The 144,179-nt window shown below is 38.2% G+C and overlaps 3 protein-coding genes across 3 annotated transcripts; 2 read left to right on the forward strand and 1 right to left on the reverse strand.

The window, feature by feature from the left end:
- The first annotated feature begins 415 nt into the window (after positions 1 to 415).
- Positions 416 to 9,984, forward strand: LOC308692244 (Golgi pH regulator). Its single transcript, XM_081368074.1, has 14 exons — positions 416 to 630; positions 985 to 1,044; positions 1,139 to 1,242; positions 1,327 to 1,433; positions 1,529 to 1,630; positions 2,781 to 2,901; positions 3,008 to 3,088; positions 3,599 to 3,708; positions 5,051 to 5,139; positions 5,737 to 5,829; positions 5,922 to 6,017; positions 7,521 to 7,610; positions 7,851 to 7,916; positions 9,083 to 9,984. The coding sequence occupies exons 1-14, from the start codon at positions 589 to 591 to the stop codon at positions 9,287 to 9,289; spliced, it is 1,368 nt and encodes a 455-aa protein (XP_081224200.1). The 5' UTR covers positions 416 to 588; the 3' UTR covers positions 9,290 to 9,984.
- Positions 9,985 to 12,842: 2,858 nt separating this feature from the next.
- pdzk1 (PDZ domain containing 1) lies at positions 12,843 to 22,273 on the reverse strand (the record flags this gene model as incomplete). The annotated part of the gene is made up of 8 exons (XM_081368106.1): positions 12,843 to 12,914; positions 13,798 to 14,124; positions 17,336 to 17,557; positions 18,066 to 18,262; positions 19,504 to 19,699; positions 20,888 to 21,024; positions 21,715 to 21,943; positions 22,067 to 22,273. 8 exons carry the CDS (start codon positions 22,271 to 22,273, stop codon positions 12,843 to 12,845), a joined length of 1,587 nt encoding a protein of 528 aa, XP_081224232.1.
- Positions 22,274 to 25,186: 2,913 nt separating this feature from the next.
- On the forward strand, positions 25,187 to 73,528 carry cckbrb (cholecystokinin B receptor b). Its single transcript, XM_081368363.1, has 5 exons — positions 25,187 to 25,562; positions 55,482 to 55,730; positions 58,464 to 58,725; positions 64,360 to 64,487; positions 66,204 to 73,528. The coding sequence occupies exons 1-5, from the start codon at positions 25,415 to 25,417 to the stop codon at positions 66,731 to 66,733; spliced, it is 1,317 nt and encodes a 438-aa protein (XP_081224489.1). The 5' UTR covers positions 25,187 to 25,414; the 3' UTR covers positions 66,734 to 73,528.
- Positions 73,529 to 144,179: the final 70,651 nt, after the last annotated feature.

The raw sequence follows: 144,179 nt of genomic DNA on the forward strand, positions 1-144,179 counted from the left end.
AAGGAAAAAAGAAGTCCATCCATCCATCCATCCATCCATCTTTTAGTAAAAAAGGAAAAAAGAAGTCCATCCATCTATCTATCTATCTATCTATCTATCTATCTATCTATCTATCTATCTATCTATCTATCTATCTATCTATCTATCTATCTATCTATCTATCTATCTATCTATCTATCTATCTATCTATCTATCTATCTATCTATCTATCTATCTATCTATCTATCTATCTATCTATCTATCTATCTATCTATCTATCTATCTATCTATCTATCTATCTATCTATCTATCTATCTATCTATCTATGATATAACAGTCTCGTCTGTTTGTTCCAGTTTGCGCTTTCTTAATATTTGAGGTGGTGACGCCCTCTAGTGAACGGATTACGAAACAATCGATGATGACATTATTGTGCGCCGGAAAACCTGTGTGTCTCATGTCATGACGTCAGCAGCTTGACAGCTTGGTCAGACAGACACTTGTTCTGTTCAATATTTGTTTCTCTGTATTAAACGAGAATTGTAAGATTATGAGCTGAGAGCGCGTTTGCCATTTTCTGTGTATTAACTTGGTACCACATGCTACGCCATGTCTTTCTTCGTAGATTCCGTGATTATGTTCACTTCTCAGGTAAGTCTTATCTCTCTGACATTGTTAAATGCATATCAACATGAACAATGATCCCATAATGTCATTACTTCATTAATTGTACATTGAACAACATGTTACAAAGTTTAAATGGATTAAATTAATTGCTCAATTGATGACAGTGTCCGTATATATATATATATATATAAATATATAATTTATGGTTGTGGATCTTCTCCATTTTAGTACATGTTCCAATCTCTGGCCATCATTCTTCTTAGTAGTTGTTTAAGTAGTTTTGAAGCTGTTTGGTTTGTGTTGAATATATTATTTTTCCACAAAGAAAAGCTTGAAGAATGTATTAATGTTCCAGCTAACACAGTTTTCTACACACAGGTGCTGTTTTTCGGGTTCGGGTGGCTGTTTTTCATGCGGCAGTTGTTTAAAGATTATGAGGTATTGTGCATAAGAGTGTATATTTAACCCAGTTTTGTTGACTCTGGCCTTTCAGCATTTCTCATACAGGTGATCTTTCTCAATTCTTCATCAGGTTCGACAGTATGTTGTGCAGGTGGTGTTCTCTGTCACATTTGCCTTTTCTTGCACTATGTTCGAGCTCATTATCTTTGAGATTCTTGGTGCATTAAGCAGCACGTAAGTATTCATGATTTACTTGATGAAATCATCATTGATGAGAACTGTAGATCAGATGATCACATGCTGTTTGTTTCTAAACAGGTCCAGGTATTTCCATTGGAAGCTGAATTTGTATGTCATATTACTAGTTCTAATATTTGTGGTGCCTTTCTATATTGGCTACTTTGTGGTCAGTAATATACGTTTATGTAAGTCAGTTCAGTTTTCACTTTATATTTCTTAAATTTTCCATTTGCTCAAAGTTTGCTCATGCACCGCATGTTTGATTTCTTCTCTCTTACAGTGCATAGACAAAGGTTGCTTTTTTCATGTGTGGTCTGGTTCACGTTCATGTATTTCTTCTGGAAACTGGGCGATCCTTTCCCTATTCTTAGTCCAAAACATGGTAGGCACTGTTCTTGTCACTTTAAGATGGAATGCATGGATCCAATATACTGTTACACATGCGTTTCTTTCTCAACTGTTTACGTTCACTTAAGACACAAATGATCCTGTCCTGAGGATGCTTACAAAGACAGGCATTTTGACACTTAAGTATGTGTATTTAATCGTTCAAGCCCAATTATGCGGCCAAAAGAACTCAGTTCAGTACTTACATGCTTTATGAGCAGCGGCTTTATGTGCGCACGTCTCTCAGACAGCGCTCAGAAACAGTGGCTGCATGCGAAATCGCATACTCTGTTGAGTAGGTACTTATTTTGAATTAGTAATTTCTTAACGACCGCTAAAAAGGTATGTTCTATATAGTATATGTGACCTTGGATCACAAAACCAGTCATAAGTCACACGGGTATATTTGTGGCAGTAGCCAACAATACATTATTGTATGGGTCAAACTGATCAATTTTTCTTTTATGCCAAAAATCATTAGGATATTAAGTAAAGATCATGTTCTATGAAGATATTTTGTAGATTTCCTACTGTAAATATATAAAACATTTATTTTTGTGAGTGAATGCAGCACAATCGCGAACATGAATGACAACTTTAAAGGAGATTTTCTCAATGTTTTGATTTTTTTGCACCCTCAGATTCCAGATTTTCAATAGTTGTATCTTGGCCAAATATTATCCTATCCTAACAAACCATACATCAATGGAAAGCTTATTTATTCAGCTTACAGATTATGTATAAATCTCAATTTCAAAAACTTGACCCATGTGACTGGTTTTGTGGTCCAAGGTCACATATTTGTATGTGTGTAGTATGAATGTAATTCGGACATACAGTCCAAAATCTCTACCAGTTAACATATTTCTACTGGTTAATCGTGTCTAGCGGTATATCACCCACCCCTACTATGTATTTTTGAATGAAACAGGATATTTAACAAGAAAAAACAACAACATAGAATTGATTGGTATATGCAAAGTCTTTTTTTTTTTTTTTCAAAGTAGATTATGAGAACATTTTGAATAATGGACATCAGTGAATCATGCACATTAAGTGTGCATTAAGAAAGTAAACATATTAATAATATAAATTATGTTTTCCAGCTCAATATGTAGATGTATATCTCTTTCTTGTGTTCTCAGGCATTCTGTCCATAGAGCAGCTGATCAGTCGTGTGGGGGTCATTGGGGTCACACTAATGGCTCTTCTGTCTGGCTTTGGTGCTGTAAACTGTCCTTATACATACATGTCTTATTTCCTGAGGTAACTTTGCTCTCAGACACATATAATACATACAATAACATAGAAAAGAGTGTTGTATTGTATTTTCTTTTTTTATGCTAGATATTTGTTTGGTTTGTTTGCTCAGAAATGTGACGGACAGTGATATCCTGGCCCTGGAGAGAAGACTGCTCCAGACTATGGACATGATTGTCAGTAAAAAGAAAAGGTAAGCGATATAATCAGTTCACTCTCAACATTAGTCACCCATTACATAAAGGCTATTACTGTTCAAAAGTTTATATATAATATAATATATTTATATTTATATATAAAAAGCTGAATTTCCAGCATCATTACTCCAGTCTTCAGTGTCTCACATAAACCTTTAGGAATCATTCTAATATGCTGATTTGCTGCTCAAGAAACATTTATTATTATTATTTGCTGCTTAATATTTTGTGGAACCAGTGATACATTGATACAAGGTCAAAAGAACGGCATTTATTTGAAATATAACTCTTTTGTAACTTTATTACTCTTGTCACTTTTGATCACCTGAACCCTGAATAAAAATATGTATTTCTTACAAAAAAAAAATCCTACTGACCTAACACATATGGATGTTATATGAACATACAAAGTAAATAATTTAAGAACATAAGTTTTTGTATTCAAGAGTTTTATCATAACAGAATAATATTTTTATTTTTAATAAGTTTTTAATTTCTCTTTATAGGATTGCCATGGTAAGAAGGCAGATGTACCAGCGTGGAGAGGAGCAGAATAAACAGACAGGATTTTGGGGGATGATAAAGAGTGTGACCTCCTCACCATCAGGCAGTGAGAGTATCCTTAATGACCCGGTTTATTTGAGACAGCAGTTACAGGCCTTCTTCTGTCTCATTTAGGAGTGAAACAGCAACTGGAGAGTTACTGAGATCGTGTATATTAATCATCATTGTGCTCTAAGTGTCTGAGCAAAGAGCTTAACACCTGTTCACTCCTAGAGGACTGCCTCAACAATTTACTTTAAAGCATTAGTTAATGGGCAGTAAACTATGTTTGTGTGTGGTCTGGTAAACCTTACATTACGGGGACAAAATGGCCCCACAAAGATAGCAATATCTGAAATCCTTGTCCTTGTGGGGAAAGTTTTGGTCCCCATGAGGAAAACCGCTTATAAATCATACTAAGTGATGTTTTTTGAAAATGTAAAAATGCTGAAGGTTTTCTGTGATGGGTAGGTTTAGGGGTAGGGTTAGTGTAAGGGGATAGAATATACAGTTTGTACAGAATAAAAATCATTATGTCTATGGAAAATCTCCATAAAACATGGAAACACAGTGTGTGTGTGTGTGTGTGTGTGTGTGTGTGTGTGTGTGTGTGTGTGTGTGTGTGTGTGTGTGTGTGTGTGTGTGTGTGTGTGTGTGTGTCTGTGTGTCTGTGTGTCTGTGTGTGTCTGTGTGTGTGTGTGTGTGTGTCTGTGTGTGTCTGTGTGTGTCTGTGTGTGTGTGTGTGTGTGTGTGTGTGTGTGTGTGTGTGTGTGTGTGTCTGTGTGTGTGTGTGTGTGTGTGTGTGTGTGTCTGTGTGTGTGTGTGTGTGTGTCTGTGTGTGTGTGTGTGTGTGTGTGTTAAATAGACTGGTTAACCAGCTGGCTAAAAGCCATGGTTCTCAAAAACTGGTTTTGAAATACACATTTTTAGTTTTGACAAAAGCACAGTCAAACATTGAAATGTATTCATATTTTTAATTCAAATTGGCTATAAACTATTAAAACTTGTTTCCACCATGCAATAAAAAAATAAAAAAGGACTTTTTATTTGACAATTCTTGCAATTGTGAGATTACGTCTTGCAATTCGGAATTTTTTTTCTCAGAATTGAGAGATATAAACTCGCAATTGCAAGTTATGAAGGACTAATTGTGAGATACAAAGTCACAATTACCTTTTTTTTATAATTGTATTCCGTGTCAGAAACAAGCTTCCACAATAAACCTAAATTTAACGTAGTCAGAATTGTATTTTCTTTCACTTCATGTTGTATTACAGTATTTGTTGTTTTCGACACTGAGAGCACCCTTTTTTTGGGGTTGTGATGCACTGGTTTAGGACCACAGGCTGAAACTTTGTTTGCTATGACTTGTGGTTATGACCTCTGAGGGATGTTTCTTAACTCTGGCCCTGCAGATCTTTCCCTGATCCAGCAGGAAGTGGATGCTCTGGAGGAACTCAGTAGACAGCTTTTTCTGGAGACCGTGGACCTGCAGGCCACCAAGGTATTTATCAAATGAAATACAGTGCCTGAGGTTTATTTATATCCCCCTTTTTCCTACGCCCCATGGCGCTTTGCATAAATTATGGGAGCAACTTCCATTAAACTGTAAACAATCAACGAAAGGCTTGCTCTATGAACGCAATAAGCATTTTCAAAGACTGGATACAATGAGATGGCATTATTCTACTCAACCTTCAACCATGGAACATTAAAAGGACATTTAAAAAGTGTAAAAGCATTAACACATTTCTACCACAGACCATGAATTACCCCCGATTATTTCTGCAGCAACATTACGGACGTGTTAAATGTCTGTATTATGCCTTAATCAAAAATGTTAATTAACTGGACATTGTAATCTGAACGTGAGAACATGAAGGAAATTGTACAGCTCATTCAGTCAAACTGATGGATACGGATTATTTGTATCGCAACTTTATGATTTGAAATTATTTGTTTTAGTCTTTTGTCATAATTGGCTTTAAAATATCTAGTAATACTTTTTTTTTTTTTGTCAAAATATGTGGGAGCCCTTTATATAAATAAAAATAAATATTAAAAGCAGTACATGAACAGTCTTATGTCTCTGTATCCAAAGGAACGGATAGAATACTCAAAAACATTTCAAGGGAAATACTTCAACTTCTTGGGTTATTTCTTCTCCATCTACTGTGTGTGGAAAATATTCATGGTAAGAATAGTTTTCTCACATTATGTTTGGCATGTACTAATAGAGTATTGTGATAATGAATCTCAATCAGTGATGTAATGTGTTCTTCGTAGGCCACTATAAACATAGTGTTTGACCGTGTTGGGAAGACTGACCCGGTGACAAGAGGAATCGAGATCACAGTCAACTACCTTGGAATTCAGTTTGATGTACGTTATTATCACCATTAACTTAAACTGCTTTACATGTTTTGGCTAACTAAATCTCCATTAGACTGAGTCTTCATTTTTTCTTTCTTTTTTTTTACTCAAATTTTGTAACTCAGCATTGAATTGTTTTGAAAGTCTCTCAAGCTCACCAAGCCTGCATTTATTTGATCAAAAATACAGTAAAACAATAATATTGTGTAATGTCATTTGAATTTAAAAACAACTGTTTCTTATTCAGATATAAATTAAAATGCAATGTATTCCTGTGATGGCAAAGCTGAATTTTCAGCAGCCATATTTGAAATCATTCTAATATGCTGATTTGCTGCTCAAGAAACATTTCTTAAATATCTTATTACTATCAACTTTTTGTGGAAATGGTGAGGCATTTTTTTTTTTCAGTTCAAAAGAACAGCATTTATTTAAATGTGACCCTGGATCACAAAACCAGTCTTATGTTGCACAGGTATATTTGTGGCAATAGCCAACAAAACATTGTATGGGTCAAAATTATCGATTTTTCTTTTATGCCAAAAATCATTAGCATATTAATTAAAGATCGTGTTCCATGAAGATATTTTGTAAATTTCCCACCTTAAATATATAAAACATTTATTTTTGTGAATGGATGCAGCACTATCGCCAATAGAAATGGACAACTTTAAAGGCGATTTTCTCAATGTTTCGATTTTTCTGTACCCTCAGATTCCAGATTTTCAAATAGTTGTATCTCGGCCACATATTGTCCTATCCTAACAAACCATACATCAATGGAAAGATTATGTATTCAGCTTTCAGATGATGTATAAATCTCAATTTAAAAAAAATACACATAAGACTGGTTTTGTGGTCCAGGGTCACAAATTAGAAATCTTTTGTAACATTATGACACTTTTGAACAATTTAATGCATCCTTACAGAATAAAAGTATTAACTTCCTTTTTTTATTCCTTACTGACACAAAACTGATCCTTTTTTCAAGGATAACGTTTGGTGATGCTAGAGGTGCATAAATCATCCCTTCACCTTCATCCTCTTGTGTTTCTCTGCCTCCTATTGGCCAGTATATAAAACATATCAGACAGATCAGATCGCATTGTCACAGAAGGACAAATGACCACACCAGTTGTTTGTTTACTTTTTTAATGATAGTAAATGATTACATTTGTTATTCCACAATCATGTGCATAATCGCTGTGTACTAGTATCTGCCCTAATAGACTTTATACTCATGACTGCGGTTGTATATGCAAGCTGTGATTGTGTGTGCTGTGTCAGCTGACATTTACTGCTTTGGTTGGCAGTTAATTGTTCCCCAGCCTGTTTAATGACGTTTAATCTTTCCCCATGAGGAGGTAATGATTCAGCCTCTTAAACATGTAATCTTGGTCCGGCTTCACTCTCGCTCTTTACTGCTAAGCACAAATGCTGCTCATCCCTTTTCTAATGGATAAAGCCTCTTAATTTATGTGCAGAAGAACTTAAACCTCTGTTTTCCCACAGGTCAAGTTCTGGTCTCAGCACATTTCCTTTATCCTGGTGGGAATCATCATAGTCACGTCCATTCGAGGCCTTTTAATCACACTCACAAAGGTAATGAAGGATGAACATGTTTTTTTGTTTTTTTTTTCTCATTCAGTCTTATCACTTAGGGGAAAACAGTCACGTATTACATGTGCGTAGGCGTGTTGGTTCAGCCGGTGTAAAGGGAGAAGATTATATCCTTGAGCAACTGCAACATGGTATTGGCCGAATTCAGTTTCTGAGAAGCATTAATGATGTTCAAAGCTCATAAAAAGCAGTTTTTGGGTAATCTCTTTCTTTTGTTCACAGTTTTTCTACGCCATCTCCAGCAGCAAGTCCTCCAATGTCATTGTGCTCGTCTTGGCACAGATCATGGTGAGACATAATATAAAATAGACCAGAAATAACTGCACTATTTTAGAAGGACAACTTTTGTTAATTTAAGACACATTCATACATCAGCAAAAGTTGTTATACTGATAATTATTTGTACATTACAGTCATGGAAAATTGTTATATATTTCATATATATATTTCATATACATATATATGTATACATACTATTTTTATCTCCACAAAATGTGTATTAAATTAATAAGTGACAGTGAAGACATTTACGTTTCACTAGATTTATATTTAAAATAAATGCTCTTCTTTTGAACTTACTATTTATCAAATAATCTTGAAAAAAAAAATTCATGATTTCCACAAAATATTAGTTTTTATGTTTTTCCACAAAATAATTGATCAAAAAGTGATAGTGATAGACATTTGTGTTTTGAATGATTTCGGTTTCAAATAAATGCTGTTCTGGTAAACTTTCTATTCATAAAAAATAAATAAAAATGTTGTACAGTTTCCAGAAAAATATTACGCTGCACAGCTGTTTTCAACATTGATTGTGCAGCAAATCAGTATATCAGAATAATTTCTAAAGGATCATGTGACCGAAGACTGGAGTAATGATGCTGAAAATTCAGCTTTGCCAACACAGGAATAAATTACATTTTTAAATATAATCTAATAGAAAAAAAATTATTTTACAATATTGCAGTTTTTCGATGTATTTTTGATCAAATAAATGCAGCTTTGGCGAGCATAAGAGATTTCTTTTAAAAACGTAACATTTTTACTGACTCTGGAAGTGTAAAAACTGTTCAGTGTGCAGCAGAAATAATAGATAACTGATTAATAATTTTTAATATATATATATAATATATGCAAATTAAAAATAGTTTAATATTATGTTATAATCAATATTATCTCATGAAAAAAAATATATGACTGATAGAAACTAATATAGTCTCCAATATATTGTGAAAGGAATCATAAAGAAACATTCCTGGTTCCAATTCTAAATTAATTTACCAATATATGTTCAAGAACCATTAAAAGCGTCAAAAGTCATAAAAACTTTTGGTTCCAGTATTGTTTAAAAAAGTGCAACTGTTTTTGATTCCCAACTGTTAATATTGTAAATCCTCACTATACGCAAAATGGTGTGGCATCTCACTCTCTCTCTCTCTGCTGTCTATTTGTAGGGCATGTATTTTGTGTCGTCGGTGCTCCTGATGCGGATGAGCATGCCTTTAGAGTACCGCACTATAGTGACTGAGGTACTGGGAGAACTGCAGTTTAACTTCTACCACCGCTGGTTTGACGTCATCTTCCTGGTCAGCGCTCTCTCCAGCATCCTCTTCCTCTACCTGGCCCATAAACAGGCACCTGAGAAGCACATGACCCTGTGACCTCACAAGTGACCTCATCAGAGAGACAGACACACAGGACTGAAATGTGCCTTTTCTTTTGAAGGACTTTCATGCCTCTATCCTGTAATGAGCATTATTGGGTCTGTATTTCCTGAATCAGGAGGGGCCCAGAGACAGTGTTTATTTGACTTTGGGTTTAAAGACTGTGATGCTGGTTCACTGTATCATTTGAATAGACTTATATTATTGGAGGGAACAAAACTGCATACAATATTGGTGTAATATTTTATAAAGAGCCCAAAAATTCCCATACCAGGTGTTATGTTTTCCACGGTAGGTGGAATAACCCATCATACTGTACTAGTTTGTTTGGCATGAAATCAGCCTCGAACCATCTTTTAGCATTAATAGACAACACATACTATCTCAGCAACACCCAGAGATGTTTCAGTGGACTGTTGGACTCTTGTTTTTCTTACAAGCCTGTTAATCGTTACTATCATTTCATGTCAAGAATGATTCACATGTTGATATTTTGTGAGTGAGTGAGTGAGAGTCATAATCTGAAATCACACTGGCATATATGTTAGTTTAGGGCTATTGTGTTATTCTTTTGTGTTAGATGGACGGGTGCTTTTGATTTACTAAAAAGGCTCTGCCAGAGATGTAACCGTCTGGGGTTTATGCTCAAATGAAGTCAGCTCAGAATTCAATTAAAAGGCTTTTCAAGCATTTCCAGTTTCTTAAAGGTGCATTTAGTAGTTTGGTGCTGATTTAAAAGGTTTTACATATTAGGAGATAAAGTGTTTTAGTGAAGAACCATCTAAATTGTGTACACTCACATGAGCTGAAGGCTGTACTCTGCATACTTTTTTTATAAAAAGTGTTTTAAATATGCATGTTGCAAGTCTCTCCCCTCAACGTATTTCACCATTTTGAAGTGACGTGACCGGTGATGTTTCTCTAAGGGCCGCATTTTAAAGATCTGAAGCGCAAGTATCAAACGCGAAACGCAAGTAACTTTGTGGGCGGATCTCGGGTTGGTCTAAAATGGGTTGGTCTGAAGTAGCTACATTACTCATAGGTGTGGTTTGGGCATAACCTGAAATAAACCAATCAGAACGTCATCTCACATTCCATTTAAAAGCAGGCGCGCTTGTTCCATGGTGGATTGCTATTATAATGGCGGATTTGCCAGGAGCACGCCAGGAGCGGTTCACAGCCGAGGAGACTGACGTTCTCGTCAGGGCCGTAAAACACAGAGAAGTGACATTGTATGGGGATGGGAGAAATCCACCCAAATTATCTTCGGTTAAACAGACGTATAATAATTTGGGTAAATGTGTAAGCTAGATGTGTGCCTATTTTTTCACATCTTCATGGACACCACAATGATTTCACTTGTGTGGTAATATTTTTCCTTGTAATTATGTATGGTTTGCAAAATTGGAACTGCTGCGTCTGTGTATGCAAAGTGTATGTGCAATGTGCACATGCTATATTATGGCCAAGCATGTGCCCTTAAAATAGCATCTGAATAACGCACCACTGACTTTAGACTAGGTTTTTCCTGGTCAGTGGCGGAAATGTTTTCTGAAACTGCAAAATAGCACCAGGGAATGTTTGCGCTGGAACACGCCTCCTCTTTTCGCTGATTTTCCCTAATTTACCAACGTGCGTCTGTGGAGGGAAAAGTCCGCTGTGCATCGGGTGCAAAATAGGAATAATACATGCGTCAGTGTACAAAGTCAATTGCGCTGGGTTCAAGATAGCGCCCTAAATGTCTCAGAGATTTCTTACATTTATTGGCTGCCACCTCTGAAGAAATGCTAGCATAGTGTTGTTTGGTGATGTGAAGAGTGAAAATTAGACAGTTAATTGTTGCATCTACCTTCCTGCAGAGTTCAGTTCCAACCCTTTTCCAACACATCTGTAATTATCAAGTGCTTCTGAAGTTCTTATTTAGCTGGTTCAGTTGTGTTTGATCAGGGGTGGAGCTAAACTTTTCAGGAAGTTAGATCTCCAAGAATAGGATTGGGCATTATTGTTGTAAGGAAATATGCTATTTCGAATGCAGCCAACAAAGCATTTGCTGCATTCACACACGTTGTAATTGACGACCCGTGACATTCTACTCAGAGCAGTTCACAACCTCGGACTTGAAATTATGAGTTTCTATTGCAAGATTTATCTGTAGCGGTCATGTGGTACATCGGTCATGAGGTACAAGTCAGAGCTCTCAGAAAATGTTTACAAGTTGTAATTAGTTCTACGAGAAAGTGAATGCTTGAAATCTGGTAATTACGGTAATTCCGACATGGTGTGAACCCATCTACACTTATTCATGCTTTACCAGTGGAGACAATTGGAGAATCAGTACCTGTACAGCCACAGAAGCAGAAAAGACCTGAACACAGGAAGACGTACAAAAGCAAAAACGAGTCTAAACTCGTTTGGCGCAGACAAAGGTTTTTTTTTTTTTTTTTTTTTTTTTTTTTTGGGACAGGTAAAATGGAAGTCACTACGAAATGGTAAATTCTTATTTTTTATGGAAAATTGCAGTATTTCATTTTAATGATTTATCTGTACACCTCATTATTTGTTTTAAAATTCATGTACCCCTGTAATCAAAATAACTTCCCCTCCCTCTTGCACCAACATTTCTTTTCTGATGACGTTTACTAGCGTGAGGGCGGGACAGCATATCACACATGAGATCGACCAATAGCAAACCACAACCATCCATTCAATTCCCAATGGACAAAATCAAGTCCAATGTTTAGTTTGAATAATACGTCACAATATGGAATAAAAGACTTTCGCAACTTCAATTACATGCCGACTTTAATTATTGTGTAGATTGCTCTCTGAAACTCATAAAACATTGTCTTACAACACTGTAATTGGTACACGAAGAACAGTGATGCCAACACTTGCTAAAGAACTTGCTAAATGCACCTTTAAAATGAAAAGAATGGGTTACACAGAATTCGATTTGATGTTGCACCAAATGAAGAGCAGGTTTTATTCAATAGGCATCCACCAGAAAAATAAAATAAAAAATAAATCCATAGAATAAATTACACATCAAGAAGTATGCATTGTCTGAAAGTCTGTAACTGCTTGTAATTTAATATTTCATGCTTCAAAAGTGAATAAAGTTTAAATAGATTGTTGTTGTTGTAGATCCCAATGAAAGCAGTACAGAAATAATCTGTTGTATTTGATATCCTTACTTTCCTTTCTTTAATCAATGTTCTTACAGTCTCTTTTTCAAATGGGCATTTCCTCTCTTAGATAGATTGTGCAGTAGTTTATCAGGTAAGTGGATCGACCTGTCACTAAATCACAGTCTTGAAAGGGTTGCACTTTATTTTAAGGCGTCCTTGTTACAGTGTAATTATATATTAAAGTACTGAGTAAAATAATAAACATGTACTTACTGTAGGGTTTGGTTTTGGCTGGTTGCATGTAATTATGCATAATTTCCTTTTATTACTATATAGTAAGTACATGTAACATGTCTAACAAGGACGCTAAAATAAAGTGATATCATTGAAAGTATCTGTTGGTACAGAAAAGTGTGGTGTGCTCAGAGTCTTTCGTCCTCACTCGCATCTGATGCTGAAGATGAGGATGAGGATGAGGATGATGAAGAAGAAGCCTAGGGTGAAACGACAGATGCTGGAGTTAGGATTTTCTTTTTGATTTAGTCATATAGTATATAGATATACCTCAGGTTTAGAATATGTCAAAACAAATACAATAACAACATACTGTATACTGTTCAAAAGTTTGTGGGATTCTCTTGATGTCACTTATGCTCACCAAGCTTGCATTTATTTGATAAAAATTTCCGTAATATTGTGAAATATTCTTACAATGTCAAATAACTGTTTGAATATATTTTCAAATGTAATTTGTTCCTTTGATGGCAAAGCTGCATTTTCAGTCTTTAGTGTTACATGATCCTTCAGAAATCATTCTAATACGATGATTTTCTGCTCAAGAAACTGTTTTTATTATCAGTTGAAAACAGTTGTGTTGCTTAATATGGAAATCTTCTAATTTTCTTAATCTAATCTAACTTTTTGGAAATCATTGTCTTTTCAGAATTATTTGATGAACAGAAAGACAGAAAAACAGCATTTATTTGAGTAAAAAAGTAACTGACCCCCAATCTTTTGAATTAATCATTTACATTTAAGCCATTCCAAACAAAAAGCATATTCAGACAGAAATACATATTCAGAAGACTTAAAATATAGCACGTTTTATATGGACTACTTTTAGAAATACATTTTTGGGGCTCGAGAACCCAGAATCCTTTTATCTTTCATTATATGGGAAAGAGCAGGCAATACTTTCTTATATAAGTAAAAATCAAATAAAAAATCAAACAAGTTTGGAATGACATGAGGGTGAGTAAAAGATGCCAGAATGGGAAAAAGTATTGTGAGGTATATTGTAAATGTTGAAACCCTTTGTTATTTTTATAAGGTAGTTCTGTCTGCTGACAATGGGAAATGTTGAAAAGCAGTACTGACCCTTGAACGGGTTTGAGCTGGCGGAGTGGCTGGTCTTTCACTGTCACTTTCTGAGTCTTTCCTCTTGTCCTCTTGTGTATAAGCTGGTGCTGGGACATCAGCGGAGGGCTCTTTATTCAGCAGTTGAGGGGTGATGGCGATCCCTTGTGCTTTCAGGTGGTCATAGGCTGTCCTCTCAGCCACTAAGAGGACCAGCGTGTTCCCGCTCTTGCAGATGAGGTTCACAACTTCCTCATGTGTGCTCATTTCCACGTTCACCCCATTCACCTCCACAACCATGTCCTCATCCTCCAGTCCAGCTCTGTCTGCTGCTCCACCTTTCACCACCTGGCAGAAAAATTCATGAAAGGATTATTTTTCTCCAAATGAAAAACAGTTACTCACCCTCATGTTCTATATTTGAAGGATATTTGTGAATATTATTTTAAATTTGTTTTCCTAGTGAGTCTATTAAACTCCAAATTGATAAAAGTATCATACAAGTGGTTTAATTTACTGAAATACTAATACTAATAAATATATCATATATAGCTTATAAGTGAATAACAAATTAAATTTCAGTCAAAATTTCAGATTCTCAGACAAAACTGAGATTTTTATTTAAAGGTGCAGTATGTAGGATTCAGCGACCTCTAGCGGTGATGTTTCAGATTGCAACCAATAAGTTTACAAGCGCGTGCTCGAATTTATGAGCAAGCACTGTACATAGACAGTATATAAACGGCACTGTGGGTACCTTCCAGACTGAGACGCAACACACCGGAGAAAGCATCCCACAACATGCTAGAAACTCAGGTAAACTCCCACTGCAACGTTACCAGGGGTGCAAACAGCGCGCTTTTCGGCGCCTCCCGCTTTTTTCACGTCAGTTTGGGTGACTTGTGTGAATCGTGCAGATCCGAAGAGGTTTTTTTTAAGGGGGGGGGGGGGGGGTTGAGAGTAAATAGGAAATAAGCGAATCAGAACACTGCGCGCCAAACCAGCAGTATGTGCGCAAGCGTGAACCGCTAGTGTTTCTGTCTCACTCTGGATCTGCCACTGCATCACATTTCTCTCTGCGTGGCGTGGAGTGTCCGTTTTTATGTCGGCTCTCATGTTAACTGGTTAGAGCTTGTGTTAGAGCACAATGCCTGCGAGACACACACACTTCTCGAGCAGCGCTGAAACCGCGTGCTAGAAATAGAACCGCAACCGACGCCTATTTTTCACGCGACACGCACGAGTGTTGGAAGTTTTCAGACAAAATAGAAGGCGCAAATACATATTAATAAATAACATTTTGATGCTTGAAAGTCTCTCGGTTTTGACAAATGCATATATAATTGTAATTTAAAAAATAGGCCTAATTATCGATTTTCAAATATTGCCCCTGTCAATAGGCCTACAGAACGAAATATTCTGTAGCCTATTTTGCCGTCAATACTGCCGACGTTGTCTTTGCTGTATCAGGCTATATATTATGTTTAACATCCAAATGTAGATGGTCTGTCGGCGCACAGATCTCGAGCCACGCAGTCGCAGACAGCACGTGAAGTTCGTGAACACCGAATTCCCTTTTCTTTCTTATCTATTTGTGTTTGAACAGACATGTGCTCGAAAAAATAAGCCAGTGTCCGTTTTAACGAGTTTCCCCGTAAACGCAGTCAAAATAAAACGGATGCGTGTCATTACCGGTATTAGATACGTGCATTCGTCTTAAAGGGACAGCGCCCAATATACCTGCAGCTGTTTGTGTCACCAAAGTTAATCAAACAACAAAAGAGAAAGAGAAAAATCACGTTTTGTCAAAAGATAAACTGTATTAATACTTAATAGTTAATTTACCTGAAAAACATAAAGCACTGCTTTATTTCTCATATTTGTGTTTTATTGTATTTATATTTATATTTGTATTTTGTTTTTTAGTTTCTATGCAGATGCACTAGGCCTACCCTACACAATTACCCCAATCATCCTAGAATTATTAATTCTTTACAAAAAGAGCTATTCAAATCATCAGGTGAAATTGTTTTCAGGAAGTAGCAGTAAAGCAAGTGCAAGATAGTTTTTCTAAATTTCATTTGACTCTATGTGCCTATAGGGGTGGGTTGGGGATGGTGGAATGTAGTATCTGGATATTTGCCGCGGGACGAGGGCTTCGATTACCTCTCTCTTTTTTGACCATACATGTGTTTGCACCCCTGGTTACAATAATAGGATACTTTTATCAGCTTGACGTTGAACTAATGCTCCATGCTCGTACCATGATAAGTATGGAACCCTATCAACCGTGCCGAATTCTGTCACTGCAAGCACCACTTCATATTTTCTTCAGGAAATGTACATTCTAGGTTTGTAGATAAGGTTTCTCCATTATTCAAATGCCCTGCTGATGTTGATCCGTGTTTTTTACCCGAAGTTCGTCCGATTCACGTCTGGCCTTACGAGCTTCAGCAGAAAAATTTTGTTTTTTGTTTTTTTATCAATATGTGGAGTTTGTGTTGGAGTCTGTGTTGTGCTGGGAGCAGGTCGTTTCTTAGTGTTATCAGACATGTCATAAGTTGCATAAGTGATAAGTCCATGTCATAAGTTGCAGTGTCGCCTCTGTTGAGTGCAAAGTCAGTAGGCTAGACGAGGCGAGAGGCTCGGGAGCGCGCGTGCAGGTGACGTCACTGGATTTTGCGGTAAATCTGACCCGGGACCTTCACATAAAAATAAGAATACTTGCTTTTACAGGTAATAGCAAAACCTGCAAAGTGGATCATTTTAATGTGAGATTACAACCCCTTCACACACATGCAATAAAAAAAGGATTCATTTTAGTAGAAAAGTTACATACAGCACCTTTAAATAATCATATTTTCAAATTGCATTTAATTTATCTTTGAACCAGCATAATTCTGTTCGTCATGAAAACGATTACATTTATTCAGTTAACAGGTATGAACATGGTTATAAATATGGCTAGCTGTAGAATGAGCAATATTTATTTAGTTAAAATATGTGAGATTGAAATAAACTGGGTTGATGATAAATGTATAAACTTGGTTATTGTTTATTTAAAACACGTTCAGTTGATTAGTACTATTACAGAAATCGTACCTATTTTCATTTTTTTTTTTTTTTTTTTTTTACCTGTTTAATGGATGTATTACAGACAAATATGCACCACATTAAGTTTATCATGGTTAACGTTCCATCCAAATGGATGGGTATTTTAAATCTTACATTTATAACTACATTTTGAGTATATGACACTTGGATTATATGGTTTGTGGACAACACTTATTATACTTTTATAAGGCTTTTATGGTGCTTTCCTGATTGGAGCTTGACAGACACCACACCCAATTTACTTTCAATAAATGGACAAGAACAGCACTGATATTCTTTAAATATTATCCTTTTGGGTTGTGCTGAAGAAAGTCAGTCATACAAGTTTGAAATGTCATGAGTGGACCTATTGAACCTATTGAGTGAACCTATTGAAACTCTGAACCTGTAAAAAATAGATCTAGACAAGCTTTCTATAAATGTCAGTGTAGGGCATTTCTCAGACCTCTTTGATGTACTGTCCGTTAACTCCCTGGATGCCATTGAGATGGAAACCAAATCCAGCAGCGGTCTTCTCCAGTCGGCACAGTTTGGGTTTGCGGTCCACGTCTGCTGGGACAGGTACAGCTGGGACAGGCGCAGGCACGGCTGGAGCAAGTTCATGCTCAGGATAGCCGGGCAGGGATCCTCTCATTTCCTCCCAGTACAGAAGTGGAGAAGCACCACCCTTGACATTCCAGTATTATTCAATAATTTAATATAGAATGTAATGTATAATACAAAACAAATGCAAGTGGAATATTTAAGACTACAATTTTTGGTTACACTTATTATGATGGTCCACATTAGACATACTATGCATACAATACTAAACTATGTGTACTCTCATTAGAGTATCAGTAGACTGTAGACTGTTAGGTTTGGGTTAGGTGGTAGGGTTTGGGTTGAAATAATTTGACATGTTTGCAAAGTTACTTATAGTTAGTAGAATGTCTGTTGGGGAGCATCAAAATAAAATGTTAGCAGATATTAAGCAGAGAGTCTACTAATGCTCTAATGAGAGTTAGTTATCATGTAGTTGCAAGTCTCTTATAGTTAGTAGATTGTCTAAAGAGGACCATCAAAATAAAGTGTACCCAATTTTTTATTTTAAGTACGCAGTCACCAGACATTGTACATTCAAATTCATATTTATTGCTGTATTGCAGCAATGTCAGTGAATGAAAAGGACTCACCAATTTGTACATTTTCATGGTTTCAGCATCCAGCACCAGGAGGCTGCACTTGTTTCCTCCTTTACTTATTTTGTCCACCACCTGGTCATGTGTGCAGTTATCGATGTCCTCTCCGTTCACAGCCACAATTCGGTCCATATCCTTCAATCCTGCTCTCTCCGCAGAGCTTCCTTTGTCTATTTCTCCAATGTAATGACCTGAGATACGGCACAACATATCATATGAATCAAATATTGAAACATGACACTTACTCACTTTATCTTTTCACAAAGTCTGTTATTAGTATTGGAATTCATCTATAAGTTCTAATAAAAATATGCATATTTAACCCATTTAATTAGGCAGCGGCTATTTGCACTAGCGTTAAATGCTAAATTTACACAAAGTGAAAATAGTATTTTCTTTGCACTAAGTGCAAAGGTAACACCTTATTACAATAGTCCACTTTAGACATTCTACTATAAGTAACTTTGCAGCTACGTGTCAACTAAATGTCATTAGAGAATAGGCTGTAGTAGATATTATTATCTGAATTGAACTGGTTTCATAATTTACACAGGTACTGAACCGAAATGTATCAACATTGAACTGATTTCAATTGAACAATGACTGTTTAGTATTGTCTTTTTAGAGCTGCTTTACTGTAAATGTTCATGTTGCCTCAACATTTTAAGTTTAGTCAACTCAAATATCCATGTTGTCAAGGTATAAAATAACACTGAAATGTTTTTATAGCATCATAGAGCCATTACAAACCTCTGCATTGTACGTTATCAAAATTCCTCAGTCACGTAATGTCAGTTTTACAACATAAAAACATTGCCCTTACATTGCAATACACTCCAGTAAGTTCACATGGCACCACCATGCTAAACAAAACGGTAGTAATGCAATAGTTAATCGAATCTGGGCTGCTAACATCAAATTTCCAGGACCCAGAAAATTATAATCCTGCTATATTTGTGAGCAGGGCACTTAATCTTAGGTTGCTCCAGTGAGACGTCCATCCATGCAATTAGTGTACTTATACGCATAATGAAATGCATCTGCAAAATAACTATCTAAAGGATGAAATGCTTACTACTAACAAAAATAATAATTAGCTTGTGAAATTAAATATTCAAATCTACAACTACTTTTACATGCATTGGCTAGTTAAAAAAAAAAAAAAGTGCACTGCTATAACACATCCCTCAGAAGGAAGCAAAAGATAAGCCGCCAAGCCACTTGGAAAGGTTTCATTTACCCAAAATAAAAGCTCACAAATAGCCAATTTTGAGTTTTTGGACAACTGAAGCAGATTTACTTTAGACAGCATCTAACTCTGACAGGGCCTAAAAGTCAGTACGAGCATGATAACACATTTGACTTAAGTGATGTGTAAAAGGGTAAATGTGAATTTCATGTTGATATACTATGGCAGATGGCACACACTCACCTGGATGTTTAGGATCTTCTTTCAGGATGAAGCCATAACCATCTGCTTTCTTGATCATGTCTGCAATGCGTGGCTTATGTGAGAGGTGCCTGACCGTGGCATGAGCCACCCCTGGTCGAAGGCTTTTGCTCTTGAAGTATTTGTCAGCATCCTCCTCCACCAGCAGAAGCATCACTCTGTCACCGGCTGCTTTCACCTACAATACCAAAGGGAATACATTATTACAATATTCTCCTCAAAGCACTGATATTTGGGGTAATGCAGGGTAAAACATTAGGGTCAAGGTCTTCAGCAGCATGCATGGCAGATATTAAAGAGGACCTATAATGATTTTTTTATTTTTTTTATTTTCATCTTATATATCAATATACAAAGCACAAAGTCACTCCAAAGGGATTTATTCGCTATATCACTAAGCACTGTTTCTGAACTCCCTGAAATGCCTCAGTTGTAGTCTTGAGTTTTCATCCGGTAACGTACACGTCACAATATTCTTCATTAATATAATTCTTACAAGGCATATGCAAAAAAATAATCGAAGCCTTGATGAGTTACATTAATAGTGTGTTGAAACTCGCGGTTATGGTTAGGGACATGACATTTCCAAAACAGTTGACCGAAACGGTTGACCAATCACAACACGCTGGTCCAGCTGACCAATCAGAGCACATTTAAAGGGAAAGGGCCTCTCTAAATGGATAGATCACCTAAAAATGAAAATTCTGTAATCTTTTACTCACCTTATGCAGCCTGTTCTCATCCCAAGGCGTCATATACTGACGCTTTTGACATTTCGTCTACATCGAACGCACATGGCACCCTTTAGCGTCAATATGAGACGCAGATAGATATGGGCCAGAAGGCGCCTCTTAGCGGTCTAACCCTAACCCTACACCAGACCTAAACCTACCCATAACCGAACAAAGCTCTGTGCGTCTCATATTGACGCTAAAGGGTGCCATGTGCGTTCGATGTAGACGAAATGTCAATAGCGTCAGTATATGACGCCCTAGGATGAGAATGCGTTGTGCAAACCTGTATGACTTTCTTTCTTATGTGGAAGGCAAACTAAGATATTTTGAAGAATGTCGGTAACCATACAGTTTCGGGTCCCAGTGACTTCCACTGTATGGTCAAAAAAATACAATGGATGTGAATGGGAACCGAAACTGTATGGTTATCAACATTTTTCAAAATATCCTCTTTTGTGTTCTGAGAAGAAATAAAGGCTACAGGTTTGGAATGACATGAGGGTGAGTAAATGATGACAGAATGATCCCTTTAAAGCTTTTCTGAAACCCTAAAGCAACTGTATTATAAAATTGTTGACAAAGAGGAAAAGTTAGACAGGAATTATTGTAGTTAGGATGACAATTTAACTTACCTTTTGCACAATCTGATCATGTGTGAGACTCTCTACATTTTCGCTGTTTATCTCCACCAAACGATCACCTAGCTTCACACCCGCCTGATCAGCTACTCCTCCTGACACCACTTCTGTCATGAACATGCCATGAGTACCTGAGAGAAAACAGGGTTAGAACAAATAACTACTGTGAGTACTTCATTTCACAAGCCATTCCAAATTTTTTAGACAATTATCAACATATTGGTTGATTTATCCAAGACAGGCCTGAGAAAATGAGTTAACCTTTAATTTTCTCAGCCTCAGATGACCATTTGCTGACTGTTGACAGCACTGGAAAACACGTTCTTGAGTTGGCAACCTGACTTGCTGACCATGAGCATTTCTGGGGATTAACTAATGACTGGATTTACCAGCGTTCGCCAGTTTAGAGGCAAATCTTTAAAATATATTCAGACTGAGGGAGAAATTTAACTTGATTTACTGCGTTTGTGTGTGTGTGTGTGTGTTATAGCTGTGGAACAATCTACTTTTTACACTCTTAAAAATAACGTTTTTTTATTGGCATCTATGATTCCATTAAAAGTCTTTTACATCCATGGAATCTTTCCATTGTACAGAAGGTTCATTATAGTGGAAACGGTGTGAAATCCCTCTTTTGGGACCTTTATTTAGAAGTGTACTCATTACACATTTTTCTTCACACATTTGATATTTCATTTCTATCATGGTCCCATATTGGTCAGATGGTCTATTTTGTTCAAGTAGTCAATCCTTGGCCCAAATTTTACACCAGGTGTTATGCTGTTAGTCAAAGATCTGTCTATGGGAGTTTTATAGCTTACCTTTGGTGGACTTTAAGGAGAAACCCAATCCACTGCTGGATTTTTGCAGATAACAAAGTTTGGCTTTAGCGGCTGGTGCAGACACTCCATTCATGGTGGGTTGGCTCTGACCTGACTGGGACTGAGGGTCGGCAAGATTCACACCCTTGGCTTTGGCTGTCTTATACGGCTCCTCTCCAAGAACGTACAATGTGACACTCATCCCACTCTTTTTCACCAAATCTGCAACCTGACCCGAGAAAAAGTCAAGTGTGAGGTAAAACTTTTAGAATAAAACATTGTTTTCCTTTCAATAATCACAATCATGAGATTAATTTAACATTTACAATTTTTTTTTCCAAATATGTCAAACCTGACTGTGCTCCAAATTGTCCACAAAAGTTCCATTGACTTTGATAATGCGGTCTCCATCCTTCAGACCAGCCAGCTCAGCCACGCCGCCCATCTCCAGGGCTCGGATCAGGTGACCCTCCTCGCCGTGCTCCACTCGGAGGTAGAAGCCATAGCCCTGTCCCTCTCGCTTGGTCAGAGAAATAATACGTGGTTTTGGCCCAGCCATTTTTCCTGTTTGGAAACATTGATCGATCAGTGTTGCCTTCACGCCGAGGTCATCTAACATGTGATAATATACTCTTCTTAGTACATCTGATGTTATCTTATCAGATGCTCACAATTCATTATATAACAGTCATTTGGTGATCAAATTGGTGATTGCAATATAGAATGTACCAATGAAGTGAGGGGAGACTGATTTCATTTCTCACTATACGCAGCAGAGTTATAATTGCAAAATGTTGTGCAATAAATCACAGGTGTTAGTAATCAATGGCAGCAGACAAGTGCAAATTAAACAAAGAGGAACCCTTCCAAGCTGACACGATTATGTAATCTTATGTTCTTGAAATGGAGGTGATAACTGGGGTAATATAGAATTATCAAAGGCAATATAATCATCGACCTTAGGGTTTAGGGTGCATCTGCCAATCTAGGTTTAAAGTCAACATATTTCACTTATATTTCTTAGCAGGTTATTTAGCTGAAAACACATAAAAGATAAAATCATTTCAGAGGTAGAGCAGGTATGTTTTCTTAATTAAATATAAATTAGAATTAAATTAGTTACTAAATTGAATTAGATATCAGCTCAAATTAAATGATTAGAGCAAGTATTAAATGTTTTAACCTTTTGATTTGTATATACACCAATTAATCATGCACAATAATACCAGGAATGTGTAAAATAAAGAAAGAAATAACATATAAATAAATAAATAAATAAATAACAGAGTCAGCGCTCTGACCCAACTGTTAATTGTTAACAAAGTGTATAAATGTTTTTATGTCCAAATATACTTTGCTCTAAAACGCTTGTACCTTGTCTCTGCAATGCTGCAATTACGATTACAGATCATGAAATCAAGAAAGAAAGAAAGAGAGTGAGTGAGGGAGTGCTCTGATTCTGTAATTGTTCATTGTTACCAAAGTGGCTGAAGGTATTTATTTTAAACTATGTTTTGGTCTAAAACGCTTGTACATTATCTTAGTAATTACGAATGTCAATCATAAAATCTTTACAAAACAGTAGACTCAAATGTGATGACCCGTCATCAAGGCTTCCACGGCTTTAGCAAGATTGCCTATACAGCCTTTGTTCATTTTCATAAATGTTTTACCAGGGAAAACTGCATAAACATAGCTGTAGATTAAAGCACCAAATGCCATATCAATTACATAATACCTCACACATCAGCTGAGAGCTGAAGTACACTTCTCACACTTGAGCGCTTCATGAACTGCTATATGAGCTGGTAATGCTTTCACACCATTGCATTATGCCTAAAACTACCTCCTTTCTGCTGTTTAATAATTAATGCTACTTGCTTCAAGTTTCTCATCTGGTACAAATAATTTGAAAACAAGAATTTCACTGAAGCTGTCAAATGGAAGTAGCATGATAACATTTCTCAACAAGATTCCAAAGGAGAACGTAGGGGTCCGGGTACAAAATTTCTATTCTATTCTATTCTATTCTATTCTATTCTATTCTATTCTATTCTATTCTATTCTATTCTATTCTATTCTATTCTATTCTATTCTGATAAAAGCTTCAAATGGCATGACTCTATATATTTTCCAAATTGTACGTTACATTTCTATTCCATTCCATTCCATTCCATTCCATTCCATTCCATTCCATTCCATTCCATTCCATTCCATTCTATTCTATCCTTAGAAAAACTTTCAAATGACATGACTCTAAATATACTTTCCAAATTGGAAGTCAAATTTCTACTCTATTCTATTCTGGAATAAAAAAACCTTTCAAATGACATGACTCTGAATATATATTTCCAAGTTGTAAGTTAAATTTCCATTCTATTCTATTCTATTCTATTCTATTCTATTCTATTCTATTCTATTCTATTCTATTCTATTCTATTCTATTCTGATAAAAATCTTTCAAATGGCATGACTGTATATATTTTCCATGATACATTCTTTTCTTTTCTTTTCTTTTCTTTTCTTTTCTTTTCTTTTCTTTTCTTTTCTTTTCTTTTCTTTTCTTTTCTTTTCTTTTCTTTTTGATAAAAAACATTCAAATGACATGACTCTGAATCTATTTTCCAGATTGTAAGTTACACCTCAAAGCATATAATATTTAAATGTATATGTATCTATGTTCTGAAAAGGAGTGTATGTCACTCACCAGCTGCAGTCTCCTCAGTGTCCCAGTCTAAAGGAGGTGGCTGCTTGCTTCTGCTCAGGTGTTATCTAGCACTGTGTAAGTGTGTGTGAAGGACTTTGAAAGGCCAAAGGTTGATCTAAAAGGTGAGTTATTTAACCATGTCCCGTGGCTGGAGGGTTATTCTCTGTTGCAGTGTGACCATACTCTACCCGAAATAAATTTTATACAAGTTTTAACAAGACACGCACCTTCATTTGTTAATCTATGAAGTCTGCAAGGATATCTCTTATCCACTCTATTTACTTGGTTTACATGGCTATTTCATGGCTGTAAAAAGAGTGTGTTCATTTTAGGTACCGTCAAGTCCACAATATCGAAATCCAAGTAACCAGACTGCACTAAATATATCTTGAAGGAGGCTTTTGCAGTTAAAATTACAATGCAATTCTAAATTCTTAGTAATACTGTAGTGCCTGTCCAAACATAATGCCCAGCCTTGGAAAATCGACGTCTTGCAACCAGTTTTGCTTCCATAAGAGGGAGCTGATGCTCCACTCCACCTGTCTCATCATTCATAACTTTCCCTAAACCTTTTGCGCACGTACTGCACAAACTCCTTTCAATGTCTCCACCTCTCCAGGATGCTCAAATCCCTGAATCCCACCGACACACCCCCAAACTCCCACCCCTGATGTTTAAGAGCCCATCATTAAATCCTCAGTCCACGCGCGAGAGACTCAGTGCCGCTGCGCGCTTCATCACATTCTCATACAGAGCAACTGTGCCTTCACACTGCTGAGCAACAACGGCTGAAACGTTTTAACCTGCATACACGTATCCTATTTCTCCCTGATTACCTTTTTTTTTTGTTTTGTTGTTTTTACTGCTTTTAAATATCCTCTTTAAACGTAAAATACTCTCTAAGCCACTTAGCTACTATTGCGCTCTCATTAGACACTTATTGTTGACTAATGATTGCCAGGAACAACTAAAATAGTTGTGGTTAGGTCCGAAATGGATTTACAAACGCTAAATGATACATCTGGAATTTGGGCATGTCTCCAGCTTCAGAACGGGACCTCAAACGGAAGTCTGGAGTTCCCCAACGGCACCTGCGGAGACGCGCTCCCGCTGCCCAAGACGGAACCAGCGCGCGCCAAAGGTGAGGATCTCTCGACACGCCAGACAGCCGTTTCAGATCGTTCATTCAAAGCCACTCGTTCTCGTTCACTCTAACAAAGACGTACCAAAAGCTTATCTTGACCATGACATTATGAAGAGGTTGGAGAACCCCCCTAAAAAGCGTGAAGTGGTTGGGGCGTTAAAGATTATAGCCCACACACATACAATAAACAAAACAGAATAAAATAAAAAAATTCAGCAGCTAACCACAAAAGTTAGTTAGCTAGAGCGTAAGCTTGCAAGGAGCCTAATCAGAGACTTCTAGGCTACATGTAGATAATACACATATTTGCTACCCATTTCCTCCATCAGAGGCTGCTGGGATCTCTGTTCTTGTATCAAGAAAAAGCCCTTATCATCAAACACGGCTATCATTGTTGCCATCATAGTGCTCCAACAGCCTCTTCAAATACCGATTTTGGACTTTTAACATACACTGCACATTCATTCTTCTTCATGATGACTCCAGGATGTTTATGTCCTGTATCATGGTATATAACTAGAATATGGCATTAATATGGTAATCATTCAGCACTGGTGTATATCAAATTGGTGTACTATATCAAATGGTGTATATCACATTACTAAAGGATTATCACTGTAAGGTGTATGGGGATAGGTCAATACTTCTTATATCTTGGAAAACTGTAAACTGTTTCTGGCAGCATCGGTACAGCTTGATTTGTCACTGCAGAGTGGGAATTCAGATGTCAGTGCGACATCTGAATTATACTGTTTTATAATCCTATGGTTTCTGGTGCCTTTAAGTCAATGGGAGATGATATAACAAAAGGATAATGAAGTATGTGGAAACCTGATTTAGTTTAGCTATTTAATTAAACCCACCTGTGATCAACATTTACATATGAGTGAATAACCTTGTTAGTAACCTAGAAGACTTGTTAGTGCATTAGTGTGAACTGTAATCAAAGCATTGATTTTCATGTGAAAATTTTTACATGGCTGTTGTAAATAGTCACATGAGTTTTTTTCTTTTAATTACAATCTCGGTTGTGCTACATGTGTCCTAGTGCCATATTTGGGATATATAATATTTAAAAAGTCTGAATATGCCCTGTTTCATATAGTAAATCATGATTACACATGTAAATACATCAGTGGTCACACAGTGATGACCAGTTGAGAAACACAGAGCAACATTTCAAAAAAAAAAAAAATAATAATAATCCCCCCCCCCATTAAATTGATTATAGAGATCTGATTATTTAGATTTCAAACTGCATTAAATAAAACAAAGTTAAAGTAAAATGAAGCATGCATTTATTTTTTTATTTTTTTATCATCAAATAAAGAAAGACAGAAAGAAAGTTAGTTTATTTGCAACATTATTTTGGGTATTTTTAAACAAACAAGCATTTTTTTACTAGTTTGGCACTTGTAAAATTTAGCAATGAAACACTTTTACTAGCTGCTGGTAAAGGCATGCTATTGTTTCATTAAGCTACCCAAGAAGTATAACACATGTGCTCATGTTGATGGGAAAAATTTGGATTGAACAAGTTCATTAAATTTCACAGATCTAAATGACGCCAGCGGTGCCTATTCAGGAAATAGAGTTTGCAGCATTTCCACTGATATTAGAATCACAGTCAAAGCATGTGAATAATTCAGAAGACTTCACTGCGTTCATTGGATGTTCATCCTCTGGGCATTATGACGCGAGAGATGTTTTATGACATGAAGAAGCAAAATGTACAGTAGTAGTAATTCTACAGACTTATATAAAAACATCACCTTAAATGTTAATGTTAAAACATAAAACAGTGAACTATCAAAGTATACAATATATCCCAAAGCATTAAAGGAGTATTTAAAGCATTAAAGGGTGCTTTACTGGAAGAAAGCAGAAGTTACATTTTCCTTATATTAGATTAGTGATGGACATTACATGACAGGCTCCAACTGCCATTTGCAACATATGAAGCCATAAAAACAGTGTCCCCAAGGCTTCAGGCTGTTGTGCGCTTTAACAGGATTGTAAACTTCATGGTTGTGATTTCTAAAATTTGAAAACTGAATATTAAATGAATCACTTCTAGACAAATTGCACAAAGTTAAAATAACATATAAGCAGAAGAAAACAAAACAACATTAGATGTGACTCAAAAATAAATAATGAATCATACTGGTAACAAAAACAAGTTGTTGTTCACCGCAATATAAAAATTCTTTAAACACTTCATGTGATTATTTCAACATCTAAATGAACTGCTTTTAATTATAATTTCATATACTTTTTTTTTTTTCTCAAAAATACTAGGCTATTTAAAGACTTATTGAACCTGCCTTTATTAAGTTACACCAATGAACATCATTTTAAAGGGTCAGTTGATGTCGAAACAGCTCTTTAAGGCACACACTACATATGTTCACATTCTACAGCGAAAACAAGCAATGTCTCTTTCTCTGTGGGTGGTTTGGAGTAAGCGCTTAGCATACCTCCGGGGTCCAGGCTAAATTTAGTCCATTGCCACTGAGGAGCCTAATCAGAGACTTCTCGACAATTCACATATTCGCTGTCCATTTCCTCCATCAGCAGAGGCCGCTGGGCTCTCTGTCGTTGGATCCATAATAAACCCTGATCATCAAACAGACGTCTGTCATTATCTCCATCACATAGTGCTCCAACAGCCTCTTCAAATCCACTGATTTTGGACTGTTAGCATACACTACACATTCATTCTTCTTCATGATGAGTCTATATGGCATGCACATGCTTACTTTGGCATCATCTCAGTGATTATTATTATTTTTTAATCTTAGTTAATCTCTTTACTTGGCAATGCAATATTGTCGACTTCCATCTAAATGGAGCATTTTCTCCTTTAGCATATTTTTCTCTGCTGACCCCCATCAGAACAAACCTGCGACTGATGTCAGCTATTTGTTTTTATTATTTTTTATTATTATTTAAATTGTTTTAGTCTTAGTCCTGTGTCAAATGCCCTTTTTAGTGTTTTTTTTTTTTTATATATATATATATTTTAGTCAACCAATCCTGGTTATTTGTTTATTTAGTCAAGTCTTATTAGACTAAATCCTGGTTTCACAGACAAGGCTTAGACTAAGCCAAGATTAGGCCTTGGTTTAATTAGGACATTTAAATACTTTTTTATATTTTTTTAACATAATTTTTAAAAAGTGCAAGTTGCTTTCAGTTAAAACAGCACATACATGCATTTTAGTCTGGGACTAGGCTTAAGCCTTGTCTGTGAGGTGTGTGTGGGTTAAAAGTCTGGGAATTTAAAGGTTGTATCAGTGATTTTGGTTTTGAGTGGTTGGTGAAACCAGTAGTTTTTGTGTGCAGATCCAACGCTATCTCACGACCAATTCGTACGAATTCGTACGAATGATAAAAATTTGGCTAATTCGTACTAATTCGTACGACCTCACTCGTACGAATTTGTACGATTTGTCTAAACCCACGTGATGGGTAGGTTTAGGGGCGGGGTCAGGGGTAGGTCATTCGTATGAATTCATACGAATTGGCCAATTCGTAAAATGTGTACGATTTTGCAAAAAACGTACTAATTCGTACGAGTCAGGTCGTATGAATTCGTACGAATAAGCCACCTCGTAGAATTTGTACGTTTTCCCGTGAGATCGGGCTCGCTGATCTCAGAGCCTAGGCTGCCTACAGAGACACGTTTTTTTGACGGCATGCTTATGGGGCGGGCAGCTAGCGGATCGTTAGGAAAGATTAGATGAATGTGATCATTTTTTTGGGGGGGCTGAAATCACTGATACAACCTTTAAGTCTAGTTTTAGTCAGTGAAAACTTAGTCATGGTGTGTAATGGTTAAACTGATTATCTCAATTATTTTGCTCAACATTGTACTGAGCATGATTTTTGTCATCTATTGTGCTTTCACTTCATAGATCACAGTATTCCTTTATCTTATCTGGAACGTTCTATTGGTATCACAGGTATGGTACTCAAATGGTTCCAGTCTTCCCTGTCTAATGGAAGTTTCTCTGTTAGTTTAGGATTTCATTCATCCTCTGTGGCTTACCTCATCTGTGGTGTAGGCTACCCCAGGGATCAAATCTGGCACCCCTATTATTTTCATTATACATGCTTCCTTTGGGATCAATTATAATTAGATTTGGTGTGTCGTACTATTGCTATGCGGACGACACCAAACTCTACATAAGGAGATAAGGAGCTACATATCATAAGGAGATACATATCTCAGAATAATCACAGACAGGGTGATGAGGGTCTTGAATCACCCTGAAGGGGTTTATTCTGAGATAACAACCATCTGGATGTACATTATCCAGCTTATTACACGGCTACTTGCCACATAAGAAAATAAATAGACACGAAAATATTGATCGAAGTCAAAATGTTTTATACAGTCTTAAAACACAAAGCTTCCACGGAGAGAGCAGTTGCTAGCGAGGCAAGTTCAAACTAGACTGACATTTAAGGGATATGGTACAGTCATACGACTTATTACGCCCGTTTCACACATACTCCGTGTGCAGTGCATATGCGGTGCGTGTTGCAGTGCGTATGCAGTGCAGGAGCAGCACGCGCAATAGTGCTTTCACATATGCTGCGTTTGCAGTGCATAACTGATCCGCTGTTGTAGGCTATACCACAAATACATACTCACTATTTGTATTTCAAATACAGAAGTTAACAGCAACTTTTATTTAAAAAAAAAATTTTGTCAGCATTGCGATTCTCTTTGTACACATATACACTGTTTAATAGACGTATTCACGTTTAAACACAATTTAAACAACATATTATTTAATGCATTACTTCTATAATTATATATTAATTTGCTCAAGCAAGTGGTAAAAATATTTTACCATGTAGGCTACTTATATTAAAATCGCATAGCCTACATTTTAAATTAAAACTTAAAATTGACAAAAAAAGCAGACTCATACCCTTGCCTTTCTTTTGCATAATTTAAATCTTTATACAATAAATCTTGCATGTCACAAAGAACTTGTTTTTCCACCTCCACGAATGAGACGAGTGTTGTTCATTATGTTGTCTTGTTGAAGTAAATGGTATTTTCCCTTGATTTACCCGCGGTCTTAACGTCTCAGCATTGCGATTCTCTTTGTACGCATACACTCTTTAACAGACGTATGCACGTTTAAACACAATTTAAACAACGTCAGCCTATTATTCAATGCATTACTTCTACTTATATTAAGTTGCTTAAGCAAGTGGGCAAATATTTAACCATGTAGCCTACTTATATTAAATCGCAAACATTTTAAATTAAAACTTAAAATTGACAAAACAGCCGACTCTCATGCCTTTTCTTTTTCATTTTACAATAAATCTTGCATATCACAAATAACTTGTTTTCCCACCTCCACGAATGAGACAAGTGTTGTTCATTATGTCACCTTGTTGAGGTAAATTGTAGCTTTCCTTGCTTTACCCCGGTCTTAAAGTGAAAAAAAAAAAAGTATTTAAATACATTTATGTTGAAATTACTACATTTTATTTAATTAATCGCATTTATGGTGAAATTGCTACATTTTCAGTTCAATCGGTGTTCATTTTGACCACGAAACATGCGCTGTCACTTTAATTCAGCGCGTGCAGCACAGCAAAAATAGACTCGGTGCGGAAACGATCTCTGCACTGCTGTATACGCACCGCAACTGGAACGGATCGCCGGACTGCATCCGTGTGCAGTGTGAAAGCTCTAACCTGTTAACATGGGTACGGAAAAAAATATGCACCGCATACGCACTGCAAACGGAGTATGTGTGAAACGGGCGTAACACTGCATTTCGCCACATAAATAATTATGGGGATAACTGATATTTATTTGAGATCAAACTGTTTTAAAATTGTACTGGTTTGTTATCTTGTAATCTATTACAGTGTACAAAACAATAGTCGCAAAATGGCAGCAGCTGCGTTTGTATGAAACAAGAGAGAGCGAGTCCACAATGACATAGTTAAATAACTGTGCACAAAATATTGATTTGACTGAGTTTTTAGTTTTTATTAGCTCACCAAACGCAAAACTTCCACGAAGAAAAACTGTTCCTAGCAAGCGTATAACGTTGCTGACTTCAGTAACCTGGATGAGCCTATGTTAACATTCCGCTGGATGGCGCGATTGACCAATCAGAATCTAGTATTCCACAGAGCCGTGTAATAAATATCTATAGAACATAAAGATAATTCTGCATATAAGAGATTGGAAGCCTGTCTTCAAAATCTCAAATTATGGCTCACTAACAATTTTATGCTACTGAATGATGATAAAACCCAAATTATCCAGTTTGGGCCTAAAGAGCACTCTGATGAAAACTCTATCGATTTAGGCTGCCTCACGCCGTACCTTACATCTGACGTTAAAGATATAGGATTTTACCAAGATAGTAGTCTTAAATTAGACAAACAAATTAATGCCGTAGTTAGTGCTAGCTTTTACCATTTTCACCTGTTAGTCAAAGTCAAATCTTTTTTAAGTAGGGATAGCTTTGAAACTGTTATTCACAATTTTATTTCAAAATGACTTGATTACTGTAATACATTGTATGTCGGGTTACTACTCTCATCCATCTCTCGTCTCCAAATGGTCCAGAATGCAGCTGCCCGTCTGCTCATGGGGAGCCACAAATTACATCATATCACACACATTTTAAGATCTCTGTACTGGCTGCCAGTCCGATACCGAATTGATTTTAAAATTCTATTATTTGTTTATAAAGCTCTCAACAATCTAGCACCTAAATACCTTTCCGACTTTTTACTCACAACCCATCCAGATCACTTGTAGATGTATGTGCTTTATAAATGAACTGAATTGAATTGAATTGAATTCCCCTTTAAGCACAAATCAAGAGAATGTCAAACTCGCATGGTTCATTTGACGCATTTACTCATCTAGTCCCCTGATTTATAATATTATTGTATAAATGAACACTCTCTACTTCAAAAGTTTCTCTCAAGAGCTGAAATAGTGAAATTCCTAATAGTAATTCCAATAAGTCTAAATGGTCAATTTTTCTATTAAAAAAAAGGGGGGGATGATTGGGGTATTGAAACTCAACTGGCAACCCCAAGCACGAAAGCTCATAGAGGCTTGTTAAAACAGTATACATTTTTTTCTGCTTAATATAGACAGATTTTGGTAAAGTTTTTAAAATTTTTAAAATACATTTTCATTCTTCATTCTTCATTCTTTTCCCGTCAACAATTTTGCATGTTGATATACTGTAGTCACAGTTAGTGCTTAAAGGGGGGGTGAAATGCTATTTCATGCATACTGAGTTTTTACACTGTTAAAGAGTTGGATTCCCATGCTAAACATGGACAAAGTTTCAAAAATTAAATTGTACGTTTGAAGGAGTATTTCTGTTTCAAAAATGCTCCTTCCGGTTTGTCACAAGTTTCGGAAAGTTTTTTTCGAGTATGGGCATGTGTGACGTCAGATGTAGCGGAATTTCCTTATATGGGTCTTAAGGGCACTTCTCCATGAATAGAGCGGGCGCGCGCGCACTCGTAGACCAGAGCAAGAGAGCGAAAGCAGTACGCCCATCATAGCGCTATGCTCGGCTTTAGGGAAGTCAATGTCACCAAAGAAGTGGGTTTTTGGTTGCCAGGGCAAGACAACCCTACACAGATTCCCAAAGAACCCAACCAGTGGATGGAGTTTGTTTTTTCAGAGAATGTTTGTTTTTGTGCAAGACTGTTTGTTCCCTGCATTTCGACGATGATTGTTTTATAAACAAAGCCCAGATCGACGGATTTGCAGATCGTCTAATGCTTAAGGATCGAGCAGTCACAATGATAAAGGTTTGCGGTCGTGGTTGGAACCGGGCGGTGAGTAAAACTGCTTCAAATGTCTCTGTGTGTTGTTAGCTCGGCGCGTTAGCACAGCTTTAGCTCCGCCCACACGGCCCGCCTCCAGCCGCTCGTTTTTTTCCGGAAAGACTCGGTACAGCCTATCTTTCTTTTATAAATATAATAAAACTAAAGACTTTTTGGAGATATGAAGGATGCAATACTACTCTATAGGTACTCAAGATTAACAGGAGATTGAGTGAAAATGAGCATTTCACCCCCCCTTTAGTGAAGTCAGCGTCGTCTGATGTCGAAATTAACACTACCTGCGACCCACCAGTTGGGAAGCACTATAGTATATGTTTAAACATGTGCTGTGTTAACTTGACAAGGCAGGTAGTATAAGTCATTTGGCTTAAAGCAATGCAACCTCTGATCTCAGTTAAGACCCCTGTTGAGTCTTCTCAGGATGAGGTCATCAGTCATGAGCCCTTAACATTTAGATTCCAGAGATGAAGCTCCGTCCGGGTAATTTAAAAGGACACAAAGGTTAGCAGAACGTCATGCTTTTGCTTAATATAGAAACGTTTTATGCGATTAATAAACTTCCTTGACAGTTCTTGACGTGATGATGATTCACGCATATTTACATATTTAGGATCCAATCATGAGATAATTTACTGCTTTACTGCCTGTCTGTTACACTTCTCTTCATAGTGGGTTATACATCTATGGATATATCTTGGTTACATCTTGGATGCTATATGGCTTCATACAGCTACAGTGATTCAGCAGACAGCAAATCAGAATAAATTTTTCACATTGTTCACTGAAAAAAAAAGAAAGAAATTGTGATTGTATTATTGCAGTGTACGATGTGCCAAAAGGGTAGCCTATAATGGTCTTAATTGACAAATATTCTGTTTGGTTGTCTTCAGCACATCAGACAGTGATCCGAATCAAAATGATGGCATTACCTATGTTTCTGGCGTCATGTAAAAGCAAATAACTCAAGAACATTCGCTACCCGGTCATTTAAGAGCAAATTTATTATAATTTTGTGTCCACACTGCATTACTTACTTATTTTCCTTACATATTTGTTTTTGGAAAGAGTCTGTGGCTGCATCCAAAAGCTAAAAAATGCTGCCTTCGGAGAATGCCCAAATCCAATGTTAGCTTCACATCCCGTCTCCTGAGATATCTTCATCTGATAAAATTTTGAATTCCTTTGCCGCCTATGATATCCCACAATCCTGTGCTTTCCATTCTGTGACAGTTAAGCTAAAAATAGATGGCATCTAAAAGTTGCGTTTGGTGGTCACTGAGTGTAAATAAAAAATAAAAAAAGAAGACTAATGTTTTCTACTTTTGATGTAATTTATAGTGAGAAATTACTAATTTAGAAATTATTAATTGTTTTTAAAGGGACATGCTTTCCTTATTCCTGAAATTGACTAACATGAGCTTTTTTACCTTTATTATGGGATTCTTCTAACCACATAATAACATACAGCATGCCATTGATTTTTTAATCCTTAAATGCATAAATGTTTCGCCAATCATTATTACATTTTTGGATCTTTAGCGACCCGGATCTATATCTAACACGGATGGATCTCTACCTATCGCAATAATATAAAACTCTCCTGATATTAGAGTAACAATTACAGAACAATAAAGCATATTTTGTTACCTTTTGGAGTTTGGAAGAGTTCAGTTTGAGCAAATGTTTTAAACCATCATCACTGTCCTCATCAGAGCTCATTTCCCAGTACATTCAGCATCTGGCTTATATTCATGATCTCAAAAACATTATCTTCAAAATCAATATTTTGATCGCTGACAGCTTCTTCACCAGATCCACCATCAAGTGACAGTGACACTAACATTTGATTGCGTTCAGTCATTTCAAGTTTTGCTGATGATACTTCCTATTCTTTTGTTTTCTGCCTGCGGTAACTATAAGTGAAACGTCACTTCATCATTGTGTATCAGACAATGTCACCCTGTGGAATAAAGGTGAATTGCACTTATTCAGTCATCAAAGATTAAATTACTGTTGTGCAGAAAAAAATACAATGTCACATATTCGGGTCGTTAGCAACCCTATACAATTTGTACAAAAAATGAATGGGAAAACATTCATTCTTTTATATATTTTTTTCTTGTTATATTGTTTATAATGAATTGATTGAGGAATACTAAGAAAGTTGATGTCTAACAGAATAGAAAAATAGAAAATAGAAAATAGAAATATTGGATGAAAAATGTGAACTAACAAAAAGTAAACAAAAATTAGAAATTAAGAAAGTATTAAAATTACTAAAACTGAAATGAAGTTAAAGCTAAAATAAGTTAAGACAAAATAAAAATTAAAACTGAAAAAAAAAAGTTAATTCAAACTATTAATAAATACCATACTAACATTAAAATAATACAAAAATAACACTTAAATAGAATATAATGAATTATAACATGAAAGTTAAAATTGAGGAAATCACTACAGGTTTTTTCTTTCTTTCTTTTTTTTCTTCTTCCACATTAAAATTTCCGATGGAATTTTTTCAGGCTCAGTGGCATTTCCTCCCAAATACCTGCTAAATTCTTACACTGCACTGATTTCACTTGCCCAAAGGTTTAAAGTTAATTGGATAAACAAACTTACCTTTTGTATGTCTGTTGCTAATAACCTTTGAATGTAAATAAAAGTGTTGCCATCTATAACGACTTCACCTGACACTTCAGACTGTTGAGACTGTTGAGTTGTAAACTTGTGTGGGCTCTTCTACTCAGCAACATGCAATCTTATCCTCTGACACTTTTACAGGTAACACTTGCAAGGCTCCCTGATTCTCCACAGACTGTTAGCAGCTGGTATCATGATGCAGTGGTGAATACTATTAGTTTCTGTTGTGTTTTGCTAACAGAATGTCTCTCAGGTCCTTGAATGGCCTATTCTGGTAAATACAGAAGTACTATACAACAGTTTACAGAATGATCCAGATGGAGAGGAGCAAACTGAGGGATCACTGAAGGCCATCGGCTTGCAGAAATGAGCCACATCCATTAATTTCTCCTAGGACACAGCTCAAGGACTCTGTACACCACAGCAACACTTAAACGAGATCTTCAAAAATAGCAAGTGAACAATAGGCTTTTTTTTCTTGTTTTTCTTTTGACAGTCGGATCAAAAAATGAGTCAAAATAAATGGGTTAAGAAAAGAAACGGTTCACTTGAAAAAGAAGGCCAAGCCATGCACACTGCATTATGGGATAGAGTATGCAGTGTAGTGTTCTTTGATGTATACTTTTGGCAAATGCAGTTGGTCACACTCAAAACAATCTGTTGTTTATCCTGTGTTTTGTCCTGCATTTTAATTAGCAAACAGATGATTATTTAAATTACGGACAGGCACTTGGCCTCACTGTGGACACCAATTACAAGCAGGAAATAGCATGGATTACTTCTCTGCTTTGGGAATATTGACTGCAGCACAAAAGGACTGATAACCACTTGACTTTCTCTGACCGTTGTGCTTTCTACCAAAATCCATGATTAGATATCTAATTATAGTGCCCTGTAATGCTTTTTCTAATATTGTCTTTCATATAGTGTGTACTATAGCTGTTTATGAATGTAAAAGGCCTGCAAAGTTTCAAAGATTAAAGCACACATTAATTGGACCACTTTGTGGTCTTCATTGGGTCCTCACAAACAACATCTACTTTGACTCGCCCTCAAACACTGGAGTTGTAGCCGAGGCCTAAACGACTTTGGTTTCGTTTCCTACATGCGCTTTAAGCAGCAGACCAATCACTACAGATGGGGCCATCTGACCAATCAGAGTAGGCTTTTGGAAAGGAGGGGTTTAGAGAGACTGAGGTCACGTTTACATAACAACCCTGTACTAAAAACTAAAAATTGTCATTGTCAAAAATGATCCCTGTTCACACGGATGCGCGAAAACGCCTAAAAACGCTGAGTTATTCATACCAGGCCAGTAATTGGCGATGTCACTTTGTAAAGAAACACTATGCATCTATATATTGAACACATAATACACACATGCGCATGATGTCACCGTTTAAACATGATGATAACGGTATTGTTTTCACAAACTTTTGAAAAAGTCAGCGTATTCAAGCTCCTAAAACGCGTTGTTTTCTATTTTTAGTTAAAAAAGAGTGTCATATGTGGTTTCGAATAAGTGGTTTTAGGCTCTTTGAGAAATTAGGTGATGTGCAATCTATATTATGAGAAAATTTAAGTGTTTTTTGACCTTTAATATACTCAAACATGGAGACATCAAAACAGGAACATTAAGGAAATTAGGAACATTTAAAATAGCATAATTGGGGCACTTCAACAAAAATAAGACACTATTTAAAGGGTCAATATATTATTCTTGGATTTTATAATTTATATTTTAAATCTCTATATTTTAATATATTGCTGTGGCTCAAAAAAAGGTTGACCAGTTAGGATGAGAGCATTAAACATAATAATAAAAAAATTGCAAAAATAAACTCACTAAAAACATCACAATGAATACAACTGAAAATCTAGAATATAAACACATATCAGAAGGCATAGAGACATGCCACTTACAGTTTTTTTCAATCGCTAACAAGCGCTTACCCATACTTAAGATACTTTTTCTAAACTCTTAACACAGACTCACACCTACAAAACACAATTGGCCAAATGGTTAATTGTCTTCTCAAAAACACATTTTGTTAAATATATACTAACTCTTCATTTCAAAACAGAAAACATGTTTCTCTGCGCACACACTAACTTTACCAAAACACTGGAAATCTGACTCAAAATAAGATTATTCTGTCAAAGAATAACACTTGTTTTCACTTCACAAGGTACATGCACTCAATCAAAGTACACCAGGTTTCAAAATCCTGGCTATTGTTGACATTACTAAAACTGCATAGACTTTTATGTTTCAGTTTTACAGGTATTTGCATGCAAAACGTGCAATCCACCATTTTACACTAAATTCTTGGTTGGGAACTGTCCACATGTACAGTACTGTTCACATTCATAATCATTCCAGTAAAAAGCAAATCAGTTTTTATACCTTTACTGTTTACTACAGGAGGTACAGTAGAAACACGGTTTGATAGAACAGAAAAAGTTTTACAGTATTGCTTACAGTGAACAAAATTTCCATGAAACACACAAGAGCATTCTGAACAAAAAAACAACAGCAAAAAAACCCATAAAATTACTGTATCTAATCTCTGCGATCTTCAGGGTTAGGCCACATGTTTTCATCAAGATCACATCTGATATCATCCAAGGCGATGCACCTGGGATAAAACTGCTTGGTATGTCGGATCCACCCTTGGAGCCAGCATCCATGGCTTCAAGGAGGGACATCTGGTCATGTGGCTGATGGCCATAAACCTTCCACCTCCACATTACATTTTGTCCAGGTTGATGCCTTTTGGCCAGATTGAATCCTGCCTCATCTATGTATATGAATTCATGAGGGGCCTGTTGGCCTCCAATTCCATAACTCTCAAAACAAAGTTTATGTAAATCATGTCATTTACTGTATACCATACTGTACTGTAACCTATTGCTGTGTAGGTTACCTACTTGCAAAGTGCAAAGCTTATAGAACTGGACATTGAATTGAATATACACTATACCTGGACATATTGTTGTAGCTCCTTGACTTTCTCACTGATATATTGTTTTTGAACTGATATCATTGCAGAAGCAGAGGTTTTTATAAACTTTCATATTGTGAAATATTACAGTAGTACAATTTGAAATAACTGATTTCTGTTTAAAAATATGTATGTCATGTAATAAATTGTGTAAAATTTATTCATGTGATGAAAAGCTGAATTTTCAGCATCATTACTCCAGGAAGAAAAGCTTGTTTCTTCATGACATTGTTCAAAAGCAACACATTTTGCTAGCAATCAAAATCACATTTTGCTAAAATCATGAAATTTACAAAAATGGTAAAAGTTTCATGTAAATGGTAAATAAATAAATGCAGTCCATACTGTATCTAAGGTTTGGAATATTGTTTTTGCTATTGTGGGATGTTGTGTGTTAACATTTGTAAATACTACAAAAACAATCCATCATTTTGTTGGGAGGTATAGCTTGTCTGTTAAGAAAATGTAAGCATTGTGGAAATGTGTTCACTGACTGCATATTGTGTGAAAACGACAAGAAATGTGTGAATGGTATGGCCACAAAAGGCTGATGCTGTGCTAATTGTGTTTAGAGTTTTGAAAATGTGACAACTGATTGGACAAACGCTTGTTAGCGACTGAAAAAAACTGTAAAGCAGTTGATCTACACTGTGACTGTCAACTGAAAAATGTAACACATTTAGAATGAATTGATTTTATTCAAGTCAAAAAATAGAAATAGTTCATGACAACAATTACACTTTAAGAAAAATACCAAGTTAGTTATTCCCCTCAAGTTAGTCATAGAAGTGGTCCTATATAACAATGACTTGGAGCATGTAAAATGCAGCTGGCGAGTGAGGAAAAAAATTTATGCAAGTGTAAAATATTTATGCACTCACATTTAGCCTCAGATTCATAATTCACACAACCAACTTTCATGATATCTTGATTCCCCTTGATTGTATTTTATAAATTATTCATCCTTCTCTGGTTTGAGACCCATATTATGGCAAGCCGTTTTAACATTTAATCCTTAAAACCTACTAGTATCTATTTTCAGGCTACTAGTACTTATTCTTTAAATACTAGTATCTATTCCATTAAGTACTCGTGCTTATTCTTTAGGTAGGCTACTAGTGCCTATTCTTTAGATACTAGTACCTTTTTAAAATATACTAGTAGTTATTCATTAGATACTAGTTTTTTTTTAGAGACTGGTACTCATTCATTAAACTAGTACCTATTAAATAGACACTAGTACTTATTAATTAGATTCTAGTGCCTATTAAATAGGTACTAGTACTTATTTATTAGATACTAGTACTTATTCATTAGTAACTAGTCCTTATTATTAGATACTAGTACTTATTTATTAGATACTATTACCTATTAAATAGATACTAGATCTTATTCATTAGATACTAGTACTTATTTTAACAGTGACTAGTAACTATTCTTTTGTTACTAGTAACACATTTTACATTTTTGCCATTGACTATTCCAATTGTGAGTAGTACGTATTTATTAGATACTAGTAGTTATTCATTGGGTACTTATTTTTTATATACTCATACCTATTACTAGATACTAGTACTTGTTCAATACTAGTACTTAGTCATTAGATACTAGTACTTATTAAATAGATAATAGTACTTATTCATTAGCTACTATTACTTAATCAATAATATACTAGCACTTATTAATTATCTACTATTACTTATTCAATAGATACTAGATACTAGTAATTATTCCAAATGTTACTAGTAAGATTTTTAATTGATAATTATTTTTACATTTAATGGTACTAGTTAGTTTTACATTTAATGGTACTAGTACCTAAAAAATATGCACTAGTACCTAAAGAATAAGCACTAGTACTTAATGGAATAGATAGTAGTATATAAAAAATAAATACTAGTAGCATGAAAATAGATACTAGAAGGTTTTAAGGATTAAATGTTAATACGGCTTGCCATACTACAGTGGCCGTTCTGACTAGTCATAACAAGACGAGTAAAAACAACAGTTGTGACTGGTAAGATAATAAATGTCACTAGTTACAATTAAAAAAGTACATTTGCAGATATCTTCAACCTCATAAGGAACTAGTAAGAAAATATTAAGAGATATCTTCTTTTAACAGATCATTACAAAAACATGAGTATACTCAACCATCCAATCAGAGTTCATATACTACTACTAATAATATTAATATAAATAATAATAATAATAATAATGTTTTATTTATATAGCACCTTTCCAGGGCTCAAGGACGCTTTACAATGAACAACAACAAACAACAATGGTAAGGGACAGTGACAACATACAAAACAACAGTAGGTATTGGCTATAGAAGGCTATAGAAGATAGATTTTACATAAGCAACTGTCTTTGCTGGTTTATCTAGCTAATTGATTAGCATGAACACAAGGAAAGATATATGTTTAATATGACATTTATTGTTTTGAATGTACAGTAGGCTATAATAAAGACTTAACTGCCAATAATAAAATTCAAACAACAGTTAAGTAGATCCAAAAACCAGTTCATACCCACCAGCCAAATAACCACAATACCCAGAGATTGGGATTTTTGGAGAGCATTCATAATTCCTTACAATCAAAAATTCGGAATATTATTCTGTGTTTGAGAATGAGACTCATGTCAAAACAAGAGCATATATGTAGTATATTACATATGCCTATTAATATTATTATTATTATTATTATTTTATTTATTTTTTTTACTCTAATACCATTAAAAAGGTAGGCTATTATTATATTGTTATTATAAAAACTGCCTTGTGCAATTCAGTCTGTTTTCTGTGTCATCTCTCTTTGATATGTTGTGGGCTCATTAATATTCAACATATTATTTGCATACTGATTATTTAAATAGTACTAGTATATATTAATATTCAACATATTATTTGCATACTGATTATTAAAATAGTACTAGTATCTATAGAGCTGGTAAGTCCCGCCCATCCGTAAAACCCCAAGTGGACCTCTAGGTTGAAAAATCGTCAATGCAAGTGAATGGGAGAAAATAATTATTTTCTATTCGTTTGAATTGTGCCATGAATGTGAACATATGTTGTCTGTGAATTTTTTATATAATTTTTCATGTTACGAGTTTGACAGTATATGGTATGATTCTTCGGCTAGCAGTTGTGGAAAAGACATAACGAGAAAGACTACATGTCGCCTATGTGACGTCACCCCATAAAGTTGACTTACCCGTGGTTTTCCCCAACCTCAACGATTTTGTCCTCTCCCTGAAAGAAGGCGGTGAAGTGCACCAAAGACACAGCCATGTTTAGCGGGATCCGTGAGCTAGTGTCCGTGTGCGAGTGGTGGTGACGTTTCAAACGCGTCGAAAGCAGCGAAGAGTTGTAGTCCACAAAGTGCTCTCACACAAAGTCTAACCGTATCAAACTTCTACCCGCTAAATTGTAGCATTCTTTACACGAAAAGTTATATAAAAAATTCACAGACAACATATGTTCACATTCCATGGCACAATTAAAACGGGACCAGAAAATAATTATTTTCTCCCATTCACTTGCATTGACGATTTTTCAACCTAGAGGTCCAGTGGGGTTAGCGGAAGGGGCGGGACTTACCAGCTCTATTAAGGTAAGGATATCTTTGATTTAAAATGTTACAAAAATAAACACTAGTTCTATTTTTTTCTTAACAAGTTAGGTATAATTAAATACTAGACACTTGGAATAAGTACTAGTATCATTAAAAAAGGTACTAGTACCTAAAGAATAAGCACTAGTATCTAACAAATAGGCACAAGTACCTAAAAAATAAGCACTAGTTGCTGAATTAGTTCTAGTAATTAATGGAATAGATACTAGTATAAAAAAAATAAAATAATAATAATAATTACTAGTAGCATGAAAATAGATACTAGAAGGTTTTAAGGATTAAATGTTAAAACGGCTTGCCATACCTGTATTCATAACCCAGTTCAATCTCCCCATGAATTGATTATGAGGCCAAAAGCATTGATGAAATGCAGGGTTGATGAAGGGTTTTGGAAAGGGGAAGTTCAACAGCTGAAATGGTAGCTATGCGGCTCTAGAGGCGCTGTGTTGGAAGATGGAAATGGATGAGGGATGATGAGAAATCATAGTAATGTTTTGTTTACAGGACACAGAGCCAAGGCATTTAATCACATGAGCTGCAGTTTATCCCATCTAAGAACAAATATTCAGTTCACTTTTAAACAATATAAATCTGATTTAACGATCTGTATATCTTGCATACAGATTTTAGATAATTTTAAGTGTGGTATACATCACGCTATAAGTTTTGTTTTTTTGGGTTCACAGTGTAAACACCCCAAAGGCATACAACAGCATAGTACAGATGAGAATGGATCATTAACCCTCTGATGCATAAATGATCGCATCACAAAAATGTCTACTTTCAACCTTTTTTATTATTATTACAATTATTATTAAATTATTTATTTTGAGAGAGTCTGTCTACTGTAGAGGACACTATGCAATTAGGGTTGCACTTTGCAGTTATGATGCCATCGTTACTATTTCTTTTCCGACACACGCAGTAAGTGGTAGATCAATCACAAGAGACTGGGCCATCTGACCAATCAGAGCAGAGTAGGCTCTTGAACAGGAGGGGTTTAGAGAGACTGAATCCTTTATCGAACTGTCAGAAAATGTGAGGAAAAGAGGTGATTCTGCAATGTAAATTATGAAAAAAATAAAATGTTTTTGACCCTGGATTCACATAAATCTATTGTAGGAGACCTCCAAAACAAAATTAGGAACCTTAAAATAAAATAAAAATAACATAATAAAATAACATAATAAATTATGATCTCTCTTTAAATAGAAAATATTCTAGATGTCCATATTGTGGGTATTTTATATCACCATTTGTCCCTATTTCTACAAATATAAGCATTGAAGTAAAAAAAAGCCTTGAATATTATGTCATTAAAATATCCATGTTGCATGGTTTTTATTTATTCATAGAGCTGAATGAAAATTCACATTGAAATACCCAATAAATAAAAGGCCATCACATATGGTGGTTTGAAAGTAATACCACTCCCTGAATGGTTAGACATGTTTTTAAAGATCTACAAGTCTTCTAGCCTCAGAGGGTTAAATAAATGATCAATGACCAACAGTGTTTGAACACACCATACTGTCTTGGATGGTTTGAATAGCGATGTGACTTGCAAAAGTTGACAGTGCAGGTTTGTGCGAGAAAGGATGTGTTGAGATATCATCCTAAAGCAAACATCTGTCACAAACGCCAAAACAGTGTTTGGACACACCGTACTGTCTTGGATGGTTTGAATAGCGATGTGACTTGCGAAAGTTGACAGTGCAGGTTTGTGTGAGAAAGGACGTGTTGAGATATCATCTTAAAGCAAACATCTGTCACAAACGCCAAGATTACGTGGTGAAATATGCCGAAGAAGACATTTATCCACAGGGAGAAGAGCACAGAGGTAGTTGAATTGGATTAGAAGGTCCCTTTGTAACATTTCATTTGTGAAAGGAGATCAATCGTTTCATTCTCTGTAATCTAACTTATTGCCTCATAATTCTTTTCTCCTAACTAAGTTTTGATAGCACTCACCAGCGATTTCTTTTATATGTTTCTACTTTGTCTCAGCCTGTTTGTCTGGTCTTTGTGGGCGGTCCATCTAAGTTATCTTAACATCCCTTTTGAAAAAAGAAGTGTGCTTAATTGCACTGAATGTGCACTTGTACTTTAAAGGAACACGCAGACTTTTAGGGACTTTAGCTTATTCACCATATCCCCCAGAGTTAGATAAGTCCATACATACCCTTTTCATCTCCGTGTGTGCCGTAACTCTGTCTGACGCACACACTGCTAGCCTAGCTTAGTACAAAGACTGGAGGTAAACGGCTCCAGCTAGCATACTGCTCCCAATAAGACAAAATAACGCCAACATTTTCCTATTTACATGTTGTGATTTGTATAGTCACACTGTGTACAAATAACAAGGTCACATGAGACACAGTCATCTTCTAACCGTATACATACTGGTAACTTTATTCTCAGAAGGTGAAGCATTGCTACTTGGGCGGAGTGATTTGCTCGCAGCACCTGAGATGCCCCGTGGTGAGGAGCAGAGAGTTCGCTCAGAGTTGGAGTAAATCACTCCGCAGAAGTAGCAGTGCTTCGCCTTTTGAGAATATAGTCCCCTGGAGTGGAGCCGAGGTCAAGGTCAAAAACCTCACTAATGTGTGCGGCAAGGCAACATCCTGCTACATCACAAACATATTGGAGGGAACTCCTGACGATAATGTTTTAGAAGCAGCCATACTCCTAGTCTCTTGGTCACAGTGCCACGAGACTTAAGTTCCCTCAACTTAAAGGGACGTGGTAAGCAGTTAAGGCCACCATGTACACCTTTAGTGTGGAGGGGGATAGACCTGCGGAGAAACGCTCCTGCAGGAACTCCTGCACTGCAACCACTGGGCAGATAACTGGGTCTGGCTAGTGCTCTCTGCACCAGGAAGTGAAAAATATCCACTTCAAGTTGTAGAGTTTCCTCGTGGAGGGAGCTATGAAGTGGAGGATGGTCTCAACACTCTCAATTGATAAACCTGAACTTATGAGCTGGGCCCCCTCATAGGTCAAGCCCAAAGTTTCCAACTCAAAGTGAGCTCAACCCGCTCACTGAAGGATCCACCTGCTCGCCTGAGAGAAAAAGTCCCCCCTGAGCGGAATCGGAAAGAGCAGACGAGGAGAGACTCTAGGTCCGAAAACCATACTCGGGCCTGCCAAAACAGGGCTATTAACAGAAGACGGGCCCCATCCCAACGAATTCTCGCCAGAACTCCCGGGAATAGAGAGAAAGAGGGAAATGCGTACTCGGCCACGTCTGCACCAAAGTTTTTAATAGGAGCTCCACTGCCTCAGGGTGGAGTCTCCATTCCCCGGGCATTGGACCCTGCCTCGACATGATGTCTTCTCCCTGATTTACTGTATGAAAATGATTTAAAAACTGGGATGTAAATGCCTAAAAAAGAGAGCAAATTCCCTTGAGCCCACAGGAGGATCTGGTGAGTCAGTTTTCATAAGTGACGTGACCTCAGACCCCCCTGATGGTGATGTAAGAGACCACCGATGTGTTGTCCATGCAGACAAGCACATGATGGCCCCTCAGGTCTGGGAGGAAGTGTCTGAGAGCTCGAAACACCGCCATCATTTCTAGCCGATTTATGTGCCAAGAAAGTGGATGGTCCTACCTTGCGCCGATAGACCATGCGCCGGGCTACCACTCATGATCCCTCGATGCCGAACCGCCACCTGCTCGGATTGAGCTATGATAAACCTAGGCCGAAGGAAAGAACCCGATATTGGTACACTTCGCCCCCGAAAGCGAACCTCTGGGACTTCCTGTGATGAGGAGGATGGATGGCTACATGGAAGGATGCGTCCTTGAAATCTATAGTGACAAACCAGTCCTCAGACTAAATCTGTGAGACAATCTGTTTGAATGTAAGCCTCCATCCTTCTTTGGAACAATGAAGTAACGGCTGTAGACCCCTGACTCCCTGCTGGGAGGAGGAACCCTTTTTTTTTGCAGGAGAGTCTGTACTTCTTGCTCCATAGTCAGAGCCTGCTCGGGGTCCACCACCCTAGGGAGGACCCCTAGAAATCTGGGCGGATGAGAACCGCTGAATTCTGAACCCTTTTCTATAGTAAGCAGGACCCACTGAAATAGTATATTTGGCAGTAGCTTCCACGCTGCCAGAAAATCTACCAGGGGGACCAGACTCTAGAGACTGGCCTCTGGTATTGGTCGAACAGCCACTTCGGTGCCCTGTAACGGCGAACCGGCAGGGAACAACTGAACTGACTGTTCTACGACCCTCCTCAGAGGATTGTTCGGGAATGCTGACACCGTGGTGCCCTGAAGCGGCGAACCGACAGGGAACAACCGAACTGTCAGCGCTGCAACACTCCTCAAAGAGTCGCTTCCCAGAGGGCGCTGAAGAGAAACGGGCACTGTATTTTGATAAGATGGAAACCATTTCTCCCCGGAGGGAACTGCCCTCAGAAGTCTGACGGCCTCAGCGTCAGGACTTCTTCTTAGTCGAAGCCTTCTTCGAGATAACAACTGTCCTCAGATCTGTCTTATCCCAAGACGACTTTGGTGCCCTGTTACCGTGAACCGGCATGGAAAAACCAAACTGACTGTTCTACGACCCTCCTCGGAGGATCGCTGGGAAGTACAGGCACCTCGGCGCCCTGAAGCGGCGAAACGGCGGGGAAAAAACAAACTGACTGCTTTACGACACTCCTCGGAGGATCGTCACTGAGACTAGAACTCACTGGAGGGCACTGAAGGGAGATGGGCACCATATAATGTGTTATCCATTTCCCCCCAGGAATTACCCATGTATTTCCTCAGAATTAAATGACTCCTCAAAGATCAGATGAGTATATATTTCATTTTTTCAAAAATAAAATACAGCCAAATATCAACCAGAAAAGTAAACACGGTCTGGATAAAAAGCTGAATAGTATAACAATACAGACATCTAAGTCCTCAAAGATAAGATGAGTACATATTTAATTTTCTCAAAAATTAAATGCAGCCAAATTTCAGTCTGGATGAAAAAGCTCAATAGTATATTGATACAGACATCTAACTCCTCAAAGATAAGATGAGTACATATTTAATTTTCTCAAAAATTAAATGCAGCCAAATATCAACCAGACAAGTAGAAACAGTTTAGGTGAAATGCTGAATATAGTGTATTAATATAGACTTCAAATCAGAAGAGAATTTAACATTTGATTTCGTCAAAATTAAATGCAGCCAGAAACAAGCAGACAATTGAATACATGGTCTGAATAACGGGCTGCATATTCTGAAAAAAGAACCATAGCCTAAATAATAGTGTGCAAACACTAGTTTGCACACAATCATAAGAGAAAGAGAGAAAGGGAATTCCCATGTGCTCAGTTCCCTGCATATACATTGCGGACCCATTATCTACACGTTCAAATGCGAGATGAGCCACTAGATTCTTATTGCAGAGATGTGCAGACCCAAAATCCACGCGCTGCCTCTGCAAACGCGCAATCTGAGCCATTAGATTCTTATTGCAGATATGGAGACCCATAATCTACGCGCTGCCTCGGCAAATGCGAGATCTGAGCCACTAGATTCTTATTGCAAACCCGTAATCCGAGCCACTAGACTCTTATGTATGGAAAGCCAATAGGACCAAAAACATCAGAAAAACATGTATTTAACACGTATTTAACGTAATGAAGCGAGAGCAGGGAGGAACACACAATTGCTCGCCATTATACTCCTGTCTAGATATTTATGCATGTGGACAAACAACTATACATAGACAGAGACAGTTTCACACAGTGAAAGTATATATTGAAAAAATTATGCTGAAGTGTACTTTTTCACAAGAGAACTGTTGTCAGTTTCATAAATACTCGTAATTATGAAAAGAAGGGCTCCAGTTGGGTTTTCAATGACTTGTGACTTGTAAGCTTGTACAAAGGAATATGAAGCATAATATAATAGATTATATCATAGAGATCAAAATAGTAAATTAATCCAACCAGCAAGGATGACACATGCTGTTTTAAAGCCAGGGACACAACAAGCCGACGATCGTCCGTCTGGCAGTGTCGGACTATTTTTGAACATCGACCGACTCTTGTTGGACGGCTTCTGTTTTTTTGGGGGGCCGATTCAACATGTAGAATTGGTGTCGGTGAGAGAGAGAACTCTGATTGGCTGTTCAGTTTACCGAACGAGTCAGTGCATGAGAATAATAGCAAAACAGCTTGCAAAGAAGCCAAGACACCACTGTTTTTATTTTACGTCATCTTACCTGAGTGTTCCTGGAGGAATATTTTCATAGTAACATGAGCCGAATGGAATAAAGAAAGTGATCAGCATGATTTATATTCAAAACGGTAAGCACGTGGTGCTTTGTTATGGTTTGTGTATCTGCAGCCTACTGTGTTGGTTTCCCTTTTTATACAAATATCTCCTTACAAAGTGGTGCATAACGCATAAATGCTAGTTGACAGTCGCCTGCAGTCCATTCAGTGTGTTCAAGCACAGCTTTTTTTTTCCTGACGCAGGTGACATGAGGCGACAACACAGTCGGCTTTCATCAGCGCTAGTTCTTTAGCGTTGGTTTGGTGTGTCCCTGCCTTTAACCCTAAATCAGGTCAATCCCAAGGCCGGTGAAGCGCACGACTATGACAGAATTCACAGAAAACAGTTTAGTTCACGCTTCTCCCACATAGTTAGGCTAAATCTTCCCACAGAAAGTAGTGCCATGCAGAGAGTACTTGATAAACGCGGAAGCATTCTTTGCCACAACGGAAAAGTGAGAGATTATATCGATTTTAGTGGAGCCAGTCACATGAGATCAAAGTCCTGAGGATGTCAGCAGCATTTTGGCGGATCTAATCCTTTAAGACTAGAGGCTACAGGCTATCAGTAATGGAGCACACGCAGAACCCTGCACTGTATTCAAAGGTGGCCTCAATTGATTGCTTTAGCCTGACTAAGCCACAAACAGGATATGACTGTTCACATCCCATAAGCCTCCCTGCTCATGCTGGCTCACATTGACTGCTCTCTGCAGATGCAGTAATGGAAAACAGCTGTAATACATAGAACTTTGCCAAAAAAATGGCTTCTTGTCAATGTCTGATAGTTAGGCCCAAAAATTAAGGCTTAGTATTCAGTTCTGTTTTTGTAAGGCTTGTGGAGCTTTTCTATGTCAAATATCACTACAGCAAGAGCAAATTAAGTCTTAAATGGCTTGTGACATGTATTTGTGCACGCACACACACACACACACACACACACACACACACACACACACACACACACACACACACACACACACACACACACACACACACACACACACACACACACACACACACACACACACACAAAAAGTCATAAATGTGGAAAAATTATTATTTTCAACCCTCATTCTGACCCTCTGTCTGAAATTATCCGTTTTAAGGGGCGGCTCCTTTAAGGCTTGTCATGTCAGTAAACGTCTACTGTTAAGATTGGCTAATGTCATTACATAGGGAAAAGTATCAATGCCCTCTCGTTATTGCACGTGTAAAAATCGATGAGTATTCATTTACAGACAAAGCATCAAACTGTTTGCTATAGCTGCTGTCAGATCCAATACAGTTGTCTGCTTCAACTTTCAACAAAAGTTTCTTTGTGAACTCTCCATTACAATGTGCCTTTTTTTTAACAAAACAAATTGCAGTCAAATGCTCCGAACAAACATATAATCCTACTCGATCCGGGATGCCATTAGAGCTTGTGGTCACACTTTAGATTATGGTCCAATTCTCACTATTAACTAACTATTAACCAGAGTTGGGAAATTTACTTCCAAAATCTAATACATTATATAGTACTATAGTGTAACGATTTCAGTATGAGGAAGAAAGAAGATGGGGTGGGAACCGGCAAACATTTAAAGATTTTTAATAAAATAAATAAACAAATATAAAACGAAAGTAAAGACGGCAGCCCCTCACGGACGACTGCCTCCACACATAATAAAATGTATTTTATTGCTGCTCATTAATACATCAAGTAGAGGGTGATGTGGTGTAGGCCCCCAAGCCTACTAACAACAATGTAATAGGCACACTGAAGGCTCATGGCACAATAGAATAAGTTACAATCACTGTCACAATCAAAGTCTGGTAAATTATGGTAGAGATACCAAACACTATAGAACTAGAGGCCAATATAATGCAACCTATAGCCTAATGACATGGCAGGACGCACAAGCTCTTTTTCTTTTTGCTTCTTTTCTCTTATTCAAGTTCACAGCACAAACCTGGCATGCATTGGGTGGACACCAGTCTCTTCACATCTCGGGGTTCAAGCAGCATGGCAGACCAAGAGAAACATAATTATTTTTTTTTATTTTGGTCCCACTTTATATTAAGTGGTGTTAAGTTCTATGTACTTACATCAAAAAATAAGTACAATGTACTTATTGTGTTCATGTTGTATTGTAAAACACTTTTGCTGCTATTGAGGTGTGATACGGGTAAGGTTAGGGACAGGTGTGGTGGATTTGGTAGGTTTAAGGGTGAGTTAATGTGTAAGGGAAGGGTCAACTGTGTAATTACAAATGTAATTACATAAATTAATTACAGCTGTTATTGCATGCATTTTTTTATGTAAAAACATGTAGTTACACAATAAGTACATTGTATCAAATTATTAATTTCAATGTAAGTACATAGTACTTAAAGCCACTTAATATAAAGTGGGACCTTTATTTTTTTGGGCATTCTGTCTCTTCTCCGACCCTGCAGCTCTCTTGGTTAGCTTAGCGTTAGCTTGTCACCGGTCCAGGTGTTTCTTCAAGTTACTTGTGCTATTTCTCGATGTAGAGACTTCCCTCTGTATCACACATAGATTGCACTTGCCTATTACGTTCTTGTTACCTTTTCTCTGACAAACTGAAAATAATGGGAGTATGTCCATCTCACAAATAGAATCCGTCTCTGCAGTCATCTCAACCATCGAAATCCAGCAACAGAAAATAGACATACTATTTTACCAGCCTAATTTTTTCTCTGGTGCTGGAATGTCTCTCTGTGTTGGTACAGTGTAAATTCAACACTGCTATTAACTACAACTTTTGCCTGAATAAACTCCTGATTACTGCTTATTAACTTTTTCCCCACCATTGATGGACCTTGAACTAGTGTCACTAAACTTGTCAGCATGAAAGGGATTGTATATCCGAGTGAAACGGCTTCTCGAGCAAAAAAAAAAAAAAAAAAAAAAAAAAACTATGACTGTAGGACTTGATTTTATATACCGGGAGTTCATTGGATGGTTGTGGTTTGCTATTGCTGTGATGTCATGTGAGAGACAGATTGATTCCTCCCTCACGCCAGTAAACAGATCATAAGAGAATAGATGAGCTGTTGATGCAAGAGGGATGGGGAGATGTTTTAAAGATTTAAAGGGCACATGGATTTAAATATATACATATGTATTGATGTGCACGTATAAATCATTTAAAATAAACTTCAATTTGACATAAAAAGGAGAATTGTCAAACTGTGTCACATGTCAAAGCAAACATTCTTTTACTCTTGGAAAGTATACTGTATGCCGTAAGTATACAGTAAGTATACTTGCAGTAAGTATACTGTATGCAGTGTAGACAGCATCAATGATTATAATTGGTTCTATTTTCTTTTGACACAACACTCACATCCGGTGTAGACGTGTCAGCCGTTAAGTGACTGAACACCAGTGGGCGGGGCATGGTGTGATAATGTAAAACTATCAGTGCTCTAGAGGCAGTCATATGCAAATGGATTTGCCTGTGTGTGTTTTTACTTATTTTATTTTTGATTGACTGATATAATGACTGATTCTTACAATTCTACATTTGGTACCCTGAATCTTTGGTTACATCACTAAACTTTCCATTTTTCCTGTCCAACTAAACAAATAATTATATTTGTTTTATTATTTATTATATGAAATGTCATATAAAATACAATAACATATCTACTTTGATCATTAATATGTTTTGCTGTTTCTTTTTATTTATTCTGTGGCATTACAATGATTGTATCTTGTCTAGCATGAAGTGTCATGTCTTTATTAAACTCAGCGGAAATTAACTGAATCCACGTCAGCTCTGTAGGGACTGCACAAATTCTGATAAGATGCATACAGTCTAGTATTAGCATAATAATTCTTGAAGGTATGAAACATTTATGCAAACTTTATCTTATCTTTTTTTGTAGAAACACAGCCTGTTTATGTAAATATAATTATGTTACCCATATGGATAGATCACTATCATTTAGGGGTTGAATACGGTTCAAACATATAAATATGAAGTGGCAAATTAAGGGATCCATGTTTATGATCCCATTAAATGAATACATTGGAAGTTTATGACGTTCGTGCAGAATTACGATTCATATTCTAATATTGTTGTGCTGTAATTCTGCAATTTTTCTCCATTAATCACTGCAGTTCCTTTTGATTGATCAACTTTCCAATTACACATCAGCATTTCAGTTACAGACATCAAGTTTCCAACTCATTGATTAAATGAAATGACAAGCTGTAGCAGGAAGAATGGTTCCTGTCAAAATTGAGATTTATGGCCACATAGATCAGCTAAAAAAACAGAATCCATCAGCCATGTCTGAAAAACACACAGCAAGTGTTTGAGTGAGCTGTTATACTTACTGGAGATATTATTTAATGATGGCTGGAATTTTTCCATTACCAGCACACGGTTGCATTGAGGACCATTAGAGGCATTCCATTTATTAATCTAATACGAATCCCAGTCCCATTACTTGCTAATTAAAAACTCTAACCAACATGTCACAATGAGATTCAAATTGTTAAAATGTTTTTCTTAGGTCATGTCTTTCCTCTCTGCACAATTTAGAAATAACTACATTTATCTGTGATTCATATATAAATATATAATTTACATCAGGAAATTGCTGACAGTGTGGACAATAAACCCAAAAAGTAATCAAAGGAGAGTGTGGAGGCTTTCATTAAATAAGACATTTTAAACAATTTGAGTAATTAAATATATGTGCAAAGTTAGCCCTAACAGTAGTCAAAGTTTGAAGTGGATCAAAAAAGTTCATCAAAGTTTTCCTAAGATGAGAACGGTTATTGTTCAAAATTCATGTATAACTTTGATGACTACTTTATGTATGTATGCATATATATATATATATATATTACTCACCCCACATTTTTGAATAGTAGTGTACATTTAGAGAATTGCCTAGTTTACACCTTATAGTTGTCTACACATACTAAGGGCCAGCTTTACTAGCAGCTTGCGCCATCGCAAACCCTCTTTTGGTGTTAAAAAACAAATACAGACATATATATAAATAAATATATATATATATATTAAATGGAAAACGTAAAAAAAAAAAGTTTGCATGTGTGTTTTGGTTTAGTATCATTACTTGATCCATTATGGCTCTTATAGTATGAAATATAAAGATATGGATCTCATATTTGAGGTGGAAATATAATTTTATTTAATCGTTTTCACTAGACCAAAACTGAGCAAAAATATGCAAATTAGTGTCGTTGCTGATATTTATATCTCTAGATTTTTGTAACAGAATAACAGACTACAGTATTTACATAAAATGCTAAGTAAGTTTAAGTTGTCACTCTATGGGCCCTATTTTAACGATCTGAAACGCAAGTGTCAAAGCGCAAGTAACTTTGTGGGCGGGTCTTGGCGCTGTTGCTATTTTCCCGGCGGGATAAATGACTCTTGCACCAGGTGCAAATCTAAAAGGGGTTGGTCTGAAGTAGCTTCATTATTCATAGGTGTGGTTTGGGCGTAACATGAAATAAACCAATCAGAGTGTCATCTCACATTCCCTTTAAGAGAAGGCGCGTTTGTTCTAAAGCGGATTCCTATTCTATCGTAATAATGTATGATTTGCAAAAATGAAAACTGCTGCTTCTGTGTAGATGAGAGAATCAAAGTGTATGCCCGTTGTGCACACGCTACATTGATTATGGCCAAGCATGCGCCCTTAAAATAGCATATGAATAACGCGCCACTGACTTTAAACTAGTTTTTCCTGGTTAGTGGCGCAATTGTTTTCTAAACCTGCAAAATAGCATGAAGGAACGTTTGCGCCGGAACACGCCTCCTTTTTTGCGCTGAACCGCCCAGGGAGCGCAAGTTCATTCCCTAGTTTAGCGACGTGCTTCTGTGGAGGGAAAAGCGCGCTTTGCGCGGGTGCAAAATAGGAATGATACATGCGTCGGTGTACAAAGTCAATTGCACTGGGTGCAAGATAGGGCCCTATGTCTCCTAATAATATATCTTAGAAAGATTATATTTAAATGCATATTGTTATGATCAAAGTTTTGCAGTTTTTATTTTGAGGAACAAAACATATAATACAGAGCAGTTCAATGATAAGTTAGAGGAACAAATATACATTCCTCAAAAGCCTAATCTATCATATTTGATTTATTTTACAATGATTTTATTTTTATGGATAATCAAGTTGCTTCAGTCCAGTAAATGTTTATGTTAAAACATTACTAAAAATATAAAAGTTATAAAAATCAGTAAAGATTTCACAGCAAAAAGACACATATACCGCAAAGGGGACATTTGTAGAAATATACTAAAACGACTTTTATTTGCTAAAAAAGCATAAACTATCAATCAGACATCATAGAAATCTGTGTATCAAACATGATAGAATAGGTTTTATAGGTTTAATTGTTGATATTTTGTCATTTCAAAAGCAGGGATCTGTCTTTTAATATGCTGCTCTGTTATTTGATCTTTGTCTTTCAGACATGGATTCGCTGCGCATACTGCTATACTCCCTCATATTCCTGCTAAGCGTGTTTGGTAATCTGCTCATCATTGTGGTTTTGGTGGCGAATAAGCGAATGCGGACGGTGACCAACTCATTCCTGCTCTCCCTGGCCATTAGTGATCTTATGATGGCTGTTTTCTGCATGCCATTCACTCTTATTCCCAACCTGCTGGAGGATTTCATCTTTGGAGCTGCAATGTGCAAGATTGTGGCCTATCTTATGGGTAAGATAGACTGTCATTTCTTCAAATGCACTATTCCCTAAATCTGCAGAAATGTAAGTGCCTTCAAAATGTTGAAAGATATTCATTTTTTGCACTTTTCAATTTAGTCTATCCAGGTGCAATTATCATTGAAATGCTTGCTGTGGCATGGATATTTAAATTAAGTCAGTCTTTTCTGTGCAAACAAGCCTTCCTTGATTTAAAAAAAGACGCGTTTGAATACATTTTCTCTCAATCGTGGCAGCAGTAATTCATCATGATCAATGATGGAATAAAGCGTTATAACTGAATTGATGCACTGTGTGGTAAAGTGGCCGATGCTCGCCACACCTAGGATTAAGAATTACTGCTTGTATTATTATTTTGGACATTTATATGTTATTCACTCAAAAACTCTATAACTCTAGCTGAAAACAATTCAATTACACATATGGGGAACCTAAATGAACTGAAGTAAAGCCCAATAAAAAAGTAAATCGTAAAAAAAAAAAAAAAAAAAATCCCTCTTAAAAATATTCTGCCCATGTTCAGTTAACGCCATGTAGTGCCAACACAAATGGATTAAGTAACTTTTATTTTACCAATTTAAACAGTTGCAAAGACAAGGATTAAACCTAGTCTCAGACTAAAGTGCATGTTTAAGATGTTTAAACTGAAATCAACTTGCACTGACATATCTTAAAATAATTATGTCAGTGCCATTGTTTTGTCTTAAGATGCACATCAGTAATGTTTTTTTTTTCTAAGACACCTTTATAAAAGCTACTTAAATATCCTAATTGAACTAAGGCCTAAACCTGGCTTAATCTAAGCCCTGATTATGAAATTAAGTTAATCTTTGACAAAATGTTCAAGTAGGCCTGTGTTGCATTATTTCATTTTTAAAAAGTAAACTGAGCAAGTAGTCTATAGCTGTATATGAACAATACTCTGTTATAGACCTGATGAACAGCAGTTAATGTCAACTATACACCAAAACAGTCAAAATTATTTTTAAAAGAATTGTGTGCATATTTAACATCCATGATCTAAATAATATTCATGAGCCAATCATCCACATCACAGTTACTTTTTAAAACAAAGTGTGGTTACACTTTATTTAAAAGTGTCCTTGTTACAGTATAACTAGGTATTTTAATGCATTTAACTATACATTAGGTTATTGTAAAGTGTCCTTGTTACAGTGTAACTATACATTTACATACATTTATAAATATTTTTAGAGTTAGGATTAGGGTTTGGGGTTGCACTTTATTTTACAGTACGTGCTCTTACGTGTACTGGGTAATATAAAGTAACTACAGGTTTAAGGGTAGGTTCAGGGTTAGTATCTAGTTATTACACAGTTATTGTAATCACTATAATAAGTACATATTATGTATGTGTGAGACAGTACTGTAAAATAAAGTGCTGCTACCAGGTTTGGTTCAGGGTTAGTTGCATGTAATTAGCATAATTTATTATTACTAAGTACATGTAACATGTAACAAATACACTGTGAAATTAAGTGTGTCCCAAAGTGTCGTCTATAATTTACACACATTTCCAATAATTTATTTGGTATTTCCTGTACATCTCTTTGCAGAAACTGTTTCACTGTTTCATGTAATTCAGTTTGTGGCTCCCAAACTGCGCATACTGTAAAAATTAACCAGTGAACCAAACTATATGACAAATTTGCTATGTGAGACTACTGTTAAATTGTAATACAATTACCTGGATTTCAGATATTGGCACTGACTCTCGCTTTGAGAAATTAGCCACTGATGTAGGCATATGTATGAATGCACCCAGCTTGATCTGCACTTTTTCATGGATCACTACCTCCCTAATTGAAAGCCAATGCCCATCCAGTACCAACTGATACAATGCCAAGGTCAGATTTGACACACAAGGGCTTCTGGCAATTGGATTGAAGGGAAAAACAACAATAAATTGAGACAGTTAAACAACCTTAAGACAGTTCTGCTCTGGACAGCAGCGGACTACTGTATATTGTAGCATATTTGCAAAAAAGTCATGGGCACAAAGTCAAAAGAAACTAATCAGCTATGGTGACTCGAAAACTATTACACAGTCATGATTTGTCCTTGCACGCATGGCGATCAGATAGAGTTTCTAAAGGATGTTTTTCTCCAGCATTATGGTCACTGTCTGATGGAGGCCCTGGAGATGACATAGTTCAGAAGAGAGCAGATCTTATTTGCTTGAGTGTGTGCGAGTGGCCCGCGGCCCACACAGTGTCGGAGTGCGACAGGGCAGCACATCCAACACGCAGTGCCAAACACAACCTCCCCCCCACTGTTTGTTTTTTGATGAGGCGGAGAAGGAAGGGGATTTGTAAAGCAAAGAACAATTTTCCTGGGATGAGCTCTGGTGCGGAGGGCGAGATCAGCTCAAAGCTCTTGGGGCATCGGGGTAATTCCTCAAACATGAGGGTTGTCGGAAATCTCGCTTTACAGCGTTCACCAACAAGAATGCCATTTTGTAATGTTTTTCACAAAGCTTTGTACTTTTAGGAGAAAGTATTAAGGATTTGTCGCTTTCAATTTTGCAAGGCATCAAGGCATCAAAAATAACAGATGTGCAGTGAATACATGTAACAATAAGAGCAACTGAATCAGAAAACCTGGTGGATAAACTATTTAGATACAATCTTTAAGCTTTTGACTGCAGTTTGCACATTGTAAATGTACCGATTTTGATCAGAAATGTCATTCTGCTTTATCACAGGAATTTCCGTCTGCATATCTACCTTCAGTCTGGTGGCTATAGCCATTGAGAGGTACAGTGCCATTTGCAACCCGCTGAAGTCACGTGCATGGCAGACCCGATCCCACGCCTACAAAGTCATCGCTTCCACTTGGGTTCTGTCCTTCCTTATTATGATACCCTATCCCATTTTCAGCACCCTGATTAAGTTGAACAAACCCAACAACATCACGGCTCACATGTGCCGCCATGACTGGCCGAAGATCGAGGTGGAGCAAGCATGGTAAGTGCTCATGTGTGGAGTAACACACTTATCAGGGCTCCAGACTGCGACCATTTTTTGAGAATGAACGAGTCAAAATTTGACGTGGTCGCATTTGTGCAAGTGCATAAACTGTGTGCCTACCTGCACTTGCGTTAGGGACTTATTTAATCTGTCACAAATTATCGACTACGGCAAATCGGCTATTCTCTCGTAGTAGACGGTTACAGTAGAACGTCAAAAAGTAGTTGTTAAATTCATGCATGTGCAACAGAAAACCAAAATGCTGTTGCAGTTGTGTCAGCAGCTGCTGCCTAAAGTCCCTATTATCAATCATTTACACGCGCACGAATGATAAAGTGCACAAATTAGGAATTCAGAAAATTTAGGATTGTCATCTAAAAATGCAGAGGTCAATAGCTGATTACTTTAAAAACAAAGTGTGGAGGGTGAGGATGCTGGTGAAAATGACGAGCCAACAAGGCAGCATACAGACACAACTGTTGACTAGAGCACAGGTGTGGACAGGGAGGAACCAAGTGAGCAAAGGAATATAATAAATACATATGTTTATGTTTGATTATATAAAATTAGGTCTGTCAAAATTTGTGGATTAACGCAGGCGACACTTGAGTGGGATCAGGACAGGACCAGAGTCAGACTCAAATCTGGTTCGTCCTGAGCCAATAGTGTCCAGAACATGTGCACAGACCACTACACCACAGCTATGACAGTTTCAGGCTGATATGCAAACAATATTTTGAAGCACTATTTCAATAGAGCCATAGAGGTTACAAACGTTTGGGCTTAGTATGATTTTTTTAAATACTTTAATTAAATATTGAATACTTGTATTATTAAATAAAATTCTTTTATTCTGTGAGGACACATTCAATTGATACAAAATGACAGTAAAGACATTAATTTTACAAAACATTGCTATTTCAAATAAATGCTGTTCTTTTGAACTTTTTTATTCATCAAAGAATCCTGAAATAAAATGTATCAATAGTTTACACTATTATCAAAATGTTCCAATGGTCGTGTCTAGATGCAGGTCCACCATCGGATCAGGATACTGCCCGTATCTGGCTGATTACATTATGCGTTTTGGTCGTATCCAGGTGCAGGTCCACCATCTGATCTGGATATGGCCCAGATCCGGCTAACTACAGTAAACCTCGGGATAAACAGAGAGACTAAAATTTTTAGGATGATCCAATGCAAACAAATAGCTGATTGGTTTTCCTCCACTGGGTAGCTCTGTGGACATAAGTATCCAGCACTTTTACTGGATACACAAGGTTCAGCTTTTCCTGATTCTGATCTCTGAAATGAGGAGGGCAGAAGGTTTGCAGAACATTAGGCAGAGGTTCATTGTTCTGCTGCTTGGGGACATAGCTTGGCTTTGGGTAAAGGAATGCCTTGACCTTGAAACTCAAGGCACCTGGGGGATACCGACAGAGCCTGACGATCTTCTACTCTCTTTAGAGAATATATAGCTAGAAGGAACACAGTTTTTAAGGTCAGAAACTTTTCTGAAACTGTCTCAAGGGGCTCAAAGGGAGCCACAGATAGACTTTCTAGCACAATAGCCAGATCCCAAGCTGGAACTCTGGTATTGGTACAAATTGGAATTGGTACAAATTGCAGGCCTAAGCCTCAAAGCGCCACGAAGAAAACGTGTTCTTAACGGTTCCCTCCCCACAGATACAACACAAAGGGACGTGGTAAGCTGCTATGGCTGCCACATACACCACATATGGTGCCACATACACCACATACTGCCACATACACCTTTAGTATGGAAGGGAATAGCCCAGTACTCCAGTACTGAACCATCCAGGCCATTAACTGGATCCCACTGTCACACTGTCTCCATTTCAAGGCATAAAACTTCCTTGTGGAGGGAGCTCTGGAGTGAAGTATGGTCTCAACAGTTGAGAGACCTGAGTCTATGAGTTGGGCCCCCTCAGAAGCCAAACCCACAGGTTCCATATCTCAGGGCAGGGGTGAAGAATCACACCTCTCGCCTGAGACAGAAGGTCCCTCCTGACCAGAATATCTAGGTGAGAACCGTTGAGGAGGGACACTGAACCATATTCTGCTCGGGCAGTATGGTTCTACTAGGAGTAGACTTATTCCGTCCCGGCGGACCAGAGCAATCAGGGGGGCTGGGTGTGTTAGGGAGAACCAAAGTGGACAGTGCGTTGTATCCTGAGATGCAAACAGATCCACTTTAGCTTGGCCATAAACCTCCTATATAAGTTACACCACCTCGGGGTGAAGTTTCCATTCCCTGGGCCTCAGCCCCTGCCTCGACAGGATGTCTGCTCCTACATTCTGGTACCCCAGGATGTATACCACTCTCAGAGAGAGCATCTTCTCTAGGGACCACATGATGATTTGGTGGTAGTCAGAGACTACCAATGTGTTGTCTGTGCGGACAAGCACATGATGGCCTCTCAGGTCTGGGAGGAAATGCTTTATTGCCATGAAGGCAGCCATCATCTCCAGGCATTGTATGTGCCAAGCGACATGATGACTCCTCCAAAGACCCTGAGGTGAGCGGCCTTCCATTACCGCTGTCCAGCCCATGAGAGAAGCATCTGTCATGAGTGTGACGCGATGACAATGAGCTTCTAACACAGGATCTTGGGACAAGAACCAATGTTTCCTCCATATAACCAATCAAGTTGGATGCAGTGTTGCTTTCGTCAACGAAAATTATGACGAAATATTGTCGTCAACGAACCGTTATCACCTGACGAAAACGAGACGAGACTAGACGTAAATGCATGGTCATGTGACGATGACTAAAATACATGTATAATGCAATATCGTTGACGAATAAAAACGAGACTAAATGTGATTTAAAAAAATAAAAACTATGCTAAAATGTCTCTTCATTTTCGTTGACCAAAACGAGAGGAGACGAAATGTTAACGTCACGACGAATGAGAGAGTTGTGCGTGAACCCATAGCTTTGTCGGCTTTAAATTCTGGATTGCGATCTGGTCACCCGATTATCAGCGAATTTAACAATATATTACTCCATTAGTTATTCTATTAAAATGTCTCATTGATGTATTTGACATATTCATAATCATTACTTTTGCCGGTTCTTTGTGACAGCTGCATGTTATTGGCAGCGTCTCTGGTTACATGAACACGTCACCGCATCAGCGCCAGAACATGGAGATTTTATTTTAGAGAAAAATCGCACAACCTATTCGATATCCTATAATTAAATAAACTAATCGAATATCCAAAAATCGTGACTCATCCCTGCATGGAATCTCTTGTTTCTTTTCCCAAATCTTCACTCACGTCACGTCTCACCCATTTTCTAAAGGTATTATAACGTTTCTTGGTTCGCTTTTAATTAGGCCTATTATATTCGTATTCTTTACTGTGGTAACGTAGAAAAACGCTGTAGGACAGATGGCCTACATTTGTACTTGCATGTCAAATTCTTTTTAACACAGTTTGTGCTTGTTATATAGACATAGGGCGCGTCAAGTTTAGTTGTAAAGCGCGCTTCACACGCGCGGGTGATTTTTAGTTTCACTTTCTCTGGCAGCGCAATCTCAAACATAGCCTAAATATTTCGGCCTTGTGGAGGATAAAATTCGCTCTTCAAACCAATTTACATCAAGTAGAAAACACAAAGATATCATAAAGAGATCGATGGAGATCGATATCTTCGTGTTTTCCTGCGTCCCACATCCCTCTCAAAGCGCAGAGTGTAGGCTATATCACGCGTCTTTGTGTGGAAATATAAAACGAGTTTTTTTTTTAAAATAACCCCCCAACCACCGCCGGTAGTTGGTCCATTACCGCGGTGGTAAAAAAAAAACCTGCCACCGTCACAGCCCTAAATATAGGCCTACTAAATAGCCTATAATAAGATAGCCTTGTTTGAAATTCTATATTGACTGGGTTAAATAGAATCACATTACTAAAAAGAGACTAAAATACAATTTTCATTGACTAAAACTAGACTAAAATGTCATCAGTTTTCGTCGACTAAAACTAGACTAGACTAAAAAGAGTATGAATGTGACTAAAACTAATAAAAACTAAAATGACAGCCTGACACAAAGACTAGACTAAAACTAAAATTAAAACAGGCTGCCAAAAACAACACTAGTTGGATGCAGCTGCCATCAGAACGAACAGTCTCTGGAATGCTGGAACGATCACCCCAAATTTTTTAATAGTAGTGTACATTTAGAGAATTGCCTAGCTTACACCTTATAGTTGTCTCCACATACTAAGGGCCAGATTTACTAACAGCTTGAGCCATTGCAAACCCTATTTTGGTGTTAAATAGAGACACGAAGTGAAAAATTAGGCACCTTAAATGCATTTGTAGGAGTTTCCCTTTCAGACTCAAAATTTATGGTAGGAGAGTATTTAAATGAATAATGCAAGGTAATTTACTAAGGTTTGCGCTATTCAATTTGTGCAATGTTTCAAACCAGACGCTAATTTGCAGTAGATCTTACAGTAGCTCATGCTCAGAACTTTCCACTTCCATCTGCGCTTTTTTGGAATTGCGCTGTCACGCTAATTTGCCCTGTTTAGTAAATCTGGCCCTATGTTGGGTAAGAAAAAAATTATTTAACATTGTAAAAAAAGACACTTCAGCCATAATCATTAAACATGTCACACTGACGGTAACAAGATAAAATCGCTTACTAATCTTGTCTATGCAAAGTTAAATCCAGCTCCAGTCATGACGTACATTTTCTAAACCCTTTTACTTTCACCTGATAAAGTACAAGAACATCAGATGTTACCATCTTTAAAATAAAGTGCTTTATTTAAAACATGAGTTGCACATTTCTGTTTTTAAAGCCTCCAGAACGCATTGCCCACATATACTTCTCTTATACTATAACTGCATACCTGTAAACACGTTTGTTCTCAAACTGACATACAGATTCAAATTATTGTCTGTGGTAATTGAGAGCGTGATACAGATGCTGTCCATAGAGCTTAAGTTGTTTTGAACCTGGAACATCCCTTTAATGGGAAAAGCATCCCATTATTACTTATAATGTAACATCATTGGTCTGTGTCTGTCTCTATACAAGACAAAAACAGAGAAACATAAAAAGAAGGAGCCAATGTCTTAATCAGCTGGCTGCCTCTTGTGACACATTCATGTTTTATGACAGCTACTGCTATGTACATAGACAGCAAGATATGACAACAGTATTCTCTCTCTCTCTCTCTCTCTCTCTCTCTCTCTCTCTCTCTCTCTCTCTCTCTCTCTCTCTCTCTCTCTCTCTCTCTCTCTCTCTCTCTCTCTCTCTCTCTCTCTCTCTTCCTTTGAGTTTGCTTGTACACTTTCCTTATTCTTTCTGAATATAGGCTAGGCTTGGGATTTTATCACATGTAATAGGCATTGTTAGGCACAAATATGTTTCCTTCAAGATGTGCGGATGCATGGCTGTGCACTTCTGATGTTAATTACATAGCCTATATTTAAAATAATTCATAATTATAATCAGAATAAACCTGCATATAATTTAAAATCTTTTGAATTATCCGGGTGAAACATTTTTCAAGTCTAATAGAGAATGTTGGTTGAAGAGCAAGCTTGTGTGATGATTGGGAGTTTCAAAAGGTTTATCTTTGTTTCAGGTGCATCCTGTTGCTATTTGTTCTGTTCTTCATTCCTGGAGTGGTGATGATCATCGCTTATGGGCTCATATCTCGTGAGCTCTACCGTGGAATACAGTTTGAATTGGAACAGAAGAAGGGACAGTGCGGTGAGACCTATGAAGGCGATAACACAGTACAATCTGATTTAGTGTCATTTTTTAATAAGCCCCAGACCATCCTAAAGGGTATTAACCATGGCAGTCGCTGTGACCATATTGCATGACCTGCCCTGCGGATTTAATTGTCTATGTGTAGAGTCATGGCCAGTCCTAAGTAATGAAATGTGACCTATAGGACTTTCAAAAAGATAATTGCAGCTGTGAAAAATTTCCGTAACTGCCCCTAAAAAAGTAAGGAAAAAAGAGGCAATATAGACTTGAATATTTCCTTGCAATTACTCATTAATGGAGCCCTTAGAAGTTAATATATGCTGGATTGCTTTGATTATGTCCCATCCTGAATTCCGCTGTTCTGACTAAATCACATTCTATTAATGTTATAAATATACCCCATTTCCCCTGGGCCGCAGTAATCTAGAATTCAAACTCTCCAGTGCTGAGTCACCACCCTACCCATTAAGATGTTTTCAGTTGAATTAGCAAAATGTAATTTCCTTTCCCATTTTTACTGGTAATAATTTGTGCAATAGATGGAGACTCAAGAATGGCAAAATACAACCTGCTGTGGGGTCTTATAAATGTTATTGTTTAGTGAAAGACACAAGAGCTGAATCATAAGAAATGTAACAACTATGATTCCATTTAACGATTCCTTAAGGTAGGGGTTCTCAGCTCTGGCCCTTGAGGTCCACTTTCCTGCAAAGTTTTGCTCTAGCCCTATTAAAACACCTCAACAAGCTAATCAAGGTCTTCAGGATTAACAGAAAGTTACAGGCAGGTGAGTTTGATCAACGTTGGAGCAAAACTCTGCAGGAAAGTGAACCTCTATAGAGTAATTCAGACTAAAATTTGGTGAAAGAGTTTGAGACTGGTTTGTGAGTCGTTTTGTCTAAAAATAACAGTTCATAAGAGTAATTTGATCATGAGTAAATCATTATTACAAAAAACTTTTTTGTGTGTATTTAACTATCAAAACTTTTGAAAGTGTATTTGTATTCATTTTTTTCCCCCAAAAAATTCTCCAATTAATTCACCCACACTGCTTACCACATTGACTAAATTGAAATGACATTTATCAATAACATCAGACATCATAAATGTTTTGATTTTATGATTGATTCAAATAGAAAGTCTCAGATTGATCTAAATTGATACATGCATTCATTAAAAAAGTGAAACCAACAATGACCATATGATACTTATCTTTTTTTTTTTTTAGCAAACTGAATTGGGATTTTTTTCCTTCTTGGATCTATTTTAGCATATATATATAGGGATGGGTATCTTTGGTTCTGGAGGGCCACTATCCTGCAGAGTTTAGCTCCAACCCTACTCAAACACACCTGAACAAGCTAGTCAGCGTCTTAGGATTATTAGAAAACTACAGGCAGGTGAGTTTTATCAGGGTTGGAGCTAAACCCTGGACAGTGGCCCTCCAGGACTCCAGGAAGATGTGTGCTGCATGTCATGACAACAACAAAGCGGTTTTTATGCAGCATTTCATTCACAAAAAAATAAATAAAAAAAGCCTAAAACCTGAGCTTACCTAAAACGCTAACACTTTTTTTTTCTGCCACCTTAGAACTACAGTACATTCAGCAAATGCAAATCTGTTTCAAATGTAAATGTAAACATTCTCTTGATGTGTGTTTATCTGAGTACTCAGAGCTTCTTTTTAAGGAAAATGCAATATTTTCTCTACAGGAATGAAAAATGGTATTAGCGCCACAGTCTTATGTCCCAGCGATGACGGAGACGGCTGCTACATCCAGGTGTCCAAGAGGCCCAACTCCATGGAGATGTCAGCCCTCACCCCAACGGGCTCCGCAAAGGTGGACCGACCCCGTAGCAATACCTCCGAGGCTAAACTGATGGCAAAGAAGCGAGTGATCCGTATGCTCATCGTCATCGTGGCCATGTTCTTCATCTGCTGGATGCCCCTATACTCCGTTAACACCTGGAAAGCGTTTGACCTTCCCTCCGCCCACAGGGCTCTCTCTGGAGCCCCCATCTCATTCATCCACCTCCTGTCCTACACATCTGCCTGCGTCAACCCCATCATCTACTGCTTTATGAACAAGCGTTTTCGAAAGGCACTTCTCACCACTTTCTCTTGCTGCTGCTGGCCCTGCCGTAGAAGAGGCTTCAGGGAAGGTGATGATGAGGTCACTGCCACCGGAGCGTCCATGTCTAAGTTCAACTACACCACTGTCAGCACAATGGGACCGTGCTGATTCTCGGAGGACCAAGGCTGGGAAAGATGGAGGAGAACTGGGGTTGATGTTGACATATTGTCAGGGTTTACACTTTGGTAGAAGGGAGCGGCTGTATTCAAATGGACAGACTTAGATTGTTTATCGCCTACTTGCAACCAAGCAAACCACATGCTACGTCATCATTGGTCGTTGTTTTATGATCCATGACAAACTCGCTAGAGACTTGTATAAATGTATATACTTAAGGTGGCGTCCCACAGGCAGACCTAAAACAACTCGGTAGGAGCGGTTACACCAACCTCACCCTCTTCTGTTGAAGGTCGGTTACTTGTTACGCTCACTCATTAAGAATGCAAAAAGAAAGACTAAATGAAGAAACATTTATTTCTGACTGAATTAGGAAGTCATTTTGGTGTTGCAGAACCCCAGAAAAACACTCATTTATGCAACCACAATGAATAACAAGCAGCGTTTGATGCATGTGGTTTAGAGTTTGCTGAGAGGAAGTTTGGATCAGATTCAAACCTGACAACGATTCTTCAGGATGAGAAGAAGCTCATTGGTTGGCCTTATCGTGATAATGATAATGTCAAAAATGCGATTTTCAGAGTCAGCTAGACCATCAACTCAGCAGGAAGCAGAGTTTCTGGAGTCGTTAGCACTCACCGAGGGATGGCTACATGCACTGATTTCTATGTAAATGACAGACAATGGCTAGTGGAATGCAAGCCTTTGCTAGACATTGTATGTGAAGTTATCCTTTTGTTGTAGATTTAAGTGCCTGCATAATTCTTTCAAATCTGTTCTGAGTTCAAGGTTTTCTTTAGAGTAGTAGTCGCATAATGTAAAATATTTCACTTATGTGATATGATCAGAACTCTTGAACACAGACATATAACAGCTCTCCAAAGTCTGAGGTAGCATGCTTGTAGTCACAATATTCTACAGTATTACAAACACCTAATGTGGTGGTTAAAAATGATAGTCTGTTGCTAGACAAGACAATGATTTTGGCAATTGGTTTCATCCCATTTTCTGGAGCCAAAGAGGTTTTGTTTTATTTTTAAATATGTCCTTCATGGCCTTCACAATCTGTGACTCATCGACTTGAGTTGCGGTAAATGCAGGTCACTTCAACTGAACGAGAATGTAAGAAACCCGATTAGGTTAAACTCATGCCGATCTGTCATAATCTCACAGACTGATTTATGACTGCTTTTACATGCTCTCATAAATTGTATAGATATAAGCTTATTAAGGTCCTTATATATGGTCCTCAAATAGGATCATTCAAACCTGATTTGTGATTGTTTCATTTCTCCTTCTTTTAGAAGAGAATAAATAAAATAAAAAATTTGAGGCAGGTTAGAGAAAGAGAGAGGGGCTTGAATTAATGTCAGATATTTTGGATGCCCATGGGAGGTGAGACTTGAGTCAGTAAAAATGGTCAAGCCACTAAAATTGAAAACATCAAATTCATGGCTGCCTTTAAGTAAAATTAAACTACTGCCAAAGTGAGAACCTGCAGTGATAAGTATGTTACACTTTCTCAGCCACTTTGAAAATTAAAGAAAAAATTAAGAAAATTAAGCTGAAATTAAGTAGGAGGTTATGACATACTTGTTATGGTATCTTGTTTATATATCATTATTCATAAATTTGCATGTACACCATTTATTTAGAAAAAATTATTCATCTGCAATTCACATCCAAACATAATTACTAACATTATTACTAAATTATTAGTAAGTGGTCACACTGACTGTAAGTCAATCCCAGGGGAATTTTTAAACATATAAAGCAGTAATTAGTTAGAATAACTAATTTTGATTCATGTCATGATGTTTTTCAGTTCCATTATAATGAAAGAAAACCAAATAATATGCACCATTAATGAAACAATGTAGGTAAATTGGTCGTAAAACAATTCTCACACGACTGATTTGAACTGCATACATTTCAGCAATACCACTTGTTTTACAACTCTGATGACTATGGAGGTTTTCATAGACTTGTTTTCACCAAAATTCACATTTCTGGTTTGGTGTTGATGAAGCTCTACTGATAGGGCTTTTGAGATACATAACACAAAAATGCTTGGGGAACTCTGGTTTTAAAAGATGGCACTGAGTCACTTCTGTCTGTGTACTTTACATTGCTCATGCTCACTTCAAACATCATTATGTGCAAAATATTTCTTTACATTGTAGGTAAAATTGAGCATAATCATAACCGAGCAGGAACCGGCATACATGCTCCCTGGAATATTCCTATTACTCTCCCTTCTGTTTATTTTGCCACCCATCTTCTCTTTTCCAAATGTCTGTCCCTTTCTTCCCTGCTTTCTATGTTCCTCTTTTTTTTCCCTTGGCTTTCTAATCATGTGCATCTGCTCTCTGAACCTACTTTGCAGTGAACAATGTCAATAATGTCCTGATATCTTGTTATTCACACTCCTCCCCAGCCCTGATGGCCGCCCATCACACAGCACCCCTTTTAAATCTGCCAATTCCCCCATTAAATGTATGCCGCTTGGCCATCCAAACTTTCCCTGATGCACCAGCCAGGGTTTTAATAGCATCCTTCCCCTTCGTTGCTCATGCCTTGGATAATGGGTCGGTATTCAGGATCACACACAAAGATTAGTTTTATTAGATCCCCAGACAATGTTGTCAGATTTGCTTGTTTCTGACATTTTTAAACAGCATCCCATTAGTATTTTGAGATCGGAAAAGGTGATGGCATTTGTGGTTGAAACTGACCATTTGAACTCTTCTTGATTGCAAGCTTTAAAAAAGGATCGAAATACTTTTATATGACCCAATCTTTAAATTGCATTGCATCACTCAGTCTTCAAGAAGGTTTGGATGGATGTCTGTTCGGCAGATGTTTCAGTTTTATTCTAATTAGAAGAGAAATGAGGTCAGCAGATGCATTTAGTCCTGACCTTTCCAAGCCCACCATGACTCCTTTTTTGTGAGACCAATGAAACCAATGTATAGCCAGTGTTACAGATCCTCCTGTGAATGACGTTTTGAAGCAAACGTCAGGTTTGGATCCAGACTAAAACCATGTGTTCCCTCTGAAAAACAACTGGCATGCTACAAAATGTTTTCTTATTAATAGTATAAAGAAGTCCACGAAGCAAGAGAAAAACCCTATAATTTGTTAAGTTTGAATACGTTTTGAACTGTAAAAGCAATAGTAAAATGTAGCACAGCCTGCTGTAGGTGGCACATATGTCGTTTGTGAAAGATAATATGGATACGACCCTATTGTGTATTCAATGTTTCATAACCCATAATTTTTTTGTTGTTGCACAAAACAGGCTAGTTTCATTCAGGAAATGCTCTCATGAAGGAAACATCTGACGTAATGTTTTTGGATTAGCGGAACATGGAATCAATTAAACTCTAAACACATAAATGAATACGTCCGAACAGACAGCAACAACATCTGCCATGTTAATCCAGTGAAACAATAAGCATTTAGAGATGGCAAACAACTGTAGAAAAGTCATTTCATAAATGAGCTGTGGGACACTTTAATTAGTCGGACATCATAACGTCTGCCTCGGCCTGGAGGTGTTTCACTGTTGTTAATGCTCTCAGACTTGGGTGCAAGGGCTGAAAATGGTAAGGCTGTAAAACATTGATTTCCCTGAGGTGTTTTTGAGAAGTCTACGGCGAGAGCTTTGAACACATTGTGCTATTGTGGCCCACAGCTCTCTTCTGATTAATAGGATATAATCTGAAGTCTAAACTAACCACATTCTTCATGGTGTTAAACCAACAGACAACTCAAGTGTTCTCATTAGATTACATACACATCCTCTCAGCTCTTCTCGGCTATGCTGTGTAGTCTTTCCTCGAAATGCTTCACCTTGCCACTTCTGTACGTACAAAGTTAACATGATGAAAATACAAGTTTAAAAGCATCATCAGTCAAGATGACAAGAAACACTGAGGCAGCTAACTTCACACAGACAGAAAACAGATTTTTGGCATACTTGCCTAAAATGTGTTTAGTCAGAAGAGCATTTGTAGTCAGAAAAAATACAATATTGTGCTTACAGACTTTGCACTCACTTTTTCACATTATATGACATTCGCTATTTTGATCAAGTCAATGATTTTGGACATATGTATTTGCATGAATGTATAAAATGTCACTCAAAATGTCGCTCTGATGTGCCTCAGGAGTTCAGAATAACAGCAAGATGTCATGATGGACATAAGCGGATGGACATTTTAGGTTTTCTTGACGCTTATAGAAAGTGATGATTTAGATACACCGGATATGAACTAAACTGTCTGCAGAAACAAATCAAATTACATCACCTACACAATGACGGTCAGTCTGAAAGATTGGATTTGATTTATGTGCAGTGTGCACAGGTCAAGCCAAAATGTCCTTTTAAACCTTTTTTTTTTAGATGATGTATTAAAACGTTCATCTCTTTTGCAGGCAGCTTAGCCTTGTAACCAGGATTAAGCAGCATCTGTTACTAAGGCAGTGGACAGATTTCACTCAGAAAGCATCATGATCTATTACCGGCTCATGCAAACTGATGACAGATTGTGCTTTCTAAAACAAATAGCAAACCTATGCTCATCATGTCAACATTTTATACATTTAATTAAAGTGACGTTCTCCAAAATTCACCCCAGTCACCGAAAAGTTTTAAATAAAAACAAACGAAGAGCATATGTTAATTTAATCTTTCATAATAATAGTTTCTTAGTTTCTATATTTAGTGGACTTGTATTTTCCTTGAGAATGATTGTTAAATAAATTGTACAGAGCAAAGCAACTGGTGGAAAGATCCATCATAAAAAAATAAAATAAAAAAAAATCTATAAATGTACAGGTGCATTACTATTATATCACAAGGCCATTTTAATAACTTGAAAGATTGTACTTAATACAAAATAAATTAAATTACATACAGTATTATATTTAAATATAAATTATTAAATAAATTCAAAATCTCAACAGAACATACATGTTAATCATGCATAAATAAATATGCTAAATACTTCTTAATAGAATAACCGACAATTAATACATCAAAGAAGTAGTAGTATAAATGTGGTCCCAATTTTATATTACTTTTACTATGTACTAACATTTAAATTATTTGATTTGATGCACTTTTTTGTGTACATTGTACACTGTTCTTGCATGTAAAAACGACCTGCATGTAATTACAGCTGTTATTAATTTCTGTATCATTATACAGTTGACTCTTCCCTTAATCCTTTATACCACAAACCCATCCCTAAACTTATGTGTATCCCACCTCAATAGCAGCAAAGTGTGTTGTAGCTTACCTAACATGTTTATGTGTAAGTACATAGTTAAAGATGCCTAATATACAGTGACTCTTACCCAGAAATGTTATATACTCTTGAGGTAAAGGTGTACTCCAGAGGCTTCAAGCTGAAGCGAGACATCTAAAATAAGTTATTACATCTACTGACATCCATGCACTGATATCTCCACCCCAGCAACTGTGGTGACATGTTCCATACAGCAAATCCTGAATTAAAAGATGGATGCTGCCACCAAAGCACAGGAAAGCCCATAGCTGTATGCCCTACGGAAGTGGGTCTCTGTGTAGGTTATGTATAGAGTCCTAGGAGAAAACTCACTACCTCCACTAGTGTTGCAGTGTACAGTGTACTGTATATCATATAGCTTTTATTTCATTACCCTGTCACAGACTTCGATTTTTCTACCTACAAGTCATTGCTGAAATACAAAGGCTTAGTGTTTCTGATTAAGAGAGAGAGAGAGAAAAAAAAAAAAAAGCAACCAAGTAAATGAAAAAAATGTGTCCTCCCTCCAGCTTGCAGTGATTTATGCTGGTCTGTATGCCTGAAATGTATTTCAGGTTGTACAACACAAAGAAGATTAATATTTATTTTATTTTTATTTTTTGAATGAATGAATGAATGTTGGGGTTATGCTATCTACTCTATGGTTACATTTCATTACTTTTGTGTAATACTATAATAGGATTTAATGATATTTTAAAATGATTTCAAAATTGATCTATGTATTGTGTAAAAAAGACTAGAAAAAAAGAAAAGAAGACAAGACTACATGAAAAAGTGAAACATTATAGACTTTAGGCCACCAATGCCTTAAAACGTATTATGTGTTTGTGATTTTTTTGTGAGCTTGTGAACTCTTTTTTTATTTTCTTTGAAAATTGAACATTAGAGTCTGTTTACCACTGTTGTGAATTTGCTTTGTTGTTTTTTAAAGGATGTCATATCTAGGCTTGTGTTCATTGTATTGATATTACTTATAATCTATAATAATCTGTACTATGATTGTTGTGACAGCCATTTGTGTTATTGCCTTGGTTGTTGAAAGATGGTTTATCTCAATGCTCCTTCAACACAGTGAAAAAAAGCAAATTCAGAAGTAATGAATTAAATCTATACAGTGCTGGAGAATAGTTAATTCTACAGAATTGTATAAAAGTTTGTTTGAGAGAGTATATACAAAGAATATGGCTATATGATATATTTGACACATTCTATATATCTGACACCATGTGAAGGAGTATAAACAGTAAGTAATGACATGAGTATATGAGGACTCAATTTAATAATATTGCAGTATATGGGATATTTGCTCATAGTCTCAATTTTCTTCAGCTGCAGAATCATGTCCTGTCTGTATTTCCACTGCGAGTAAATTGTGCTTGCAAACCCAAGAGACTGACGCTTGTTGCTTTCACAGCGTGTAAATGAATATGTGAACCAGTGAGTCCGTCTGGCGCCACTGATGCTGTGTATGTTGTTGTTGATATATATAACAAATAATAAATAATATAACAAATAATAAAGCTTATCATCTCTGTAGTGTCTGCTGTGAAGATTACCATAATCAAAAACGTTCTCAACACAATAGATAACTTCAAGATACATAACACAGACCTTGGTTATTTTGGAGTTGTTGGCTCTGTTCAAAACAGTTGAAAAGTTCACTAAGTTCAAGGTTGCGAAACATTTTTTGGAGCTTATCAGAAATGCACCTTTGCCAAAATCGAAGATATGAATAAGAGATAAATTCCATAGCGGTATATGTTTACAAGCTTTAATGGACAGGGGCAAGGGTTATAGAGTAATTTCCATTGTGTCATATCGGGAAGTTGTTTACTATGTTCTTCGCTTTGAGCATCAAAACCTTTCAGAGAGGAAGGGATGCAGAAGGATATTGATTAATATTTCAAACTAACAGCATTGCTGTACATTTCTAGCTGATTACTTCACTCCCTCTAACAGCAAATATGACCCTAAAGTACTTGAAGGTTTTGATCTCATGCCCCAAAGGATTATAGAGGAAAATGGACACTCAAAACAATGTTATGCCATCCAAGCAGTTTTGCCTCACTTATTGTTCTGGATCAAACTTTTGATTGATGCCACTAGAACAAGTGGACAGAATGTAATGCACCCATTTGAGCACAAAGAAGAAGAAAAAAAATAAGGTTACACTTTAGACACTCTACTAACTATAAGTAACTTTGCAATTACATGTCAACTAACTCTCATTAGAGTAGGTTAGAACAATAAGTTGACATAAACAGTAGTTGAAAAGTTATTTATAGTCAGTAGAATGTATTTTTGGGGGAGCATCAAAATAAAGTGTTATCATACAGTATATTAAGCAGACAGTCTACTTGGTACTAAGTAAATGCTTCTATTCAGTAAAAAATAATTGCCATACTTGAAAAATGACTTTTACGGCTAATAAAATATCACAGATATATCAAATATAATAAATAGTTTTAGGCCTGTCCTGCCTTTCATGTCAAATTAGATGAGGATCGCAATGTTCAAGGCCATTAAAATGAAATCTGCTTTATAACTTGTAACTGTTTATACTGTTGGAAGATATTTTGTACTTCAAGCATTGTAAAAACACACACGCATGCAAGCATGCACACACACAAACTCCTCAAGGGAGCTGGGAGACTTAATGATACTGAAGCAGATCAGATATTGAGAGTTCAAGAGAAGAAAACACATCAAACACTTGTCTTTATCAAGCTTTTTGGAGATCAGACACAGTGACGAAAATCACCAAAAGTAAAAATGAGAATGTGTCCTTTCCCTTTATCTCTGAACTTTCCAGGCTTAGAAGACTTGCACATCAAATGAGCAGTCTTGAGCCAAAACATCACAAACATCAAAGATTTGGAGGGTGTCATCAAACCACCTTGTTAGTGACCTGAAAAGACGAAGACTGGGAGAATATGTGAAACACTGGATGATAGTGCACTGCGGACTGACATTTACGCTCATACTCCCAAAGCATCTGGACACCAGAAGATAAAAGACAGTGGAGGAGGAAATTGTAAGGCGGATTAGCACTCTTCAGATCTGACCTGAGGCCATACATTTTAAAGAGGCCATCTGCATTCACATAGGCTGTCTCTAAGTCATGTCGTAAGAAATGGTAGTCTGGAGGAAAAGGAGCCAGTCATCCGAGAGATTTTACCTTGGCCATCCATTGTTATGAGACATGGTCAATAACCAGAATGAAGATGTGACCTAATTTTACCTAATGGACTGCCTGTAACAACCATGACTCAAACATAAAATGCAGCAGTTCAGAAGTAAAACACAAGGATGATAATTATAACAGGGACTTAAATCAAGATACCTTTAGAGATTCAAGCTCAGATTCACCAGGGACATTATAATACATTCAAGATCAGTAAAATAATACATAAAACAGGTTATAAAAAGAGGTCTATAATACCTGGAGAAAGCATTGCCATCTCATTGGCAGTTGCTTGACAGGATTCGAAACTGCCATCTATGCTTGTGTGTGCTCAGTTTTTCAGCCAAGTTGTTTTGAGCCAATCACTGACGCTGTAAGCTGTAAGCCTTGTAAAAAAGAAGTGTGATGTCATATTTTTCAAAGAGATTTTCAGATGTCCACTTGAGTGGACAGTATTTGTTTTTGTTTTTAACTGAAGAAATACGGTTGTGGCAAGGCATTGCTGGCCTTGTCCTGAGCAATGAGAACGGAGCAAGGCTAAAGCCCTATTTGGATGGGATTCGTTTTTTACCACAAATTTTACCACAGGATGTCTGTAATAATAATGAAATAATAATTCACACAGGATAAGATATCTCAGTAAAACTGGCAGAAGTGGGAGGGCTAACTCGATTTATATCATGATTTACCTTCCTGATTCCATGTGCACAAACACATATAACCTATATTTATATATATAAAACAGTTAGGTCCGGTCGAACAATGTATTGATTAAATTCAGATTGGATTATGTTGGTATTATGCACTGACCTTACACTAAAAGAAGTTTCATGTCTCTAACAAGTGCTTTGGACCTTCTTTTTGATATGGGGTGCGTTTCCCGTACAACTAAACAGCTCGCTGCTTAACTACCATACTATAGTACGATGCATCGTTCGAGAAATCAACTAGCTAGTCACGACTGTTTCCCGAAACCGTATGTCGCAAAGTATCGTTCAACCACGTTGGTTTACGACATCTAGCACGTGGTGGACTAATAACTTATTTTTAATTAATCTGTTTGAGATCGAAGTAACGCTAGATTTTGTCATATAAGTTACAGACATGGCATCTGAAGACCATTTGTAATTTTTCTCAGTTATTTTGCTTTATTACCAGACTCAATACTTGGCTCGTTCTTCCATAGTAGAGCACGTTCGCACATGCGCAGTCTTCAAAAACGGTGCTTTAAATCTCTTGACAAACTAAAAGACGTAATTAAATAACTGAATGTCAGCTTGCTTATTTTGCTAAAGATAAGGATTTATTCAGTCATGTAAACTAGAAACTATGCTTCTAACCACAGGTCGAGAGCTGTCGTTCCAACCACATAAGTTTGCGATGCTGTTTGCAAACGTTCGTTGGAACAATGGTTTCGGGAAACACCAAATCGTTGAACTATGCTGATAACGACGGAACTTGCGACCATAGTTGGCTAACGATGCTTTTGGGAAACGCACCCCTGAATGGTATGTAGAAAGCACTTGAGTTTTCCCACCGCCTAGAATGCAACTGCTTTTTCAAGCATCTCCATACTTGAAAAAACGCAGAAAACTATGTGTAAACAGGAAATGACGGAATATTTACGTACATATTTACAGCAGTCTATTTGCACAGGATTAGTATTACCTGAGGTAATTTTTCCGGACCTTTTTACAGAAGGTAAAAGTCGCCTTAATCTTAACTGACATTGTCCGTAATGATTCCTGAGATGGCACATTCGGACGGGACTAAAATCACAGAGAAGCTCTGGTAATAATTACTTTACCACACTTCTCCATATTAAACTAATCCCGTCCAAATAGGGCTTTAGATGTTACTTGATGCTACAATTTTTTTTTTTTTTTACCTGCACGAGTCTCCTAGGATAAAAAAAAAAATATATTGATATTCCGGAGCAAATTGGCATTTCTGACTGGCCATCAGCCATTAATTGGTTTGGAGAAAAAAATTCCACATACAGTACAATGGCTTGCCACTTGGTGGCAATGTATAGGATGATGCACTAGTGTCCTCTGTAGAGGTTGATGTGCAGTGCAACTATGCCGTCAAAACTCATACATTCACAAACAAAATAAAACTTTTTGAATAGTTGTCCTCTTCTATGCTTCAAAGAATTAAAATATAAATTTCTCGTTCATTCTGAATCACACATCATCTGTAGATTAAGCTATAGCCAACCAGTGACATCCAGAAATGCAACAGGTACAGTTTTTTTTTAATGCATTACAAGAGTTTAATATATTATTTTAAACTTTTTTTTTTTTTTTGTATAAAGTCTTTTTTTAAAGCATGCTAAAGTGTACTTCTTTTTCACAAGTGTAATCACTCTGGAGCCACAAGAAAGCATACATTTCTGATGATATCACAAAAACATCATCAGATGTCTCAAACCCTTCAATGGCATCAATCCTGAGTTCTGACATCAAATGCAGAAGACAGGGATACATATCCAAAAAGTCCTGTTTTCAAGAGCCCACAAAAACATCTACCACTGTTAAAACATCTGCTATAACAAAGAAACATTTTTGATTTATATTTTGCCTGCACAAATATGGTTTTCATCAGAATTTACTGCTTAAAGGAACACTCCACCCATTTGCATTAAGCTTTGCAATGTTAGAAACCCAGTCATACTATTGAATGGTTGTGCAACATTTTCTCATTTTCCCCTAAGATGAGAGAAATCTGTATTTAACTCCTTATACTTCCTCCTACAATGACGCAAAAATCGTCATTTTGCGTCATTGTAGGAGGAAGTGTAAGAGGGGGGGATTTCTGACTACAAGCACTATTTCAAACCCGCCCATAGGGGGTTGGAGGTAATGCGCTAACAGACCTATCACAGATCAGTGCGAGTACGTTTGATTTCATCGGCAGAAGCCTGCAGAAAACATGGACGAAGAAAGCTGAGTAGTAGGGGCTACCATACACTTTTTCCCGGACATGTCCGGCCGTCGAGATTGTCCAAAATGTCCGGGATTCAGCTTTTGCTTTCCGCGGTCGCCATTCATTGTTTACATGCACACCTTTTGTTTCAATCTAACTGAATTCATTCCGATTGGTGAATCTGAATGTAGTGTTTACATGAACGCTAAACAAGTGATCGGTTGATGTGCGTTTAAACATTGCTAAGAAAATTCCCGCACCTCCGTGAGATGCAAGACCGGTGCGTCTCGCAGATCAGTAATCACGCCACCGGCCTCGCGCTGTTCTCCCACGCCCCTCAGCCTCGTCCTGCTCGCCACAGTAAACATGATGAATGGCGACTGTAGAACGCAAAAGCCGAATCCCGGAAATTTTGGGCGATCTCGAAATCACGGGCAAACTCGTCACGGAGACTCACTCGTAGCCTAGCCTTGTTGTTTTCAACTGCGCTCTCTTACCAGTAGGTGTGGCTTGGGAGTGGCCTCGTAGGGCAGCGAAGCAAGTGCATTCTGGGAGTTGTTGTCTTTCATCCACATGAGCCAAAAATACATTTTTTGGCTTTTCTCAGTCTAGAAAGCTCCAAATTCAAAAATAATTTCACATTTCTTCTACATAAATGACCTATTTTAAATACACATTCATCTTCCCAGAGGTGGGGTGTTCCTTTAAGTTCTAGCATCTACCAGCAGGAGCTAACAGGGCCACACTAAACACGAGACACTTCAAAATAAAAGCTTCCAAAAAAAAAAAAAAAAAAAACTAGGACAGAAAAAAAAACAACAAAAAAAAAAACTCCCAGCATTCCCCCATGGTCGCAAATGAAAGTCCCAGATAACACGACTGCCAACGTGGCACTGCCATCTGGTTTCATGGTGCCTTGACAGCATTTGACTAATGAACTCCCTATTAAAGTAATGGAAAATAAGGCACTTAAATTCTAAGAAGTAAATGAGTGCAGGATGCTTTACTGCTTTTGTTGTTGTCTCAGATCAGAGATCAAATATTATGCAATAACCATAATCCACCAAGAACATTCTTGGCTTTTGTTGCTCATATACAGAAACTTAGTCCTAGTATTCCATCAAGAACAGATGTTCTTCAGCAACTGCTTCAGGCCGATTACCACACCTAATCAAAGCACACCATCATGATCCATGTTGACAACACCTTATAAAGGGCAAATAAAGAATTCATGTAGCAACATCAAGGTCATGGATTCGATTCTAAGGATTGCATGAACTGATACAACGTTTGATAAGTATACAACTTTTTATTCTTTAAAAATAAAAGTGTCCGCCAAATGCATACATAAAAACCTCAATGTCCATGTAGCCAATGTGAACTTTTCTTTGAAATGTTTATTTTAATAAATTCTTAATTAGATTTCTTTAAATGCAAACAAGATTTAAATAAGGGTAAATAACTCATTTAGCTTTTTAATTCAACAAGGGCTGAAAACATGTCTAAAATCAAGCATTTATCATGATGTTAAATAAGAATATTTCAAATAAGCACTTTTCTGACAGCATGCTATTTTGAATTAATTTTTATTTCAAAATGTATTTATTTATTTTTCATTTTAATGTTAAGTAAATTTTTTGTTATGTTGTTGTGGTTTGTTTTAGTCCAGTTTTAGTCTATATTTATTTCCAGTTAGTTATTTTTTAGTGCTTCAGCTTAAATATATTTTGTTGCCAAGGCAATATTTTCCATTTAATATTTTATTTTATTTTATTTAACCTTTATTTCAACTACTAAACATGTTCTGAACAGTTTTAGTTTTAGTTAATAAAAATAACCCGGCGAAGGAGTGAGATGCAATAATGTACCTTACATGGCAGCATAAGAACTGTTGTCTATGCATAAGTGTAAGGGTTTGACGCTAAAATATGTAAAACATATAAATACATAAAACTGTAAGTTAAAATTATTTATTTATTTATTCATTTATTTATTTATATATTTAAAAAGATTTGTAGAATTTGAGTTTCTATCTAGGAAACAAGATGAACACTGGACCTGCTACAGCTGGTACACCAAAGTTTAAGATCAGCCATCAAAGATAAACTATCAGATATCTTCAGGATGGCAACATGGCTGGGTAATATCCCACACCACCGCAAGACAATATCCTGAGGCCTCTGTTTAGACCAGGCTGATGTCTACACTAAACAGTGAGATCAAGTTTGAAATGGAAAAAGTTTTATGATGAACTATTGCAACACTCTGGGTATAAGTGACTGAGAACAGCATGTTCCACTCAATAATAATATGAAAAAATGACATTATGAAAGACAAATGGCACAGACACATTTTGTTTCTTCATATTATTATATTTGATATTTCTATGTTTACAGTAAGTTTGGGACTGTTTACATTCCTTATTGTTATCTTTTGACAGGTTTGAAATAAGTGCAATGAAGTGTTTATAAATGCATTGTATGTAAAAGCAGTCCATGCATGTCATTTTTTACAAAGTACAACTTCTATACAATAAAGAAATTTTATTTCACTGAACTGAAGTAGGCTACATTTGGTTAATGATTGTGATACATAAATATGTTATCTTTAATGTTTATTTTCTTTTTAACATTTAAGCATTTTATTTTTGTAATCAGTATTACTCAAGATACTGGGTGAATATAGTTGAAAAAGTGCCAAAATCAAAGAAACAATCCAGTTTACTACCTGGCACATCTCTATGATACTTGCCAACCTGACAGATTGTTTTCATGTAAAGTCATTTGTAACACATCCAATGCAGCAGCTATAAATATATTTTCAACGCAAACTAAAAAAGCACCTGTAACAGAACAAACAGTTCTTTAAATGGGCTTCTAAACAAATTCAATGCAAGTTTATTCAATAGTGTCAATTACCATCCAGGGGTGTAAACAACAATTTTTTAGATTTTTTATGTTTAATTTTTTATGTTCATCAGAATGGTACAAACTTGGTAACGGTTTTAGCACTTGCCATGGGAACTCAGAAAAAAAAAGTTATGGACATGATTAAAAAATGATTAAATGGTTCTGAAAAAAAAAAATGGTCACACTTGTACTCCTCGCAGGCAAAAAATAAAGCTTTGGAAATTATTGGGAAATGCATTTCATCATGAGGAAACTTTTAGTACAGTGGCCAAACAAAATCTTAATGAAAGCTCTTTTTTTAGAAATCAAGTTCAAGTCAGTGTCTCAACAACCTCAGTTGAGAGACAGGAGTCTATGAGCTGAATCTCCTCAGAGACCAAGACCACAGCTTCCACAGTTCTGGGCGGGGGTGATGTACTGAGACTCCAGTCTGGGACAGAAGGTCCCACCTGACCGGAATCTCCTAATGAGAGCCATTAAGGAGAGACACGAGATCCGCGAACCATACTCTGGCCGAGAAGACGGACCTTGTCCCTGCAAGCTCTCTCCAGAACTGGGAACTATATTCTCAGAAGGCAAAGCACTGCTACTTCTGCAGAGTGATTTACTTTAACTCTGAGCAAACTCTCTGCTCCTCACCACGGGGCTTCTCAGGTGCTGCGAGCAAATCACTCCGCCCAAGTAGCAGTGCTTCGCCTTCTGAGAATATAGTTTCCAGTATGTATACAGTTAGAAGATGGCTGTGTGACTCATGTGACCTTTTTATTTGTACACGTTGTGACTATACAAATCACAACATGTAAATAGGAAAATGTTGGCGTTATTTAGTCTCTTATTTGGGAGCAGTAGCCTAGATGGAGCCGTTTACCTCCAGTATTTGTGCTAAGCTAGACTAGTGGTAGGTGCGTCAGACAGAGTAAAGGCACGAGATGAGAAGGGTATGTATGGACTTATCTAACTCTGGGGGATACTGTGAATAAGCTAAAGTCCCAAAAAGTCGGCGTGTTCCTTTAAGTCAACAGTAGAGGTCTTTTTTTTTTTCTTACAAAATTTGAATGTAGGGGGTGGCATATTCCTATTTTGCCTTGAGTGATTGTCTTCCCCTGGCTCTGTGTAGAAGAATGGAGATATGGAAACATGCATCTTTGAGATCTATCGTGACAAACCAGTCCTCAGATCTGATCTGTGGCACAATTTGTCTTAAAGTTAACATTTTGAATTTGAGCTGCATGACTGACTGGTTCAGATGACGCAGATCAGAAATGGGACACAACCCCCATCCTTCTTTGGAACGATAAAACACTGGCTGTAGAAACTGGTTTCTCTGTTGGGGGGAGGTACATGTTCTATGGCCTCCTTCTCCAACAAAGTTTATACCTCTTGTTCCATAACCGGAGCCTGCTAGGGGCACACCACTGTGGGCAGGACCCCCATAAATCTGGGCGGGCAAGACCCAAACTGTGTAGAGTATCCATTTTCGACTGTTCACAGGAGCAACGAGATATATTTGGCAGTAGTGTCCACGCTGTCAAAGTCTCTCAAGACTGGCATCTGATATTATTCGAGGGACCAACTCGGTGCCCTGAAGTGGGGAACCGGCAGGGAACAACTGAACTGGTCACATCCCAATGCCGCTACGTTTCCATGCGGACACTGAGATATGGGCTCACCAGAGACTGTTGCGCCCCGAAGCACACAAGGTGGCGGGGTGGGCAGAACAGCTCCCTAAGGGCACTCCTCTCACATGGCTGGCGCCACTATAGTCAGGACCTCTTTCCCGCAGCCTACTTGGCGATAATGATGGTCTTAGGATCAGGCTTACCCGGCGAAGGCTGTGGTTGTGAGTGCCTCCCTGGCCCCCATTCTTTCTGTGGGGGAGCTCGGGTGGCGATGCTCTGTTTTTAGGTGTCACGGTGTGAGGAGCTGGCTTTCTGTGATGTTTGGGGCTGCTCCCGCCCAGGGGAAGAATTTTTTGGAATGCCACTGCCTATTTGCTAGCCTCCTGAAATCTCTCGACGACTGTATTGACAGCGTTGCCGAAGAGGCCAGGAGGTGACAGTGGAGTGTCCATGAGAAAGTTTGTGTCTTTCTCTTTAAATAACCTTCTGTGATCTGAATCTGATAAAAAAATCGGACAGAAAATATATTCTTTTGTATTATTCTGCTCAATGATATATGTCGATTAGCATTGCATTATAAAAATAATTTATTATTATGAAAATACCTGACATGGCTTGAAGAACATAGCGTTGCAATCGTGTTGTTTATTGTCTCCAAAACATCTTTATCTGCATGTTACAGCAAGCTCTGGAAGCCTTATTTATGTAAAGGATTTGCTAGAATATCACATGATATGTGTCAGGATTGCATCTCCACCACCACGTTCTCTTTCTCCGCCCTCTCATCCAGTCACCCGTTCATTATCCCCGGACTACTAATCACTGTCACCTGTGTCCCATCACCAGCACTCCCTTTATAAGGTGCACTCTCCCTGCAGTCACTTGTCTGGTCTCGTCATTACATGACTCACAGACTCCCTACACACTTACCTGGATACTTACCTGACGCTAAGCCTCATCCTTCTGCCAGCCCGCCTCATCCGCCTCATCCTTCTGCCAGCCCGCCTCATCCTTCTGCCAGCCCGCCTCATCCTTCTGCCAGCCCGCCTCATCCTTCTGCCAGCCCGTCTTCCTCTTCAGCCTTCCATCCTGGGTCAACTACGAGAGAGAGAAATAGAGAGAAAAACATTACCAATCAGCTAAGCATTCACTGTTATTCTGTGTTGCTGTTACTCACCATCTTCCTGCATCTCCGTTCATTCTGCAATTAAAAGAGTTAAACTTACCATCTTGTCTGCTTCCTCTGTAAACCCTGACAATATGCCTGTTCAACACAAGTCTTGTTTGTGGACTAAACATGCATAGAGTGTCCTCCAGTTTTCAGTATGAATGAATAACAGTACATTAAAGTGTTAAATGGTACTGCACAGTCAAAGCACTGCATTTTGGGTAAAAAATTAATAAACATTACTCCTCTCTATAGAAATTGTATGTAAACATGAGAATCTATCAATACTTTTCCAAATCTGCACAATTTTGAACTAAAAGCCCTGAGGGACGTTACATGAGTTTTTTTTTTTTTTTTCTGAATTGGAAGGGCAGACGGTCATAATTTTTTCATTTTCATAACTCCTGACACAAATTAAGACTTTAGCCTAACTAAAGCGTAGCGTCAGTTCTGGCAGGTCACGTTAGTCAAGCTCGCATCAGTGACTCTCAGCTGATACTCGTCTACCTACAGGAATACGACGCCTATCACTGTATACATATATAAGCTCCTTCAGTATTTTCAGCAGCTATTGCGTTTCTCAGGGGCTAATTATCCTTCTCCATCCCCAGCTCCTCCTCTTGTCAGTCGGTATATCATTCAGATTCCCCTTGAATCAGAATAAATTCTCTAATTATGTTGTACTTTAAAATCGTGAATTGATGATATCTGCAATACATTCATGTTGGTTCTGTTCTTTTACCCTAAGGGGGTTATTGCTGCTCACTCTGCCCTTATCCATAGGCTGCATGGATGCGTAGGGAGTTCTTGCCCAGAACAGAACCATACCGCCAATCCTAACTGTATGCACTTTTCAATTGTATTTGACGATAGAGGTCCTGACAGATCAGATTTTCAGAATAAAATAGAGGTCAAAAACTGAAGCTTGAGTCTTAGATCTTGTATATGATGTATAGTTCGTCGAGGTAATTACAATAATTTACATAACTAATATAAACAAATAATGCTTCAATGTGCCGTCGTCCTGAAGCTTAAGAGGTTAAGAACAAAAAGGAGCCTTCAGAGAAAACACTGGCTGCATTCAGGTAGGGCCCAAACATCATCAAGATCGCACCCCTAAATCCACCTAAGGTGACATCATAACCGACCGTGGCAAGCAAATTAAGAGATGGGCGAAGCACTATCTGGAACTCTACTCGAAACAGAATATTTTTACCAACACAGCAGATGAGAACATAAATCCCCTGCCTATCATGGAGCTTGACGTTCCACCCTCTTTAATAGAGCTCGGCAAAGCCATCAAATCTTTAGCATACGGCAAAGCTCCTGGAAACAATGGCATACCTCCAGAAGTCATCAAGGCTGACAAGAAGAGCGTTCTCCTCAGTCATCTCCATGAACTTCTCTTACATTGTTGGGCGGAAGGGACAGTGCCTCAGGACATGCATGATGCAAACTTCATAACGCTGTATAAGAATAAAGGGGAATGCAGTGACTGCAAAAACTATTGAGAGATATCCCTTCTCAGCATTGTTGGGAAGGCTTTTACATTTACATTTACATTTAGTCATTTAGCAGACGCTTTTATCCAAAGCGACTTACAGATAGCGTAGATAGCTTTTGCTAGCGTAGTTCTCTACAGTTTGCCATCACTCGCAGAACGTGTATATCCTACCCTTTTCCAAGAATGTGAAACAAGAATAGTTCCTGGCACCAACATTCTTTGGCATTTCCTCTCTGCTGCTGTCTTATGCCTTCAATCAGTCAGAGGATGGTGTAGGCCTATACATCCACACCAGAAGCGATGATAATCTATTCGACCTCGCACGTTTTAGAGCTAAGACCAGTTTACAGAATGTAATGATAAGGGAAATGCTATTTGCAGACGATGCTACACATTATGAAAAAGCATTACAGCGCCTCATCAACTGCTTCACACGTTTGCAGTGAGTTTGGACTCGCTATTAACCTCCTCAAAACCAACATTATGGGACAAGATATATCAACAGTGCCCCAAGCATCTCTATTGGTGACCTCACCATTGAGGTGGTGGAGAATTTCACATACCTCGGCTCTACTATCTCCAGCAATCTCAGATGCCGAGCTTAACATACGGATCAGGAAGGCAGCAACAGCAATGGCTCGCCTGGCAAAGAGGGTCTGGGATTACTCCATGTAAACAATCAACACTAAGATGAGGGTTTATCAAGCCTGCTTACTTAACACACTGCTCTACAGCAGTGAAACGTTGACTCTACATTCCTACCATGAACGCATACTTAATGTCTTCCATCTACGTAATCTAAGAAGGATTTTGGGCATCTCCTGGCTGGACGTTCCAAACAAAAATCTTCTCGCACAGGTATACCTTTATGTTGCTTTACCCACCCAGAGATCTCTCAGCTGGCTCGATCATGTCAACTGCATGAACACTGGCCGAATGCCTAAAGACCTGATGTGCAGCAAACTTGCCACTGATTCCAGGCCAGTTGATAGGCCTTTACTCTGCTATAAAGACGTGTGTAAACAAGATCTAAAGGCAAGCAACATTAATCCAGATGACTTGGAAGAAGCAGCCATGGATTGTGATGGATAGAGGCTCGCCATCAAACTAGGCATCAAAATTAGCAAAAGGAGTAGGGAGCACCAGTGGGAAGAGAGGAGAGAGCGAAGACGACAGACTTTCCCTTGCAGTAATTGCAACAGAACATGTCTGTCTATAATCGGGCTCTACAGTCATAGCAGGTGCTGTAACTCAAATGTCTAGAGACCCCAAGGCACAGATTCCATTGTCTTTTGAGACAGAAGGAAGCCAATGATGGTTTCAATATACGGTGAACAATTAAATTGAAATTGACAAAATGTGTCCTCGGTACTTTGGGACCAGGTTTGAGAAAAACAAACTTATATTAGTGACAGAGAGGATACAAGCAGTATTTTTTTATAAAATAAATCTTGAGAAGCGAATGCTGTGCATGAAACTCTGTCAGTTATCATTCTCAAATAAACAAGTAAAATTAGTAAAAACATCTAAATTTGTAAGTTAATGTTGTCATATTTGTTATTTTTGAACATATTGATTCATTCGTCATTAGTGTGGATAATAACTAAAAAGCTCACAGTAGTACCATAGTGGATGCTTTGTAGAAACGTAGAAACAGTTATTTTCATAGTATGCTCATGTTATTAGTTGTAATCTCTCAGAGAAGGCTTTTCTCTTTTCAGTTACAGTTTCAATTTGCAGTTTAACAATTTTTGTAAAGAAATATAGAAGATAAAAGGCTTTTTTAAAAAAAAAAAATGAACACTTCATACAGCCAACATAAGAATCGTTTATTTCTTTCTGATATTCTGGATGGCTTGTCTCATTAGCTAATTAACTAGATTATGACTGATTTTGGTGCAAACAAAACTTTATTAATGGACCTCAGGGGGAAGAAAAAGCCTGTGACTCTTTAACAACACAGGGTTTCCATTATGGAGCTGTTGACAGTGTCTGATTTACTGGAATTTACTGGTTTGTACCACTATGGAGCATTGAAATTTGTTTTTATTGACCTTACAAGTTCAATTAAATAGTCAAAATATGAGGAAAATATCTTTTTTTTTATAGTTTAAATATGAAGGAAGAACAAAACACTAATCATGGCTAAGGTATTTATCAAAAAAGGCAAACTACAGCTCACAGGAAAAAGCTTACATTTTATTGGTTCTCTCTTGTTCTTGCATGTGTTCATAATTTCTTTGTGTAACAGCCTGTCCAAAAATTATGACAGCACAATTTGGCATGTTTAATTGCATTATTGCAAATAAAACAATTGTCTCCAAGCACAACTACATAATATGCTTACAATGAAAAAAATTAAATAAATAACAACAACAACAACAACAATAATAATAATAATAATAATAATTGAATATAGGATAAGGATGTTAGTTTTTCTAGGCCTAGGAATATCAAAATATTCCATAAGGATAGATTTTAACAGTACATTTCCAGTACAAGTGACATCTTATGTGAGATTATGTGAAAAAATAATCATAAAGGAAGTGTTAAGGGATGCTGTTTTTCTGTCCAGTAGCTGGTTGGAGAAAATACTTATGAAAGAGACGTGATACTGTAGTGGATGTTCTTTATTTGATTTTGTTGATAAAAGTAGCTCTCAGGAAATACTCTACACTGATTAAAAGTGTTTGCTGGAGTGACTCTGAGAAAAACAGCTATCCCTCACACATCCCTCAAAGGAAATCATGTGGAGAAATACTCTTGAAATCACACCAATATATTTAATTCATATTAATTTACAATGCAAATTGGCCTTGAATATGATTGGCCCTCTCACAATCACGTTCTGAGTCAGCAGTTACTTTTCTACAATCATGCTATAATTAATCATTAACCTTTAAAATTAGGTTAACCAAAGTTTTTTTTTTTACATTGGGGTGTTGGAGGTTCTTTGTGGATTTTATTGGTTAAATATATATATAAAAAAATAGGCTACTTTGTTAACTAAACCTCTATGTGTCATATTTTACTTTAGACAACCAAGGCAACATTTAGCACCTTGTGTACAATTGTGTATAAAAGTGCAGTATGCTGAAAGCTATGACGTCTAAACAGGGTTTCGAAAGTTCATGAAAAGCTGATATATAAATCATAAAAATGAAAACAAATAGGCCTAACTTTAAAATAAAAACAATCAAATATTTTCTAAAATATTTGGAATGTTCGATTTGACCGATCAGCGAGGTCTGCCACTTGCAGCCAGGGGAGTTGAAAACTGAGTCGAACACTTTCTGCTTCCTGAAGTGTTTGCACACTTTATTACAGATTAAGTGGATTAGATACAAAATTTGTCAAACACAGATGTTTCATGTAGCAACAGAAACACTTTTGGTAACACTTTATTTTTATTGTCCCCTTTAGACATTTTCTTGACTAGACTGTAAGTAACGTTTAATCTACATGCCAACTACCAGTCATTAGAGTATTAGTAGTCTGTCTGCTTAATATCTGTTAACAATTTATTTTGATGGTCCCCCAACTGACATTTTACTAACTGGAAGTAAATTTTCAAGTACGTTTCAACTTATTCTATAACCTGAACCCCTTATTCTACTCACCCTAACCTAACAGTATACTCAACTAATACTCTAATGAGAGTTAGTTGTCATGTAGGTGCAAGGTAACTTATAGTCAACAGAATGTCTGAAGGAGACCATCAAGATAAAGTGTAACCACACTTTTCATGCAACAGGCTACTCCACGTACTGCTTAATCCAGTGTATGTAAAAGAATAATGGTATTTTGAGGTAAGTATTTTTAAATTTTAGCGCCATGTCGCATTGATTAATACGCTATTTCATGTTGCATTTATACTTGCAATTCAGTAGATGTAGGTCGTAGCAGCAAACACACGATTGGTCATCTTTCGTCTGGGACAGCCCAAAATCCTACAATGTGCATCGGGCATAAGATAATAGGAGCAAAACAAGTGGCAGCATAAACAACACAAGACAAAGAAATTAACAAACTGAGGGCTGCATGGCCATGTAGCCTACACACTGTTTCTGTTTCTCCATTTCTCAAGTTTCTGGAGTGACAATCGCAAAATGCGGAAGTGAGTCCCCTAAATGATCATTCTATGTGTGTATGGAACTAGCCTGACGTCATCATACTCAGCTTCTAGTCAGAATATGAGTCTGATACTGCTCCATTGGTCTGTGATTATGGGGCTTGTTTCAACAGAACCAGGAAGGAAAATGCCTCTGCACTCAATTGGATAGACCTACAACCAATCAGAGCAACAGAGTAAGTAACATATGTTCTTCATTCATCTTTCCGATCGACAAATGCCTTGATCGCGGTACTCAGTTCCCCTTTTCAAATTAATGCGCTGTCGATATCTTCTATAACAGACTCGATGGCGGAATCTACACATGATGTTTCATACACAAAGTTCGGGAGGAGCACATTCAAATAATCAATCCAATCAACTTGTCATCAAACAATTACCATGTCTACCCCATCAGTATGAGAGGAAGCATATATTTATTTACTCTGTCAACTCACCTAACATTCCCTGACAGTTTTCAGCATCCCTCCACTCACTATTGGCCTGTTCCTCCACAGCTTGGAATACGGGGGGAGTACTTTGGGATCGGGCCGAATACCGAGCCCGGAGCCTCTCCTCGGACAGTACGCCAAATATGCATTTATTCTATCTGATTTATTTGTAAGTGTGAAATCTCAATTCTCCAGCTGCAGTCATCTTTGTTGTAAATGAATTCAACCCAAGTGCTCGTTGGTAACGTGGATGATTACGTTACTGTTGATCATTTGTCCATCATCGTATAAAGCCCGCCCTGACAGTTTGATTGGTCCGAACAGCTTTTGTTCGGGCATAATAGATCCACAACGGATCAAGTCCAGACCGAACTTCCCGACCTAAAAATGTTGTGGGCGGGGCATTCGGCTGGCATCCAGGCTAGTATGGGACGTGACTGACTCCCAAAAATGCAATGATTGACACCGTGGTAACCATAGCAACGTTCTGGCATCTTGCTTGTTTGGTATCTGCTATTCTGACCAAAGTATTATTACAGTGACAAAAAACTTGTTGTGTTCAGCAATTTTAACTAAAGCATCACAGTCAACGGGAGGCGTCGAGTTTCCGTGTTGCCATGTCTATTATTATACGCTTTTTTGGAGTTGTTATTTAAAGGTGCTCTAAGCGATATCACACGTTTTTTAGGCCAACATTTTTTTTTTGTCACATACAGCAAACATCTCCTCACTATCTGCTAGCTGCCTGTCTCCTGAACACACTGTAAAAAAACGTGGTCTCTGTAGACAGCCCAGGCTCCACAAATGGCAAGAAAAACAAACTGGACTAACCCGCACCACAAAACATAAGAAACTGTTCCAGTCAATAACCGACAAGAAGGATTTGGGGTGGGGTTTGGAGGGTTAGTGCGTGGATGAGGAGGAGGGAGGGTATAACTAGCCTTCATTTTGTTTGACAATACTTCGAACGTCAACAAAAAGTGAAGTCACCCAACATCACTTAGAGCACCTTTAAGCCAGAGCCATTTAGAGAGAGAGTTGCGACAACTCCATTGACAACAAAGGAACACTTTTTTTACAGCAATGGCGGCTCGTAGAGCCTCTCAATAGTTCCCGGAAGTAACAACAGCGCGGTAGAACAGACCGTTTGTGATGCACTTTTAAAAGGTAAGACGTTTAAAGAATAAGATTGTATATTATCAGTACATCTGAATCAAATAAACTTGTGTTTTAAAGCATGCTAGTTGATTCCGAAGCACTTCCTGGAACTATCTGAGGTCTACGCGAATCACGTGACAACAAAGCATTTTGAACTTCCGTTGTCGCAACTCTCTCTCTCTATGGCTCTGCTTTAAGCTAGACCCATACAGCAAACGAGTTTGTGGAGTTATTAAAGTGAGCAGGCGTGGGTCATGATATTTTGGTCTTACTTTCAGTATAAAGTATTATTATTATTTTTTTTTTATGGACTTATTCTTGTTCTCTGATTTGCTTGCAAGATATGGCAACACGAATCAGTCTCGTACCGGTTTCCCTGTGATGTCTTGCACCGCACACACAGCTGAGAGATAAATCTCTAAGGCACATTAAAATACGTATTTTAACGTGCCTCAGAGATGTATCTCTTCTGTCATCTCTCATATCTCTTGCTGTACGTCATTAACAGCTAGTTGTTCAGTTCGTTTTTGTAGCCTACACACTGGGTAGAATTTTTGTAAGTGGGTGTTTCTGCAACTACGGGCACTTTTGACTCTCCCTAATTAAAAAAAAATAACAATAAAACCCTATGAATTTCAATATTAACCATCACAGTCCATAATACATAAAAAGAGTGAATGTGGTCTTTAAGATTTTAATCTGGAACATATTTATTTTTTATGGTTTTCATCTCTTCTTTTTTTACAAAATGTCCGTACCGCAACATAACAATAACGTTTAATTTAAATACTTTTCTTTTTTAATTTCTATTAAAAATGTATACATTTATAGCCTGGGAAAACCCAGACAACTTCCGGCAAATTTAGATTTGCTCTGTAAGTAAATCTGGCAAAGAGCTCATTCAAGTCCATTTCCCCATGCCGAGAAATCAAGGCACCAATCAGAAACGTTGAGGCGGGCTTTACACATGACGATCGCTCTGGGGTGCGTTTCCCGAAAGCATTGTTAGCCAACTATGGTCGCAAGTTCCCTCATTACCAATAGAGTTCAATGGACATTGCGATGAACTTGAGACCATAGTTGGCCAACGATGCTTTCAGGAAACACACCCCTGATTGGTTTTAGGTCTAGGCTATCCAGAGGCATTTGAGCGACGTCCGTTGGTGAAGCACACCAACTTTTAAATGCATTATTATATTCAAATTGCAAACACATGAGAGGACAGTCTCCATGAAAGACCCACTGGCAGATGAATGTGCTACTACATTTCTCTCCGAAACGGTAGGAAATTAAATTATATTTAATAGAGGATTTTAACTGTGACTAAGATGATTGACAGGGCAGTTTTCATGACGGGATGCACGCGACAGATCCGTCCGATAAAGATGACGTAGTAGTATGTCCCAAAGTTGCCTACTTTTTTTCTACACATTCAAAAGTAAATACATTTTCTTCACAAAAAGAGTACATATGGCGTAGTGTAACCATAGACTGTAAAAAAATAGAGTGTAACATAGGCGAATTGGGACGCAGCATATGGCTTTACACATGACGATCTCTGATTGGTTTTAGGAGTTTTAGGTCTATCCAATTGTGCCCAGAGGCATTTGAGCGACGTCTGTTGGTGACGCCCCTTTGGAAATGAGTTATTAAAGGAGCTTTGCCAGACCATATCTCAGTTATACTGAGAATGGTCTGGTTTTAACCTCCACTTCCGGCGCTGTCTCGGATAGCAGCCCGTCTCGCATGCTCTCTGCTTTTTAAGTTTTTTAAGTTTTTAAGTTTTGTTTTTCCCGTTTTATATTTATTGCTGTTTATTTACTTAAGTTTTATAATTATAATTTCTGCACTGTCAAGTAAATAAAAACTACGCTGCAATGACCGCGACGCCACGCTGCCCCATTGTTTACAGCCGGGACCAGCTGCTGGGACTCCGACAGCACAACCGCGCTGGTGTTCAGCACGACATCCCCGCGGAGATCAAGAGGAAATACCGTGGCTGCAGAGCCGGGAAAGCACGACGACTGAAGAAGAAAAGATTTCGTCCTGCTCTCCCGTCAGTAGTGATGGGTAATGTTAGATCGCTGGCAAATAAGATGGATGAGCTTACGATGCTAACAAGGAAAGAGAAAATTTTCAGAGAATGCAGTGTCATGTGTTTCACGGAGACATGGCTGCATAAAAACATTCTGGATCCGGTGTGTAACAAACACATTGAACTGTTAGCAGTCGGTCTTAGACCATATTATTTGCCTAGAGAGTTTTCCTCAGCCATAATCATCACCGTTTACATTGCCCCGGACGCGAACGCAGCGCGGGCGTATGACGTCATCAGCTCAGCGACAGCGGATCTCCTGAATCGATGTCCATCCGCGTTTGTAGCTTTAACGGGAGACTTCAATCACACAAATCTTACCACTGTTTTACCCACGTTTAAGCAATATGTGGACTGTAAAACAAGAGACAATAAAACATTGGATCTGTTCTATGCCAATGCTACGGAGGCATATACCTCCATCCCTCTTCCTCCTCTGGGCAAGGCTGATCACAACCTTGTCCACCTCCAGCCCCTTTATATACCTGCCGTCCAGAGACTGCCTGTAGTTACAAAGACTGTTACAAGATGGTCAATGGAGACAGAGGAGACTTTACAGGGATGCTTTGAGGCAACTAACTGGGATGTTCTCTGTAATTCTCATGGGGACAATATTGACAAACTGACAGGCTGTGTGACAGATTATATCAACTTCTGTGTGGACACTGTGGTTCCCAAAAAAACTATTCGCTGCTTCCCCAACAATAAACCCTGGGTAACCAAAGATATCAAAGCTACACTAAACAAGAAAAAGAGAGCTTTTAGAAGCGGTGACAAAGAACAGCTGAGATTGGTGCAGAAGGAGCTCAAAGACAAGATTTCTGAGGGAAAAGAGTCCTATAAAAGGAAGCTGGAAAGCAAACTTCAGGAGAATAACATCAGGGAGGTGTGGAATGGAATGCGGGCCATTACTGGCCTGAGACAGAAGAGAGGGGTTGGGATAGATGGTGATGTTGAATGTGCAAACAATCTAAATCTGCACTTCAATAGATTTGACTGTCCTGCGTCTCCTGTCCCCACTCTCAGCTCCGACCACCTTCTCCATTCTCCTCCCCCCTCTCCTGCCCCCTCAGCCTGTCTCTCTCTGTCCCTCTCAGCAGATAACATCAGAAGGGAACTGTGCAGACTCAATTCCAGTAAAGCTGCTGGCCCTGATGGTGTCAGTCCCAGGGTCCTCAAGTGCTGTGCTGCCCAGCTGTCTGGAGTTCTACATCAGATCTTTAATATGAGTCTGAAACTGCAGAGGGTCCCGTCACTATGGAAGACATCCTGCCTGGTTCCTGTCCCCAAAAAAATCAATCCGTCGAACACCAGTGACTACAGGCCAGTGGCTCTGACTTCATACATCATGAAGACGCTGGAGAGACTCATCCTGAAACATCTGCGTCTGTTGGTTGAGCCTTGGCTGGATCCACTACAGTTTGCATATCAACCCCGTATCTGTGTGGAGGATGCAATCATCTACCTGCTGGACCAGGCACATTCTCATTTAGACATTGTTGGGAACACGGTGAGGATCATGTTTTTCGATTTCTCTAGTGCTTTTAACACGATCAGACCATCACTGCTGAAGAATAAGCTCACAGAAATGCAGGTGGATGACTCACTGGTAGCCTGGATTACGGACTATTTAACAAATCGACCACAGTATGTACGGCTGAAGAGCTGCTGCTCTGATAACATCCTGAGCAGTACGGGTGCGCCACAGGGGACCGTACTATCACCCTTCCTATTCACCCTCTACACGTCTGATTTTAGGTACAAGTCTCAGTCATGTCACCTGCAGAAATTCTCTGATGATTCTGCCATTGTGGGCTGTATCAGGGATGGACAGGAGGAGGAATATAGGAGTGTGGTGGACAGCTTTGTTGAGTGGTGTGAGCTAAACCATTTACAGCTTAACATCACAAAGACAAAGGAATTGATTGTGGACTTTAGGAGGCAGGCTCCTCCTCCCACCCCTGTCATCATTAGAGGGACTGATGTGGAGGTAGTTGAGGACTACAGGTTTCTGGGGGTACATATTGACTGTAAACTGGACTGGTCTAACAACATCAACGCTGTTTTCAAGAAAGGGCAGAGTCGGCTTTTCCTACTGAGGCGGCTTAGGTCTTTTAACGTATGTAGGAAAATGATGACCATGTTCTATCACTCTGTGGTAGAGAGTGTCGTGTTCTTTGCTGCTGTGTGTTGGGGCAGTGGGGTGAAGACAGCTGATGCAAACAGGCTGAACAAGTTGATTAAAAGGGCTGGTGCTGTCCTGGGTGTCAGTCTGGAGAACCTGACAGAGGTAACTGAGAGGAGAATGCTAAAAAAGCTTCTCGGTATCATGGATGTGGCGAGCACGACGAGGTCGAGGGCCGTGGGAGGACGGCGCGAGGCCGGTGGCGCGATTGATAATGAGCGACACGTGCGCGACGCACCGGTCTCGCATCTCTCACGGAGGAGCGGAAGCATAAAGGAGGAGCGACGACAGTGAAGAGCGAGAGAGGACAGGCCTGTGTTTTAGTTGATGTTTTTGTGTCTGTTTGTGTTGCCAGCAGTCGTCCGTGAGGGGCTGCTGGCTTTTACTTTCATTTTTGTATTTGATTATTTATTTATTAAAATCTTTAAATGTTCGCCGGTTCCCGCCTCCTTCTTCCCATAACATCTAAACCCCGTTACATTGGTGCCGAAACCCGGGAAGAGGGAGGGACACGCTGTCGGAGAGCCCTCGCTGCTGGGAGGAATCGCGGTGCTGAGGAGGTCGGGCAGCACGAGGGAGCGTCGGCCGCCGATTGCTGCCCGAGGCGATGGTGCTGGATCGAAAGAAGATCAGGTGGGACGGAGAGCTCGCTGCCGTGCTCCTGGGTCGAGGAGGGGTGGCTGCCGTCCGAGAGGGAGCGGAGGAGTCGCTCCCGTTCGCCGTGGGCCGGAGCCTGTTGCCGTCGGCCATGATGGGGGCGGAGCAGGGAACGGGAGGCTCGCTGCCGGCTGCCCTCGACCGGAGGAGCCATCGCCGTCCGCAAGGAGGCGGAGGAGCGTCGAGCCGTCCCCCAACGGATGTCCAGTACCATCGCATGGCACCGCGAGTGACTCTCAGCTGGTTGAGGACCGAGCGGCAGTGTGTCCGGGAACCGGATCAAGAATTTTTTTTTTTTTTTTTTTCTCTCTCCCCTCTCTCGTCTCTGTCGCTCCTCGTGCTTCTGTCTCCTTTTCCCTCACCTCGTCTATCCATACCTCCAGCCCAGGTACCGCAGCCGCCGTGATCGGTCCCCCCGGGGAGGGGGGAGGGGGAGTAAGCGCAGTCTCGTGGGTGCCCCCCGGCCTGCGAGGGGCGATGGGGGTATGTGGCGAGCACGACGAGGTCGAGGGCCGTGGGAGGACGGCGCGAGTCCGGTGGCGCGATTGATAATGAGCGACACGTGCGCGACGCACCGGTCTCGCATCTCTCACGGAGGAGCGGAAGCATAAAGGAGGAGCGACGACAGTGAAGAGCGAGAGAGGACAGGCCTGTGTTTTAGTTGATGTTTTTGTGTCTGTTTGTGTTGCCAGCAGTCGTCCGTGAGGGGCTGCTGGCTTTTACTTTCATTTTTGTATTTGATTATTTATTTATTAAAATCTTTAAATGTTCGCCGGTTCCCGCCTCCTTCTTCCCATAACATCTAAACCCCGTTACAATGGACAACCCTTCTCACCCCATGTATGCCTCTTTGATGGGCCATCGGAGCACACACAGCAATAGACTCATAGCCTCTAAATGCAGAACTGATCGTCACAGGAAATCTTTCCTACCTGTGGCAATAAGACTGTACAACTCTTCACTGCCCTGTAGGTGATTTCTCAGGATTAATAACAATGTCAATACTAATGATACTTTGTTCCGTAGGCAAATTGTGCAATATTACAGAAATGTATGTCATTAACTGTTTGTTTTATTCCACTATTATATACTTATACTTTAATTATTTACTTTGCACTGTCATTTTTCAGAACCATTTGCACTAATAGTTATATTACTGTATTTTATTGTATTTTATTTATATTTTATTTGCACTATTTCATTGTTGTTATTATTATTTAATGCACTTTTTCTTGTTCTTTTGCTGCATTGAGCATGCTTGTGACAAAAGAATTTCCCTCGGGATAAATAAAGTTTGTCTTATCTTATCTATCTTATCTTATCTTATCTAATACACATAGTTACTTTCAAGATTTGTCCATTTTTGAAAAAAAAAAAAAAAAAAACGAATGTTAAGAAGTAATCCCAGATAGCAAAATTGGTGTGGCCCAGATCCGGCCCACACTTGACACTTTCATCTGGGCCACATACCGCGTGGAATGATGGCACTTGGGCGGTCCGCTCCTGTTTGCCAAATTTGGGCCACAATTAAGCCATAGCAATGCCGCATGTCAGCCGTAAACAAAACAAATGAAGCAGAACTGGCCCATATCTGGCCCAGACACTAAAGTTGCTGTGGCCCAGATCCGGCCCACACTTGACACTTTCATCTGGCCCACATACCGCGTGGAATGATGGCACTTGGGCGGTCCGCTCCTGTTTGCCAGATGTGGGCCACAATTAAGCCATAGCAATGCCGCATGTCAGCCGTAAACAAAATAAATGAAGCCGAATTGGCCCACATCTGGCCCAGACACCAAAGTTGCTGTGGCCCAGATCCGGCAAACAGGAGCGGACCGCCCAAGTGCCATCATTCCACGCGGTATGTGGGCCAGATGTAAGTGTCAAGTGTGGGCCGGATCTGGGCCACAGCAACTTTGGTGTCTGGGCCAGATATGGGCCAGTTCTGCTTCATATGTTTTGTTTACGGCTGACATGCGGCATTGCTATGGCTTAATTGTGGCCCACATCTGGCAAACAGGAGCGGACCGCCCAAGTGCCATCATTCCACGCGGTATGTGGGCCAGATGAAAGCGTCAAGTGTGGGCCGGATCTGGGCCACAGCTACTTTGGTGTCTGGGCCAGATATGGGCCAGTTCTGCTTCATTTGTTTTGTTTACGGCTGATATGCGGCATTGCTATGGCTTAATTGTGGCCCACATCTGGCAAATAGGAGCGGACCGCCCAAGTGCCATCATTCCATGCGGTATGTGGGCCAGATGAAAGTGTCAAGTGTGGGCCGGATCTGGGCCACAGCTACTTTGGTGTCTGGGCCAGATATGAGCCAATTCTGCTTCATTTGTTTTGTTTACGGCTGACATGCGGCATTGCTATGGCTTAATTGTGGCCCACATCTGGCAAACAGGAGCGGACCGCCCAAGTGCCATCATTCCACGCGGTATGTGGGCCAGATGAAAGTGTCAAGTGTGGGCCGGATCTGGGCCACAGCTACTTTGGTGTCTGGGCCAGATATGGGCCAATTCTGCTTCATTTGTTTTGTTTACGGCTGACATGCGGCATTGCTATGGCTTAATTGTGGCCCACATCTGGCAAACAGGAGCGGACCGCCCAAGTGCCATCATTCCACGCGGTATGTGGCCCAGATGAATGTGTCAAGTGTGGGCCGGATCTGGGCCACAGCAACTTTGGTGTCTGGGCCAGATATGGGCCAGTTCTGCTTCATTTGTTTTGTTTATGGCTGACATGTGGCATTGCTATGGCTTAATTGTGGCCCAAATCTGGCAAACAAGAGTGGACCGCCCATGTGCCATCATTCCACGCGGTATGTGGGCCAGATGAAAATAATGGCACTTAGGCGGTCCGCTCCTGTTTGCCAGATTTGGGCCACAATTAAGCCATAGCAATGCCACATGTCAGCCATAAACAAAACAAATGAAGCAGAACTGGCACAAATTCGAGCCACAGTTCATTTTAATTCGGGCCCAGATTCGACACCTTGTATGTATACCTGAAATGATAGCACTTGGGTGGTCCACTCCTGTTTAACAGATCTGGGCCACAAGCAGGCCATTTGTTCAGCCACATATTAGCCAAGAATTAACTAAATAAGCCTTAAATGTGTGTTTTTGTGTGTGCATGCTGTGCCATTAAAACTTTGGGAAACTCAGTGACTGAATATCACTGACACTAAGTGAACTCTGCATCAACAATATCCAACATACAGAAAAGAGAAATGTAAAAATGGTCCCTCTTTATGTTAAGATAAGTTACAACAGATGATTCAAACACATTTCTGAAAACATTTGCATCATTTATTAATATTGCCAAAGAACAACCCAACCCACATTTTCAAAACTGGAAAGCAATCTAAACAAAAAAAACACCAACAATAAACAAACACAACATATGCATAGAAAGCATAGTAAAAACTAAATAAAAACAAAACATGTTTCCAGTAGCCTTGGTCATCCAAAAAAAACAGACAACACAGAAGTTAACACACTACAAAAATTTGGCAAATTGATCCATCCAAAATTATAGAATTTGACCTCCTTGACTGGGCCCATCTGCATCATGGCAATCTTGCAAGCCTTTATTGGATACACAAATGAAAATGAAACTGTTGAATCAGTAACAGAACGCTGATAATACAATAGTGTTGAAGTACAAAACAAACACACACACAACTACTTAGAAGCCAAATTAAATAAAAAAGCCCTAAACAAAATATAATTAAAAAATAAAATAAATAAAAACAAAACAAAAAAAGCAGGCACTGTAGTGAGAGATGCGTTCAGGAATTACCTGCGTCTATACACCGTCTATTTACTAATAGTGAAGCTGCAAGTTTTAAAAACTTTAAAAACGGCTGTCTCTCTGCTTTAATCAAAGCAGAAAATTAATATTGAATGGTGAATAAATGGACTGGAACTACCAGTGCATTAAACGGTTTGGTAACACTGTAAGGTCTTATTTGTTAACATTAGTTAATGTATTAACTAGTATTAACTGACATTAACTACATTATGTATTAAGCTTTCTTAAAGTTACAGTCAATCATTGTTTGATCATGTTAGTTCACAGTGCATTAACTAATGTTAACAAATACAACTTTTGATTTTAGTAATGCATTAGTAAGCATCACAATTAGCATTAATTACGATTAATAAATACTAGGGGTGGAACGGTACACAGAAGTCATGGTTCGGTTCATACCTCGGTTCAGACATCACAGTTCGGTACGAGTTCTGTACAATGGAGGGAAAAGCAAAACAAAAATGTAGAAAGCAATTTTTTTTTTCTTGTGCATGTCTGTAGGCTGTACCACCAAAGGAAAATAAATGTCTTAAAGGAGAACTCCGGTCAATTTTAACATTGAGCTAATTTTTTTGTACATTTGGAGTGCTGTCAGTACAGAGAACAACGACAAATATTGTTGTTGCCTACACCGTGTTATCCTCTTTAAAATTTGCACCCTGTTGACTTCAATGGGGCAAGTTTTAAACCTGCTTTTAGCCTCTTAACATCCTTGATGTGTCATTACAAGTGCACCAGCCATGTGAGTGATTTTATTCAGAGTGAATTTATTCTCCACTGTTGCTTAGTTACCTATGATCACACGCGTGAACTCGACAATCGACTACTGTGGACTTCGACCGAAAACAGGATGTAAATACAGGTATGTGCACTGGCTGAATTAACATCACTTTTATTCATATCTTTCTCATCTACTGCAGTCAGATTCACCATGTTCACTCTGAAGGAATCACTCACATGGCTGTGCACTTGTAATGACACATCAAGGATGTTAAGAGGCTAAAAGCAGGTTTAAAACTTGCCCCATTGAAGTCAACAGGGTGCAAATTTTAAAGAGGATAACACGGTGTAGGCAACAACGATTTTTGTCGTTGTTCTCTGTACTGACAGCACTCCAAATTGACAAAAAAATGAACTCAATGTTAAAATTGACCGGAGTTCTCCTTTAAGCCTTGTATTTAAAAAAAAATGTTTTATTAATAAAGTAAAGCCATAGAACCAGTTTATTTGTAGTGCATTGACAATAGTTTTATATAATTAGTTTATTAATTAAATTAATAAAAAGACAAAAAGAACTTGAGATGTGTTTTGTAATTGTACCTGAATGAATTTAAAATAAATTTGCTACATTTCAGATCAATATATTTGTTTTCCTTAAAATTTTAATGAACACTAACTTTATTCTCATGTTAATTATACATAATTTATTTCTGTATAAAATAATACTACCATTAAAAACACATTTGATTTTCTTTTTTTAATCAATTTAGAATGTGTAACTTAAAAATAAACAGATTACTGCTCTGTTTATTTTTAGGACAAGAAATGAAAACCAATGCAATATGATGAATGTCCAAAAGATGACACCCACAGACTGTTTTTAAATGGGGTTGGATAAATATTTTTTGCTTTTAAACAGTGTGTGTGTGTGTGTGTGTGAGAGAGAGAGAGAGAGAGAGAAAGAGAGAGAGAGAAAGAGAGAGAGAGATTTTGGTTGAGTGACAGTTGTAGGTTACAGTTTGACAAGAGTTTATAGTTTGACGAAAGCACAATGTTGTGTTGTATTGCGAGTGTACACAAATATAAGTAAACACTTTGCAGTTTGAATGATGTCCTGTATGAACAAAATGATGGAGTATGTTTTTATGTTTCCACTGTTCGATCGCGCCCACGCCTCAATCTCTCTCACACACGCACGCACACAACATATTCCAGCATTGCAATCTTGACATCGCAGCCTGTTCATTATAGACACAGAGCTTCAGAGCTAAGGCGGAGCTACAGATTAGGTGTCCCTAAATAACCCGCGTATCTAACAGTAGTTCCGCATTACATTAATTAATTTGCATGCAAGTTTTATTTATTTTTATACTGTGTATTCTCCGTGTATATTCATGCACCGAACCATGACGCCCGTACCGTTTCGGTTCAATACGAATACATGTACCGTTCCACCCCTAATAAATACTGTAGAAGAATTGTTAATGCCACATGTTAACTAAAGTAGTTAACTAATGTTAACTTGTAAAGTGTTACAAATGGCTACACCTTGCAGCCAATCAGAATAAAGTATTCAGACAGACCATGGTATTATACACAATAGCAAAAACACAATGTAACTGACTTACTGGTGTCTTGGACCCTCCTCCGTTTTTCTTTCTCTTCTCCCTCCGTCTCGGTCACTTGCAAGATGAAGCCATATTTTAACAAATGATTCGATCTCTTGATCGGTGGCCGCAGCTGTCAGTCTGTTGTTTCTGACAGTTCCTAAAAAAATATAACATTGTAAATGCAAGGATGGACTACACAACTTTTAAAATCTTAGGACCCAATTAGGTAACACAAGCATTAGCACATAGTTAATGCATAGTTAGCCAGCGCCAATGTAAAGAACATTTTGGCCATGGCCAAGGACACTCTTTGCTTCCAGATGTCCAAAAGGAACAAGTTTGATGCCTGCTAGGAAGATCGGACTGCGTCAAAAAATGGAAATCACATTATGAAATAAATGTTTATCTCCAAAACACATTGGCCACAATTATTGGCACCTCTAGATTTTGTTTACGAGTAAAATATCTCAGAAGTATATTCCCATTAATATTTATCTTTTTTAGCACACCAGGGTGACTAGAAGTGCCTCTAAGAAAATAGATAAAGAATTGAAAATCCCCATTTTGACCATCAGGGCAATAATTAAGAAGTTATAATCAACTAATGATGTTACGAATCTGCCTGGAAGAGGACGTGTGTCTATATTGTCTTAATGGACGGTGAGGAGGAGAGTTTGAGTGGCCAAAGACTCTTCAAGGATCACAGATGGATAATTGCAGAGATTAGTTGAGTCTTGGGGTCAGAAAGCCTAAAAAAAAAAAATTCAAACAACCCCTACATCCCCACATGTTGTTTGAGAGGGTTTCAAGAAAAATCCTCCTCGCTCCGCTAAAATTAAACTCCAGCATATTCAGTTGTCAGACATGACTGGAACTTCAAAAGGGACCGGATTCTATGGTCAGATGAAACAAAAAAAAGGGGATTTTTGGCAGCAAATGCACTAGTGTTTTAAACTGTAGGCTATTTTATTCCCACCAGCAGTTTTCTGTAGCAAATCACATTGACACATATTATTAAGGTGAAAACATCCTGACTTAAAACAGTAAATGACACAAAAAATAAATAAATAAATAATTAAATAAAGCAGGCCACCTAATTTTATAATTACTAGGGTATAATAAAAATGTGAAATACATAGAGGAATAGCATAATACCTGAACCAACTTTTAAATAGTCTAGGCTACCTGAACCCAAAACATCTATTATTGTTACTTTGTAATCATCTCATAAAAGCTTTTATTGTTAGAAAAAGCATGTAGTTTTTTTTTTATTTGTGCATTATAGGGTTAATGAAACATTGCTGTCACAAAGTAATACAACTAGGGCAGTATTATGTCCAATGTATATAAACATGAATGTCAAATTACACTGTAATGTATATTTATCTTTTCATTGTTGTGCCAAAATAAGACACGAGTTAAATACTTTAACCGTGCAGAACTGACTAAAGGTTGGGAGAGTGATAGAGCAACATGAGCAAATCTAAATGTAACGTTAATGGCGCGCCGAGCAATCGATACTTGTTCATTTCGCATTCGTGACAACCGATCTAGCTTAGAGTTGAACTGCCAAAATAATGTAACTTCGAATAGAAATGATTCCATCGACTCTATAATAACACAACATGCAGACTCCAACTTGATATAACGAAGCAATCGCTAACAAAAAGAAACATTTATCTATTATGTCTTACCTTGACTTTTTGCAGTACCGGCGGTATCCGTCCTCCGTCCTCCTGACAATCCTCTGACGTTTTGGTTTTGAGCGCCTTTTTCGCGCTTTCCGGCAACGTTTAAATTTAAAGGGCCGTGAACTGGAAAATCGTCCGTTAGATTTTTTTTTCTTCACAGATAACTACAAATGCAGTAAATATTATATTTAAACATAATAGATCTCTAATCAGCAAAAAAGTGGGAACATTTTGTCATGAATACAGGGCTTTGAAAAAGTATTCAAGAAAAAATATCAAAATAATATTTTCTCATGGCAGGTTCTGCTGATTTGTCATCTTCATTTAATTGTATTTCATCACTTATAGTGTCAATTAGTATTATAATTTTTTAATCTTTAATAAAGATTGTTTGTAGCCTAAAGATGACAGTTGTATAAATGTAAATTATATTTAGCCAGAAATGTAAGAAAAATGTAAGGTTTATTTAGAATAAAATATTTTTGATATATATATATATATATATATATATATATATATATATATATATATATATATATATATATATATATATATAAAAAATACTAATTGACACTATAAGTGATGAAATACAATTAAATGAAGATGAAATATATATATATATATATATATATATATATATATATATATATATATATATATATATATATATATATATATATATATATAAAATGAATACAATTAAATGAAGATGAAGATATATATAAAATATTTTACATATTTAAATATTTTAAGGGAGTTTAAAATATTACCCTTTGTGGGGTCACTTTGACACACCTAGGAACAGTGAATCACAACCTCAATGTCCCCTTATATTCCCCACAACAAATCCTGTACATTTGTTATAAAAATAGCCAAATAATAGTTTTGTCATAATTTTAAGTCATCTTGAGGCCCCAGTGGAAGTTTGTCCAGGTCTGCTCTAGAAGTTAGATGGCACTGCTAGCAAGATAAGCAAGGTTACACCGAGTAGGCTACAACATGTTCCTGGCTCAACATCTTTGTTGATCCTGGAACAGCATTCGACCAATTAGATTTGAAGTTTGCAGTTATGTCAAGTTTAGGCTTACAACCATGCTTTTAGATCAATGTTATTATCATTTCCCTCTGATTGTAGGTTTAGGGTTAGGGTTAGGGTTAGGGTTAGGGTTAGGACTATTTTTATGGACAGGAATATTATTGCTACAAAATGTTACATGTTACATGTATGTTATAACAAAATATATTGATACAGGAGCATGTACTTGGCAAAATCATTGTGCCCCAAGCTTTGCACAAACAGCAACTAAAGTATCTTCTTGCACATCCCAAAACTATAAAAAGTCTTCATAACTTTGAACCTAGACACTTGAACTTTTCTAGACACTCTACCTACAAAACATATGTTAGCAATAGCATATATGTCATAGATGTAAGTACATGTAGCCTCACATCCAGCCTAAGTGTCTGCTCCATCCATACCAAAAAAATATTGTTAAATGTTGTTAAATTAAAAAAAAAAAAAAAAAAAAAAAAAAAATATATATATATATATATATATATATATATATATATATATATATATATATATATATATATATATATATTCAGGCCATTACAGTTTCAAACTTTGTCCCTTTTAAGCAAAATTAGCCATTTTCAGAAGTGTTGCATCCAATCCAGAAATGGACTTACCACATAGGTTTTAATTTTTGGGAAACACAAAGAATATTTGCCACGTTGATATGCCGTAAATATTTCCCAAATGTGGCCCAAAATGTAATTAATTATTTGGGCAATATTTGCCATGTCATATGTGGGCCACTTTTGCCTCACATCGAGATGAGATAGTGCTCACTGAGCCATATCTTTGCCAAAACTGACCCAGATATGTTTTAAGATATATATATATAAATACTAATTGACACTATAAGTGATGAAATACAATTAAATGAAGATGAAATATATATATATATATATATATATATATATATATATATATATATATATATATATATATATATATATATATATAAAATGAATACAATTAAATGAAGATGAAGATATATATAAAATATTTTACATATTTAAATATTTTAAGGGAGTTTAAAATATTACCCTTTGTGGGGTCACTTTGACACACCTAGGAACAGTGAATCACAACCTCAATGTCCCCTTATATTCCCCACAACAAATCCTGTACATTTGTTATAAAAATAGCCAAATAATAGTTTTGTCATAATTTTAAGTCATCTTGAGGCCCCAGTGGAAGTTTGTCCAGGTCTGCTCTAGAAGTTAGATGGCACTGCTAGCAAGATAAGCAAGGTTACACCGAGTAGGCTACAACATGTTCCTGGCTCAACATCTTTGTTGATCCTGGAACAGCATTCGACCAATTAGATTTGAAGTTTGCAGTTATGTCAAGTTTAGGCTTACAACCATGCTTTTAGATCAATGTTATTATCATTTCCCTCTGATTGTAGGTTTAGGGTTAGGGTTAGGGTTAGGGTTAGGACTATTTTTATGGACAGGAATATTATTGCTACAAAATGTTACATGTTACATGTATGTTATAACAAAATATATTGATACAGGAGCATGTACTTGGCAAAATCATTGTGCCCCAAGCTTTGCACAAACAGCAACTAAAGTATCTTCTTGCACATCCCAAAACTATAAAAAGTCTTCATAACTTTGAACCTAGACACTTGAACTTTTCTAGACACTCTACCTACAAAACATATGTTAGCAATAGCATATATGTCATAGATGTAAGTACATGTAGCCTCACATCCAGCCTAAGTGTCTGCTCCATCCATACCAAAAAAATATTGTTAAATGTTGTTAAATTAAAAAAAAAAAAAAAAAAAAAATATATATATATATATATATATATATATATATATATATATATATATATATATATATATACAGGCCATTACAGTTTCAAACTTTGTCCCTTTTAAGCAAAATTAGCCATTTTCAGAAGTGTTGCATCCAATCCAGAAATGGACTTACCACATAGGTTTTAATTTTTGGGAAACACAAAGAATATTTGCCACGTTGATATGCCGTAAATATTTCCCAAATGTGGCCCAAAATGTAATTAATTATTTGGGCAATATTTGCCATGTCATATGTGGGCCACTTTTGCCTCACATCGAGATGAGATAGTGCTCACTGAGCCATATCTTTGCCAAAACTGACCCAGATATGTTTTAAGATAAATGGGTCACATTTGCAGCATTATATGTGGGCCACTTTTGGCTCACATCCAGATGAGCCAGTGCTCACTGAGCCATATCTTTGCCAAATCTGGCCCAGATATGTTTTAAGAAAACTGGGCCACATTTGCTGAAACATATGTGGGCCATTTTTGGTTTACATCCAGATCAGTCATTGTCGATTGTGCCACGTTTTTGCCATAGGTGGCCCACATTTGGCTTGTGATATATGGGCCATATTCATTATTTATCATATGGGCCACTTTTGGCTCACACCCAGATGAGCCAGTGCTACTGAACCATATCTTAGCCAAAACTGGCCCAGATATGTTTTAAGATAACTGGGCCACATTTGGATCATCATATGTGGGCCACTTTTGGCTCACACCCAGATGAGCCAGTGCTCACTAAGCCATATCTTTGCCAAAACTGGCCCAGATGTGTTTTAAGATAACTGGGCCACATTTGGATCATCATATGTGGGCCACTTTTGGCTCACACCCAGATGAGCAAGTGCTCACTGAGCCATATCTTTGCCAAAACTGGCCCAGATGTGATTTAAGATAACTGGGCCACATTTGGATCATCATATGTGGGCCACTTTTGGCTCACACCCAAATGAGCCAGTGCTCACTGAGCCATATCTTTGCCCAAACTGGCCCAGATGTGTTTTAAGATCACTGGGCCACATTTGCAACATTATATGTGGGCCACTTTTGGCTCACACCCAGATGAGCCAGTGCTCACTGAGCCATATCTTTGCCCAAACTGGCCCAGATGTGTTTTAAGATCAATGGGCCACATTTGCAGCATTATATGTGGGCCACTTTTGGCTCACACCCAGATGAGACAGTGCTCACTGAGCCATATCATTGCCAAAACTGGCCCAGATATGTTTTAAGATCACTGGGCCACATTTGCAACATTATATGTGGGCCACTTTTGGCTCACACCCAGATGAGCAAGTGCTCACTGAGCCATATCTTTGCCCAAACTGGCCCAGATGTGTTTTAAGATCAATGGGCCACATTTGCAGCATTATATGTGGGCCACTTTTGGCTCACACCCAGATGAGACAGTGCTCACTGAGCCATATCATTGCCAAAACTGGCCCAGATATGTTTTAAGATAACTGGGCCACATTTGCAGCATTATATGTGGGCCACTTTTGGCTCACACCCAGATGAGCCAGTGCTCACTGAGCCATATCTTTGCCCAAACTGGCCCAGATGTGTTTTAAGATAACTGGGCCACATTTGGAGGATCAAATGTGGGCCACTTTTGGCTCACACCCAGATGAGCCAGTGTTCACTAAGCCATATCATTGCCAAAACTGGCCCAGATATGTTTTAAGATAACTGGGCCACATTTGCAGCATTATATGTGGGCCACTTTTGGCTCACATCCAGATGAGACAGTGCCACTGAGCCATATCTTTGCCCAAACTGGCCCAGATGTGTTTTAAGATAACTGGGCCACATTTGGAGGATCAAATGTAGGCCACTTTTGGCTCACACCCAGATGAGCAAGTGCTCACTGAGCCATATCTTTGCCCAAACTGGCCCAGATGAGTTTTAAGATAACTGGGCCACATTTGCAGCATTAAATGTGGGCCACTTTTGGCTCACACCCAGATGAGCCAGTGCTCACTGAGGCATATCTTTGCCCAAACTGGCCCAGATATGTTTTAAGATAACTGGGCCACATTTGCAGCATTATATGTGGGCCACTTTTGGCTCACACCCAGATGAGCAAGTGCTCACTGAGCCATATCTTTGCCAAAACTGGCCCAGATATGGTTTAAGATAACTGGGCCACATTTTCAGCATCATATGTGGGCCACTTTTGGCTCACACCCAGATGAGCCAGTGCTCACTGAGGCATATCTTTGCCAAAACTGGCCCAGATGTGATTTAAGATAACTGGGCCACATTTTCAGCATCATATGTGGGCCACTTTTGGTCCACACCCAGATGAGCCGGAGCTCACTGAGCCATATCATTGCCAAAACTGGCCCAGATGTGTTTTAAAATAACTGGGCCACATTTGCAGCATTATATGTGGGCCACTTTTGGCTCACATCCAGATGAGACAGTGCCACTGAGCCATATCTTTGCCAAAACTGGCCCAGATGTGTTTTAAGATAACTGGGCCACATTTGCAGCATTATATGTGGGCCACTTTTGGCTCACATCCAGATGAGACAGTGCCACTGAGCCATATCTTTGCCCAAACTGGCCCAGATGTGTTTTTAGATAACTGGGCCACATTTGGAGCATCAAATGTGGGCCACTTTTTGCTCACACCCAGATGAGCAAGTGCTCACTGAGCCATATCTTTGCCAAAACTGGCCCAGATATGGTTTAAGATAACTGGGCCACATTTTCAGAATCATATGTGGGCCACTTTTGGCTCACATCCAGATGAGACAGTGCCATTGAGCCATATCTTTGCCAAAACTGGCCCAGGTGTGTTTTAAGATAACTGGGCCACATTTGCAGCATTATATGTGGGCCACTTTTGGCTCACATCCAGATGAGAAAGTGCCACTGTGCCATATCTTTGCCAAAACTGGCCCAGATATATTTTAAGAAAACTGGGCCACATTTGCTGAAACATATGTGGGCCATTTTTGGTTTACATCCAGATTAGTCATTATCGATTGTGCCACGGTTTTGCCAAAGGTGGCCCACATTTGGTTTGTGATATTTGGGCCACATTCATTGTTTATCATATGGGCCACTTTAGGTTCACATTCAGATTACACATTGCCACGAGTGCCGCATCTTTGCCTAAAAAGGCCCACATGTGATTTAACATATTTGGGCCATATTTTCCATTTTACATGTGGGCCACTTCAGGCTCAGACACATTTGGTCCGGGCCATAAGTAGGCCAGCAGTGCCGCATCATTGCCTGAAGTGGCCCACATCCGTCTGCTATAATTTAAAAATAGGGGGTTTTATGATTTTTTTTATGCCGTGGAAAATGTTGATGTTAACCTTAGATATCAATTGTTTTTTTATACATGCCAAAGATAAAACATTTAGCTTTTTATGACAAATATTACAATTTTCATGTGTAAATCATCTCTACTGAAGTGTTTAAATATTTTTTGCAAACAAAAATCAGATTAATAATTCACATAAATCATTGCTGTGGTAATGACAGTTTGTATCGGTAAGGACACAATGTTAATGGCACATGTTAATGATGTAACCTTAACAATAGGTTACTGTAGAGAAACAGTAACATATGGTATTTTGTCAAAGATAGTAGAGGTATTGCAGAAAACACTGGAAAAAATTATTTTCTTGTTTAAAATACTAATATGAATTTATATTGTAACAACAAACTTAATATGAGGCCTTCAGTGTGTTTTGTCCTCTGGTTTCTATTGTTTATCCTCCACTTTTCTTTTCTTTTGGGTCTTTTCTCACTAACTCTCTTCTGTCAACTTATTGTAGGTTAATCTGGTATCATCAAGGCTTGCAAAAGTGACATGTTTATATTTAGTTAACAATAGATTTAATATTTGCAATAAACACTTATCAGCCACAGCATTAAAACACCTGCCTAATATCATGTAGTTTCCCCTCATGCTGCCAAAACAGCCCTGATACCTCAAGGCAAGGATTCCACAAGACCTGTTTATTGTTTTGTTTTATTGTTTATTGTTTTATTTGGATCCCCATTAGCTCCCACTATGGTGGTCGCTAGTCTTCCTGGGGTCCACTGAAATCACAATACAAAAATACAAAATTAAATTAATCCATACATCAGTAAGATCTATAAAAACTATACGATGTATTAGCTGCCATGACACACATTTAAAAGGACGGTACAAATTATGCAGTTATGCAAAAAGCAACATCTATTCAACATGCAATTTAAACAATTTAAAACAAAACATACAAAAATAAAATAGGTAATACTTTCACTCCTGTAATCTCTGTTTTATTGTTTTCTTAAAAGAAAATTGACTTTTGATTTCCCTGACGCTGGATGGAAGTGAGTTCCACTCTACAGCCCCTCTGTATACAATAGTTTTCATAAAAATACATCTTGGACTAGGAGTGATCATTATCTTGTTGCTGACTGAGCGTGTCACATGCTCATGACCATATCCACTAAACAATATTTTTTCTTTTATAAAGTTATATGCTTCATTAGCCATGACCTTATGCATTAATAACAGAAGATTATATTTCACTTTTGCCTCTACAGTTAACCAAGATAATTTAATATGCATCTCACGCACACTAGCGCGAAAAGAACAGTGCAGAGCTACTCTGGCTGCTCTATTCTGTGCAATTTGTAGTTTTCTTAGATGTTTTTGGGCCGCACTAGTCCAAACTACTGGACAGTAATATAAGTGAGACAGAACAAGACTTTGGACGACATTTTTCAATGTAGCAGTTGGACAATATACAGAGCATTTTCGGTACATAGCAATACCCCTGCCCATCTTACTGACAATGTGGTCAATCTGGTCTGACCAAGATAATAAATGATCTAGTCTAACACCCAGCAGTTTAAATCTGGTAACCTGCTCAACCACATTGCTCTCTATATGCAGATGAAGTGAGGTGATACTTGGTAACATGTATCTATTGCAAAATATCATACATTTAGTTTTGGAAATATTCAGTACCAATTTATTCTTTTTCACCCAGTCCACTACTGTGTTTAACTCATGCTGGAGATTCTCATTGAGTTCAGGTAATGTTGATGCTGCAGTGAACAAAGTAGCATCATCAGCATACATAACAACACTAGCCTTTCTAAAAACATGTGGAAAATCGTTTATAAATATTGAGAATAAAGTGGACCCAGGCAGCTTCCTTGTACTATGCCGCATGAATTTGTTAAGCAGTTGGAAAGACTACCATTGAAAAAAACCTGTTGCGTCCTATTGGAAAGATAACTATGCACCCAGGTCAGTGCTGAATGTGAAAAACCATATGCTTTGAGTTTGGCTATGAGAAGACTATGGTCTATTACATCAAAAGCTGCTGTAAAGTCCAAAAACACAACTCCTACTAGTTTCCCTTCATCTAAACAAGTTAGCCACTCCTCTGTCATTTGTGCTAGGGCAGTGTTTGTGGAAAAGCCTTGTCTATATGCATGTTGGAACTTTGTCATCAATTCATTTGTACTGAAATAATCCATTATTTGATTAAAGATGATCTTCTCCAAAATTTTGCTTAACACTGGGAGTAAACTAATTGGTCTACTGTTTGATCCAGTAAAGCCCGCTTTTGCATCTTTAAGAAGAGGTATAATTTTTGACTGTTTCCAAAGCTCAGGAAAAGTACCACTCAAGACGGACCTATTGAAAATGTGACTTATAGGTTTTGAAAGCTGAATCGCAGCTACTTTAAGTATTCTTCCTTCCAAATTATCTATACCTGCAGATGTGTCAATAGATAAACCCTGTAGCAGCTTCTCTACGGCATCCTGAGTTACAGTATTGAATTGGAAATGGCAGTTTTTGCCCTGCATTATGTTATCAACCAATTTCCGGCATGCGTCACTGTCAGTTTTATTCATGTCAGATCTTAAATTATCCACTTTTCTTGTAAAAAAATTGTTAAAATAATTTGCAATATCATGTGGCTTCGTAATGAACTGCCCCTCACATTCAACAAATTTTGGGGATGGCTTTGGCTTCTTGCACATTAATACATTCAGTATTTTCCACAGTTTTTTCCCATCATTCACAGAGTTATAAATTTTCTGTTTAAAATAACCACTCTTTTTTCTATGATTTAGTTTTGTGACTTTGTTTCTTAGTGTGCAGTACGTCTTCCTATCTTCAGGCTTCCCTGTTTTTTGAGCAACTGCTTTGGCTTTATCCCTTTGAAGCATCAATGATCTCAATTCATTGTCCAGCCATGGAGCACTGTTACTTCTTATTGACCTTTTCCTAAGGGGAGCATGCATATTAACCAATTTCATTAATTTATCCATAAACATATTTAAAGCAGTGTTGACATTCTGTTCTTCAAGAACATCTGACCATTGCATATTATTGGTGTCTAATATAAATAGATCTGGGTTGAACCTTTTAAAGGACCTGCGGAGAACAATTCTGACTCCAGATTTAGGCAATTTAGTTTTCTTGATAAAGCGATCAGATTGTGGTCACTACACCCCACAGCTTTGGAAACTGTTTGTGAACAAAGCTCTGGTATACTAGTGAATATCAGATCAATGCATGTAGATGTATTCCTGCCATCAATACCTACAGAGATTCTAGTGGGCTGAATAACAAGCTGGGTGAAATTACAGAGGCTGGCCATTGAGGACAGTTTTTTGCGTAAGGGACAAAATTTGGAAAACCAATCTATATTAAAATCCCCTAAAAGAAAAGTGTCTTTACTTTCATCAGACACTCTATCTACAATTTCACATATTTTGTCTAAATAACTTACATGAGCGCTTGGGGGGCGATAACAGCATCTAACTAAAAAGGGCTTAGAGTGAGGGATGTGGATCTGTATCCATATTATTTCAATATCAACACACATTATATCATTTCTTGGCAGGACTACAATGCTATCTTTAATGTATAATGCTACACCTCCACCATGTTTATCCCGGTCTCTTCTGTACAGGTTATAGCCATCAACTGCAACAACAGAGTTATCAAAACTGTCATCCAAATGGGTTTCTGTCAATGCTAAGATATGAATATCCTCCGATTGACAAAGTGTAATTATTTCATCAACTTTGTTTCTGAGGCTACATATGTTTAAGTGGGCCAGGACTAGACCCTTTTTAGAAAACTTTAGCAAAGATGATTGTATTTTCTTTCTGCCTATATTCATAGCTAAAGATGTAAAAATGTACAGATAATTTTAAAATAACACGCTTCAGGTTCTAAAGTGCCCTTTAAGTTATACTTTTTCTGTATGTCCATCTTTTGGCCCAATGACTAACTTGTCATACCTCAGCCATGCTCTTTCACCCCTTTCCCTCGCAGCCTTCAGCTTTGGCCAGAGTTCTTTTCTTTTCTGTTGCACTGCCCCAGAGAAATCATCATTTATATAGATGTTGGTCCCCTTCAGCTTTTTAACAGAAGAGAGGATATGCTGTTTGTCTTTTAACCGCAGCAGATTCACCATGATTTTTCTTGGCCTTCCCCCCTCTTGGTACTGACCAATCCTCTGACCCGCTCCATCTCAATCTTGGTACAATAAAGCTCCAAATTACTAGAGAACATTTGTTGAACTTTAAGCTCCAATTCATTACATTTTTCTCCTCCAACATCAGATATCCCATCAATGATGATATTTTTCCTTTTATGTTGGTTATCAATGTAATCCAACTTTGTGAGCAATTCATCAATGTCCTGTTTTGACTTCATAATATCACTTTCAAAGGATTTTATTTTAGCTTCAATTTCCTTATGCCCTGACGTCTCCTCCTCCATTTTATTTTGTGTAAACTCCAAACTTGTCTTCAGCTCCTGGACGTCTTTTATAACGCCATCCAGCCTCTTATTAGTTCCATCTATCATCACTTGAATGAAACCTTTGAAGTTCTCTTGCTGCAGGTTTAACATTTCCTTGTAGAATTCTTTTTGCTGCTCCAACAATTGTGTGACCATGGCCATGGTAACAGCAGATTCATCCCCACATGATGTATTTTTCTTGGGAGGCATGATATTCTTACCACGATGTACCCCAATGATGGTTTAACAATGATACTGTCCTTACCCCAATTTCCCAATAGTGGATGATACAGGATGGCGATGATAGAATGTATTTATGCTCTTAGTCCTGTTGAGGCCTGATGGCCCAGAGGCCTCTTGACTTTGTTTGCAGCAAAAAGTCCTATCAATAGTGATGCAATCCACAAATTGACAAAGGAGAAGCTGCCCAAGTAAAGTTTGTATCAAAAGTAGTTCACTTTCAAATTTAACTGAGGGATTACAAAGATATTTGATGGATTCTGAACAAGGTCACAGTCAGCTCAGCTGTATGTGTCCTGTGGTATCAGGTTGTGAGGTGGTGCCTCCATGTATCAGATTTGTTCATCAAGCACATCCCATATCCTGTTTTGGAGATGCTCTGATGCAATTGTCTTGCCATCACCATTTGGCCCTTGTCAAAGTCACTCAAGATTTTTTCACTCACTCTTTTCTCTGCTTCCAACTCATGAAATTCAAGAACTGACTGTTCAGTTGCTGCCTAATATATCCTCTTGACAGGTGCCACTGTACTGATATAATAAATTATATTCACCACACATATCAGTGGTTTAAATGTTGTGGCTGATCAATGTAATATACAGTATAAACCTTGAATTTGTCTCTACCGCAACACAAAGTCTTTACCCCAACACCTACAAGTGGAGTGGTAAAGACGTGCTGCTTAAATGACATTTTTTCTAATATTACAGATAACTGGCAGCTAGCAAGGTCTGATACATCAGTTTTTACTTTTAGCAACAAATATATATGTATTCAACAGTAATTTTAAATAATTTTACACAATTGACCATTCGCAAAACCCCGCCCTCAAACGGTCCTCGTCCAATCCTAGCTCAGCAACTGTAACTAAGGAGAAGGACCTCCGTCAAACATTGTGATTTCAGCAAGATGGTGAAACGATGCGCCTATGGCACCTGCTAGTCTGACACCAGGTACCCCAAAAGTTTAGAGGGAGAGGTCGTTTTTTTTTTTTGCCTTTCCAAAGCCCAAGACCCAAGCGGAAATATGCCGACAATGGATTAAGCAATGTGGGAGACTTCACTCACAGTCACAGCTAAATGCTGTTGTATTTATTTTTATGTTTCCACTGTTCGATCGCGCCCGTGCCTCTCTCTCTCTGACACACACACACACACACACACACACACACACACACACACACACACATAACAGCATTGCAATCTTGACATCGGAGCCTGTTCATTATGCTGCGTTCACACCAAACGCAAATAGAGCGTCACCATTCGCGTGTATCGCGTCTAGTTCGACGCTTGAACATTCTGAATCCATTCGCGCGTCCAAAGTGAATAGGACGCGAGCGAGTGAGTGCAGTATGAAATGTTTAAAGACACGTAGAACATATGCGATGATGAAAGGTGGGGAAACTGTAGGCTAATAACGTTACTTGTTTAAGTTGGTCGTCATCCTTAGCTTAGCTAGCATAGCTAACCTGTCATACCTCTGACAGAACAGGTAGAAACTGAATCTTTGTAACCTAAACTAGATTGCAGCCCTTTCTGTCGTGCCCTGGAGGATATGTCTGCTGCATTACTCCAAAACCAATCACTTATACCAATAGGTATGGCGCTCAACCCAGCCATGGCTATGTCTGGTTCTCAATTGTTTGACGGGTGTAGTAACAATAACTAGGGGGCGTGGCTTTTGCGAACGGTCAATTACACAAAATACACAATTACTAAGCTGAATGGTAAGGATGCACAATAAATACTTAAGAAGAAAATATTATCTTTATCTTATTTTTTAGGGGTGGGCGGATCGATCCTGAAGTATCGATACTATCGATACTGACGTGGTATCGAAAAGGATAGATCCTCACATAAAAATATCGATCCAAATGTGTGTTTTTTTACCAGTAATTTTTTATTAATTTAGCACGCAATTCAGTGCGTAAAATAAGCTTCTAAGAGGAAAAATAAGCGAATGTTAGCGGATAATTGTGTAGGATAGAACTTTTTCTCCTAGTCATCTGGATACAAGACGAAACCAATCAATCACAGAGAGCGTTCGATGCTGGTGCTTCGCTTAGCTCACAGGCCCAGTGCGTTTGGGAAACGAAGCCTTGCTTAGATGACAGAGAAACAATCGGGAGTTATTTCGCAATAAACAAACCAAAAGTGTACATAACGGTTCAAAATGTTGATGTCAGTAAGATTTTTTAATGAAATTAATATTTTTATTCAACAAGGATCGATGCATTAAATTGATCAAAAGTGACAGTCAAGGGTTTTACACTGTTAAAAAAAAAAAACTTCATATAAATGCTGTTCTCTCAACTTTGTTCATCAAATAATTCTGCATAAAATGTATCATGGTTTCCACAAAAATATTAAACTGTTTCCAACATTGATAATAATAAGAAATGTTTCCTGAGCAGCAAATCAGCATATTAAAATGAATTATAATCATGACTGGAGTAATGATGCCGAAAATTCAGTTTTGATCACATGAATAAATTACAGTTTACTATGACATAGAAAACCTATGTTAAATTGTAATATTACAGTTTTTACTGTATTTTTGATCAAATAAATGCAGAAGAGAATAAAAAATCTTACAGACCCCAAACTTTTGAACAGTAGGCTAGTACTAGTAGGCTAGTAGTGGGCTAGTACTATAATTAGGGTAGTTTTGTAAAAGTCACTGACTAATTACAGGCGAGTTGAGAGCACAAATCACAAAATATTTAGTAGTCATGAAAATGTATTCAGATTTAGCATATGATGCATTCACCTCATAAATCATGACACACTGCTCTAGCACAGGAAAGTGCATACAAGTTCAAGTGCATGCTTTTAAAATGAAAAAGTACTGGCCCTGTATTTACCTTGTATCGGATCGATACTGAAATTTGCAGTATCACCCACCACTATTATTTTTTCTGGATCTTGTGAGTGACCTTGGACGTGGACCAATCTGTCAGCTCACATGCTAATTTCTGTTTCCATAGAAACTAGATTTGTTTGGCTTTGAACAAATGTCATTAAGAGTCTTTTTCAGTGTTGCGGTAAGGACAGGTTTATTTAGATGAAAAAAAAAATCATATAAACAATCATTAAACAAAAAAATAATAACTTTAAGATGGTGTAAAGTCATATGTATATAAAACTAATTAATTTAAAATGTCAAATTGTAAAAGAATTAGCTAATTTTAGCAAAAATCATGAGCAAAAATGGTGTTTCGACCGATAAATGTTTCATAATTTTACATTAAATCATATTATTTATTATTTTTTATGTCAAGGTGTGTATTGACACTACGTTTATATTTCTGAAGCTTCAAATGACAAATTTTAACATAAATCGAAAATTTCACTACTGGGACTTAAAAGTGCCCGTAGTTGCAGAAACACCCAAATGCGGTTGTCACTACCTGTATTTTTTGGGAGTTCATTCGGTTGCAGAATGCAGTTTATTAGCCAAGCTTAAACAAGCTCAAATACACTTAAAAAGGGGGCAAGGCAACACTGCAAGAGTGTGATCTGTGAAGCAAAATGTGACACCTCCTTTGCCTGTGCTTTAATTAATATTGACAACTTTTGTCACTGTAGTATTTTTTTGGTCAGAATTGAAGTTAGATGCAAGATGCCAGAATGTTTCCATTGTTAACTTGTTGTCAATCATGTTCAGTACACACATGGAACGATAGTTTAGGGCACTCACTCCTGAAACATTACAGTGTGTACGTGGCCTAAAAGTCCACAAAAATGAAACAGAATCCAAAACTGAACGTGACAATAATATATATGTAAGGTGAGCAGGAACGAGGCAGAGAGCGAGAATCCAGATGTAAGCGCCAGTTTATTTGAGAAACACAAACGCAGATAATCCAATCTAAGGACAAGAGAGAAATCCACAAAAAGAAGGCAGGAGAGCAACAACAATAATACATATACAGGAGCAACAACCGACAAACAAATGAAGCACAGAGGTTTAAATAGACAGGTTAACAAGGGACAGGTGTCAGTGATTCATTGGGAACTAATGAGGTTATGGCAGAAAAGAAGGCAGGCAAGACAACGAGGGAAACAGATACCAAACACAGGAAGGGAGCATGGAAACAATGGGAACTAAGAATACATTTTAACATAAATGTCTGGGCCGCTCCTCAGATTCCGCTGCTGCCAGGCCCCACTCTCCTCCTCCCTCCGCTCAGCCACACTGCGGCTTTCCCCGGCGCCACAACACTGCCTGCTCCTCTCGAAAAATACCTTCACCCAAGCGTGAGGTTGCCTCCGCTAGCGGAGCAAGCTTAGCTGTATTAGCCATTTCACCCCACAGTCTCTAACCCTCGCATTGTCCATGGCCTGCAGCTCCTAGCGCGAGGCTGCCTCCGCCAGCGACTCAGGGCCAGAAAATACTTCCTCCTCCCACTGCTCCTAACCTCTTCCCCTACCAGTGGCCTTCAGCTCCTTCAGCAGACTCTAACGTGAGGATGCAGTGATGTCCCCTTTGCTCCCGCAGGAGACCAGTTCTCTGACTAATCTTGCCTTCACTGCCGCAGCAGTAGTATTACCTCCTCGCTCCCGTAGAAGCTCAGTTTTTCTGACTAAATTTTCTCCACTGCCGCAACAGTGATGTCCTAGTCCAATGACGCAAGAACCCTCCCGGTCCACAGACTAAACCCTCCAAACTTATCAGCCCTGCACTCCACAATTTTTGGGGGTTGCCAGTAATGTTCTTGGCTGCTGTCCTGCATTGGTTTGTAAATTTTGGGGGAGTACTTTGGGTTTGGGCCAAAATACAGAGCTCCGAGCCCTCTCCCCACATATCATGCCAAATACGCAGACTTCTTTCACTCTATCTGATTAAGTGTAAACTTGTGAAATGATGTTTTATTAACAAAGTTTGGGAGGAACATGTTCAAATGATCTATCCAATCAGGATGAGAGAAGGCCTATATACGTAGCCCACTCACCTATGTTCCTCAACAGCTTTCAGTATCCCTCCACCACCAAAATACCAAAATTCTGAGCTCAGAGCCCTCTCCTTGGACAGCACGCCAAATACTCCAAATACTGATTATTTGTGAGTGTAAACTCGTGAATTGTAGGTCTGCATGAAATTGCCTCTGAGCTAATAGCCACATTATCTCTGCTCAACCAGTCAGAACTGAAAAGCCTTTAAATGGAGTTAGTATGGTCATCTAATTTGATAAGTGAAATTATTAATGACTTATGGGACTCATTAAAATTCATGATGGGGCATTCCACTTGAGAGTAACTCGCATGGTGGAACAAATCTGACATTTCCCTCTCTCCTCTCATTTAGCGGCCAGTGCTCAGAGGATTGAGGTGGGTGTTGTTGAAGCAGAAGTGATTCTCATTATTTAGGGGACCCCTTTCATCCACACAGCCCAAACTGACAGGTGACCTTTCATGATGTCACTTCTCCACGCTCGGGCTCATTCGTTCTGTTCATTTGGGCCTGGAGAAAAGGTGAACAGATCCTCATCTCTGACCAGAGCTTGTTTGATAAAGTGCTCAGTTAAGATGATACAGTGTCTGATTATAAATTCAATCGGAACCTGTTCTGTCCTGTATGAATTATGTATGGCTGTTTCTGACAGTGAATATTATGCTGTTGTGATGTTGCGGTAATAATGGTGCAATTACAATAATTGTACTCATTTAACTGTCTTAACTCTCCCTGTCTCTCTCTATTAATCTGCTCCTTTGTGAGCTGCATGGAGTGATAGATTTTGTAATTTAGCTTTATCCCTGTGTCAAATGTCTGTTTTAGACAACAGTGAAATTCCTTACTGTAATTCCAATAATTCTACATTTCTTTAATGTCTTTCTATTAAAACAACAACAAAAAAAGGTTGCATAAGTGCATTTATTCAGCAACCATAAGATTTAGTCACAGGACACAGCAAAAGCTGTTTTTGTCTTGTCTTTTCCGTCAACAATATTACATATTGATATAGTCATAGTGTTTAATGATGTGGATGTCGTCTCATCGTCGTCTCGTCTTATTCATGGAAAAAAGGTAGTCAATTTTTTTTTATAATAGTTTTTGTTAACGAAATGAATACTAATGCAGAGTTAAAGGTCCTCTTCTTCGTGATCCCATGTTTCAAACTTTAGTTAGTGTGTAATGTTGTTGTTAGAGTATAAATAATATCTGTAAAATTATAAAGCTGAAAGTTCAATGCCAAGTGAGATATTTTATTTAACAGAAGTTGACTACATTGAACGGCCCGTTTGGACTACATCCCTCTACTTCCTTCTTTAATGACGTCATTAAAACCGTTTTTTGTAGTGATGGGTCGTTCGCGAATGAGCCGGCTCTAAGAGCCGGCTCTTATAGGTGAACGTCGGGAGCTGGCTCGCATATCTGAAGAGCCGACTCTATTTAAAAAAATATAGCCTATAGAAATTAAATCATTATGTAATAATGAAATAATGAATGAATTTTATTTTATTTTAAATAATTGACTAATTCAAAGAACAAATAAATTATTATATAGGACACATTCGTTTTTCGACTGTCTGATCAGCCTCACATTCTGTTCCTGTCAATCATACACGAGGTGTCAACCAATTATACGGCATGAGGGAGGGGCCGAGCCATCACACCCACACACAGTGTCAACTGTCAAACACGGAGGAGAGGAGAGGAAAAACAGCTGTGAAAACAAAACAAAAGCAGGAAAATGAGTCGGAAGCACAGCAGCATTTGGAATCATTTTAATGAGGTAGACAATGTTAAAGCACAGTGTAGAATTTGCCTAAACAAAATCTCACATAAAGCCGGTTCTACGCACAACCTACACCGGCATATGCGAACTGTGCACCCAACTGTGAAAATAGCGGAGCTTAGAGAAACTAGCGGTCCCGCTAGTGATGCTGGTGGAGCGACTGGAGCCAGCACCTCACGTGGAGATGTATCCACTCAGTCAAGTAGGCCGCGATCCACAGCAACGCAGTCTTCTATAATGGACCAGTTTATGCCAAAGTCAATGTCTGTATCAAAACAAGGCCAAATTGATATTGCATTGGCTAAAATGTTTGCCACCGATTTCCAGCCATTTTCGATCGTGGAGGACAGAGGTTTTAGAAATTATACCAGTAGTCTAAATCCAATGTACACAATTCCAAGCAGGAAAGTAATTTCAAAATCACTTATTCCACAACTGTATGAGAGCACAAGGGCTTCAGTGCAGGAAAGAGTCAAAAAAGCTACTGCAGTTTGCCTTACCACTGACTGCTGGACGTCAAGGATAACCACTAATTACATGTCAGTTACATGTCACTTTATTGAAGATTTTTCAATGTCTAGCTGTCTTCTAGACTGCTTTGAGTTCAGCGACCGACACACCTCAGAGAACTTGGCAGAGGAACTGTTGAGAGTGGCAAAAGAATGGCATGTAGATGGAAAAGTGGTCTGTTGTGTTACTGACAATGCGGCTAACATTACCAAAGCCGTGAAAATATTAAAGTGGACCCATCATCCATGTCTTGCCCACACAATCAACCTGATTGTAAGAGATGCTCTGAAGGTGATGAAGCCCACTGTGGAGAAAGTGAAAGCAGCTGTGGAATACTTCCACAGGAGCACAGTAGGTGCTGAAAAATTAAAGTCTACACAACACCAGATGGGAATGCCTGAGCTAAGGCCTAAACAAGACTGCCCAACAAGGTGGAATTCGACATTTTATATGTTGAAACGGTTTCTCGAGTCAAAGGATGCCATCATCTCTACCCTGGCCATTGTCAGTGCACCTGTTGATCCTCTGACCCAAGAGGAATGGGAGGTGGTGGAGGAGGTGTGCAGAGTCCTGGAGCCCTTTGAGCAAGTTACTGTGGAGATCAGTGGAGAGAGGTACAGTAAGCAGTTATTTCTACATTTTATCCTGTATTTTATATTACATTATATATATATAAATAAAAAAATAAAAAAATCTGTTCTCTCTTTTTAGCTATGTGACAGCCTCAAAAATGATACTCCTGTGTAAGGGTCTGCAGCGAATCACAGCCAACCGCCAGAGAGAAGCAAATGTAACCACAGGGAAAGTGATCGAGTTTATGGACACCCTATGTTCATCAATGGACAGAAAGTTCCATAGAATGGAATATAATCACGTGCTGTCAGAAACCGCTGCACTTGACCCCAGGTTTAAGAAGTTAGCCTTCAGTGATGCCAGAGCGATTGATGAGGCTCTTCAAAGAATCACCTCAGCAGCAGGGAGGGACAGCCCCAGCAGTCAGCTGGCTCAGACACCAGGGCAACAGGAAGAAGAGGGAGCAGAAGGAGCCGAAGCACCAGCAGTAGTGCCACAAACGTCTGCTGTTTGGATGCTGTTTGATGAGAGAGCAACTGGGAATGCAGCACGAAGAAATCCCTCAGCAGATGCCATAATGGAGGTCCGATCCTATTTGGAGGAGCCTCTCCTCCAAAGATCTGCAGATCCCCTGAGCTGGTGGAAGAACAAGGCCTCTATCTACCCACGGCTTACTAAAGTCATGACAGGGAGACTCTGCATAGTGGCCACATCCGTTCCCTCTGAGAGGGTCTTCTCGAAAACAGGACAAATTATTTCTGAGAGAAGAAACCGCATCAGCCCCTCCAAAGTAAGGCAGCTTGCATTTCTGAATGCAAATCTCTCATAAAATAAAAATATGATCAGCATTGTGTGTGTGTGTGTGTTCATGCTAGTTATACAAAACATAACTAGTGAGATAGTTCATGCTGGTTAGTTATAACATGCCAATAAAGAAGAGAGAAAAAGAGGGACCAGTTTAATCCTTTCAGTTATTTATTTTTCTTTAATATGGGTTCTATTATGTTGTTCAGATTGTATTTGTTTTGAATGTTGTTTCTATACATTAAAAAGTTGTAATTTAAATGCAAATGTTTAATGGTATTCTTTTTTCATAACAAATCAATGCATTTTTAAAGAAATTGTGAGACATTGTGAGTATGATTTCATTTAGAATTGTAATTATGATGATTTCATAATTTAATTAGAATCGTTTTCACACCTATCATAGTCAAAACATATATTTTTTTAAAGAGCCGTTTGTGAGCCAAAAGAGCCGGCTCTTTTCAGTGAGCCGAGTCAAACGAGCCGGCTCACCAAAAAGAGCCGGATTGCCCATCACTAGTTTTTTGACTAACCTCCGCCCACAGGAATGCTCCCTCAACTCTACCGAAATTCGTTTATGTACTTGCGCACTTCTAATAACTTCCTGTGTTTACTCAGCTCTTACATGATTTTCTGAAGTAAAACTGACGCTTCATCTTTTGTGTGATGTACAATAAACTTTATTAAACTCATCAGTATATGTTTGATCATCATTCAGACAGCAGACTTGTAGGCTATTAATAAATAATGGATACATACAAGCAGATGACAAATACGTTATAATAACCGTAATTAAACTACTAAACTATACCTGTTTCATCTCTATACAGCACTCTGACTCTGTAGGCATTATTGTCCGACTCAAACTGAACACCGTTACTGAGAGTTTCTGATATTATCATCATTCCGTGAGATGAAATTGTCCTGAGAGACTGAGCGCGAGCTCATGAAGCTCCGCCCCCTGAGTCATCCAGCAGCAGCTTATTTGCATTTAAAGGGCACACACTAAAACGCGCGTTTTTCTGAGCCCCAAAAAATGACAATTTAAACATGCTGTAAAAAATTATCTGTTGGGTATTTTGAGCTGAAACTTCACATACACACTCTGGGGACATCAGAGACTTATTTTACATCTTGTGAAAAGGGGCATAATACGGGACCTTTAAATTTCGCCCGTGAGACCAGTTTAAAAAAAAAAAAGAAAAAAAAAAAGACAAAAGATAACAGACACAAGTGGAACACAAAACAAAAACATTGTATTTTCCAAGAACCTCATTTGCACAAATTTATCATTATTACATGTTAGCACTTGCCCCATCCATCTAGATGAGCGTCACTAGTGTTGCCGCAGAAATCCACAGATTCATTCTGGCATTTAGCATTTCAAAAGTGGAGACAAGGGACTGAACAGACTTGAAGCTTCACTGAGACCAGTGTCAGGCATGGTTAGACTCAGCTTGTCTAGCAGGCACATTAAACATATTCATATATTTTTAAATATATTTGATATTTACAATAATATAATAATATTACAATAATATTAATATAAAAAATATTTGTGGATTCTAAATTTTGTTACTGAAATCTATCATTACGTACAGTTAATTATGCATAACACACAGCTTACTTTTAACAGAAGACATGCATTTATTCATCTCACTAACATAACTGTGATGAAACATTGGGAGGAAATGGTTATTTTTATCTGAAATAGAGAGTCTTACCCGCAGGGGTCAAGCTCCTCTGTCTACGGCAAGCTGTTTTAACATTTCATCATTAAAACCTAATAGTATCTATTTTCATGCTAGTACTTATTTTTTAGATACTAGCATCTATTCCTTTAAGTACTAGTGCTTATTCTTTAGGTACTTGTGCCTATTATTTAGATACTAGTACATTTTTAAAAGATACTAGTAGTGATTCATTAGATACTAGTACCTATTAAATAGACACTAGTACTTTTTAATTAGATTCTAGTGCCTATTAAATTGGTACTAGTTCTTATTTATTAGATACTAGTTCTTATTCATTAGATACTAGTACTTATTTTGATAGTGACTAGTAACTATTATTTTGTTACAAGTAACACATTTAAAAAAAAATTGCCATTGACTTCTATCAACTATTCAGTTCCTATTCAGTAATTCAGTTCAATGTCCGGTATTGTTTGTCAGTGTCTCACCCGATCTCCTGTTCCTGAGTTTGTATTATGAAAGCGTTTGAAATTATCCTCATCTTCTTCTTCTTCATTGCGACGAGCCGTGACAATATACTAGTACTTATTAATTAGCTACTAGTACTTATTCAATAAATACTAGTACTTATTTATTAGACGCTATATCTTTTGTAATTGTTTCTAGTAACTATTCTTATTTTACTAGTCACAACTGCTTTTTTACTCGTCTTATGTTATGACTAGTCAGAACGGACACCGTTGAGTTCAATTAAAAATCTTACTAGTAATACAAAATCTTACTTGTAACATTTGGAATAAATACTAGTATCTAATAAATAGGTACTAGTATCTATTGAATAAGTATTAGTAGCTAATTAATAAGTACTAGATAAGTATATATTTTATATATGGATTATATAATATAATATTTTATATATGGATTATATAATATAATATTAATACAATTAATGCAACATACTTCAATATAGTCGTGTTAGGATGAAAAATAACTTCTTAACACGATAAGGCGGTACAGAGTAAGTGCTTTTTGCATGTGTGATTTCAGTTGTTACTATATTTTTTTCATAATTTAGAATACATTTTATTACGATTTAATTATTTTGGTGAATCGTGATTTGTTCTTAAAATCAGATAATAATAATAAGAACTGAATAGTTGATATCTGAATGACAGATCCCCATAGAAGTCAATGGCAAAAAAATTGCATTTGTTACTAGTAACAAAATAATATAGTTACCAGTCACTATTGAAATAAGTACTAGTATCTAATGAATAAGTACTAGTACCTATTTAATAGGTAGTATCTAATAATAAGTACTAGTAACTAATGAATAAGTACTAGTATATAATAAATACGTAGTACCAATTTATAGGCACTAGAATCTAATGAACAAGTACTAATAACTAATGAAAAACCACTAGTATCTAATAAATAATTACAAGTACCAATTGTTAATGACTTTTTTATATTGTCTGTTTTGAAAATATGTAAATAATATAGTCCTTAAACGATTTATTTATTGTTTATTTTTGTATGGTATTTTATTTTCTGATCTTGGGTTTCATTTGTGTTATGGTAACGGAGGTCTTTTATTTTGACGTTCGCTCGCGTGGGCGGATATAATACGCATATGGTCCAAACATTTCAGTATACACGGGTTTCTTGTATACAAACAATACCGGATGCGCGCGCATCCAAGAGGCAGAACACCGCTAGCTGTTATGCCGAGTTCTGTAAAAGAACATTGTAATTAACGTAGATTTCGCATTGTTTGTAATTTCTTGCTGACTCAATAATAAACTGCAATTTCAGAGTTGGATCTGTTTGTTTGTGTTTATATTATATTAATATAACATTATGTAAAACGTCCAACTGTTTACGAATTAAAATCCGGACATACTGTGATGCATGAATTATCATGTTAACGTTAGACTATAGCAATGTAGTAATGCAATAGCCAATGTTAGGAGTGCAGCATCTATAGAGCTTTGCTTTTATATAAGTTAGCCTTGTTTACGTTACGACCTGCAACATTTCATGACACATAGCCTATAACGTTACTTTACTGTAAATCAAAGATTTGACGATGGATTATGTGGGAACCCTTAGTACCTCCGAACGTGGCGATTAGCCTAATTTATATTAAAAAAACTTACTCTCAGCAATGGTGAGATCTTGCCGGATCTATGCAATACATGACGATCTTTGGATTGTGGATGACAAGAAGTGGCCAGCAATTGTATGGCCTGATATAATTATCTTATTCAGACACCAAGTATAGGCTACAAGAGAAATGATTAGAGCATACAAATCCCTTGATGCATACTACGTGCTAATATGGTCATGTGCAGCTTGTCAAATACTTTGATGCTGCACCGGATTTTTTGCGTGTTGAGGATGTGCTCGTCAAAGGCAAGGCATTAAAGCCAAGCCTTATGATTTTAAGGCATTTTTTTGGCAAAACCATGCTTCCCCATAGTAATGTTGAACATCAGGCACCCAGCACTGGCTACAACTCCTTGGCATTTTGACTTAGCAACAACACATACTAGCCGAACCCTTTACTCCGGTACGAAGAGCGCGGGTCTTTTGCCTCTTGGTTGCGTGCGCAAGCAGTGATGACGTCGCCGAGAAATCCATGTATGGAACGAGACCCAGACATACATGGTCATTGTATCGAAGGTTTACGGTTTGAAAGGAGTTTAAAAGGATTTAGCTCCTGGTTTAAATGGAGAACAAGGTACAGTTGCAGACTTCCTGTTATCTTTATGTTTTCTTTTGATTTATTTTCTTTGTATCAATATTAATTGTTTGTTGTTGCTTTGTATAATGTTTAGGTATATTCAAGTCATTAATCTTTACTTATTTGGTTTTGATGTATGTTTATTTCAAGGTTTATTCATTTTTTTTTTTTTTTACAAGCTTTTACATTGATTCTCAGTGAGTCATGGTGTCCAACGGTGATCAAATCTGTGATGACGGACATTCAAATAAAGTAAAATCAATTTAACCCTCTGGGGTCTGAGGGGTTTTTGGTGTCCTTGAGATGTTCTGACATGCCCTGACATTTGTGCTTTTTTCAGTTGCTTATAAACATATTAATGGCAAAGGTGTAATTACCCTCTATTTAGCACAAACAGGGCCACCATAATATGTAAACAACTTGCATGTACATGTTTGTATTTTTGAGAGAATAATGTTTATGCATGGTTTTTGAAAAAACAAAAAACTAAAGTTTCTGAAATAAGGCCACAAAACACATACTAAATATGTGTCAATAAGACTTTTGACTAATGGATGTCGTTGCCTAGAGTTTTTTCTTCAAAATGATGTGAAAATCATCCTGCCTAATCATTCACATAACACAATACATTGATTTAAATCTTGTAAAACACTTTTTGTTTCTAAAGGCAATATGCGCAAGGGGCATCAACAATCCAACACCATAATGCATATTTAGTGATTCACACCTGAGGAGACAATGGGGCCCGCATACTTAATGAGCCATTCATTCAGGTGTGTCACCTATAGCCACAATAAAGAATGCAAGAGCAATATATATATATATTATATATATATATATATATTTTTTTTTTTTTACCAAATTGGTTCACAGTTGGAAGCATCTCATTTTTTTTTTCTTTTTTCCACAAATTGTGCTTGCAAATTGTATAATATCCAAGGAAAACATGTCTAGTAATTGTGCAGTTAATTCTCATACTGTATTTTCAGTTTTGGAAAATGTATCCTCTCCCCAAATTTGTCAATAATAAAACACAATAAAAAGTATTTAAAGAAAAGGCTTTTAAAATTTGTTTACATCTACCTTGTAAATATATTTTTTTTATTAAAAAGGTTACAATTACAACAACAATACAAGTGTAATCTTTCTTTGTAAAAACTAAAGTATACATTTTATCATACATATTTCAAAGTTAAGGATTCATTACTTTGAATATAGCCTACTACATGGACAAAACATACTATATTTAACATATTAGCAAAAATTGGCAAACAAAAGCTTATTTGAGGTGGCAGATATTTTACAGTAAAAATGTGTAATCTATCCAAAACTAGTCATTGAAATGTTGTCTTTCATATGTCTGTAATAAAGGTCTTTCGTTTGTATTATAAGGAATATAAATGTTAATTTGCAGTTTAATACGTTGCTTATACAAAAACATTTTATTTCAACATATTTCAGTCGATTTTTACTCAGTATAGCAAAATAGTTTGCTAAAAGCGAAACATTCATTCACACACAGAAACGCAATTCAAATTTAAACCGTCTTTTTGCGAGTTGTGGTAAACAGCGCATCTCGGCCGTTCATTCATTCACACAGAAACGCGATTTACATGAGAATGAAAAAAACTTACTACAGTATTCCATCCGTTGCTCCTCGAAATACCAGCACTTCTGAGTTACATTATTATTATTATTATTCCTCACAGCGCTGTGAGACAGTGTAAACAAGTACAATGATCTGAATAATCTTGATGTGTTTTCTCGAGTTGATATGGGGGCGTTCACAGTTTGCGTGGATTGCCTCAGTCATTTGCGTTTGAATAGCACGCGCTCTCCGTGGGCGGGGCAGATTAAAACGTAATGAGCTGAGATGAGAATGACTGAAATCTCTCTCTTTTCATAAAGATTACATAAACAGAGAATATTTTTTTTGAATAAAAAATACTTAATTTAGAAGAAGAGAATTCAAGCTTCATGCCTGTGTGTCTGTATGCCTGTTTGACTGAGTATTTGCTGAGTTATGGTTCATTATGGGACAGTCTCACAAACAGAGAAAAAAATGGCGGCAGATGTGTTGGGTGGTTTGTCAGGCTCCACTCCAATACTTTCTACTAACTCATTTTTTCAAATAGTTACTGGTTTAAGAACAAAACAAAGAAACCAGTTAAATAATAATTATAGAGATGAAGGAAATGTTTGCGTATTTCTGCTTTGCTGTTGGCTTCTGTTGTTGCCACTTGGACAACACCTAAGCGCAAACAAACAGTTGTCCCAGGCTGACAACCATCAGTCAGTAAATACGAATGGATTACCGAGATTAAACTTCTTCGGACATGGATACTTTGTCATCTACTCGATCATCAAACAATCTGATCACCCCCGTCGCGGCACGCCGAGCAAACAAAACATTGCCATCTGCTCGAACACCAAACAAACTGAACTCACCCATCGCGGCACGCTGAGAAAGCGGGATTACCAGAGAGGATGCAATTGGTATGATTTTGGTGTTCTCTTGACTTTGATTTTGCTGTCTGGGGACAATTGAATCCAGGCCCATTTGCTGTTGGCCTTTCCCCGGAGGGTGCATCGGCGGGTGGATTGCGCGTGCAGCGGCTGACCTCCGGACGGACGGACGGACGGACGTCTTCCCAGAGGTAACAGGAATATATGTGACCAGTCACGGAAAGTAGGGACACAAGTCGGTTCTGGGGCATTTTGCGTTATTCACATATTCTGAAAGTGTAGAATTCAAGCTTTCCAACGATGTGTAACACATGGAAATCTGATAATATTTGGAGAAGTTGTGGCCATTTGAAGGTAGGCACTCAAAAAAACTGAAATGGTAGAAATCTGCTTCTAAAGATTGGCAAGTTCTCAGCTTCTGGGAATGACAATAGGGCTCATTTACATCTCATTTAGATAAGTCATACCCCCTGTAAAGCTCCCCCGTCTCCCCCCTCCTCCCTGAATGTACCAATTCTACAAATTCTCTAAATAAAACATCTCCAGTTAACTGGCAGAGCATTCATTTCGATCGTTTTTTAAATAAGATACTAGCGCTGAAATGTGTTTTTTTTTAAATCAAGTGATCAAAGTGCTCGTTGCCGCGGCGATCAGTGGCGCAGATACAGTGTTTACTCGTGTGGCTCGCGCACATACTGCATTGTCTTCACTCGACGCGCGCTTCAATCCGTTGCGTTGCTTGTGGATACTCTATTCGTTCTGTTGAAATAACAAAATAATTCAAACGTTTGTGTGTCCCTGCTTGATATACAACCACTGATGAACAAAATCGTCTTGATGAGAGAAAAAAAACTCTACGAGAAAAAAAAAACCTATACAAGGGCGGATTCAAACTTACAACCTTTTACACAGCTGGCGAATGCTCTACCACTGAACCATTTAAAGGCGGATCTATGTATTGACACTGACAACATGCATTAGGCTACAAATTAGACCCCATGTAACCTACTATTTAAATCGATTGCTGGACATCGTAATGTTATTGGCGTCCATCTTCATTGAATTTTGAAATCAGACAGAGCGCTGCATAATAAGTAGCCACGCCGGCAATTCAGTATGGAAATACACACCGACAATGACACGCCCCCTACTGCGTGCTAGAATCTCCGAAAAACGATTTCAACATCAAAATGTACGCTTTTAAATATACCAATACTGCTATCTCAAACATGGAGAGGCTTCTTCGTGATCTCAACTAAGAGATTCTGCAAAAAAACGAAAATCACCGATTTGGAAAAAAAACGCTTCTTTCTCATTTTGCTCGAAAGTTGTGCTGCCGACTTGTGTCCCTGGTTTCCGTGACGGGTCACATATACGGTGACAGTATCCAATCAGTAAGGAAGCAATGAGAATTCAGATTTTTTCAGACTCTGAAATGTAATGAAATCAAACTGGATACACCATTAGAATGTTTGGATTTAAATGTTGTATTATCCCCTAAGATGAATTTTAACATTATAGTGCTGTATAACCCACCATCACATGATGTTTCATTTTATGAGAATTTAGACAACATTTTTAAAAATGTAAATACTTGCACAGAATCTGTTTTTCTTGGTGATTTTAATATTAACTGGCTAGAGAAAAGCCGTAGAAAAAAATTAAAGAGACTGTTGTCAAAACACAGCCTTATTCAGATGATTAAAGGTCCAACAAGGATCACACGAGCGAGTAAAACTATGATAGATCTGATAGTTACTAACAGACCACAGAGAATCATTAGAACTTATAATTTACTAACAGGGCTCTCTGATCACAATATGACCATGTTTGTACGGAAACTCACTAAACAGCGTTTACCCAAATTTACGAACGAAAGTAAACCAGGGAACTTGGGTATCCCCCAAAATAAGTTGACACAAGTTAAAAATGATTTAGATAATTTAGATTGGAATAATGTTTTACAATCGAATGATTTAGAAAATTGTTGTAACTCTTTGATGAAAAGCCTCACAAATCTGATTGGGAAATATAGTAAGACATTCAAAGGCACGCAACGAAAAGCCTCCTTACCATGGCTGAACAATGACACTCATCAGCTAATGAAAAAAAGAGACTATGCATTGAAAAAAGCGCTGCTCTCCAAAACAAATACCGATTTTCTCATCTTTAAAGGATTGAGAAATGCAGTAGTCAGAGAACTGCGTAAAGCAAAGACAGCCTATTTTATGCAATTGATTGAGGAATCGGAAGGAAATAGTGCATCCCTTTGGAAGCACCTCAATAGCCTTACTAAACTTAAGCCTAGTCAACAAAAACAATAGCTGAGTTGGAAGTGAATGGAGTTATCAGCACTAACAATTCAGCTATTGCAAATTAATTTAATAATTTCTTTATTCAGTCTGTTGAGGAGCTTGCTGAGACTTTTGAACCAGCAACCCTATCACAGACTAAAAAGTCTGACCAATCAGATCTTTTTCAAATTAAAGAGGTAAGTCAGGAAAAAGTACATAAAATTATTAATAAATTAAATAAATCTAAGGCAAACGAGGAACTCACTGCTCTGCCTTGATTAAACCTGTAACCCACCTTGTAAACCTTTCCATCGGAGTGGGCAAATTCCCACAAAGTTGGAAACAAGCCATCATTACACCGATTTTCAAGGCTGGCGCAAAGAATCAAGGAAGCAACTACAGGCCAATCTCAATACTGCCGGCTTTATCCAAAATTTTAGAGAAAATTATTATAGAACAGTTAGTAGAACATCTTGAAGGTAACAAACTTATCAATTCTAAACAGTTTGGATTCAGAGCAGGGTATTCTACAGAAATGGCTAATTGCTACCTTACCGAGAACATTAAGAGTAAGTTGGACAAGGGTAATGTTGTGGGAGCTGTGCCAACACATAAATACAGTAAAAGATACTTGATACTTGAACAAACTTACCACCTTCAACTTCTCTGAACATGCTATCGGCTGGTTTGCATCATATTTGGAGCATAGAGAGCAACGTGTTAAAATAAACACCGAACTCTCAACATCATTACAATCCACAATGGGTATTCCACAGGGCTCCATTTTGGGGCCTCTGCTCTTTAGTCTATATATAAACGACTTACCTACATGCTGTCAGTCAGCCAACTGCCAAATGTATGCTGACGATACAGTAATTTATGCATCAGCTAGGACACCAACTATAGTAGCAGAGACCCTTACCAAGGAAATGGAGGGTATAGCCCAGGGGTTCCCACACTTTTTTGCTTGATGATCTACTTTTAAAATGATCAACACAATGAGATCTACCAACTACCAACTAAAAAACACAGTTTAATAAAAAAACAAAAACAAAAAAAAAACACTTCAAATGCTTGTTGCTACTACAGTAGTAGTACTGCATGTAATCTTGTAATTAAGGAGAGAAAAATAATAATAAATGTTCATTGTTGATATTCAATTTTAACACTAAACTCAAAATACCTACAACATTTTGCCTTATTCTGATGACTTGCACTGACTGGAATCAGACAGTTTTATATAATCCGGGCAGAAGCTGCTGATAGCTAGTCTCAAACAGGCCTCCACGTTGTCATCAGTCATGGTGGACCGGTGTATAGGAGGATCTTTGTTGACATCTTTGTACGCATGCGCGAGTGGTTGTGTGGCAACAAATCAAACAGTATTGCGGGCTGTAAAGACGCGACGAGCACTTTCAAGAGAGTTAGCGGGCAAAATCCACAATATATAAGCACTTTAACATCTGAAGACCGGAGGAGGTTTGGAGAGAAGCTCAAAATTTGTATTGGTGACAAAATCGAAGTTATTCAAAGCTCATATGAGATCTCCGCTGACTGTGCGTGCAACTCCCCAAACAGACGAGGCATTTATAGTTGACGCAACTGTTTTGTTTTAGACTGAACACCAGACCATACAACTGATTTAGACGCGCAAACTGGGTGCCGGTGTGATGATGAGATGTACTAATATCCGTCTGCTCGGGCAGATTCGGCTCAAAGTCATGCATCTGCGGATGCGGAGGCGCGCGCGCTGTTAAGCCGAATCTGCCCGAGCAGATGGATATTACTAGTTTTTTTATTACCTTCGCGCTCATGCGGACGCGTCGAGTATAAACAAGGTTTTACAGCTCAGCCACTTGTTTTTTCATATTTTTTTTGCAAGTGGAAGATCTTGGTTTACATTTGGACTTGGATGTGATCTTATAGGCTTGAAAAGGTTGGTGACCACTGCATAACGCAAACCCAGTCAAACGTTTGACTGCAGTATCTTCTATTCTATGCGCCTTATAATCCGGTGCGCCCTATATATGAAAACAGTTATAAAATAGGCCATTTATTGAAGGTGCGCCTCTTCTTATAGTGCGGAAAATACGGTAGTCTGGGTGCTGTGGATCGCGGTTTGGGACACCTGAATCAGAACGCGAAAACATATGACTCGGTTTATTTGACTCAGTTTTATTATTTTTTATTTTATTCAATCTTCTATAAATACATAGTCACTAAGACTTAGGCCTACCATGAACAAAATGAGCCTCACAAACTCGATCAGTAACGTTAGGAATCCAGGCTTCGGAGCGTCCAGGTTCAATCGCCTAATTGCACGCAACCATTTCTTTCGTTTTTCGCGATCCTTTTCGGAGGGAATTCGAAAAAACTTTTTATCAGGCCCCCAACGAGCCGTACAATCGACCACACAGCAAGAGTGAACCATCCTCTTCTCTAAATCCTCCTCCAAACGTGCAAAACAATCAAATTACAGGTATCTAGCGGTGTTTCCTGCCACACGATTCCCGTGATGCAACGCAGCAAACATAAACAATGACATCACAAAAGATCCGCCTATAACTTGCTAGTTTCTGTATAACTTACACTTGACGAATGAAATTTTACCAGGCGCAATTTTTGTTTATTCGGTTGTCATGACAACTAGCCTGCTTCTGCTTGTGTACGCAGCGTACACAAATGCCATTCATTCATTCATAAATTCCAACCATTTGAAAATAAACTGTTTGAAAATGATCAAAACACCAGTACTGTACACCGTACAGTACGCTACCGATTCCGAATACTGCTAGCTTCACAATTTCGCGCTCTGTTCTCCGAAGCTCTTGAGCTGGAAAGCAGAAGCAGGCTAGTTGTCATGACAACCGAATAAACAAAAATCGCGCCTGGTAAAATTTCATTCGTCAAGTGCAAGTTATACAGAAACTAAAAGAAGGAAGGACAATGCTATATTTATTTTTATTCAAATTTAACAAAAGCATATTTTAAAATTATGTGCGATCTACCAGCATTGTCTTTGCGATCGACTGGTAGATCGCGATCGACCTATTGGGCACCACTGGTATATCCCAATGGCTTAAAGAAAATCATCTGATGCTTAACGTCAAAAATACGGTATCTACTATGGTGGACTATACTTTCCAGTGTGAGTGAACACATATTATCCTACAATGCATCGCTCTTGAATTGACCTTCCCTGTATGTGCTTCTCAATTAGAGGAAAAGCTAAATGTAGGCTACTATTAAAATAGATCAAGAAGCCATAGAGCACAGGTGTCAAACTCAGTTCCTGGAGGGCCACAGCCCTACAGAGTTTTGTTCCAACCCTGCTTCAACACACACACCTAGAGTCCCAATTCGCCTACTTATACTACGACCTAAAAGTATGTACTTTTTTTGTGATGAAAAAGTACATACTTTTGAGTGTGTAGCAAAAAAGTATGCACGTTCTGGGACATACTTCGATGACGTCATGCAACGTGAACTTGAACGTGGTTGCCTAGTTACGCACACCGCGACTGTTAACAAAACATTTAACATTTCATTCATTCTTATATATGCAATATAATTTTATTTACTATTCCCATCTTTTTTTCCACAATACATTTACAATGTGTTTACCAAATTGAGGAGTGAAGCAGGGCGTCGTCGTAGATCAACCAAACGCAGGTCGTTTGTGAGGCGGCTGGTTCTGACGTTCATGTGCAAATGTGTGTAACGAAAGCTAGCGCTACTTATTTTCTGAGTTAAAATATTTAAAGTTTATAGTGTAACTATTGTTTAACGTATTTTATACTTAATCTTATACTTATGTATAATACTTAAAAATACCCCGATGAAAATGAACCATGCTTTTACTATAGTAAAAGTGTAGTAACCATGTTTCTTTGGTTGGACTGATAAAGTTAACATATGTACAGCCACAGTATTACTACAAATAAGTCAGACACAAACATAAAAAGAAATACATAAAAAAAGACACTTGCATGACACTGTACTAGAGCCTATTTATTTATTGTTTTGTAGCCTGCAATGAGGCGCTCGGTATCTTCATCGGACCCTACAAGATAAACACGGTACTTTTTTGGCACAACAGAAACCCATTAATATTACGAGACAATAAAATATAACTTTAATTAGGGTTAAACATTTGAATTCTTACACTTAAAAACTGAGGGCGCATCTCCGTTGCTGCATCCGACTGCCAGGTTTACATCACCATCATCACCGCAAAGCTCCTCCCTCCCGCACGCAATGGGTTGTGGGCAATATTAGCCGTTAGAGTGTGCATTGATCTGCACTTCGAATTCTAACCGGAAATAGTAGACCATCCGGGTATCTTTGGAATACTCTTTTCAACATGCTACGATTTGGGACGTACTAATTCTAGTTTCGCATACTATTTAGGACGGATAGTATGCGAATTGGGACTCAGCACTACAGTTTTCAAATAAGCCTGAAGGACTTGATTAGCTGATCAGGTGTGTTTAATTAGGGTTGAAGCTAAACTCTGCAGGGCTGTGGCCCTCCAGGAACTGAGTTTGACACCCCTGCCATAGAGGAAGTTGAGGAATTTAAATTTTTAGGTATTATTCTGGATTTCCAACTCAAACTCAATATACACATTAACAAACTCTGTAAGACTGTTCGGACAAACCTAAACTGTTTTAGAATGATTAGGCATCATATACCTGTCAAAGCAGCTTTGCTGTTTTTTCATGCTATGATACTTTCTCATTTATCTTATTGTGTTACTGTATGGGGCCAAGCCTCCCAGACAACAGTCAAACCCATCATATCATTTTACAAACAAGCACTGAAAATAACGGATCAGAAACCAATTATGTGGCATCACTCTTAGATTGTACAGAAATACAAGCTTTTAAATTTTGACAGTTTTATTAAGTTCTCTTTTCTTAAGCTGATTTTTAAATGCACAAATAATCTAGCTCCAGCCGTACTCTGTCCTTTTGTGACAAAAATAAACACAAGGAGAGTTGCCACTAGGAGAGCAGCGGGTGGCAACTGCATAGCAGAGGGGCGCAAAACCACTTTTGGCCAGTCAAGTTTTTCAGTGATAGGGACCCATTTTTGGAATGATTTACCAACGGAAATAAAAACAGAAACCGACCTGAAAACATTTAATAGAAAGGTGAAACACTGGCTGAAAGAAAATCAAATATGTGGACATTGAGTCATTTTTGTTGTAATGTATTGTCTGTGCTGGATGTGATGTGTTGTTTTGTGTAATGTGGTCGGGATTGTGTAAAATGTTAGTGTTTATAAGGTATTTGTCGCATGATTGTGTAATTTACACTACATAGTTTTTTACAAATTATATATTTGGTATATGTTTTTAGAAAGGCCTGACCAGGGACTGGGGTTGCAAATTAGCCTATTGGCTAGAAACCTTTTTATGCAACACATTTACACATTTTGTTATGGCTTTGCCTATGATAATTATGTATGTAATAATGTGCGCTGCATTGTCCCTGATAAAAAAATAAATAAAAAATAATACATTTTTGGATGCGTTTCAGAATGGACTACACTGACAGACAGGAGGCAGAACTCGCATCATGTTTATTTTTCTTTATTTGGCGAAAAGCACAACACTTTGTTTTTATTGTGAGTATACACAAAAATAATACACACTTAACAGGATCGATTGATGTATAACACAAGCATATAAGATAAAAAGTAATATTTTTTTTATTATTTATTTTTCACTGATAAGGAAAAAAACGAGCCTATCGCGCCGGCGCGATAGCCGACCTCAGGGGGTTAATTGGCACTAGAATCTAATGAATAACTACAAGTATCTTTAAAAAAAGTACTAGTATCTAAAGAATGGGCACTAGTACCTAAAGAATAAGCACTAGTAGCTGATGGATAAGTACTAGTACTTAATGGTATAGATACTAGTCTCTAAAAAAACAAATACTAGTAGCATGAAAATAAAGACTAGTTGGTTTTAAGGATTAAATGTTAAAACGGCTTGCCATACTCTGTCACCTTCAATTTAGTTGTGGACCTGTTCCGAATGAGCCTGGATAATGGAAGCAACAGTTCACAAGACTGACATATTGAATCAGCTGCACAGTCACCCAACCAAATAATGTTTCAGATCCACTATTTTGTTGTATTTCAGTCCTTACAACTGTAGCCTGTCAACAATTAATCTAATAATCTGACCATTCCATTAAATGTGAAAATTGTAAACAAATCTGCATTGTTCTGTGAATTACTTGAAATGCCATTTGGCAAATGTTGAATTTATATTGATTCTAATTATGTTATGTTGTGTGCTTATTTCATTATGTTGTCAAATTTCGTTTTATTTAGGGAAATACCATTACATTTGCTCCCCTAAGAGCCACCATGACGTCAATGATGTCAAACATCAATAGCTCTCTTGTGTTGTGCCAATGATTTTGATGCTAAATTTCAGATGTCTCTTTTAACGAAATGGGATTGTGTTCACAGAGAGGTAATATTTTCAGTAATTAACAGTTTCACTCTGTTCCTCAGACAAAGCTATCATATGGCTTCAGAAGGTTTGGAATGACGTTGGAGTGCAACACGAGTTGTTTGGAACACTTTTATAAGCAGCCTGCACCGGAAGTGCTAAAGCCCTATTGGCCTTTGTCAGACATGTCTGAAAATGTCTCGGTTACGTATGTAACCCTCGTTCCCTGAGTAGGGAACGGAGACGTTACGTCGTGACGACGAATGGGGTTTCGCTTAGAAAGCCTCTCACCTTCGAGAATACAAAACTTACAGAATACACATATGATCCGGGAGGGGGCTGCATATGGAGAATAACTGGGGTGTCCAGCCGCAGGTGGAATATTTCAACCCCACGGGTGGCCAAGGGAAAGACACATGCTCAGAGAGGCTTACAGTGGAAATACACAGGTGGGGGTCGCCCAGAGGGGGAACCATGCACATGGCGGCACCTAGCCAGACGCGAAAGCTGCCGGTGGCATAACCCTGGCATTGACGTCGACAGTGCTGGAGGAACTCAGGGCCTTTCGGGGAGGCTAACCTAAGGGGAATATCGCATGTATCCAGTCCATGGAGTGGAATGGCGAGCAAGCGAAGACACCTGGCGGGTCCTAGTACCGGCTGGTTGAAGCGAGTACGTGAGACGACACTGGCTCCACTCAGAGGTTATAGAACCTGGCGAATGTGTTCTGCTCTGCGAATGAAGGTGTTGCCCAGCCTGCAGCTCTGCAGATGTCTGTTAGCGAGGTGCCATGAGCTAGAGCCCAAGAGGAGGCCACACTCCGGGTGGAGTGGGCCTTCACACCAAGGGGGCACGGTCGACCTTGCTGCTGGAATGCCAAAGCAATGGCATCCACTATCCAGTGAGACAACCTTTGCTTGGAGAGAGCTTTTCCCTTCAGCTTCCCATAACAGACAAAGAGCTGGTCTGAGGTCCTGAAACTCTGCGTTCTGTCTACGTAAACACGGAGGGCGTGTACTGGACAGAGCAGTGCCAAGGCTGGGTCTGCCTCCTCCAAGGGCAGCGCTTGCAGGTTCACCACCTGGTCTCAAAAGGGAGTGGTGGGAACCTTGGGCACGTATCCAGACCGGGGTCTCAGGATCACGTGAGAGTAGGCCAGGCCGAATTCCAGGCATGCTTCGTCAACCGAAAATGCCTGCAGGTCCCCTACCCTCTTGATGGAGGCCAATACAACCAGGAGCGCTGTCTTCATTGACAGGAACTTAAGTTCCACTGATTGCAGAGGCTCAAAGGGAGCACTCTGGAGGGCAATTAAAACCATTGAGAGGTCCAAAGAGGGTACAAGAGGAGGGCGAGGAGGATTCAGTCTCCTCCTCGCAGTCTCCTCTCATTGGCTCGTTTTGTATTCTCAAAGGTAAGAGGCTTTATAAGCAAAACCCCATTCGTCGTCACGACGTAACTCGTAGTGACCACGAAAGGGAACTCTGCAACTGCAACTGCAAGTTCTACAGTGTTTGGACGTGGTTGAGGGGCTCTTTAGCGCCCCCAAATGCAGGCGTTATCAGAATTAAGCTTATCCGATGTGCACGAAATTTGGTATGGTCATTGATGACCACGTCAAATAGGACAAAGTTCACTTGGTTTTAACTGACTCCGCCCAAAAGGAAGATAGCCATCTTGGATGGAATGTGCAATTTGTACATTTTCCTGCACTGTTTTGAGGGTCTTACCATGACTAAAAACTCATGAATCATTAACAGATAAATTTGCCTATGGACATATTTTGATTTGAAACTGCAATTCAGGAGATACATGCCTCATCAACTCCACAGCGCCACCTAGTTTGAAAATGCATATTTGATCCCTTTGGAATATATATGAAAACTCACAAAATTATTTGTACTCATATGGCGCTTTTCCACTGCATGGTTACGGCTTGGTATGGTATGACTCGGCACGGTATGGCTCGGCTTGGCTCGGGTGGCTTTTTTAGTGCAGTTTAGTTCCGCTTCAAAGTGATTGGGATTTTAGACTGCTCGTTAAAGTTGCTGAAATACTTTTTCATTCCTGGTCGCAATATCCAGCTCTCGCTGGATCCGTTCCTTGGCTACCAACGAGAGGAATGTCTGCACCTCGTCTACTGACCAGTCACCACCACGATTCAGCCATTTATTTTTTAAAGTTTATTTAAAAAATTTTTTCAAGCAAGTCATTTATAAAAATATATTTCGAACAAATAATACTGCAGTGGCTGTTGCTGACTATTCAAATCTAGCGGGATTGGTGTCTCGTGTTGCAAATCCAATAACACTGGTAGTGACGATTCTCTCTGACCAATCAGTGGTCTGTAGTGTTTTCACGTCACATCTTAGTATAGCGACATTTAGCAATTCTTTGGTCGTTTGTTTTGGCCAGTGACTCCATAGCGCCCCCTAACATTTCCAAATTTATTTATTATTGTGGTTGCCACAAATTTTGTCTGATATTCACGAATTTTGGTAGGGACAATGCGTGTCATTCATTAATAATTGCTTAGATTATTTTTTCGTATGTGTACGCACAGGAGAACTTTTCACGAACAATCTCAGCCTAATTTACAACACTTACGAACACACATGAATTTGTTCTAAAGATCGATCTGATGTTAGTGAATTTGGAGTATTCTAAATACAAGGTTAATCATTTGTATAAAACACGCCCAAACCATCTCCATATGATGGCTTTCCACATACGCTTTTCTCACTGCCTTTCATCACTCTTTCGTCAGGTTTGCAGACACGCTCTCGCCCGATCGTCAAGCAATGGCAAGTGTACCATTCTCACCAGTTCTCACTATAAACACCTTTAATACAGACCCAGATTATAAACCTCTCATTATTTTTGGTGGATTTTGATGGACTCCTTTTATGTAAGTGCCACCAAACTTTAGTAAAATCATGCTAATGACACTGAAGATGCTAAACTGCAAAGATATGTTTTATATCTCTTAACGATATGATAAAGAAACAAAAAAAGGGAAACATAGGTAGGGAAAGGAAGTGTCTCACATCGTTTTCGAGCATCATGTGATTTAATTCAGATTGGACACATATGTTTGACTTTGTGGGCTAATCAAATTGGGTGCTTCTCAATTCTTATTTGTGCATCCTTGTTCTCTTACGAGAGGTCTCTCGTACTGCGTAAGATATCTTACGCTAGGGGAAAATCCTTTTTCCGCGAGATATTGAAGCCAAAAATTATCCTTAATTTTTTAATAATGCAAAACGCGTTGCGGCAGCATATAGACATAGGCGAGACAGCTCGTGCGCCTATTGGCTGCTCTGCGGCAACTGCAGCAGCCTATCGAGCGAGGCCTGGCATGACGTCAGACCCAATGAGGGCGCTTATAAATACAGCTCGCAGGCAGCTAATATCTGATTTTTCAACCTTCAAAGGAAGCACACGCATCGCTGGATCCGGAGAGAAGCCGCGCCGTCTGAAAAAGCCTTTCAGCGGGACGAGTCGACACTCTGAAGCCGCTGGCCGTGCCGCCTTCAGTCGCCTCCCTGCTGCGCTATCCGGCGTTATATCCTTTCTCTGCTACTGTGTTTTGTGTATGTGTGTGTGTGTGCTCGCCGCCGCGACACACACTCTCATTGCACCAAAAGAGCCGGGCGTCTTTTTTAAGGATCTTAAGGATTTTTTAAGGATTTTTTAAGGATTTTCCTGAGGATCACGCAGCTCTCGCGCTCGCTGACGCCGACTGCCCTCACAGCGAGCTAGTTACTGCCTATGATGACTCTTGGGACTCATCTGGCATATTTCTCCGAGACTGCTCCTCCGCCCCCCCCAACCCGCAAAGCTCGCCGGTTCGCCCGCTTGCCTTGCCTGCTTTGGGGATGATACCTGCTCTCCCTCTGTTCGAGCCGCGAAAACCGCGCCGCTCACAGGGGATGTCAGGAGCGGACGGTCACGGGGCTATCTTTCTCTCTCCCTCTGTTCGAGCCGCGCAAACTGCGCCTTTCAAAAGGGAGGCTGGAAGCGGACGGTCGGGGTTAGTTTTTCTTTACGTTACAAGAAAGCTACCCTGCCCCTGCGCCCCATTCATGCGTCACTGACCGGCGAAAGGAGAAAGGAGTGTTTTTAGTCCCGCCTAGGACAGACTGACCTCAATTTCTCACACATTTCTCAGTTCCCTGATCAGGCGACTGGAAATATCAATATTGCAGCAAACGAGATAATACACGCACGCCTGCAAACAAACACCGAAGAAAACATGTTGACGCTCTCTTATATGCTCGTGCATCTGAAAGCCATTGTGTTCCCCCCTGTGGCTCAGTGGCGGATTCTTAGGTTTTTCGCACGAGAGACCGGTGTTCGAATCCCGATTTAACGGCATATAAATTATGGCGCCAATGCTTCGTTCTGTCAGTTCCATGAAAGGCGACTGCAGATGTGCATTTTGCAGCCAACGAGCGCATTGTACAACCCACTCGCCTGCACCCAAACACCGTTTCTATGGTTCCCGTGCGTCACTGGCGAAAGGAGAAGAGAGTGTTTTAGTACCTCGGGCCGACCTCCATTTCTCACACATTTCTCATTCCCCTCTGAAGTTCGGGCGACTGGAAATGTCAATATTGCAGTGAGCAAGCCTGTTGTAATACACGCACGCCTGCAAACAAACGCCAGCATGTTGACGCTCTCTGATAATACTCGCGCTGACTGAATGACCACGTGTCTCCCCCTGTGGCCCAGTGGCAGACTCTCAGGCTTTCGCGCGGGAGACCCATGTTCGATCCCGGGTCTACCGGCAGATAAAATTATGCTGTTAATGCTCGCTCTGTCAGTTCCCTGAAAAGGCGACTGCAGATGTGTATTTTGCAGCTCCCGCTCGCCTGCACCCAAACACCGTTTCTATGTTTTCCGTGCTTCACTGGCGTAAGGAGAAAAAAATGTTTCTGGTCCTGCTGCGGATGGACCCCTTCCCCTCTGAAGTTCAGGCGACTGGAAATGTCAATATTGCAGTGAACGAGCCTGTTGTAATACACGCAGGCCTGCAAATAAACACCAGCATGTTGATGCTCTCTGTTTCTATGGCAACTTCTCGCTCGTTCAG

This window comes from Scardinius erythrophthalmus (assembly GCF_964197995.2).
Source record: "Scardinius erythrophthalmus genome assembly, chromosome: 6".
NCBI lineage: Eukaryota > Metazoa > Chordata > Actinopteri > Cypriniformes > Leuciscidae > Scardinius > Scardinius erythrophthalmus.

Coding starts and splice junctions, on each gene's coding strand:
- cckbrb (XM_081368363.1), top strand. CDS start 25,415: ATGGATTTACAAACGCTAAATGATACATCTGGAATTTGGGCATGTCTC. Junction 55,731..58,463: donor GATTGTGGCCTATCTTATGG/GTAAGATAGACT, acceptor GCTTTATCACAG/GAATTTCCGTCTGCATATCT. Junction 64,488..66,203: donor ACAGAAGAAGGGACAGTGCG/GTGAGACCTATG, acceptor TTTTCTCTACAG/GAATGAAAAATGGTATTAGC.
- LOC308692244 (XM_081368074.1), top strand. CDS start 589: ATGTCTTTCTTCGTAGATTCCGTGATTATGTTCACTTCTCAG. Junction 631..984: donor TGATTATGTTCACTTCTCAG/GTAAGTCTTATC, acceptor TTCTACACACAG/GTGCTGTTTTTCGGGTTCGG. Junction 5,140..5,736: donor TGGACCTGCAGGCCACCAAG/GTATTTATCAAA, acceptor CTGTATCCAAAG/GAACGGATAGAATACTCAAA.